General features: G+C 45.0%; 4 protein-coding genes across 4 annotated transcripts in view; 2 read left to right on the top strand and 2 right to left on the bottom strand.

Annotated features, from left to right (window-relative positions):
- Window positions 1–20457: 20457 nt before the first annotated feature.
- LOC121497666 (vegetative cell wall protein gp1-like) lies at window positions 20458–24538 on the bottom strand. Its single transcript, XM_041767425.1, has 3 exons — window positions 24314–24538; window positions 23360–24248; window positions 20458–22542 (listed from the first exon to the last, which is right to left on the bottom strand). The coding sequence occupies exons 1-2, from the start codon at window positions 24536–24538 to the stop codon at window positions 23493–23495; spliced, it is 981 nt and encodes a 326-aa protein (XP_041623359.1). The 3' UTR covers window positions 20458–22542; window positions 23360–23492.
- On the top strand, window positions 24414–31403 carry SOX7 (SRY-box transcription factor 7). The gene is made up of 2 exons (XM_041768010.1): window positions 24414–24774; window positions 28548–31403. The coding sequence occupies exons 1-2, from the start codon at window positions 24537–24539 to the stop codon at window positions 29477–29479; spliced, it is 1170 nt and encodes a 389-aa protein (XP_041623944.1). The 5' UTR covers window positions 24414–24536; the 3' UTR covers window positions 29480–31403.
- A 23164-nt stretch (window positions 31404–54567) lies between these two features.
- On the bottom strand, window positions 54568–79629 carry C8H8orf74 (chromosome 8 C8orf74 homolog). Its single transcript, XM_041765322.1, has 4 exons — window positions 79582–79629; window positions 77816–78008; window positions 56817–57220; window positions 54568–54804 (listed from the first exon to the last, which is right to left on the bottom strand). The coding sequence occupies exons 1-4, from the start codon at window positions 79627–79629 to the stop codon at window positions 54568–54570; spliced, it is 882 nt and encodes a 293-aa protein (XP_041621256.1).
- Window positions 79630–132529: 52900 nt separating this feature from the next.
- The window catches only part of RP1L1 (RP1 like 1), a 13654-nt gene continuing 10970 nt past the window's right edge, over window positions 132530–135213 (top strand). Inside the window, exon 1 of the mRNA XM_041767423.1 lies at window positions 132530–133138. Within this exon, the coding sequence (XP_041623357.1) occupies window positions 132530–133138 (609 nt within the window). The remainder of the gene's footprint in view (window positions 133139–135213) is intronic.

Here is a 135213-nt window from a genome sequence, read left to right as displayed (position 1 = left end):
AATTTTTTTTTTTGGTACAGAGGATTCTTAAGTGAAGAATTAAATGAACAAGCCATAGCTAAGCCAGAGCGCATGCTCTGAAGACCTGAAGTGTATCCCAGGATGAGGATGAATCATCAAAGGTGTATTGCTGTTGCCATAGCCTCCACTTTACTTCAAATCCTCAACACTGTAATATAGGGCATATGTAAGACATCCCCACACAACCTGACACCTTACTTATGAATTCCTCCCTGTTTCTCCCCTAGGCCTTCCTTGTGACTGTCACATTGCTATGGAGATCTCATAACCTCGTCCCAGGGCCCAATTTTCAAGCCTCCCTTGAGGGGTAGTTGTAGGATTAGATAAAAAAAAAAAAAGAACCAAACCAAATACCTGACAGCCCTCAATGCATTTTTCTCTCTTCCAAAATGGAAGGGGTGAAAAAGTGATTCTTAGAAAAAGCTGAGGAACCCATTCATAGGATGGTGGCTGGTGTCCCCTCAGATGAGGAAGTTCCAGCAGCAGCAGTCCTCTTGGAGATATCACCAGAGCTCCTGAACCACTTTTTCTGTGCTGCAGTGATTCTCATGACTGACAAGCTCCAGGATGAAACAAGGTGTGGTCAGGTCATCCTGAAGACATCAGAGTCCCAGGAATGCTTAGGGATCCTCACTGGAGGAGGTAACCTGTGAGCAGGCCCTAGGGCACAGTGGGTTGGGGTGTGGTTACATTGACTCAGACTTCTAAGGTGACAGGTTTCAGGATCCTGCCCTTACCTGGATCTCCTAGGCGGCTCTGAGTGGAGCAAGTTGTTGCAATTTAGCTTAGGGGGTTTACAAAATCCTGCTGTGATAGGGCAAGGCACTCTCTGTCTCCAGTGAACAAATATTAACAAGGAGAACAAGTGTGCTCTGGCCACATAATCTAATGGGTCTTCAAATAGGAAGATCCTTGCAAATGTTTATCCCTGAGACAACCTATCTTGCTCACCTCAACCCTGTAGGAGCTGTATTATTACATTCCTCATGTTATAGATGATGAAATAGGCTCAGAATTGCCACGTGCCTTGACCAAGTTTACCAGTTCATGAAGTGGCAGATGAAATGATTGTCTCCTCAGGCTCCAAACCCCTTTATACTCCTGGAAAGGTTTTTGTTCTTCAGAGGATGGTCAGGAGTGGAGACCTTGAAATTTTTTGCTAGAGCTAGTTTTTTGTGTTTTGAGTTTTACTTCGTGGATCTGGGAGTTTTAACACTGGAGGGAGGGGCACCTGGGTGGCTCAATTGGCTAAGCGGCTGCCTTTGGCTCAGGTCGTGACCCCAGGGTCCTGGGTTCGAGCACCACATTGGGCTCCCTGCTCAGTCGGGAGCCTGCCTCTCCCTCTCTGCCACTTCCCCTGTTTCCCCTCATGCTCTCTCTCTCTCAAATAAATAATAAAATCTTAAACAACTGGAGAGAACTTTTGAAATTTCACCAGAAATGGGAATATAAACTGGTACAGTCACTGTGGAAAACAGTATAGCATTTCCTCAGAAAGTGAAAAATAGAACTACCCTATGATCTAGTAATTGTACTACTGGGTATTTACCCAAATAATGCAAGAACACTAATTCAGAGAGATACATCCACCCCTGTGTTTATAGTAGCATTATTTACAATAGCCTAACTATGAAAGCAATTCAAGTGTCCATTGATAGATGAATGGATAAATATGTGAGATATATATATATATACACACACACACACACACACACAGTGGAATATTATTCATTCATAAAAGTGAAATTGTGCCACTTGCAACAACGTGGATTATGCTAAGTGAAATAAGTTACTCAGAGAAAGACAAATACTATATGATTTCATTTGTATGTGGAAATTAAGAAACAAATGAGTGAAGGAAAGAAACCAAGAAACAGATTTTTTAAAAAGTTTTTTTATTTATTCAAGAAAGGCAGACATAAGCAGAGGGAGAAGCAGGCTTGCTGCTGGGAGCCCAATGCGGGACTCATTCCTGGACCCTGGGATCACACCCTGAGCTGAAGGCAGACGCTCAAACACTGAACTATCCAGGCGTCCCAAGAAACAGATTCTTAACTATAAAGAAACTGATGGTTGCCAGAGGGGAGGTGGGTGAGGGGCTGGGTGAAATAGGGAATGGGGATTAAGAAGGGCACTTACTATGATCAGCACTGAGTAATATATAAAATTGTTGAATCACTATATTGTATACTCAAAACTAATGTATGTTATCTATACTATAATTAAAATTAAAAGCTTAATTTAAAAAAATTTCAGAAAAATGCAAGTCAGAGGAGCAGTTTGATGCAGAGATGCCTTGGGTAGGAAGGAAAAGGATTGGATGACTTCCTCTCCCAGTTCCTGGGCAGGTCCTTCTCCTGACTGGCTCCTGAGAAGTGCTTAGGCTACAAAGACCACTACACCAACTCTGCTGGTCATGTGTGACACTATGAGAGTCTTGAGTTTCAGAAGCCCCAGACCCTTCTTTACTCATTCCTAGGATTTGGCCAGGATGATAGAAAGAAGTTTATGGTAACCAGGGAGTGTGGTTGATACATGTATCTCATTATCATTTATTGACATCTTTATTAAGCTGGAATATATGTGATTATTTTCTCATTAATTCTCAAAACAATCCATAGGTAATTATGATTACCCAGATTTAGAGTGTGAAAAAAATGAGATTCTACTTGATTGGCATTTTTCACAAGGTCACACAGCTAGTAAATAGTAAATAGCCAGACCATTACAGGAGCCCACACCTGCTTGACTCTAAAGCCCCCAATATTTCCTAGGCTACATAGCCTCCTAGCTATCCCTGAGGATCATCATGTGAACATGTTTGGAAAGAAATACAATCTATTCATTACTCAGTATTTAGCTCACAGTTTCCCACTTCCCTGACTACTCCTAGTCTACATTACATGTCCCTCTTCTGGGTTCCTTTTGGCACTGAATATGTGCTTTTTCCCATACTTACCATGGGAAAAGCTTTTCCTCATTGTATCCCTAACATCTAACACTGTGCCCATCCCAATACATGTTTAAGAAATATTTTTGAATAAGTAAATCATAAACAATATGTGAACAAATTAAATTATTTCTTCTTATTCCCATATTTTGCTGTATTGTGGGGCAGTGGGTACTTGTAGCCCAAAGAAACGCATGTCTAGTGTTCAATGTTGTATTTTTAGAGTCAGACTGACTAAAGTGTACTTCACACACAGTAAATTCACCATTTTCAAGTGTGCAATTTGATGAGTTTTGAGAAGTGGATATAGTTATATAATCACTACAATTTTTGTGTTATAGAACATTTCTATCAGCCAGTAAGTTTCCCTGTGCTTCTTTGCAATCAATCACCTCCTTTCATGCTCTGGCCCCCTGGCAACTACTGGTCTACTTTCCAACATTATAGTTTTATTGTTTCTAGTATTTCATATAAGTGGAACCATTTCAACTTAGTATAATGTTTTTGGGATTCAACAGTGTTATTGTATTTGTCAGTAGTTTGTAAATTTTTATTGCTAAGTAGATTACATTTAAGGATAGACCAGTTTATCCACTCAACAGATGACCATATGAGTTTTTTGCAATTGCATAATCTTAAGCACAAAGCTTCTATGAACATTTAAATGCAAGTCATTATTTGAACATACACTTTCATTTCTCATGGAGAAATACCTAGGAGTGGAATGTCCAGGTCATGATAAATGTTTGCTTAACTTAGAAACTGTCAGTTTTTTAAAGGCTACCACTTTACATTCTCAGAAGCAGTTTATGAGAGTTCTGTGTGTTCCACATCCTAACACCTGATATTCTCAATATTTTTAATTCTAACCAATCTTTCTTTTTTAAATATGTCAACCACTTAATCTTTTTTTTTTATAACAGATTTTACTTATTTATTCATGAGAGACACAAAAAGATAGAGACATAGGCAGAGAGAGAAGCTGGGTCCCTGTGAGGAACCTGATTCAGGACTCGATCCTGGACCCCAGGAACACACCCTGAGCCAAAGGCAGACGCTCAACCACTGAGTCACCCAGGCATCCCAATTCTAACCATTCTAATGATGTATAATAGTATCTCATTGTGGTTTTAATTTTTATTTCCCCCTAATAACTAATAACATTGAGCATCTTTTCATGTGCTTGTTGGCAATTCTTATATCATCCAATGTAAAGTGTCCAAAGTTTTTCCCACCCTTTCATTGCATTTTTCTCTTTATATAGGGTTATGATATGATTGTGTACATAGAATACCCCCAAGGAATCTGTCCTAAAATCCTCCTTGAACTGATGTAGGTTTAACAAGCTCACAGGATACAAGGTCAATGCACAATTTTATTTTTTATCTTTTAATGAACTGTTAGAAAAAGAAATTTTTAAAAATACTGTGTAAATCACTCAGAAAAATTAAATACTGGGACATCAGCAAGATGACAGACTAGGAAGCTCCAGGTCTCAGTTCTTCAACAAAAACATCAAATAAACAACTATAAGCTAACTAAGAGAACTTTGTAGAATCTCTGGAAATCAGCCAAAGAAACACCCAATCAAGAATACACTACACTCAAATGCTAGGAGTTTTCATGGTATATTCACTTGCCTTCACCTCACTACCCCACAATGAAATCAAGAGGAAATGACCCAACCCTTAGTTCTGTCCCTTGGGCCAGAGAGAGTAGAGGGGCCTGTCTATGGGCCGACCAAGAGACTTGTATCTGTCTTGCCTGACTCAGAGCTCAGACAGGAATAGCAGCAAGGTTTGGATCTTAGGCTGGAAGCCATGGAAGGAAGTGGTAGGTGCCACAGCATGTAAAATTACAGGGGACTATAGAGGTACAGATGTATGGAGACAAGAGATTGTGGGCAGAGGAATATAACAGAACATCTAAGGCCCTGAGAAGAAGATGGGCTGAGACTCTTAGGGAAATTAAGATGGTTAAAAGCAATAAATGAAAATGAGGAGGGAACGATACAAGGAGAGAGCATATACACATAAGCCCAGATAGGACACATGCCCAGAAAAGACCTAAGAAACTCTTAAGCCTTCATCCTGTGCTGATGTTCAGACTCAGAGACATGCTAATTAGTAAAGGTTTCCTGTGCCAATCTGCAAAGACTTTTAGGGCAGCCATTTTCTCAAATGTCCAGTTTTGTTTTTTAAACTTAAATCAATTAGCCAACATATAGTACATCATTTGGTTCAGATGCAGAGTTCAATAATTTATTAGTTGCATATAACACCCAGTGCTCATCACATCACGGGCCAGCCTTAATGCCCATCACCCAGTTACCCCATCCACCACCAACCCCAACCTCCCCTGAAGGAACCCTCAGTTTGTTTTCTCTAGCTAAGAGTCTCTCATGGTTTTTCCCCCACTCTAGTAACTTCCCATTCAGTTTTCCCTCCCCATAGGGGATATATGATCTTGTTTTGTTTCTCACATTCCTCATATAAGTGAAATCATATGATAATTGTCTTTCTCCAATTGACTTATTTTACTCAGCACAACACCCTCCAGTTCCATCCACATCAATGCAAATGGTAAGTATTCATCCTTTCTGATGGCTGAGTAATATTCCATTGTGTGTGTGTGTGTGTGTGTGTGTGTGTGTGTGTGTGTGTATACATATACACACACACACACCACATCTTCTTTATCTATTCATCTGTCCATGGACATCTCAGCTCTTCCCAGTTTGGCTATTGTGGACATTGTTGCTATGAACATTGGGTTGCAGGTGTCCCTTTGAATCACTATATTTGTATCTTTGGGGTAAATCCCTAGTAGTGCAATTGCTGGGATGTAGGGTAGCTCTATTTTTGACTTCTTGAGGAACCTCCATACTGTTTTCCAGAGTGGCTGCACCAGCTTGCATTCCCACCAACAGTGTAAGAGGATTCCCCTTTCTCCCCATCCTTACCAACATTTGTTGTTTCCTGTATTGTTAATTTGAGCTATTCTGACTGGTGTGAGGTGGCATCTTGTTGTGGTTTTGATTTGTATTTCCCTGATACCAAGTAAAGTTGAACATTTTTTTTCATGTGTCTGTTGGCTATTTGTATGTCTTCCTTGGAAAAATTTCTGTTAATGTCTTCTATTTTTTGACCTGGATTACTTGTTTTTTTGGGTGTTGAGTTTGATAAGTTCTTTGTAGATCTTGGGTATTAGCCATTTATCTGATATGTCATTTGCAAATACCTTCTCCCTTTCTGTAGGTTGTCTTTTAGTTCTGTTGACTATTTCCTTTGCTGTGTCAAATGCCCAATTTTCAACAAAAGATCACAAGACATGCAAAGAAACAGGAAAATATGCCCCATTTGAAGGAACAAAATATCCAGAAATAGTCTCTGAAAAAACACACAGTGGACTTACTAGACAAACACTTTAAAACAACTGTCTTAAATTTGCTAAGAGCTAAATGAAAACACAAAGAACTAAGTAACTCAGGAAAATTATATGTGAACAAAATGGCATAATAAAAAATATACAAATTATTTAAAAAGAACCAAACAAAATTCTCTGCTGCAAAATGCAATACCTAAATTTTCACTAGAGGGTTTCAACAGCAGATTCAAATATGTAGAAGTCAGTAAACTTAAAGAGTGGACATTTGAAATTATCAACTCTAAGGAGCAAAAAGAAAAAGGAAGAAAAGTGAACAGAGCCTAAGAGACTTGTGAGACATGAACAGCATACCAAATAAGCATTGTGGGAGTCCCAGAAGGAGAAGAATGAAAGGGGCAGAGAGAATATTTGAAGAAATAATAGCTGAAAACTTACTAAATTTGAGGAAATATATGGCTATGAGTCCAAGAAGCTTAACAAACTCCAAGTAGGATAAAACCAAGGCATATTATAATCAAACTGTTTGAAAGCCAAAGATAAAGAAAAGCAGGAAGAGAAAAGTGACTCATCACATACAAGAGATCTCTAATAAATACTGTCAGTAGATTTCGCAGCAGAAATCTTGCAGGAGAAAGCAATGGGACAATATATTTAAAATGATGAAATCGGGGGATGATGGGGAAATGCCCTATCAATCAAGAATTCTATATCCTATAAAACTGTCCTTCAAAAACTAGAAATTAAGATAGTCTCAGACAAACAAAAGCTGAGGGAGTTCACTGCCATTAGATCAGTTCTATAAGAAATTCTAAAGAGAGTCTTTCAAGTTGAAATGTAAGGACACTGGAGAATAATTCAAAGCTATATGAGAATATAAGGTTCTTGGGATGCCTCTCTCTCTCTCTGTCTCTCATAAAAAAAAAAAAAATCTTAAAATAAAAAAAGAGGGCAGCCCAGGTGGCTCAGTGGTTTAGCGCTGCCTTCAGCCCAGGGCGTGATCCTGGAGACCCAGGATGGAGTCCCACGTCGGGCTCCCTGCGTGGAGCCTGCTTCTCCGTCTGCCTTTCTCTCTCTGTCTCTCATGAATAAATAAATAGAATCTGTATTTTGCAGCAGAGAATTTTGTTTGGTTCTTTTTAAATAATTTGTATATTTTTTATTATGCCATTTTGTTCACATATAATTTTCCTGAGTTACTTAGTTCTTTGTGTTTTCATTTAGCTCTTAGCAAATTTAAGACAGTTGTTTTAATGTGTTTGTCTAGTAAGTCCACTGTGTGTTTTTTCAGAGACTATTTCTGGAAATTAAGTTGGTATCAATTCAAGGTAGACTCTAATGACTTTAGGATGTATATCTTGGTAACCACAGAAAACTATCTAAAGAATATACAAAAAGGAGATGAGAATCAAAATGTATCACTACAAGTTAGATGAACACAAAGAAAAGTGGTAATGGAGGAAATGAGGGCCAAGAAAAGCTATAAGCATACAGAACATTTTTTTAAAGATTTTATTTATTTATTCATGAGAGAGAGAGAGAGAGAGAGAGAGAAGCGGGCTCCACACAGGGAGCCTGATGTGGGACTCGATCCCAGGACTCCAGCATCATGCCCTGGGCCAAAGGCAGGCGCTAAACCGCTGAGCCACCCAGGGATCCCCCAGAACATTTTTTAAAGTATCAAAAGTAAATGCTTCCATATCAGTAATTACTTTAAACATAAATGGGCTAAACTGCTCAATCAAAGGACAGAATGGCAGAGTAGATACACACACCAAAACTATACACTGTCTATAAAAGATGCACTTGAGGTCTAAGGATCATAGGTTGAAAGTGAAAGGATGGAAAAAAGATATTTCATGAAAATAGTAACTAAGAGAGCAGGGTAGCTATACTTAAGTCAAAAATTTTAAGTTGAAAACTTATGACAGACAAGGATATTATACATTAAAGGGTCAATTCACCAACCTATAACAATTATAATAACACATTCACCAAATGTCAGAGCTCTAAAATATATGAAACAAATATTGACAGGATTGAAAAGAGCAATAGATAGTTATACAATAATAGTAGGAGATTTCAATACTCCAATTTCAATAACAACAACCAGACAGAAGATCAACAAAGAAACAATTGGTCCAGTATGGACCAATTGAACCTAACAGATGTATACAGATACCCCACCCAACAACAGCAGAATATACATTTTTTTCAAGTACATAAGGAACATTCTCTGGGAAGCACCATATACTAAGCCACAAAACAAATCTTAATAAATTTAAGAAGACTGAAATCACAGAACATATCTTTGTCAGTCATAATAGAATGAAACTAGGAATAAACAGCAGAAAAAAAACTAGTAAATTCTCAAATATGTGGAAACTGAACAACACATTTTTAAGTAACCAATGACTCTGAGAACTCATAAGGCAAATTAGAATATATATTGATACAAACAAAATTTAAGGCACAACATACTAAAATCTATCAGATACAGTGAAAGAAAGCAGTTCTAAGAAGGAAAATTATACCTATAAATGCTTACATTATAAAAGAAAAAAGTCTCAAATCAGCAATATAATTCTACACCTTAAGGAACTAGAAAAAGAAGAACAAACTAAACCCAAAGCTAGCAGAAGGAAGGAAGTGGTAAAGATTGGAGCAGAGATAAGAAAAAAAGAAGATAGAAAAACAATAGCACCAACAAAACCAAGAATTGGTTCTCATTAAAGATAAATAAAGTTGGCATGCCCTTAACTAGACTGACTAATAAAAAGAAAGAGAGCACACACACGAGAGGATTCAAATAATTAAAATTAGAAACGAGAGGACACTACCACCAACTTTATAGAAATAAAAGGGATTATATATAAATACTCTCTTATAAGAAAGTACTATGAAAAATTGTATGCCAACAAATCAGATAGCCTAGATTAAATGAACAAATTCCTAGGAACACACAAACTATCAAGACTGAAACATGAAGAAATAGAAAATCCAAATAGAGCTACAAAGGAGATTGAATCAGAAACCAAAAGTCTCCCAAGAAAAGCCTGGGAATGGATGGCTTCACAGATGAATTCTACCAAACATTTAAATAATCAATACCAATCTTTCTCGAATTCTTCTAAAGATGGAAGAGGGGGAAACATTTCCAAACTTGTTCTATGAGGCCATTATTCTGATACAAAAGCCAGACAAAGACACAAGGAAAACTACAAACTAATACCCCTTGTGAATATAGATGCAAAAATACTCAATAAAATACTCACAAGCAGAATTCAGGAGCATATTGAATGGATTACACAATAATCCAAGTGGGATTGATTCCCGAAATGCCAGAATGATTCAACATACAAAGTCAATCAATGTAATACACATAATTAACAGAATGAAAGGGAAGAAATGATTATCTCAACTGATAAAAAAAAAAAGAATTTTATAAAGCTCAACACTCTCATGGTAAAAACACTCAACCAGTGAAGAATAGAAAGGAACTACCTCAACATACTGAAGACCATGTATGAACAAACCAGCATCATGGTCAAAGAAGAAAGACCTGAATGCTTTTCCTCTAATATCAGGAACAATTCAATGATGTCCACTCTCACCATTTCAGAAGTAAAATTTAGTGATTCATCACTTACATATAGCACACAGTGCTCATCCCAGCAAGTGCCCTCCTTAATACTCGTCACCCTCTTAACCTATCACCCCGCCCACCTCCACTCCATCCACCATCGGTTTGGTCTCTTAACTATCATTCTCACCATTTCTATCCAGCATAAGACTGGACATCATAGTCAGAGCAAGTAGGCCAAGAAAAAAAAAATTAAAAGGTATCCAGAATTCAAAGGAAGAAGTAAAACTATCTCAGTTCATAGTGACATGATCTTACATGTAGAAAAATATAAAGATTATATATGTATTTTTCAAAACTTAGAATAAACAAATTCATCAAAGTTGCAGGATGCAAAATCAACACACAAAGATCAGTTGGTTTCTATACACTAACAATAAACAATGCAAGAGGAGATTAAGGGACAATTTTCATTTAACATAGCATCAGAAAGAATAAAATACTTAGTAGTAAACTCAACCCAGGAGGCTTGGTTAAGAAACTACAAAATATTGCTGAAAGAAATTAAAGAAGACAAATAAATGGAAAGACATTCCATGTTTATGGATTGGAAGACTTAATATATTTAAGATGTTAGTACTGCCCAAACAATCTACAGATTCAATGAAATCTTGATTAAATTCTAAGGACATATTTTTGGAGAAATAGAAAAATCCATCCTAAAATTCGCATGGAACCTCAAGGGACTCAAATAGTCAAACAAATCATAAAAAAAAAAAAAAGTTGGAAGTCTCCCACTTCTGCTTTCAAAACTTGCTACATAGTTGTGGTAACTAAAATACTGTGGTACTGGCTTAAAGAAAGATAAATAGACCAATAGAATAGAGACCCCCAGAAATAAACCCTTACCTGTATAGCCAAACAATTTTTTAAAAGATTTTATTTATTTATTTATTTATTTATTTATTTATTTATTTATTTATTTATGAAAGAGAGCATGAGCAGGAAAAGGGGCAGAGGAGAAGCAGACTCCCTGCTGAGCCAGGAACCCAACTTGGGGCTTGATCCCGAGACCCCGAAATCATTACCTAAGCTGAAATCAGACACTTAACTGAGTCACTCAGGCACCCCTGCCCAAATGAATTTTGACAAGGGTGACAAAGACCATTAAATGGGGAACGGGCAGTCTTGAGCAAACAGTATTAAAGAAAACTGGATATTCACATGCAAAAAGGTAAAAGTTGGATTCTTGCCTTCCACCATACATAAAAATTAACAAAGTGTATCAAAGATGTAAATGTAGGGCTAAAATTCTAAAACTTTTAGAAGGAAAACATAGAGGAAAAATTCATGACATTGGATTTGACATTTATATCTTGGGTACGACATCATAAGTATAGGCAACAAAAGAGAAAGCTAGACTTCATCAAAATTTTTAAAAAATTATGAAAGAACATGATAAAAATGAAACTCATGAAATGGGAGAAAATATTTGCAAATAATATATCTGGTAATGAATTGAAATCCAGGATATATCAAGAGATTCTACAACTCAACAACAAAACACAACTCTAAAAATGTCCAAAGGAGGACCACCTAGGTGGCTCAGGTGGTTAATCTCTGACTCTTGATTTCAGCTAAGGTCGTGATCTCGCACGACCAAGCCCTGCATGGGGCTCCATGCTCACCCTGTAGTTTACTTGTGCCTCTCTCGTCCCCTCTGCCCTTTCCCGCTCTCTCTCTCAATTAAATAAATGAATAAAATATTTTAAAAAATAAAAATGCCCAAAGAACTTGAACATATATTTCTTCAAAGAAGATTTGCCAATGGCCAATAAGCACATGAGAAAATGCTCAACATCACTAGGGAAATGTGAGTTAAAACTACAAGAAGGTGTTTTGTACCCACTAAGATGGCTGTTATGGAAAGGAAAACAAAACCAAAAGTAACAAGTATAGTGAGAATGTGGAAAACTTGGACCATTTCCTCCACTTTCTTCCTGTTTGAATGATTTCTAAAGAGAAGTCCAATGTAACTCTTATCCTTATTCCTCTCTAGGTGAGGCAAGTTTTCCTGTATCAGGATTTTCTTCTTTGTCTTTGATTTCATGCACTTTGAATATGATACACCTAGGTATAGATTTTTTTGGCATTAATCCTTCTTGGAACTCTTCTCTGAGTTTCTGGATTATGTGGTTTGGGAAATTCTTGGTCATTATTGATTCAAATATTTCTTCTGTTCTTTTTTCTCTGTTCTTTTATTCTACGTGAGAATATAATTCCTTTACACATATGCTATACCTTTTGTAGTTGTCCCACAGTTCTTGAATATTCTTTCCATTTTTTTCTATTTGCTTTTCAGTTTGGGGAGTTTCTACTGACATATCCCCAGGGATCCCTGGGTGGCTCAGCAGTTTAGCATCTGCCTTTGGCCCAAGGTGTGATCCTGGAGTCCCGGGATTGAGTCCCACATGGAGCTCCCTGCATGGAGCCTGCTTCTCCCTCTGCCTGTGTCTCTGCCTCTCTCTGTGTGTGTCTCTCATGAATGGATAAATAAAATCTTAAAAAAAAAAAAGCATATCCCCAAGCTCACTGATTCTTTGCTTAGTCATATCCAGTCTACTAATGAACCAAAAGACTCAAAATATTCTTCAATTTTGTTATAGTGCTTTGATTTTGAACATTTCTTTTTATTTTTTCTTAGAATTCCCATCTCTGTTTACATTATCTATCTGTTCTTGCATGTTGTCCACTTGTTAGACTAGAACGCTTAGCATATTAATCATAGTTATTTGAAATTCCCAGTCTGGTAATACCAACATCCCTGTCATATCTGAGTTAGGTTCTGATGCTCACTCTGTCTCTTCAAACAGTGTTCTTTGCCTTTAGTATGCCTTGTATTTTTTTTTTCTTGAAAACCAGATATGATATACTGAGTAAAAGGAACCTGGTACTGGTTCCTGTGGAAGATTCTCCTTATGGGTTTCTGCTCAGGTAAGTTGTGATTCTTTGTATCCACCTATCTGACTCTTCAGTCTTGGGGACAGCAGTTAGCCTTGTGTTTGGAAAAACCTGTTTTTTTCCTTCTGCGTAGGGGGGAAGTACCAGTTCTTCCCTACTGTATGTTTTTTGCCTGTGAGTCTCCTTTACTACTCACACAAAGAATTTCACTTCTGGTCACCAAATGTGTGGAAATTCTTCACCACACCAAGCAATTCGCTGAAACACCTGTAGGCTGTCCTATAATTTACTTGAATTCTGACATTATCTACCCAGAGATAGCATCAGATCTCACAGGCTAAAGGTCCAGTTCCACAAGACTGCTCCCCTCCTGTGTACATGCACTTCAAATGCCAGTTGCAAACTCACTTGTTACCTATGCTTCTGAACAACTGACTATAGATCAGAGGTTCCAATGACCCCCCTCCTTGGGTTCCACAGAATTGCTAGAATGACTCATAGATCTCAGGAAAACCCTTATGTTTACCAATTTATTAAGGGATATGATAAAGGATACAGATGAACAGCCAGATAAAGAGGTAGATAGGGCAAGGTGTGGTAGGGCACAGGAGAGTCTATCCCGAAGGAGTTTGGGGCATGCTAGCCTCCTGGTATGTATGTGTTCACCCACCTGGAACCTCTCCAGATGTCATACTTTGGGGATTTTATGAAGGCTATCTCATGTAGGCGAGATCAATTATTAACTCCATTTGCAGCTCCACTACCATGTCTGGGGAAGTAAAAGTGGGGCTGAAAAATTCCAAGCTTGATTTTTCTTTCTTTTTTTAAAAAGATTTTATTTATTTATTTGTGAGACAGAGAGAGAGAGAGAGAGAGAGAGAGAGAAAGGCAGAGACATAGGCAGAGGGAGAAGAAGACTCCCTGTGGGGAGCCTGATGTGGGACTCGATCCCAGGAACCTAGGATCATGACCTGAGTGGAAGGCAGATGCTCAACCACTGAGCCACCCAGGTGCCTCCCAAGCTTGATCTTTCTGGTGACCAGCCTCTATCCAGGGGCCATCCAGATGCCCACTCAGAATCACCTCAAAAGAACAAAGATGCTACTAGTGCTCTTTTTAGGAAATTGCAAGGGTTTCAGAAGCTCTGTCCTAGGAACCAGGGACAGAGATGAATATATTTTTTTATTATTTCGTATCCATGACTTTTCATACCCTCAATTCTATGATGGATCTAAGAAGAGTTGTTGATTTCCAGTTTATTTTTTTTTTCTTATCGTTAGAATGGGATTGATGATTTCCAGGCTCCTTACATGCCAGACTGGAAACTAGAATTCCCATGCTTTTATTTTTAATCTATCTGTGTTTTTGTGTCTAAAGTGATTTTCTTATGGGCACCATATAGTTGAGTCTTGCTTCTTTTTTCAATCTGACAATTTCCTCCTTTTAAATGGAGTGTTTAGGCCACAAATGGTTGATGTAATCATCAATATGATTGGGTTTTAATCTGTGTTTTCTGTTTGTACCATCTGGTCTTTATCTTTTTTTTCCCTCCTTTCATGTCTTGGATAAATTAGATTAATTTAATTTTTTCTGATATAATTTTATCAACAGTAACTCTGCTCTTTTTTTTAAAGTGGTTGCTATAGAGTTTACATTTATCTTTAATTGATCAGTCTACCATTAAATACTGTAATATCACCTCACATATAGAATAAGAACATCACAACAGTATGTTTTCATTTCCCTTCTCATGGCCTTGGGGCTATTGTCATAATATTTTATTTCTACATGTTATAAGTACCATTATATGTTGCTATTAGTTTTGCTTTAAAGAATCAATTATCTTTCAAAGAGGTTCTTAAAGTAGAAAGATGTCTTTTATATTTACCCATGTATTATCATTCCTTTATGTGGATCCAAATTTCCATCTGGTATCACTTACCTTTGCCTGAAGAATTTCCTTCAGAATTTTTGTAGTGCCAGGCTACTGAAAATGAATTCGCTAAGTTTCTGCCTGTTTGAAAAGTCTTTATTTTGTTTTTGTTTTAAGGGATATTTTGGCTGGATATAGAATTCTAGGTTGTGAATTTAAAATTTTTTCTTCTATCACTTTAAAAAGTTATTCCGTAGTCTTCTGGATTGCATAGTTTCAAGCATGGACTCTGCTGTAATTCTTATCGTTGTTCTTTATAGTTCTGTGTCATTTTAAGTATGATTGCTTTTAAGATTTTCAGAAGTTCAACCATGATGTATCTTTTTGTGGTTTCTTTATATTTCTTCTGGTTGAAGATTGTTGATCTTATTGAAACAGTGGATTTATAGCTTCCATTAACTCTGGAAATATTTTACCCATTATTTTCTCAAATATGGATTTCCATATCTCCTTTTATTCTGGACTCCACTTGCTTTTATGGTAGGCCACTTAATATTGTCTCACGGGTTATTGCTTCTCTATTTTCAGTTATTTTTCTCTCTGCTTTTCATTATGAATAGGTTGTTTCTTGTTTACTAATATATTTTCTATAATGTCTAATCTGATGTTAATCTTAGTATATTTTGTATTTCAAATATTGTATATTTTACCTTTAAAATTTTTATTTGAGTCTTTTTTAGATCTTTTATTTCTGTCCCCATCATGTTTTTGTTTTCCTCTGTCTTCTTGAACATATGGAGTATATTTAAAATAGCTCTTTTAATATACTTATCTGCTATCTCCATTACCATTTCTGATTCTATTTCTATTGTTGTTGTTGTTTTTATCCTGATTATGAGTTGTACTTCTTTTATGAGGCAATAGTCTTCTGAGGACAATACCTGATGCCTCATGTATTAAGAGGTCTTTTATACCTTGGACGGTAGGGACAGGAACTTTGTGGCTCTTGTGAACTCAGATTATTTATCCTACTTTTTTCTAGATTTTTTTTCCCCATACAGCCTTAGTATTTTTTTCACATACATGTGCAGATGAATATTCAGCCAAATATCCAGGAGACCCTTCTGCAAATCTTTCAGATTCATCCTCTGTGTAGTCTCTTCTTTGCTTTGTCATCCCTGAGCTGAGAACATTGTCTCCTTGACACAGAAAAATCCCTGGTCTCTGTTTCAGTTTCTCTTCCCTGTGCTATGATCTGGAAGCTTTCTCCAGACAATGAGCAGGGGACCTTATTGGGTTCACCTTGTTTATTTATCTTTTCCAGCATCATTATTGTTCCACACTGTCTGTGAACAATGTCTGAAAACTCTAGTTTTATATATTTCATCTAGTTTAATGGTTGAAGGTGGGAAGATATATCTGATCCCTATTTCTCCATCATGGGCAGAAGTGGAAGTTTCTGTATTTTAAAGTTTACTTTCTTACACATTATGTTGTTTATTTGGATCCAGCCTCATTTCTTTCAGGCCCTATATCTTGTGGAGAATTAAGCAATAAATGTGTCTTGAGAGAGCCTTGGGCTGAATCATTTTACCCATTCTGCCACTCACTAGCTGTCATTTAATGTCTATTATTCTTAGCTGCTCATCTATAAAACTAGGGTGATAATAATGTACATTCCTTGTTTTCCCTGTAGGATGTTTGGAAATGAACCAAGATGTGATTTGTAAGAGCACTTCAGATTATTTTTAAAAATAAATAGCTAAAAATAAATAGGTAAAATACCTGTTTATATAAGTAAACAGGACTGTTACTAGTTCTGCTCCAAACATTATGTTGACTAGATCCAGTGTTGGAAGTGAGAGGATGGTAACAGTTAAAAACCCAGTTGAAGAAGGTCTTGGAAACCATTTTCCTTATCTGCACTTCAGTTCTTACTAAATACCTCAACCACCCCTTCCAATAAAACTTTTTTTTCCTTCCAATAAAACTTTACAAATTCCCGTTCCAAATGTGGATCCATAACTCATTAAGCTTTCTTCAAGTGAAATTTCCATATCCAGACCCAGTCCCATTCTTTAAATTGTTTTATGACCCTTATACGCCTTATGCCTCAGCATTCTCCATCTTAAAAATGAAATTATTGTTACCCTATTTCTATTATTTTCTTTAGGGAAGCTTTGAAGAACTTTTAAAGGAATGGTATTATGTAATGTATGTGGGCAGAAGACATGAAGAAGAGGGTGACATACTTCTTTGTCTTGACATTGACCTTGGGGTGGGAAGGAGTGTTGTTATGAGTTAGTTATTTGTCAGTTTTAAATTTATGGTGTTCTTACTACCATCATTTCACACATACACACATCTTATAGTAGTTTTAAAGCATGCCACAATTATTTGACCCTTCCCATATTGAGACTTGAGGATCTATGTTCCCTCCCCTTAAATCTGGGCAGGCTTGTGACTGCTTTGACCAATAGAATATTGGTTAGAGGTGATGCCATGTGACTTCTGGGCCAAAGTAAAAAAATACTATGTAGCTTTTGCCTTGTTTGTGGGAACTCTCATTTTTGGAGCCGAGTTAACATTTAAGAAGCCCATCTATAATCAGGCAACCATGCTAAAAGGAAGCCAATACAATATGGAATTTTATGAGTAGACACTCTGGTTAACAGTCTCCACTTAGCTCAGCCTTTGAGTGATCCCAGCCCTGGTGCCCTCGTGTCAAACACATGGCTGAAGAACCTTCCAGATAAGTTTCAGCTCCTCACCATTCAAGTTACTTTCAGTTATTCGTGTCTTTCCAGCTGAGACCTCAGATATCATGAAGCAGACACCTTCACTGTACACTATCCAAAATCCTGACACACAGGGTCACCTAGTGTATTAGGGTGGTTAATCACACAGCAGTAGAAAACTGGAGCACATCCATTCCTAGATCACTATTACATACTAGTGGAAATGTGGGGCAAATCATTCAAGAACCAGTTTAGATGGTTCTTGAGTGGATATATTGAATGATGGGATGGGTATATTGAATGAGGGGTGTGTTTCCCAGTGAAGTCTTCATAAAGGGACAGCTAAGACTGCCGAGACATCCCATCTTTCTGAATATAAATCCAGGAGCTGTTGAATGCAGCCTGTTCACATGAGTTGTTATGGGCAACTCACTTCAGTGCTTTTGGGAAGTGAGCCGTCTTGTTGTCCACCTAGCCACCCACCCACTGCACATTGTTCCCACTGCTCTCCCTCCCTTCCTTCCTCTTTCCTTCCATCTTTCCCTTTCCACTGAATTTCCTTTATGTGCAACAGATTACTTTAGGTTCTAGAGTATCAAAAATAACTGTGTATTAACAGAGTCCTTTGTTGTCTATATCTTGATGCTTTGATATCAGGGACCTTGCTGACTCTGGAGGGACTGCCCCCTCCCAATGCTAGCCAATTCCTAGACATAGTAAACAACTCAACTGCTAGTGCACTTTTCAGATACAAACCCACACCCACAACCACCTCCTTTATCGAGCTCTCGCACTCTCGGCCACTATCTACCTGCCCAAATCACCTCAAGGCCAGTACCAGATAACCAGGGACAGCTCTTATACTCCAGAGCCCACACAAATTCTTCAGACTAGCCAATCCTAACCCTGTTTCCTCTCTCTCACTGCCTTTCTAAGGAAACCACAATGAAGGCTTTTGCCCCTCTCCCAATGCTTCCCCATGTGTCTCCAAGAGTATGGAGTGCCCTCTTGGGAACTGTGAGTAACACCTTTCCAATAGCAACTGTCCCCTGATATGTTGGCTTTGCTATACCTCAAATTTTCTATTAATATAAAATAGAATGATATTCAATCTTGCCCAAGGGAACTTACCATTTGGTGGTAATGGGATGCCTTAAAATAGTAGGGCTAAAAATAAAAAATAAAAAAAGAATAGTAGGGCTAGTAACATTCTGTTTCATGATCTGAGCATTACTTATGCAGCTGTGTTCCCCTTGTGAAGTCTCAGCCAACAGTCACCATCCACAGACTTCTCCATAGGCATGTTATACCTTATTAAAAAGCACAACACAAAATAATGGTAAGTCGAAATCCATCCATGAAGACAATTTCATAAGCTAAACAAACAAGATGTATTCTTAGCTTCTCATACCAGAATCGTTGGCTGATGACAGAGTTCTCCATGATGAGATCCCTATCAGTATCACCTCATGACATCAGTCATGACCTTGCCACTATTTACCCAGAAATCAAACTCATGTACAGATAGCCTGAGAAAAGACTTGTTCCCATTTATTCCTATTTCCATTGTGTATTATTTAAAGATGACTTCTAGTTTAGTTTCCCTTCCTCCTCTTAGGCATTTGGAAAGAATAGGCAGTAGGATAAATACCCCCTTGAAACAACTATTGGTTTTTCCTGTAATTTGTTGGTTTTTTTTCCATCTAAAGTCTGAAAGTCTAGCTTCTGACTAAATAGAGGTCATTTCAGTGCAGCAATCCTACATACATAGTCCTTATAGGAGAAAAACTGGTCATTGTTCAGAGTGGAGTAGGAGAAAATTAATGTAGAAAAGGTGTGTTCTTGGCTTGGAACTCTCCTGGCCCTCAGTGCTGGGGAGAAGCAAACACAAATCCCAGAATGAGCACTGGCTTCTCTCTGCCTTACCCTGGAGAGTGCATACAATACGGGCAAGCCATTCATGAACTCACTGGATCTCACGTAACTCTACAACCTGTGCATTGGTTAGGTGACAGGGTTCAGCTCTGTGCAGCCAGTGGTAGGCCATGGACTGGACTTGTGTCTTCTGACTTCAAGTCAGGGTTCTTGCCACCATTTGTTGGGAGACATGATTAATCAGAGATGAGCACTTTTATGAAGAGGGGGGATTCTGTGCATGGGAAGTCTGATCTGGGCCATCTCAAGAAGACCTGGGCTTCTGTACCTCAGTGTTTTGTTAGTATGAAGTCCTTACAAGGGGGCTTGGATATTGGCAGGAGGTGTACACTATCCACATTCAGGAACAATGCAGTTTGGAAACCCTATTCTACTTCCCTTAGTCCCCTGTAGAAAAGCAGTTAAACCTCAGATGCAATGAAGCTCTGTCTGAGTTTCCTTATGCTCTGGTAAACCCACTGGTACCTCTTAAATCCGTTCTGTGTGGTTTAATCCCACCTACCCAAATTATTCTCAATTAGGGACCTTGATGAATTTATCCTAAATGACTATGAAGAGACTTCCTCTGGGTTAGAAAAGAGAAGCTCTGAGCAGAGCTTCTCAGAGGGAAGTCAGGGCTTCTTGTTGCTGGATCAGCCTTGAGGAGTAGGGGGAGAGGCAGCTGGCAGGCCTGGACAGGTTTCCTGGCTCTCCAGCATGCACTTCACCCACTGCCAATGGGGTTTGCTCATTTGCTTTTCACATTTCCTTGAACTTCAAACACCTTTTGGATGAGGCAAGGTCCCATGGAACTTGGAGACACCAGACTGGAGAGGGCACAGGGACAGTGAAAGACATAGCAGCTGGTTAGGAGCCCTTCTCTCCAGCCTGGGGCTCTGTTAAGCGTTGGAAGCTGGGAGCTGACCCCTGGGAGCCCTGCAACCAGGTAGCAAAGACAGGAAGGCAAGAGATGTGTGGCCACGTCTCTGCTCTGTCACTTGAGTGCTGGAGCCTCACCTGCCTCATCAGGGAAAGTGCTTAATAACACCATTTGGGCTGCCTGCTTCAAAGAGGATTTGTATAGAAGCTCAGATGAGTCAGCAAATGACCTTTACAAAGACTGTCAATCAAATACAGATAAATTAGTGTGAGCCAAGATGATGGTGGTGATGATGACTTCAACTTCCAGCTTGGTATGAGGGACAAAATGCCCCAGCAAAACATACACACAAAACCCCTGGAGAGATGAAAGCTGGCAGCTCTGGCTCTACCAGTTCAGTCCAGATGCAGAGCTCTGGTGTCAGAGCTGCCAATTTGAGCAGGGAATGTGCTCCCAGTTCCCCTTCTCCTTCTCCTAGAGGCACCAAAATTCTTAAGTTTGGAATAGAGTAAGGAAAACTCCTCCAGGGGAAAGTTTTGAAGGCCCAAACCTATTAATTTTATTAAGAATGTCATTCATTCATTATAACATTTCACAATTCTTTAACATATAGGAGATGATTTCACTACTATATCAGTAATCGTGATTTTATCCTCATTTTACAGATGAAGAAACTGAGGCTGAGATCAAGTAAATGAACTATGGTGACACGGCTAGTAAGTTGCAGCAATTTACACTGGGGGTTTCAGACTTCTAGATCTGTGTTCCTAAAAACCGGTGTTCAACTACAGAGCTAAAGAAAGACATGGGAGAGAGGAAAGAAAGGGGAAAATAAGGAGGAGAAGAGAAAGAAGAAGGAGGGAGGGAGGGCTGGAGGGAACTAGGGAAAGAGGAAAGGAAAAAAAGAAAAGGAAGGAAAGAATGCAAAAATCATTGGAAGGAGCAGAGAGCCAGTTCATGCAATATACACCGGAAGGTAAGGCTCACGTCTGTGGGCGGACAGGTCCAGCTGCATGGTGCTCTGGTACTCGGGTGGTGTCCACTGTGTCCCAGCAAGTGTTGGGGCTGTTGGCTGTGAGGGGAGGGGGAAAGGAAGAGGGTCGCCAGTCTTGGCCCTCCCGCTCAGCCCTTCGAGCCTCAGGCTTTGGGGACGCTTGAGGTCTACACGGAGTTCTGGAGGACTGAAGGTCTCAATGACGAGAGAGGCAGAGGGGTCACAGGGACCCGCATCCCTTAGCACCCACCGCCTGCACCCGGGCACGTTCACATACAGTTGCCCAGGTAAATGAATGTGTGGTGCAAATTAAGTAGTGAAGGAATGGAGCGAGCAAAAGAGCCCAGGTTCCCGTGAGCAGAGGGCGGCACCCATGTGAGCCCTGTGGCCCTTAACGCCCAGGCCCTGATCAACTCAAGTCTGGTGCACTCTCCCCAGATGCAGTGCAAGAAATGAAACAACTGGAAACAACAATCACAACTTGTTTCTCTCTGCGCCCGCCCCCGGCTGTTTTCTCCAATTTTGCCAAAGGTCTCCGGAATCCCACTTGACCGCCCTGCGCTCCCCGGGCCGAGCCTCTTCCTAAGCTGGTGCCTGGGCGCGGCCCCCTCTGCGAGCGCGCTGGGCTCGGGAACCCGGCGGACCTGGCGCCAAGACTGGGGGCTGGAGTGGGAACACCGGCGGCCGGCAAGGGGGCGCTGTCCCCTAGGGGCCTTGCACTGGGACCAGGCCATGCCTGCACTGTCTGCTCCGGGCAGCGACGAGCTTAGAAAGGGTGGTGGCCGATTTCTTCCAGGGGTCCACGGCTGCAGCGCATATCCTCCTCCCCTGCCCCTGGATGAGATCCCTTCTCCTCCCCTCCTTCCCCCAACGAGGTGCGCTCCCCCGGCCTGGCACAGCCCTAGCGCCCGGCTCCTCCTGGAGCATCCCGGCCTAAGGATTTTTCTTGAGGAATTTCTGGCACAAGGGTCCAACACGGGAAATGGCTAAGCTTCCCGGGGTAGGGATGTCCGCCTCGACCGTGGACACATTCTCTCCGCACCGCCCCCCTCTACTCCCTGTTCCTGGCTTGGTCCCTGGCGCCAGCCAGCCCTGCCGCTCCACCTCAGGTTCCAGGATGCTCTCCCGGCTGCGGGACACCCTCCTTGCAGCCAGCACGGCTCCCCTCTCCCTTTGCTGATCAGCTCTGACCTGTGAGGCTAGCGGGTGGAGCGCAAGGCCCCAGGGGCTGCTGCTGCTGGATCCTGCTGGGAAAGGAGAGGAAAATTAAGCAACCGATTTTAGGAGTAAAGTCCCTTCTAGGATGAAAATTATCATCCAGGGTCTGTAGGTTAAATTGGGAATTAAAAACAGAGAAGTTGGGCAGCCTGGGTGGCTCTGCGGTTTAGCGCTGCCTTCAGCCCAGGCCGTGATCCTGGAGACCTGGGATTGAGTCCCACTTCAGGCTCCCTCCATGGAGCCTGCTTCTCCCTCTGCCTGTGTCTCTGCACCCCTCCCCCGTGTGTCTCTCATGAATAAATAAATAAAATCTTAAAAAAAAAAAAACGGAGAAGTTGCATTACTCCATCCACCTCCCTTGGGGTCCCTGGGGTCGGTCTGGGAGCACATGTTGTATACAAGGCACCTATGAACTCAGTGCATACTAGGATATTGAAATTTGGTCTTAGCATTTACAATGCTTTACATCTAGAGTTATAGTAACATCAAGCATCATATAGTGTTTAATCTTTCATGTATTTTCTCACTGAATCTTCACAATAGCCCTGTGAGATCAAGTCTTATCATCGTCCTCATTTTAGGTTTAGGAAAAAAGGCCTAGGAGATACCTGACTTCCCCAGAGTTGTTAAGTAACCAAACGCTGAAGACAGGTCCTGACTCCAGACCCCAGGGTTTTCCATGACAATGCTACCTCCTTCCAGGGTCACCTCTACTAAGCCCTTCAACAAGGATGGCCCTCAGTAAATAAATATTTGTAGGTTGAATTCCAGGATCTAATCAAGCTTTTTTTGTTGTTGTTGTTTTTACAGTAGGGTGTGTCTAAGCCTTGCTCACTCACTCACCTATTCATTTATTCGGCAGTTGCTGAGTGCCCACTGTGCGCTGGGACCAGGAGGACACGACGCATTGTAGGGCGTGAGCTGGCTTCGGAGGCAGGGGCCTGGCATCTTGGAGAGACTGGTGAGCTCCCAGCCCTCAGCCCTCCGAGCTGAGCGCCGGCCCAGAGCCTGCAGCTGCTGTCCAACCCTGGGGAGTCAGGATGAGAGGAACTGGAAAGTCCTGGGGGAGCGCGGGAGGGGTGGGTCCGAGCGACTCCACTCGGAGGAGCCAGGAGCCGGAGGAGCCCGACGGGGACGGGAGAAAATACAACCATAGGGAAATTCCCCGAGAGAAGAGCTGGAGAGGTGGGAGCTGGAGACCCCTGGGCCCTCGGAGACTAGTGGAGATGAGGGTGTTGGAGGAGAGAGGTCGGACGGCAGAGCGAATAAAGGGGAACCCAGAACGCGGGACAGCCGGCGGCACCGCCCGGGGCGTCGAGGGAGGGCTGGGGCTCGGGGAGCTCAGCACGCAGCCCCGGGCGGGGGAACCCGCGGCCCTTGCCAGCGTCGGCCGCCAAAGTTGGCTGGGGGCGAGGCTGTTGAAGCTCGGGTCATCCTGGGAAAAGTAGGAATGTTCTCTCGGGGACGGCTCACAGCCTGCTCCGGGGGATTCCTGGTCCTGTCCCTCGCGCCCGGCCAGGCCCAGCGAAACCTGCCTGGCTGCGGTCCTCCGCGGCGTTCCAGGCGCGGGAGGCCACGGCCGGTCGGGACAGGGCCCCGGGGTCCGGCTCCGCTCCGGGGCGAGGGCACTGCGGGCGGCTCCCGGCGCCCGGCTCCCGGCTCCCCGCTCCGCGACACCTGCGCCCGGGGCGCGCGGGCCGGGAGGCGGCGGGGCGCGGACTCCCGGGAGGGACTGGGGAGGCGGGGGGCGGGCCGGGGCGGGCCGGGGCGGGCGCGGGGAAGCGCCCCCCCCCCGGCGGGTCGGAGAGGGGACGCGGTGGCCCGGGACGCCGGGAGGGGGCCCGCGCCGAGACGGAGGGAGGGGCCGCGCCGCCTTGGAGAGTCATTGGAGGACGCGGCCGCCCCAAGCTGATAAATAAGGGGACGGGCCGCGGCTGCCAGCCAAGTTGGACGCCCGGGCCGCGCGAGGGCCAGGTCAGCGCCTGCCCTGGGAGCCGAGGGAGGGGACCCCCGTGCGGCCATGGCCTCGCTGTTGGGAGCTTACCCGTGGCCCGAGGGGCTCGAGTGCCCGGCCCTGGAAGCCGAGCTGTCGGACGGGCTGTCGCCGCCCGCCGCGCCCCGCCAGCCAGGGGACAAGGGCTCGGAGAGCCGCATCCGGCGGCCCATGAACGCCTTCATGGTGTGGGCCAAGGACGAGAGGAAGCGTCTGGCGGTGCAGAACCCGGACCTGCACAACGCCGAGCTCAGCAAGATGCTGGGTGAGTAAGGCGGCGGGCGGGCCGGGCGCCCCGGGAGGTCGGCGGGCCGGGGCCGGGGCCGGGGCAGAGGCGGGGCCCCCATCCCCACCCCGGGGGCTCGCGGCTGGGGCCCGGCCTGTGGGGAGGCTCGGGGGGCGCGCGGGGCGCTCCTGTGCCCGCGGGGTCGGGCATCTGTGCGCGCGCGGGTGTGCGCGCAGCCACCCGGGTTCAGAGCGGGGACATCGGGACGCGGCGCAGAGTGAAACCGCGCGGCCCGCTGGGGTGGGCCAGGAAGCCCACTAGCTGGCACGGGGGCCGCGTGTGGGGTCCCCGGGGACGGGCGGGGCCGACGGCGGCCAGGTCCCCGTCGCCCCGGCGACCGGGACCTGCGCGCACACAGGTCGGGACGGAAACGCAGGGGCCTGGTGGAACCGGTGTTTGTAGGGATACCGGAGCGGGAAAGCCACCGTTCCCTGAACTTTACCACTGGCACCATCACAGAAGGAAGTTGTGACTATTATTAAACGAATATTCGTGAAGAGAGACCCTGCGGGAACGCATCCCTTCTTTTAATTTAATTATTAAACCTGCAGCAAAAAAAAAAGTCCTCAAATAGACTCGATTCGATCGTGTATTTCTCAGTAGCAGGAGCATAGATTCTGTGATTGAGATGCTGAGGACGGCCAGTGAAGTCTCTCTCCTGGAGCCCGCCACTGCCCGGTTCCAGCGGGGGCGGCGGGCCTGGGGACCCGGACGAGCCAGACCCCAGGACGCCAGAGGAAGGATGTTAGGGCACGTTGGAAAGTTTGTTGGAGTTCGGGGTTTCTTCTCTCCCACGTCTGGAGCTGAGCACTTTCAACTCCACTCTACTTCTAACCTTTTTGCCTTTCCACGGAGTTTTTATTCATTTTAAGTGGTGGAAACTTTCAAAGCATTTTGTAGATACGGTGGGCACCAGGCCCTGAGACAAGGGACTGTATGTGGTCACCTGAGCCTGGCCTGATCTTCCCCAACCCCACCTGCCCAGAACTGAGCTTTTTTCCTTTTCCCTCAGTGCAGTACCATGGAGTGAGGGCTGTCACCCACCTTTCTGCTGGCTGAACCTATAGGCCCGCAGAGAGGGTTCCAACCCTTTCAAGGCTGCTGGTTTTAAAAGCCTCCTACCCATGGTCTAGTCCCCTGGCTAGATATGCCCAGGACACACTGGTGGATCAGTGTCTCAGGGAGCCCTTTCCTTCATAAAAAATACTAAAAATTATATTTCATACTGTATGGGCATAAAGACAAATATATTAATATATACAATATATATACTATACAGTAAAATATTTACCTAAAAGTTCATTTTTCCTTCAGGTTTTTAAAGAAATGAAAACACTTTTTTGTGTGTGGTGGCCCCTCAACATTTTTTTTTTTTTGGTGGGCCCAGGCACTGTGCCTTTTGCTCAAACACAGCTCCTGTGACCAGAACAGAGTGAGGTTTCCCTTGCTGTGTCAGGCCAGAGGTGGGAGAGGAACTCAGGATGGGGAGCCTTGCAGGATTGCAGCTGTGTGCTCTCAGGGAAAAGGCAGGTGAGAGGACCTGCCGGACAAATGCCTCTAGTGAGCTGATCTCTGTTGGCAATTTGCGCTTAGGTTTCCAGAGGGTGTAGTTCATTTTGCAGGAAGATGTTGATTCCTTCCCATTTAACCACGCAGGCCCTGGCCCTGGGCAAGGAGCTTTTTAAAATATGGACTTTCTTAGGGCACCTGGGTGGCTCAGTGGTTGAGCCTCTGCTTTTGGCTCATGTCATGATCCTGGGGTCCTAGGATCAAGCTTGCTTCTTCCTCTGCCTATGTCTCTGCCTCTCTCTGTGTGTCTCTCATGAATAAATAAAATCTTCAAACAAAAAATATGGACTTTCTTAATAGGGGGCAGCAGGATGTCCCCCTTCCACCGCATGATCTTGCCCAGCCCTTTCCTTTCTGACCTAGGAAAGAGTCCCAACTTTTTAAACTATAAGCTTTCCAATCATTAACATTAGAAACATCACCTGGAAATAAATGCATGAATAAAAAAAAATCACCTGGTATCACCACTCTTTTTAGTATACTGTGAGTGAGAAGGCACATAAGGACAGTTATACATTAATGGCATGTAAAATGACTATTTTATTCAGACTACAGCATCCACGTACACTTAGAAACTAGAGTCACATTTTATATTCAGTCCACAGACAGGGTGTGGGGTGTACCTAGATCTTGGGCCTCTTGCAACAACTTTGCAGTCTCAGCCACGGCTGGGAACTGCTGACCAAACCCAAACCCAGAGTTCCTGACACTTTTAGAGTTGCCCTTTTAAGTGATGGCTAATTATATTAATTGACAACTCTCTCACAATAGTTATAAACTTATATCCCAATGGTAGAGCGCCTCTAATAATTGCCCTCCCTCAGTGCCCTTTGAGGGCCAGGCATGCAGAGTCAGCCAGTGGGGGTACCAAGGCAGCAGTACACACAGCTCTGTACTGGGCCCTGTGCCAGCTGTTCTGGGTGGGGGTACTTAACCTCAGAGCTAGTCAGTCTCAAACTTCAGGATACGTTAGTCAGGAGGGAACTTTCAAAGTTGCAGAATCCCGAGTCCACTCAAGGAGATAACAGTGTAAGGTGTCCAGAAATGACCTTCAGAAAACCAGCAGCCAGAGGGATGTGCAATGAACGTACTGACAGATGAGACAGCAATGCTAGAGCAATTTACAAAACAGCACAAAAGGGAGTAAGGATGGATAGAAAATGCAAGTGAACCCAGCTCTTTAGCACCAGTGGGCTACAAGTGTGGGGTGCGTCTTAAAAGAGACAGTTTTGAGTTGGATAGTATTGCAACACATTTTATAATGAGGAAAAGAGAGACCCAGAGAAACTAAAGAATTTGCTTCTGTATGAAGAGTCAAAGGCTGACAGTTGCCCCCTGCCACAAAGCCCACTAACTAAGGAGATAGCAGGGAGCGTTAGTTAGCATGAGTGTGTGCACCTGTGTGCATGCAAATGCAAATGTGTGCATGCACTGTGTAGCGTGTGCCTGTGCGTGTTGCAGGCAGATGCTTGCATTCTCATAATGGGCTTTATATGGCAGGGTCCTAACTGAACTTGAGATGTGAGGGATAATGGTCTGTTCCCCTAAGTGAGATCCTCTAATTTACTTATATCTCTGAAAAGATAGACTGATCTTGAGTTCCCTCACAAGAAGGCCTATGGGATTTATGCCATAAAAAATACAGCTTGGCTTCCTGAGAGGGGCAATAATCAGCCAAGGCAGAGGGTTTTCATTAAAAGCCACAGATGATTAGACGTGATCCACTTAGGGTTAAAAAAGAGAGAGAGAGAGAGAGAGAGAGAGAGAGAGAGCCTAAATCAATGTGGTCGTTATATACTTTATCCTGTGTCTGACATGGGGTCTGGCGGGCCTTCTGCTGTGAATCCCGCATTGTTTATACGTTTACATCACCTAGCGGCGTTTGCAGCGGAGGTGAAGTGACCCAGTGCGTGGTGGGCGTTAGTGGTCTCGCGGGGTGCACGCGGGGCGAGGTTGGTTGGGCCTCGCAGAGCCGGGATCTGGGCTGGGAGCGGGGTGCGAGGAGTCCGCGGTGGGTGTCCTTGCACTGGGTTTGGGGGGCGGAACCCGAGGCTGGGATGGGGGACCGAGGCGGACGTGCATGTGGGATGCCGGGAGGGAGGCACGGGCTCCTGAGACAGGTGCGCCGGCCTCCCCAGGTGGCGCAGATGCTGAAAGCGGCCTTCTCTGACTTGTGTGAGCAGGAAAGTCGTGGAAGGCGCTCACGCTGTCCCAGAAGAGGCCCTACGTGGACGAGGCGGAGCGGCTGCGCCTGCAGCACATGCAGGACTACCCCAACTACAAGTACCGCCCGCGCAGGAAGAAGCAGGCCAAGCGCCTCTGCAAGCGCGTGGACCCGGGCTTCCTCCTGAGCTCGCTGTCCCGGGACCAGAACGCTCTGCCCGAGAAGAGGGGCGGCGGCCGCGGGGCGCTGGGGGAGAAGGAGGACAGGGGTGAGTACTCCCCGGGCTCCGCCCTGCCCAGCCTGCGGGGCTGCTACCACGAGGGGCCGAGCGGCGGCGGCGGCGGCGGCGGCACCCCCGGCAGCGTGGACACTTACCCGTACGGGCTGCCCACGCCCCCAGAAATGTCGCCCCTGGACGTCCTGGAGCCGGAGCAGACCTTCTTCTCCTCCCCCTGCCAGGAGGAGCATGCGCACTCCCGCCGCATCCCGCACCTGCCGGGGCCCCCTTACTCACCGGAGTACGCCCCCAGCCCCCTCCACTGCGGCCACCCCCTGGGCTCCCTGGCCCTCGGGCAGTCCCCGGGCGTCTCTATGATGTCCACCGTACCCGCCTGCCCCCCGTCTCCTGCCTATTACTCCCCTGCCACCTACCACCCTCTCCACTCCAACCTCCACGCCCACCTTGGCCAGCTCTCCCCCCCTCCCGAACACCCCGGCTTTGATGCCCTGGATCAGCTGAGCCAGGTGGAACTGCTGGGGGACATGGATCGCAATGAGTTCGACCAGTATTTGAACACTCCTGGCCACCCGGACTCTGCCGCAGGGGCTGTGGCCCTCAGTGGGCATGCCCCGGGCTCCCAGGTGACATCAACAGGCCCCACAGAGACCAGCCTCATCTCCGTGCTGGCCGATGCCACGGCCACGTACTACAACAGCTACAGCGTGTCATAGAGCCCGAGGCAACCAGCCCAGCCCTGCGTCGCCGCCGTCCTCCGCCTCCCGAGCGAGCGCGGAGCACCGAGGCCACCGCGCGGGGCTCCCCGCTCTCCTGCGACCGCCGCGGGGCGTGCAGGCCTGACCGTGCGCGGCGCAGAGCGGGGCTCTGCCGAGCTGAGCGTCTCCGCGCTCCCGGCCGCCTGCATTCTGAGTGCATTCCTTCAGAGGGGTTCTCATTGGCTCCACACCCTGGGAATAAGGCAGGGTAGTTGCTGAAAGATGGTTAACCGGTAGATGTTCATTCCCTTCTCCCGGTCCCCATCGCGGGAAGGAACGTGTCAAACTCTCCGCGGCATTCACACCTCTCCAGCTTCTGACCCGGACGCATGGGGTACAGCGGTCCTGATCTTTGGGTCCTCCAGGTGAGGAGGGCCCTGGGCTGGGATCCCGAGGACCCCGGATCCGGTCCCGGTTCGGCCTTGAAGGGTCGGTGCAACCCCCACCCCTCTCTCTTCCCCTTCAGGCCCCTCCCGCAGTCTGTAAAGTGGGGGGACAGACTTGACATCTAAGGCTCCTTCTGCTCCAGGGTTTTCTGACCTAGTATTCTTTCGAGGCTAATTAAAAGGAAGACGAAGTTTGACTTAGCAAGTTCATTAACGGCCAACCCGGCGATAACTCCGTGCGCGCAGCCCAAGAACACTGGCTTTGTGCATTTGGCTGCCTTCCAGAATGATCATGGTCTTGCAAAAGGACTCTTCCAATTTGAGAAAAAACAAACAAACATACAAAACAAAACAAAACAAAACATTCGTCTTGATTTGGGGAATTAACCACTAAGGTTGACTGCACCATTGAAAATGGGATTGAATTCAAGCCACTGGTTTTTAAACCTATTTTTTAAGATAAAATTTTTTTTTATTACACACACATTTCAAGAGAATACACACAGCCTGAATATATACAGTCCGTGTATGTGGGATGTGCACCACACACACACCTGCATGCACATCCTTAAACGCACGTCTGTCCACCCTACATCAGATACTCTGGTTGATGTTGGCAATATTCTTAATGACCCAAAGAGCAGGGAGCCCAAAAAGGATTTCTGCACAGCAACATCACTTACCTCCAATCTGAATGTGTGGATTGCTTGAGCAAAATTTCAGCATACTCTCCCCTCTGCACGTGCAAAAGGAGCTTCTTTCTCACTGTCTCCGACTCCCCTTCTTCCTTTCCCAGGATTTCTTCTCTTCTGCACTGTTCTTCCTCCTTCCCTGAATTGGCCACAAATTCAAAGATCCCCTGGCTTCAAAATACTAAACATGATTCCTACCACGGCTGAGATGGCAATCCCTTCTTCTCACCAGACAGCTGGTTCTCGGTAACATCTTCAGCCAACACTTCAGCTTTCCCTTCACTATACAGACTTCCCAAAGAACAGAAACGCACTGTGATTCAGAAAATGTTTCTGAGCCCTGACCCACCCCAAAAACATTTCCATCCTTCTCTCAAACCTCCTTGGAAGGAACATACCTAGCAGTGCGTGAAAAGGCAGCTGTTTTGTCTTTTAATTGCAGCATATTATTGCCTGTATGAAATATGCGTTTTATATATTCTCCTATTTTTAGCTTATATTTTATATTGTTGAGAGATCCTTTTTTTTCCTTCCAAGGTGTCCTACTATAAAATTACTTATAAGATATAATTAATCTTTATGCTATTGCTGTATATGACATTTGGTAATAAATAGTAAATCGTTGACAATATGATTGACTGGTGCAGTCCAGAATGTATATTAATAATCTTGTAAAACATCGTCACAGATATTAAGCTAAACTGTTCCACTTTTTTTTTTGTAAGAACTATACATGCTTCGGAACGGTTGTAGATATTGATCTGTCTAAAATATTTAATTTAAATAAATGTTTTTGTACCATGACCATTCTATCATTTGACATATAGTTTTGCACACAGAAAAGGTGTTCCAGGGAGGCATAGATATTATGCCCGGTTCTCCTTTATAGTAGTGGTCAAAATACTTTCTACAGTAATTTTTTTATTTTAAAAAAGTTATCTTGCAGGGTCGGTTTATTTTATGAATTGTGGTCAAGAGATAAAGCCTTATTTGACACATTGGAAACAGCGTTGTTGTTGTAAAAATCGAAAGAAAAGACCAGTTCATAAGTTACCTGCAGAACAATTTTCTCCTCAGGATGACTTCACATTTATAAAGTGGAATGAGGTAATTATCAGGCACTCTCAAGATAGAACGTAAGTTCTGCCCAATTGCTTGCTTACTTAAGGCTGCCACACTTTTTCCTTTTTTGAAATAATCTAGAAAAATACCTAGCTTTCTCTCTTTACTCTGCATTTATTGATGTGGTTTAACAAGACATCGCAGGCTCTCAAAACCTGCTGGAATGCTGTGGAGAAGGTAGAGAAGCACCCGGATCGGTAATTAAAGGATGTAACATCTTGTGAGGTTTAGGATTAAAATCTCAGCCAAAAAAGGGCCTGGAAAAAGCTGATGATTACTCAGTCCCCTTGCAGGTCGCGGTACCTGGCTTCTCTATGTGGGGAGGCAGTTGTAACTTGTTCAAGTCAAGGGTAGCCCTGTGTCTTCCAGGCTCTCTGGGCCAAGGAGTGGGTTCTGGGAGGGCCCAAATGGGCATATGTTCATCCTTCAATTCTGATAATAATCTATAGTCATTACTTTAATGGCACTTTATAGGTGTAGGGAGATTTATGGCCAGTTTTATGGGCTAATCCTCACTCACAATCCTAGGTGGGGCCCTGTCATCCATCCACCTCATGGTGCAGCCAGGGATACTGAGGCCCAGGTGGGAGGTGGTGCATTGTAGCTCACCCTGCTCAGTTGGTGGAGGCTGGAGTTCCAGCATTTCATCAGATACATTTGTTGGCAGTGTCAGCTGAGTTGTCTAGAGGCTTCACGACTCTTTTAGTGCTTCACCATGGCATGGAATGACACGCAGTCCAATTCAGACCTATCACAGCTTTGGGGAAAGAAAGAAAGAGAAAAGAGAAAATTAGAGGGTCAGAGTTAGATAAAACCTGAATTCATGGCCTTCCAGGCCCACCGTTGTGGCCGCCTGCAGGGTCATCAGCTGTCTGGAGGACTCATTGGGCAGCGTCTGCACAGGACATGGCCCTCGGCACTGCCAAATGGGCATATTTCTTTGCAGGACATACTGTGGGGGCAGGGACGTTGTCTGTGCCTCTGGGAGGGCAGGAAACAGGCAGGCGACAGGGCTGCTCTTTCACTTTGCTCAGCTGTGAGTGAAATTCTTGTGCTCAGAAGCCAGGAGTATCTTAGAGTTTTAGCTGCCCATTCTGAGAATCTATCTGTCCCCAGGGACAAGAGCATCTTCCGCTTTGGTGATGAGAATTGATGGGTGTGCACAGTTGTCCTTCGTTTCTCGAATGTAGATGTTACTATTTCACTCTTCCTAAAGATCCTTCAGTACCTGCTCATCACCCACAGCACCCAGGGTGAACACAGAAGTGGGGTCATGTGAATGCAATGAAGTTCCTGCTTCTGGGTTTCTCACTTATTAGCTCCGGTAATGTATTCATATGCCCCCAGCCCCTGCCTTCCCAACTGTATGAGCTTCAAGGCCCATGGCACCTGGCTTGGCTCCATGTGAATGCCCTGGTAGCTAATCTTTTTCCTCTTTCCAGAAGCCTTTCAGAGCATCCCCCTACCCACCATTGGGTACCTATTGCACAAAAAGCTTATTGTTCTCTGAGATATTTTCCTTTCCCATACTTCTGTGTTTATCCCAGTGAGGGGGGAGCTCTTACTCCCAACACCCATCTGACGACATCCCATACACTGTCCAACCCCAGCTTACATGTCCTCAACTTTGCCTGGTGGAGGGGCCAGTCACTGTCCTCCCTGAGCTCTTATGCGACTTGAGCAGACCTTGGTGACAGTGCTTACTGCTTGGCGGTGGAATCCCCCATCCATATACGTCTTCCCCAGCAGGATAGACACATAGTAGTCGCTCAAAAGTAACATGAATGAATGAATAAACATCTGATGTATTCTAGTTAATCTTCTTGGTAAAGGCTTAAGACTTCCTGGGTCCCCATTTCCTTGCCCATCTCTCTGGACACCAACACCTGGAGCCTTCGTGTGTGTCTAATTCTCAGGGCTCTGAGGCTGGATGTGATACATCTATGGCTAGTCACTCTCACCTGCTAGATTGTAGTCTCTAGTAAACAGGTCAGGAAGGGGCACAAGCGTACTGCAGGATGATCTCTTCTACCATCCCATCCCAGAGCAGCTGGATAGAGCTGGCTTTGTAATGTTTGTAACTGCTTGCTTTCCTTTTGAAAATTAGGCTCTTGATTTTCTCCCAGAGAAGGGGATTTGGAAGGAAGGGGGGGAGGAGAGAAGGAAAAAGGGAGAAAAGACACACACACTTATCTATCATCTATCTATATCTATCTATCTATCTATCTATCTATCTATCTATCTATCTATCTATCTATCATCTATCTACCTTAGTCCATCCACCTATCTTTTTAATCCATCCATCCATCCTATGCATCCATCCATATCTATCATCTATCTATCTTCTATTGATATTTAAATTCTTAAAAGAGACAGTCTTTGTGGAAAGTTTAGAGAAAAAAGATCATCTATTATTCATAACTTCAAGACATTGCTGGTAATTTTTTTTTACATATGTCCATCCAGTCTTTAAAAAATCTTTTTTGTCTAACTCTATGTATGTGTATGTCTTTTATAATAGACATTTTTATTCACTGATATTAAGCAAACATTTTCCTGTGCTGTAGACTTAGTTTTTCTGTAAGAGGTATTTTCTTTCCAGTTGAAATGGCAATTTGGAAAAAAGAAAAATTAGCCACTCCATGACTTTGACATAGCTATATTCAATATAGTCATTTTGGTATGCCGAACTTCTTAGTCTTGTATTTGTGTCTTCAAAATTGTACCTGTGTGATCACAGTGTAGATATAGGTACCACTGGTATTTGGCTTCATTCTCTCAAAAGTCATAGGAAACATAGAAGTTTCACCATATTTGATTTTCCACTTTTCTTTTTTTCCACTATAAATAACACTGCAGTTAACATTTACTTGTTTATATCTTTGGCTAGTCTTCCAGCAAGGTATCACCAGATCTAGACCTATGAACAGGTTTACAGCTTTTGCTTCAACTGTTGGTGTGTTGCGTTTCCCAAAGAGTCTCAATTGGTAGTGAAGGCACAAAATGCTTCCATTCAATTCCCAGAATGAACTAACTCTTTCTTAACAGGAAGAATTAAAACACCTGAAGACTACTTATGAGTGACTTAAATCATGCTCAATTGGCTTCACATGTCATGGTGGCTTTGTCTTTCTGAGGACCTATTATGTGCTTGCTGCTGGTTTCCATCGGCAAGTTGTGAGTGTTCCTTTGCCTAAACACCATGGATGGCATTTCCTTCTCTGAGCATCAAGTTACTACGCAGGGGAAAGGATTATTCTATCAGCAAGGCAGTTGGGTTGGTTTCTGAGTCCCTCAATACACCTCAATACACTGCTGGCTGTATTCACGGGGTACTCAGAGTTCTAAACACTCTAGGAGGGTGTCTGGAAAATGCCTGGACCTAGAGGTCTGACCTTACCGCATCACTGGATTTTAATTAGGATTTGAGTAAATCCCTGAACCTGTTGTCTCATCTAAGGAAATGGTGGATTTGTAGATACTTGAAAAATCATAAAGTTTCTATGCATGATGCATGTACAGGATACCTATTGTCTATTTCAGGTTTCTTTAAACAATTGAGGTTTTTTTAGGCTTGGAAGCTGGTACTAGTTTGAAAAATCTGGAACTATGCAATTGTTGTACTGGGATGGCTTGTGTGGGAGATATAAGGGGAAAGACCTACAATATGGCTAGGGGGATTACAGATGACTCACTTGGTTTCCTTGTCTGGACACTTAGCAGGATTGGAAGAGACCACGGGGTCATTTATACCATTCTCCTGCCTCTACTGAGGGTGGCGTCATAGCCACTCTTGGCACATGGCTTTCTATCTGCTCTGAGAGTCCTCCAGAAAAACAGATCTTTCTCTGTAAACTAGTCCAACAACTTCCATCACCAGAAAGTTCTGTCTTGTACCTCACCTAAGTCCCTCCTGCTTCAGTCAAAGTCCATGTGGGCTTGACATCATCTGTGGACAGGGACACATTTGTCCCCATCTTGCTCAGGTAGTCCTCATCCCTGCAGGCTGGTGATCATACCCTTTTGCTCTTCGCCACTGTGGGGCCATGTCTGAGGCCCCGGTTAGGGTGTGGTTTCCTCCAGGTCCTCCTGAGGTCTGCATTCCCCTTAATCAGAGGCTGAACTTTGTAGGGACATGGGAGGGGTGGGAGGAGGAAGGTCTTATTGTACGCTGCATGACAGAGGGAGGTAGGGGATTTCACCAGGGAGTGGGAGCATGGACTCTGTAGGCACTTCTGGAATGTTCTGCGTGTAGGCATAGGGTGTAGTCATTTCTCAGAGGGTCACACAGCTGGGTCTAATGGTGGGTCTCCTGGCTCTGCTCACCACAATTCCACTGGTCACTCATCTTCCATCACTCTGAGGGACTATAAGGTTGTACAGGTCTGGGACAAGTGAGGGGGGAGACCTTAAAACAACAAAAATGTTCCACTGGATTCTGGAAAACTCACTGGATTCTGATGAATGAAGTGTTTGCAGCCTCCAGAGGCTTCAGGGTGCTGGCTGTTGCATCTTAGAAGTCCTGATGACAAACCTAAAGGTGGGGCTGTGACTTCCGTGGGTAACAGGTCATGTGAAGAGGGCAGGTGGCCACAGGCATGTGCGTGCTCTGGCCTGTGTCTCCCCACACCGACTAGTCCTTATCATGTCAGAGAAGGCAGAGAGCTGCATAGCTCTTCCATTCCAACCCGACAAGTCCTAGAACCTGCTTTTCCTTCATTCCCTTCCCTGAAAAGCAGAAGCACCAGCTCCATATCTCAGGGCACCATGAAGGTCAGGGAAAGTGTGGAACCTTAAAATCTGTGATAAAGTGATTTGTTCTGCAGATGACCAGCACTCCATTGGAGGCGTCCTAGTGTAAACAGAATGGTGGTATTTTCACTGGAATGAAAAAGGGGTTTGGGATTAGGAAATTCTTGGCCCAGTTCTGTGACCTTGAAAAAAAATCACTGGAGGTCAGAGCTGGAAGGTATTGTTATCATGCTGTCAACCCCCAGGTGTGATAAGAAAGGAAATGGAGGCCCAGAGAGGTCAGGTCAGGGGACTTGCCTGAGAGCCAGCCACTGAGAGTAGTACAAGCGGGTGCAGTGCTCTGGGGGGCAGGGGAGATGCCGTGGGGAGAGAAGGGGTGAGACCCTCCAGGACCGAGGTGGTCCATCTTCCTTAGCCAAGCAGGGTGGCTAGGACAGGGCTATGGGAGAAGATGCCCCCATGGCTCTCTCTGCTGGATGGGGCGGGAGTGTGTGGAGGGAGTGTCTTAGCTGTGGGCAAGGGCTAGTGGCATTGGTGCAGGGGCAAGGGGTAATGAGAAGAAGGAGCCCTGGGAATGAGATGGGAGGGGAGGCAGGAGCCGTGTGGCAGGCCTTCAGAAGACGTCCCAAGTTTCTTCCTGTGCTTCTTGAAATCCAGCTGGTCTGGTGGGTGCTGGCCCAGGGGGGCGAGTCTAGGAACAAGCCTCCCAGAGGATAGAATCCCAGTGCACTATGCTCGGAGGCAGGCGTACCGCCCTAGGGTTCCCAGCCACTTCAGGGAAAAAGTGGTGGCTTCCGAGGACCAGAGGGGCCTGATGAGCTGCCCAGACATCTCCAGGAGCCAAGGGAGCCCCGTGCCCTGTTTCTGCCATCCCTGCCTCCCCCCACCCTGTGCCCAGGCTGTAGCGGCTGGGGGGCCAGGGTAAAAGGCAGCAGGGGGTCAGGGGCTGCAGGGAGGCCAGGAGGCCAGGGAGCCAGGGCAGGGCTCCAAGGGCAGCAGCAGTGGTGGAAGATGAAGAGGTGGGGAGGAGGGGCCTTGAGAGGGCGGAGGAACAGCCGGGCTGCTGAGTATTTTCCTGCCCATGGGAGCTGCTGTGACCAGGAGGAGGTGGAGGATGTGGCCGGAGCCCAGTGTTTCCTGCCTGATAAGCCAGCCCCTCCCTGGGAGCCCTGGCTGGGCCTACCTTCTCGCCCAGGGCCCTGCCAGGGAGGGACTGGCTGAGGAGGAAAATCACTTCTCCAGATTAGCTTGCCCAGGCCGAGCCTTCCTCCCCCGCCCCTGTCCCCATGGCAGCCACAGGAAATGAGGCTGGGGCCCAGCGGCCCAGAGGTCCCCACCTTCAGGGCACTCCGGCTCCAGGCCCAGGGACTCCGGTTTGTCTCAGGGCCCCGCCATCCAAGTCCCCCCAAGAGCGGAAGCCTTCTTGCTCCAAAGTCAACCATTTCCAAGGGGGGCAGTGACTGCAAAGCTTTCATGTGTTTGTCAGATCTCATGCCTGGAGTTTGGGCCTAGAAAACCGGTCCCTTTACTCACGGTTGGTCCACACAGCAGCCCCCTCCCACCCGGCTAACTGTCCAAGGGCCCCGAGGGCGGAGGTCATGAGAGGCCAGATGCCAGGCTGGGCCCTGAGACCCAACCCCTGGCCTGCTCTGCCCTCACGGAGCCGTGTGGCTGCAGAGAGTCTCTGACCTTTTCCAAGCACTGCTCCTGGCCTCTAGGTCTCTAACTAGGAGGGAGAGCCACATGGGAGCTCAAGGCCTGCCTCCTCCTAGCAGTCCCCATCTGGGACTGACTCAGAACTCAGGACACTTCTGGCACTGCAGGAACAGTGGCCAGCATTTAAGAGGGTTGGGCCCCCTCAGGGCAGTCCACCCCACCAGGGAGGGAGGAGCCTGGAGGGACAGCTCCTCCTCCTCAGTGGTGCTGGGCTGACCTGGCTTCCTGCTCCCCCTCTCTTCTGCCCATAGAGAACATCCTCTTCTGTTTTCCCACCCACCACCCTGTCCCCCGGGGGCAGTCTCCTCCCTGGAAGCCAGGCTGCCTTGGCTCCAGGTTGGGAACATAGGCTCCCAAGGCAAGGGAGAGATGCTTCTTCGAAAACACTGTTTCGAAATAAGGACAGAGTCCCAGAGTGTAGGATCACGGCTCAGAGACACATTCACACAAGCCCCACCAGGAGTTTGGGCCACCCATAGCAGGTGAGCCCCCTACAACAACTGCGTGGCGCTCCCTCAGGCGGGCCACCTCTTCCCCCACCCGCTGGTGAAGGCACCCCTCTCCCCACTCCCACCCTCACCTGGAGGCTGATTCTCAGTTAACCGAACTGCAGAAAGGGAGTATTTGATGCCCGGTGCGGACGAACACATACTTGCCGAGGTGAAAATGTTTACGTAGGTGTGGACAGCTACCTGAGTGTGCACACTCACGTGGGCAGCCAGGCAGCCCCTCTACCTTCACACTCGGTGCACTGCCATTTATAAAGCGCCCTGCCATTTGGTATTTCATGTGATTGTCATGGCAATCCCGGCATAGGTACGGTTATGCCCCCTTCACAGGTCCTGGAGCTGATGCTCAGGTGGGGCAAAGGAGTGGAGTCAGGTGCCATCGCCGGTAAGCAGACGGGGACCGTGCCGAGGCAGGGCTGTTTCTTGGCCTGCTCCCTGGGGTGAGCATCCACACAACCACAGCTGAGCCTCAAGAGCCCAGGTGCAGCCCAGGAAGGTACCAATTCCACCGGCAGCAAGCCCACCTGCCTCCCGGCTGAGGGCACAGGGCCACCTGGGCCGCCAGGCCTTCCTTTGCTGTCCTCCCAGATGGGCGGTCTCCTGGTTGTGGGATACCTGGAGATGAAGAGGCGGGTGAAGGGAGAAACTCAGGGTCCACACCTTTTCATTTTATGCTCTGCAGGGCTGGCTCAGCCACGTGCCTGCTGTGTTGCTGTGTGACCTTGGGTAAATCACTTTCCCACTCTGGACTTCCACAAATTAGGAGGTTATACTCAACAGTTTCCGAGGGGAAGAATGCCCTGCCTCTCGAAGCCTGTGAAAGAGAAGCAAAGAAAAGAAGGGAGTTCCCCTCCATTCTGCTCCTGGCCTCAGCATGGAGTGGTCTCTAGGGAAGTGGTAGTGGTGGGGTGTGCCCTGCGCAGCGTCACCCTGAGCAGAGCTGGAGCGGTGCCTCTGACACCCAGGCCCTGAGCATCTCCTACCACATCAGCCCATCCTGGCTCCGCTGCTCTGGGCCTCTGTCATCAGGCTCAGCCTCTGTCACCAGGCTGCACATGAGGCCCCTGGACACCTGGTCTGACCCCGCTCCCACGTAGCACCCCGCCCCACCTCCTTAGGACTCAGCCCCACCTTACCCACATCACCTGATCTTTCTACCTCCCTGCACAGGCTGTTGGGCTGGACAGGATGAGGTAAGAGGCTGCTGTCATCTGAGCCTAGCCTGGCAGGTCCTCATGTAACCCTGACGCAGAGGAGCAACCCTCCCCGTCAGGCATGACCCGGTGCAAAGGCTGCAGCTGGTCTCCAGAGGGATGCTGGGGTTCCTCCATGGTCCTTGGAGAACCCTGGGCAGTGTCCACTCCAGGCCCTCACCACTATCACTCACTGGCTATCACTCTGAGCCTGTCCCCCTCCAGTCCAACTAGAAGTTCCATAAGGCCTGGAAATACCACCTTTTTGCTTAAACTTTCACCTACGAGGTAAAGCTTAGACTTTTCAGAGGACATTCAGGCCCCACTCCCCTGGCCAGCCTCTTGTGCCCTGACTCACTCCCTGTAGCCACCCTGAGTTCTGGGCACAGCAAATTTCCAAATCGGACTCCTTTCCTCACACGGCAGTGCCTTTGCATAGGCTGTTCCCTCAGGCCGGAAAGTCCTTCTCCACATCTTTGCTCTGTGGATTCTTCCTTCAAGTCTCAGGACCCAATTCAAATGTCCTCCTCCCCCTCAGAGAGCCTCTTCCACGCACCCTCCACCATCCAACCTACCCTGTCCCAGTCCTTACCCCAACCAAGTTCGCAGCCCCAACTTCTTTTATTTTATTTTAGTTTAGTTTTATTTATTTATTTATTTTTATTATTTTTTTAATAAATTAATTTTTATTGGTGTTCAATTTACCAACATACAGAAAAACACCCAGTGCTCATCCCGTCAAGTGTCCCCCCCCAGTGCCTGCCACCCACTCCCCCCCACCCCCCGCCCTCCTCCCCTTCCACCACCCCCAGTTCGTTTCCCAGAGTTAGGAGTCTTCATGTTCTGTCTCCCTTCCTGATATTTCCCACACATTTCTTCTCCCTTCCCTTATATTCCCTTTCACTATTATTTATATTCCCCAAATGAATGAGAACATACACTGTTTGTCCTTCTCCGATTGACTTATTTCACTCAGCATAATACCCTCCAGTTCCATCCACGTTGAAGCAAATGGTGGGTATTTGTCGTTTCTAATGGCTGAGTAATATTCCATTGTCTACATAGACCACATCTTCTTTATCCATTCATCTTTCGATGGACACCGAGGCTCCTTCCACAGTTTGGCTATTGTGGACATTGCTGCTAGAAACATCGGCGCAGCCCCAACTTCTGCGTATTCCTATCACACGGCATCTCTGGTGCAATGAGGCAATCTCTGTTTTTGAGCCTCTATCCTCCCACTAGTCTGGGAACGTGTTTATCTCGCAAGGCACCTTATTTATCTTTGATTCCACGGGGCCTACTTTGCGTCGGGCACATAGTAGGTGTCTCATCAACATCTGTTGGGTGATTGAACAGCTACGCAGGGGTTGGATACTTACAGGTCAGTTCTCTGACTGATGTTTGATCTTACACAAGTCGCTTTGTTTTTCCGTGACTCAGTTTTTCTTTGGTACTGGTTCATGTGAAGAATTTTCAGATTATGGTAATAAATAGAAGCAATAGGAATAGCTCAGGAGATGATCAATGGTGAGATATAAATTTCTAAGACAATCACCTCTTGGTGATCCCTGGAAAAATTTAATTCTACATTGGCTCTCTGCCACCTCCTAGCCCGCCTTCATACCCCACCCTTGGCCATCAGTCAGGAATGAAAACTATTTGTAATATTGTCCCCACCAGAGCAGATTAGGAAGAAAATTGGTACTGCATCTGGGAAGATGATATATATATATATATCATATACATGTATATATATTATATGTGTATGTGTGTATATATATGAATGCATAGCATTTATTAGTAGTATTACATAGCATTATTATTAGTAAGGAGCAAGCTGTTAATTTTTTTTTAAGATTTTATTTATTTGTTCATGAGAGACACACTGAGAGAGCCAGAGACACAGGCAGAGGGAGAAGCAGGCTCCCTGCGGGGAGCCCGATGTGGGACTCGATCCCAGAACCCTGGGATCACGACCTGAGCCTCAACCACTGAGCCACCCAGGTGCCCCACTGGCTGTTAATTCTACAGTAATAAGGATGCTAAGTTCACCTTGGAAGTAAATTTAGCCCTTTGGTAAGTTACCTTTCCTGAGCCTAATTTAAAAAACCTTTTATTATTTCCTCCATTAAACATGTTATGAGATATATACAGAAAGCTTGGAAATACATAGATACAACAATAGAGAGAGAGAGAGAGAGAGAGAGAGGTCCTCTCTATAATCTCCGTACAAAGGACACCTGCTGTTAACATTGTGTTGTGTTCCTTTCAGATTTTTTTTTCTAGGTATACGTGCATGCTCACATAAGTATTTTTAAACTCTATTTTAGACTCTTGGGATTACGTTGTTTTGTAAACTCACATTTTTGAAAAGCAAAAATGTAGCTTGACTATGTTTCAGCATCCATGCATACCTCTTCCTGGATGATGAACATTCTGTTGTGGGCTCTTCTAGAAGTTGCTTTTCTGTTCCCCATCTTCTCAGACGCCATGAACACCCTGTGGTTTGCTGAAGAAGTCCGAGTTGCCCTAAACGAGGACCTACCTCTCGTGCCAGAATGAGCAAAGTACACAATCGCCACCTGAAGACACCTGAAGGGTTTCTCAGCCTTCAACTGGACCCCTCTTTCCAGAAGCACAGCCACCCTAGGACTCCCTCCTGTGCATGTTCCCCAGGAAGTGTGCGGAGCTTGCTTTCTGGTGGTGTGTATTAGGAAAATAAGTAGGCACGGTTTCCACCTTCTAAATATGGGTTATATTTTCCCACTGAATGTCAGTTTTCAAACAACACGGTCCTGTATCATGCAGCCCCTTCCCCATGCAACCAGCTGCGAGTCAGCTCTGGTGGGAGCGGCTGCTCTGGCATGGGGAGTGCAGGCTCAGATCTGGGCAGCAAGGGACACAGGGATGCCCACTTTCATTGCCATGCTGGGTGCCTGGGAGGGAAGTGACTTGTCTGAAGTTTGCTTAGTGAGTCAGCAGCTTGGCCCAGCTGCCCTGAGAGTGCTGGGAATCGGCCGGGGCCCTGGGCTGCCAGGCCTCAGCCTCTGACGTGCATAGTCTTGCTCAGGGCGGAAACCTCTCTTCCTGGGAAGGCGGGGCAAAGGCCCTGGGGTATGCCTGAGCCTGGAGATGTCTCCCTCTGCTAGAAACTGCCCAGGGTGCTTCTGGGTGGTATTTTCCCATGTGCGTCTTCTCCGTCCAGCCAGACCGTGACTGTGCAAGACATGGTCTTCCTGTCTCCTGTACCTTTCCAGATTGAACCCCTGCCAGTGCATTGCTGCAGGGGAGAGAAAGTGTGCACATGGGGTAGAGACTTGGACCTGGCTCTCAGCTCCCCCACTAGCTAGCTGTGAGAACCAGGGCGAGTCACCTCATTTCCTCGAGCCTCAGCCTCAGTTTCCTCAGCTGGAAGAATGGGGATATCGAGACCACCCCTTGGCCCTGCCTAGGGCGGATAGGTGGATTGAAATCTCATGCTGTCATCTAGTGACTCAAACAGGCACTTAAAAAATGAGCACTGCACCTTATGCTTCATCTTGCCATGGCCCACTTGAGAATCACAGTGGCTCCCTACCCTGGGAACACGGCCTCATATTTAGGGTTCTCTTTCATATTTCTGTCCCCAACGTCCCTCTGCACCAAGACAGGCTTTGTGGAGGGGGCGTGGTACCCCAGTGAACACACAGTTTACAAAAGGACAGAGCTTGCGATGCAAATGCAGCTTCAGACCAGGCTTCCCAGTTCCCCTTCTAGAACTAGGAGGGCAGGAGCACCCCCAGCACTCCTACACAGATATTCTGAGCCCCTAGGAGTCCAGCAGCCAGCCTTACCTGCTATGACCCTGCTGCCAACTCTTTTTTTTAAATAATAGATTTATTTTTTATTGGTGTTCAATTTGTCAACATACAGAATAACACCCAGTGCTCATCCCGTCAAGTGCCCCCCTCAGTGCCCGTCACCCATTCACCCCCACCCCTCGCCCTCCTCCCCTTCCACCACCCCTAGTTCGTTTCCCAGAGTTAGGAGTCTTTATGTTCTGTCTCCCTTCCTGATATTTCCTACCCATTTCTTCTCCCTTCCCTTCTATTCCCTTTCACTATTATTTATATTCCCCAAATGAATGAGGACATATAATGTTTGTCCTTCTCCAATTGACTTATTCCAACTCTTACCATCCACCCTTCTTCCCAGCTGGGAGCCTCAGCTCAGGTTGGGGCTCTGCCCACTGAGAAGCCCTGCCCTACCCTCCCTGTCGCTGAGGCCTACCCTTCTGTGCCCTCCTGCGCCTGCCTGAGTCCTGCCTCTCCTGTGACCAGTCCGCCCCTGCATGCCTAAGCACCTGCCACCCTCATCACATACTGCCCTATGGTGTTTTGGCTTCTCCTCCAGATGGAACCTCTTAGAAGAGAAAGATCAAATCAGTGTGATGGCTGATTTAGGGGAAAGGGTGGAGAGTTAGGGTTAGGTCAAGGTTTGGATCTCAGGAGGTTACCTACCAGCTCAGGCAGGAAGCACAGGTAAGTTCCCCCACACCTCAGAACCTGTTTTCCCATTGTGAAATGAGGGTAATGAGAGAGAGTGCCTGGCACTCGGGAGGTCCTCAGTGTTCAGTTGGAGATGGCTTTTATTGTGCTGTGTCTGCATACTACTCCGTGCCTCACGCATCCCAGGGGGTCCTCAAACGCTCCCCAAATGAGGGAGCACCCACTGTGGATGGGGCAGTAGCTGGTGTGAGTGGGGGCTGTGGGGGTGACGGGCAAAAACTACACAGAGACGCTTTAAGGAGAGTCCAGTCTGAGCTCCTCCCCAACACTGACACCCTCAGCCGTCTCATGGGCTTCCTTCCATGAGAGTCGTCCGTAGCTGCTTGCACAGATCGGAGCACGGCACGTCCAGGGATAGAGACTAGAAAGGGGCTCACAGGCAGAGCTGACGATGGGGAAGGCAGCCTTCCTGCACCCCCTGCACGCCCACCCCCACCGAGCACCACAGCCTGGGGGGAAGAGCAGAGGGGCTGGACACGTGAGCCCTGGGTGGGTGTTTTCCTTGACAGTGGCCATGACAGTGACCTTGGGCAAATCCCTTCTGATCCCTGGGACTCACTTTCCTTGGCTGTACTGTGAGCTGTCTGTGGTGGATCTCTTCAGCTCTAAATTCTACAGCTCCCAGGCCAAGAAAACTTCCAGTCTCAGATAAATTAGTGTCAAGGTAGTATTTTACTCTAAAATTTCAGCTGGAGTGACAGTGGCTATATGGGTGCAGGGGAGATAACCCTTGAGTAATGGCTGGCAGCATTAATCAATTAATTTGCTTATGTAATTAACTATTTATTTAACCCTTCATTTACCTGGTGTTCTGTGCCAATCTGGCAGATCAAATATGGCTAAAATATGTCACTCCCTGTGCCTATTTTCCTACACTCTTGATTCTGGGCTGGGCCTAATACAGCTTTGGCCAATAGAATACAGTGTAAGTGATGCTCTATGTGCTCCTTTTATTTTACTGTCAGCTTCCACTTGCACCTGCTTGGAGCACGGCCGCCATGTTGCGAGAAAAACCAGGCAGCCACACACAGAGGCCCGTGTGGAGGAGAATCGGGACTCTGAGTCAACAGCCTCAGATAAGTTCCCAGTCAGCAACCAGCATCAACTTGCCAACCATGGAGCTCAAGCATTGTGGAAGTGGATCCTTCAACCCGGGCTGAGTTGTCCTAGCTGATGCCTTGTGGAGCAGAGAAAAGCCATCCGCATGAATCCTACCCAAGTGGCAAAATCATGACTTGTTTTGAGCCACTAAGTTTGGGGATTGTTTGCTATGCAGCCATAGATAATGGACACAGACAGAGCTAGTGCTGGCATATGGGGATCCAAAGATGAAGATGTGTGTCTTAGCTTACACTCCTCCCAAAAACAGAACCTAAGACAAAGGTTTGCTTGCAGCATATAGTGTTTTGGGGAGGTGATCTTAGAGAGCTGCAATGAAGACAAAACAGAAGAAGACAGAGAAGGAGGAAAACCAACATAAGCTGGAATGAAGACAAAACAGAAGAAAACAGAGAAGGAGGAAAACCAATATAAGGTGTGCCTCTGAGTCATCCACCACTGTGGGTGACTGGTGCTTGATCCCTCTGGGGCCTTCTGAGGAGCCCTACAGATTTTGTCTCCATATTGTCTACCTGAGGGATGGGAAGGAGAAGCATTTAGCCATGGGCTCCCATTTCTAACTAGCTGGGTTGTTCCATGGGATGTTGAGCCTCCTGTACTTCTAGAATGTGCATGCATGAGTACCATGTGGGTTCCTGATAGTGCCCCGTGCTATGACCTCGGAGAGGTCCCCAGGCAGAAAGCAGAAGACATTTGGCATATGCCAAAGATGAGGTGTTGTTGGCATAAAGTGGACAAAATCTGCATGGAAGGGTTTTTTGTAGCTTTGGCTCAAATCAGAGATGAAGCCATGAGAAGAGGAGGTAGCTCAAAAGAGGTGTCCAGGATGACATGGACCTTTGAGGAGCTGGCTGTCTAGTGCCATATCTCAGCATGTGGTAGTAGATATTCCATGAAGCTGTCAGCCTATCTCAGCTGCCCCAAAGGCTGGAGCTTATTCCTGGCTTTGAGTCTCAACCACCAGCTATCTCCTGGTTCAGATTTTGAACATGAGTGTCCTCCATACACTAAAGACGTCCAGTTCCCTGGGCTCTAAATGGCCTTCCAGCATGGAAGAATAGACGCTGTGGCCTCATTCCATGACTGAGCCCTGAGCAAGAAGATTGGCTTATTACTTGAATTCTGCACCTACTTGAGTTCTGTACCAGAAGCCATTATATAGGGGCACTGGATGGTATACACTTATACAGGGACTGTGTCCTTTGAGGAGGTGGATGAGCCAAGAGCTCTGATCTAGTGGACAGAAGTTCTGGTTGCTTCCGCTAAGGCTTCACCACCTATTAGTCATGTGAACTTGGGCAATCATTTTACCTGTCCAGGCCTCCATGTTCTCATCTGTCATGGGGGAAGCATTCCCTGCCCTGTCTTACTGGCCTCAGTCAGATAATGGGTGTATGCACATTGGCTCAAACCACTGACAGGGGAGAGATACCTCAATGGTGACAAGATAAAGATGCAATTTCTCAATCTCTCCTCTTTCTCTTCTACAACATGCAAAGACAACATGAAAGGTAGTAAAACATGGAGGTGAAGAGTATGAGTTCTATGCTGCCTGATGTTATTTAACCCCTGCTCATCAGTTTTTCCATTTATATAATGATGTAATACTAGTACATACATTATAGGATTGTCATGAGAATAAAATATGTGACTACATAACAAGTACTTACAAGAGTGCCTGGTACACATGGTATGTGTTCAACACACACAGCTTGTCACCATGTGTTACATCCAATTTTACTTGTTTATTCATTTTCTCTCTCCCTCTTTTGGTCTCCCCACTAGATTAGCACTTTCCTGAGCAGTGACTTTTTTTTATTGTTTGGTGTAGTATTCTCAGGGCTCAGAATAGTCGCTAGCACACAATAGGCACTTACTAAATATTTGTGTATTGCGCACCTGATAGTTAATATTATACTTGGCTTGAATTATTTTAATAACCTCCTTCCTGGTCTCCTTCTAGCTTCTATGTCCCTCCAATAATTTTACTCCTCTGCCTAAGCCTTTAAAAAAAATGAGGTATTTTCTTTTTTAAAAAAGATTTACTTCACGTATCTATTTTAGAGAGAGAGAATGTGTGTGTGCAAGAAGGAGAGCAAGAGAGAGAGAGAAAGCAAACACGCAAGAGTGTACCAGGAAGGGAGGAGGGGCAGAGGGAGAGGATCAGACTTCCGTGCTGAGCGCAGAGCCTGATGTGGGGCTTGACTCACAATCCTGAGATCATGATTTGAACAAAAATCAAAACTCAGATGCTTAATGACTGAGCCACCCAGGCGCCCCTGTCCTGGCCATACCTTTGAAAGGCTCCTTTCCCCACAGGTCAGGAGTCCACGCTCTCTCCCTTTTTTGTATAACCCTCCCCTGCTTCATGTGTGGGTTTGTCACTTGCCATTATGCCATCCCTGCCACCAGCTGGCACAGTCTGCTTGCTGTCCTGGCTCCTTCCTTTTCTCCTGCAGCCACAGCCTGTAATATGCTTTTATTTTCATTCTGTACAACATGCCTTCTTCTATTCCCCCTCAGTTAGAATCCTAGTTATCTTTCAAAGCTCATTTCACATTGTCCTTCATTTGAGAACCTCTCCTTGATCCCTCCTATAATACCAAACTTACCCCTCTTCGTATGTATATTTTAGCATTTATCTCCTTCTTCCTTGTGTTACCATTAGATGTGTAGACATCTGCCTCCTGTTCAGAACGCAAGCTCATTTAGGGCACTGAGTCTTTTTTCGTTTCTTTATATTTGCGACCTATCCCAGTGTCTGGCATAAAATGGGCACTTATATGTACCTCAGTAACAAAGTTCCTGTCACTCCAACATTACTTGAGTTCTGCACCTATTTATGGTCTTCATATCTCGCATCCCGGTTGGTATCTTGCTCATTTAGTTGCTTCTTCATGTTCTGCATTTGAATGTGAGCTCAAAGATGGGAACCTTGTCTATCTTGTTTACCCTTGAATCCCTAATGCCTAACAGCGTCCGGTATGTACAGCTGGTCAAGTGATATTTGAGGGATGAACGAATGAATCCCAACTGGCTCTGAAGTGCAATGTGTTTGTGGGAGGAACCTGAGTCTGTTGTGTGGAGTTCCTCATCACTTTCTCCCATCCTTCTTCCACCCTCATTTCTTTTTTCTTTTTTTGGAGGGGGGGGATTTTTTTTTATTGGAGTTCGATTTGCCAACATATAGTATAACACCCAGTACTCATCCCGTCAAGTGCCCCCTCAGTGCCCATCACCCAGTCACCTCCACCCCCCGCCCACCTCCCTTTCCACCACCCCTCGTTCTTTTCCCAGAGTTAGGAGTCTCTCCTGTTCTGTCACCCTCACTGATATTTCCCACTCATTTTCTCTCCTTTCCCCTTTAATCCCTTTCACTATTCCTCATATTCCTTGTATGAATGAAATCATATGATGATTGTCCTCCGATTGACTTACTTCACTCAGCATAATACCCTCCGGTTCTATCCACGTTGAAGCAAATGGTGGGTATTTGTCGTTTCTAATGGCTGAGTAATATTCCATTGTATACATAAACCACATCTTCTTTATCCATTCATCTTTCGATGGACACCGAGGCTCCTTCCACCGTTTGGCTATTGTGGACATTGCTGCTAGAAACATCGGGGTGCAGGTGTCCCGGCATTTCACTGCATCTGTATCTTTGGGGTAAATCCCAGCAGTGCAATTGCTGGGTCATAGGGCAGGTCTATTTTTAACTCTTTGAGGAACCTCCACATAGTTTTCCAGAGTGGCTGCACCAGTTCACATTCCCACCAACAGTGCAGGAGGGTTCCCCTTTCTCCACATCCTCTCCAACATTTGTTGTTTCCTGTCTTGTTAATTTTCACCATTCTCACTTCCACCCTCATTTCTAACACTTTCTGACCCTGTTGATGCAGGTCAGACCTCTGGAGGCCCAGCTTCTGCTCCAGAGGTGGTGTTGTTTTTTTTTTTAATTTAGTGAGAATATCCCTTCTAACAACATTTGTATATTTGAAGTGATACTAGTACCTCAGAAACAATTACTTGGGTCTGTCCTGCTGAGCTTCTAAAAAGCTGAATTTCCAGCAGTATTCACAATATTGAGAGATGGTTCACCTTGAACAGAATGAATTTCTAGAAGCTTTACTTTGATTGTCTGAATTAGATGAAAAAAAAGTGAATTGTTATTGAAATTACCAGATTTTTTTCTATTTATGCATTTGATTCCACAAATATAAAACTGGCATTATTTCATCATATGTGACGTTCTTCTCTGGGTGATGCTATCAAATAAACAGCTACCACTTCGCTCTTAGCATGTATGCAAGAGAATTTGGAATTAACAAATACACTAAGCAGAGTTCTCCAGAAAAACCCAACCAATCAATAGAAGATCATATGTCCTCGTAGAAGAGATGCATTATAAGGAGTTGGCTCACATGATTCTGGAAGCTGGCAAGTCCCGAATCTTCACAGCTGATGTCTCAGGCTGGCAGGCTGCCGTGGAAACAGAAAGAGCTCATGTTCCCTTTCAAATGCTGTCAGGCAGGGGGCATGCTCTCTTACTTGACGGGAGTTTAGTGTTTCTATTCAGCCCTTCAACTGACTGGACGAGGCTCACCCACATTAGGGAGAACAATCTGCTTTATTTAGCTGGCCGATCCAAATATTAGTCTCATTCAAAAACACCCTGACAGACACGCCCAGAATAATGTTTGATCAGGATTCTAGACAATGTTTTTAAAGTCACTAATGACCTTTGAGTTAGATGCTGATGCTTCCTGAGCAGCTCTGTGTCTGCTTTTTATGTAGTCAGTGACATCACCATGGTTCTCAGGGCAGATGGTAAGTGCTGATAACCATTTTGTGCATGTTACGGTTTTGCCATTAACTTTATTGAAAAAGGGAAATGTATTTACATTTTCATGACTCATGCACTCTTTTTTTTTTTTGGAGACCTCGTTGGTACTGAAGGTTTACTGAAAAATGAAAGGCAGTAGTAAACACTAAGATAAATAGCTGTAGATTGATACCACACAGTAAGTGGAAAAGTCACTGAAGCAAGGCTGCTCCCATGAGTGTCTATGAAGCCTGGAGGAAGACAGCTGCCTTCGTGCCTGTCATTCACTCCTACTGTCCCTCCTGATCTGGGAGCCTGGTGGCCTGTGGCTTCCTGTACCTTGCAGGCCATGGCACACCTGGCAGCCGCAGAAACACTGAGTCTGTATCTTCCACCACCACAGCGGGGGAATGACTCTTGTCTGTGTGCATTTCAGCATCTAGGGAGAGCTGCATGCAGTGTCCCTGAGAGGGCTGCCGTGGGGTGGGAAAGGGTTGGAAGGCGAGGCGGGTCAGCCTTCCTCCTCTTCCAGATTTAACCCAGAGTTTAAGTGAAAACTCGTTCACTGCACACGTGACTCACACACCAAGAGATGCAACTGGGGCTGAAGTGGAAGTACAAGCAAAGGGATACCGATCCGATCTTGGCTTCTTTTAAAGCAATTCTTAATAGAACTCCATTAAACAATGACAAACTTGGGACAACCGGTACCATCCATGACAAACAGAATGTCTGGTCACCTTACCTCCAGGTGCTTTATTCTTGGGCTCTAAGTGATGCTCCCATCTCAGCCCTGGTTTTAGGGTAGTTCCTCTGTTTGAGGTTTCCACGTCTGGTGGTGTCAGTGTCCTGGGGGCACAGGTGGGGACGCTGCCCTCACACAGTAGACTTGAAGTCCTCCAGGACTTGCGGCAGAAGGCTGCTCAGTGGTCCTCCCTGGGGTGGGCTTGAAGGAGGGGTTGCCCAAGGGGACCACCCATTTTCTGGTCTTACCTTGATGTAGAAAGCCCAATTTTAGCTTCCAGTGTGTATGAGCCTGAGGCCTCCACTCCCATACCCTTAAATCCATTTGTTCCTGTAGCTTCTTTCATTTTTGGTCCCTTGTAACACCCTATCTCCTTCCCAAATGCAACTCAGCTACCCATGAAATAGATATTGAACAAGTTCTGAAACCAGGACATCTTTGTGTTTGAGCAGGAACTGGAGGAGGCAGAGTACTTGGGGTGTCCCCCTCCTTCTTGGACACCAAGGCCCCAGGCCTCCTCTGCTTGTCCTTGAGTAATGTACACCAAATGATTTTGGAAATCAGATGGGTATAGGGTGTTTATATCCCTTGTTAATTGTAGAGAATTTTTTTTAAAAAGAGAGTGCACACAGGAGCAGGAGAGAGGGACAGAGAGGGAGAGAGAATCTTAAGCAGATTCCATGCCCAGCGGGGAGCCCAATGCAGGGCTCCATCTCACATCCCTGAGATTATGACCTGAGCCTAAATCAAGAGTCAGATGCTTAACCGACTGAGCCACCCAGGTGCCCCTAGGGAGAACTTCTTGAGGTTGAACCTTCTAGCACAGGGCTGAGCCTACTGGAGGATTCCATAGGCAAGGCAGGGCAGGAGAGATTCCTATTTCCATCACATGGTCAGACCTACAACTCTGCTTTTGGCCTTGGCAAGAGGAAGGAGTGTTTCATATCTGAGAAGTTTGGTAAGATTCTCAATACCTCTTTGGGCAGAGAAAGGAAGTTTCAGGATTTTCCTAACATTTTTTCATTCATTCATTCATTCATTCATTCATTCATTCTTCCTTCTCTCCCCAAACATTTTTTAACATCTACACCTAGCGTGTGGCTGAAACTCCAGCTCTGACTCCAGCCCTTCCACGTTAGGGAGAAGAGCTGCCCCTGCGGGGAAGGGAGAGCCCTGCAGGCTGACTGTGTGGTCACAGGGCTGCAAGAGCCACTTTATTCCCCTCACAGCCACTACAGGGAGCAGCCATCTCCTTGCTGGAGGCCTGGCTTGTGCTAGAGGAAGACGCTGGCCAGGCTGTGGCAGGAGTCCTCCTGGAGAAGTTCCAGGTCCAGTGGGGATGACCTGTCTATAGCTCAGGGTCTGAGTGGCCTGAGATTGAAACGGTTCAAAGCCTCAGGGGTCCTGCAGGTCTATCTGGGCACTGGCAGGACAAGGATGGGACCTTGGGTATGGATGAGATGGTTGAGCCCCCATCCACGTGGGAGAAAGGCAAGGCAAGAGGGAGCTATTAATTCTTTTATACTTGATTGACCAAGTCCAGTGTCAACCACTGTTTCCGGCGTCTTGTGGACATGAGAACAGTGCTCTCAGTTTAGCTTCTTCCCAGGCTGGCCAGGGCGCCTGATACTCTCCTGCTCCATCACCAGGGGTCTCCAGCATACAGCCTAGGCAGGAGCAGTTGCCCCTTCCACCTCCCCCCAAACACATGCACATATTCACTATCCCCACACGCACACATTCATGCGCACATACTTATAAGCATACACCCAGGCATGCACATGTGTGCACACACACGTCTCATCCACACAGCCTGGAGGAGTGTTTTATGACCCTGGTCAGGCCTGGGCAAGATAGGGTGGCAGCTCTCATACTTCCCTCTGGGTCGCTGTGGATTCAGCAACACAGGAGATGTGGTTGTTAAAAAAAACAAAAGTGATGTATGAATACTTTAGTAGGTGAGTGGATGAAGGGACGAATACTTTAAGAAAAATCTGAAACTTCTTTCCTTTTTCCAAAGATGTATGGGGAAGCTTATGGAACTTCTCAGATATAAATAAAGCACACTCCTAGCGGCATCCAGGTAAGATGGGAGAGTGGGGTAGTTCTCGTGATGAGGCCCCTTCCCAGCTAGGGGCTTCCTGTCTCCTGGACTTCTCCCAGAGGGCTGCGGGCGGGTGACATGCCTCCTTGGGGGTCCCTCTCTCTACCTGAATCCAGCTTGGTTTCCAAAAGTAGGCTGACTTCGCCTGGAAACATATGGAGCCAGACACACTTTGGTTACAAGACCCAGAAGGCAAATGTGGCGATGGTGAGGTGATGGGTTTGAGATGGGTACACTGCATGGTGGCCCATCCCCTCACCAACAAGAACACGGGGAAGAAGGCAGAGATGGGCAGAGCAGATCTCTGGCCTGGGAAGAGGCAGTAAGTGATAATGTTCTTTCCTCCCTGATCCTAGTGGCCACAGTCTCCTGTCAGGTACATGGCTGTGATAAGCCAACTACAACAGGATTTGTGTCCTTGTCACCATGAGGTATGATGCTATAGGGAAAAGGGCACAGATAGAAGAGTCCAGACACCTGAGTTCTAGTTCCAATTCTCTCCCTGCCTCTTGTGTGACTTTCAGGTGGGTACTTGACTTCCTTGAACCCCTTGAAAAATGGGAATAGCCAACCACGCTTCATCTCTCTCCCAGGGTGGAGGGGACCCTCCCAGGTTAGCGTGGGAGAGAGACCTGACACTAGCCAGCAATGCCCCCACTGACAGAGGGAGAGCTGGGACCCAGAGACAGAAGAGATGTGGACAAGATCACACAGCAGACTAGAGGTAGATCTAGCTTCTATGGCAGCACTGGGTCCCCTGCCTCAGCCTAAGTGATCTAGGTTCTCACAAAAAGAAGGGTTTTCCAGAGAGGCTCTAGGTGGCTCTGGGTCTTCTAGCGGGGAAAACAGCACGTGCACAGCAGGCTACAGGCCATCAGTCCTGCTGTACAAATTGCAGATTGGAAACAGAATTTCAGGACCTGTTCCCACACTAGCCAGAGAACCACTGTGTTAGCTGGAAGTCCTTCCTGGTGCCTGGTGTCACCATTACTCTTATCCACTTAAACCCACTGGTGGTAGTTGTGTCTTTGGCACCTAAACTCAGGCTTAGTCAACAAGAGATGTTTGCCTACCCATGGAGCACAAATTCTGTGCTGAGCAGAAAAAGGCAACTTTCTTCCACCATGCAGGGAAAATCCATTTGGGTTGGATTTTTATGGGGTGGAAGACGGTTTCCAGAAAGAGAAGAGAAGAAATCGGAAGACTGATTTGTTTCTTTTAATCACTAGACATCTCTGATCTACTAGGTGCTGACTGCATCACATAATACTTTCATGATTGCCAACGGCTTTTCCTCAATCAGAGTTTTCTGTCAGTGGGCACCAGGGGTTCTCTACTTCTTTGCTTTTGCTTTCTTTCCTTTATTTGCTTTGTGGAGCTTAAGGGATTCATCTTGGCCTGGCTGGCCAGTGATTGAGAGTGGGGAATGGATAGGAGCCTTGAGGTTCAGAGTCTTCTTCTGTAGTTTCAGATCCAAAATATCAAAAGTTATCTGTATCTCATACTGCAGCAGCTCCTTCAGGCATTCTATCTGAATGTGAATGGCCTCACTGATGAGATTTTCCAACTCCTGGAAGAAACAGAGCATGGCTGGTGATTAGGGCTCTGGGGAAAGCTGAGGCCATCTGCAGATAGGGTCCCTCCCTGGGATCCAGTTCTGAACATATCAGCATCTTTTTCTGTGTTCTAGAATCTTCCATTTCTCCCACCAGCTCTCTTGGCTACCTTTCTCCACCCTACTCTGTGCTTTGAGGGGATGACTGATAAGGGCTGCCTCAACTGGCTACCTTGACTTCTGGCTTTAGGTTGAGTTCAGCCAATGGGAAGCATGAGCTGGGAAGAGAGTGAAGTCTCTCGTGTCACTCCGGATCTGCTCTGGGTTGGCCATGGCTCTGATCCTTTACCTACAGTCACACCTCCATACCCCACAGTCCTCTCCCACAGTTCTTATTTTAGGTTCCATTGACTTTCTTTCCTTCCCCCTTCAGGCCTTCCCCCCTAAGTCCTTGGGGAGGATTGTACTCCAAGAGGATGCATCATATTGATCCTATGGTTTTCAGTGTCTCTAGTTCAGGCACATGACTAGGAGCACACAGTGGAGGAGACTCTAGTCCATGAGCTTCACCAGGCAGGGACCAGCAGCAAAGTAATGGGGGGCTGGCAGGTGAGCTGGGAGGGGCAGGGAAGGACAGCTGTGCAGAGAAGAGGGTGGGGAGGGAAGGCAGCCCTTCCCCTTCTGTGGCCCATTCACACATTCTAGAGTAAGGTTTCTCAGGGTGGAGAGAGGCTGTTGCTTGAGTTCTTTTGGGTCCTTCCTTGCTGGACATCTTAATGCTCTAAGATTTCAGGGCAGCCAATGTGCTATTTCTCTGGGAGACTTGACTTAACCTTAGGAGAATATAATTTGTTCTGTGATTTTAATTTCTCTTTAGATTTATTCTCCATATTTTTTATATATTTAAAGGAATAGGGCCACTCACTCCTTGGCTGACAATTTAGAAACCCTTTTGGAACATATAGGCCCTGTGTCTCTACCTCCACTCCAGCCCCAAACCCCCCAACAGATGCACACAGTTGTGTATACACATATGCACACACTTGTCTCTTGTGTTCACAGATGGTGTGGCAGTGGTGATACAAGTGCCTGAGTCTAGTTTAAAAAATGAATTTGGACTCTATCAGGCCCTTAAGAGTTTGGCTGCCCTGGGGACATGCTAATTACCATTTAGCAAAGAGCTAGTCATTGAGACTCTGGATCCTGGAGCCTCAGTGGTCTTAAGACTAGTCAAGGGGGCAGCCCGATTTCTTAGATCCATGCTAGACTTTCCTAGGTTCTCTCTGACTCACCAGCCCCACTCCTTTGCTTACCTCATGATATCATCCACCTTGGGCTATCCCCATTGTCTGCACCTTCCTTCATCAACTTCCCCCACCCCCAGGCCTTGATGGATGAAGGGCCCTGAGAGAATCTGTGGTTCAGAGCCTAGAGTCTTCTTTTTGTGGAATCTGTCACTGATGAATGTTGCAGTGGAAAGAACTTGGACTTTGGGGCCAGCTAGGCTTCAGTTCAAATGTAAACTCTACCACTTTTTTTTTTTTTTTTTTTTTTTTTTTTTTAATTAACTTTTATTGGTGTTTAATTTACCAACATACAGAAAAACACCCAGTGCTCATCCCGTCAAGTGTCCACCTCAGTGCCCGTCACCCATTCCCCTCCAACACCCGCCCTCCTCCCCTTCCACCACCCCTAGTTCGTTTCCCCGAGTTAGGAGTCTTTATGTTCTGTCTCCCTTCCTGATATTTCCCAACTTGATAGCTTGGTGACCTTGGGTGAGTTAATGAAATTCTCTGAGCCTCACTCGTCTCATTACTGAAATGGGGACATGAATTATACCTCTCAGAAATGTTTTGTGAAACATGCACGCAAACCCTGTGGTCCCTGCTCAGTTGACTGTCCCCTTCTCCTCCATCCCACGTATGCAGAAAATGGGGTCCTTCCCAGCCTTGATGTTTTCTTGGTAGGGATGGGCATTTATATGTGGCAGGTGAGCATCCTCTCACCTCTCACAGGCACAGCCTTACCTCTCTCTTCAGAACCCGGCTGGGCTGCTCAGGCACCTCTGAGAACTTTCTCTGTAGCTTGTGATCCTTTTCCATGTGCAGTGCCTCCTTCAGGAGCAGCATATCGGTGCGTTTCTGCACCTCTGCCATACTGAGCTCTGCCACCTGCTGCTCCAGCTGCCAGATATCCCTGTCCATGCCCTCGGCCAGAGGGAGGGGCTGGGGTGGCGCACACACTTCCAGGTGTGTGACGGTCAGGTTGACTTCCTGGTCCTGGCCCAGGACATACTGGTAGAGTTTGTAGTGGCGGATGAAGGTGTTGTGGAAGTAGTCACAGAGGGCCAGCAGGTGGGTGGTGTTGAACTGCCCCTGGTAATCTCTGAGCTTATTCCCCAGAATTGTCACAGCCTCAGTGATGGAGCAGCCTGTGGGCACAGAGGGGCCAGACATTGAGTGTGAACTGAGGTAAAGCTGCATCAACAGCTGATCAATACAGGTGCTGAGCCCAGGCCCTATGACACCAGAGCCCACATCCTACCAGCTATTCTATATTACCATTTAGTAGTTCTTAAAAGCTATGGAGTGTATCATGTTCCACTTTTGCCTTGGCTTCTAGGAAGCTCAGTCCCAATTTTATGTAGTAACTTACATTTATCTCATTTTTTATAGGATTATCCCACTCCTTACCTATATTTTGACTTAACTCTCATCTTAAAGGTTTACCTCAGCTGTGATTTATATTGTTTTCACTTCAAACCCTTTGGAAAGGAGATGAAGATGTAAAAAAAGGGATTCTAGTAAGTGTGGAGCATGAGATAACTTAGAGAAACAGATGTTCAGGAAGCCATTATCCTGGAGATGTGTGTCATAGAGCTAGACATATATTATTTCTACCATGCAAACTGTCTTCTCCCATCTCCTCCCATTCACTCCTTTTACCCACAACTCCAACAAAAGCTTGGGGTTGTGCTGTGGTCAAGGAGGCAGGACTCTTCTCAGCATATGATTGAGTTTTACCACAGGGGGTGGTTCAGTAAAGGGTGATGGCTAAATGATGTGTGTGCCTTAGTGGATAGACATCAGGCAAAGAGAGAGGTTAGACGAAGGACAAAGAAAGAACATGCCCTGGTGTAAGGAGACCTGGGTTCTCACACAGACACCATCCCTGAAGTGCACTGTAAACTCAATCAAGTGTCTCTTGCTCCCTGACTTAGTATCTACATCTGTGGAATGAGAACTTGGGCCAGATGACCACCAAGTCACATGTTTTGGGGATTACACAGTTTTATCTATTTAAGATAGAGACCAAGCACTGGATGCAGGAAGCCTGGCTTTCCTCCTGGAGTGGAGGCCCGAGCTGAATCTAGGTCCCCTTCCTTGTCTCTCTTGTATGATCCCCCCATGGGACCCTGGTAGAGTCTCCCACCTTCCCAGCCAGAGGGGTCCATGCTCCATAAGGAGGGATAATATCAGTTTACAAACGTAGTTGTTTGTAAACTCTTCCACCCTCCCATTCCCATTGTATGTTCATTTTGGCTCCTCACTCTTGGCTCTGTGTGGGAATATTTACCTTAAATCTCCCCAGAGTACTGAGATGACAAGGCATCATAATCTTAGAAAAGTTGTAGTAGATGGAGCACTACTTCACTTTGAGCCTCGTTATAATATGTGGGAAAGTGTCACTTGGATTTAGACTTCAGCCCCTCCTTGAAGAGGCACTTCTCCACTGTGCAGAATTGAAGGTTAGTGGGCTATGTTTTCCTTTTTTTTCAAGGCCAATCAGGTGGCTCAGAGCCCCAAGAGAATGCTTCTGTTTCAGAGTGGTGTAGAGGGAGGGTTTGGAGGCTTGGGACAGCTCCTTTCTAACTATGACACTTCGACCTTCATTCCCACAGATGTAAAATGGGGAATAATTATATTTAGTTGCTAGGATTGTTATAGGATCGAATGGGATGATATGTCCAAGTGCCTTGCACAAAGCCTGCTACAAGGTAGTAATAAATAAATACTATAGGATGAATTTAAAAAAAAAATGCTGTAGGGAAAGAAGAGTTTGTTCCTGCCCCGTGAGAAAAGTCTTTCCTGGCCACATCTCTATTTCCTTCCATCCATCTCTCTATCTATTCATCCACCCACCCATCCACCCATCCACCCATCCACCCACCTGTCCACCTATCCATCCAAACACTCATCCACCCATTCATCCAAGATTAATTTGTCAACTGTTACTGAGTGCCTATTAATTAATTACTAGGCACTATGCTAGATCTGGCAATACTACGATAAACAGATCCCTGCCTTCAAGGTGTTCACAGGAGAGACACACAAGTAAATGTTACAGTACATGTGTAAAAAGAAACAGAATCAGGTGAAGAGGAATGTACAGTTGAGGATAGGGAATCCCCCTGAGAAGATAATACATGAGCTACATCTGAGAGGCTTAATGGGACTGAGCCAGTAAAGAGGGAGGCACTTCTTGGGTATAGCCTGAGTGAGAGCATTGAGGCAAGAAGCTGCATGGCATGGGTGGAGAACAAGACTGGGTTTGTTGTTGTTGGCACTCAAAGATGGAGGCAGAATATGGCAAGTGTTGAGTGGAGAAGTAGGTGGAAGACAGACGGGAGGGCCTTGAATGCTGTATTCAGAAGCCAGGAGTCTGCACTGTAGGCAGTGCAGGGTCTGCACTGTGTTGTAGGCAGGTTGTACACATGGCTATGCTTGCCTTGAACTTGATCCCACTGATGGTCACGTGGTGCTGGTGCATGGTGTGGCCCTATGCAGATGGGAGTTGCTGTGGCCTGAGAATGCTAGGTCAACAGGTGTGGGCAGGAGCAGGTCTGAGTGGCAGGACTGATCGTCAGATGTGGAGTGTAGTAGCAACCTACATGACTCCCAGGTGCTTACTGTAGGACACTCGAAGAGTGGTGGGGCCACTAATAGAATATGATACAGGTAGGACACTCATTTCTGACATGACCACTGCCCTCAGAGAGCATCCAGTTTGTAGAAGAGGTGACAATTACACAAATGCTCAGTCCTCAGCACAAGGCTTTGTGCTCAGTAGGGCCGATGGGTAGCTAGTGAGTAAATGGACACATTCTGATGTTAAGTGCATGATGGAACTATTCATTTAACCATCCAACAGGTGTTAGGGGCCTTCCAGGTGTCAAGAGCTCTTTGGTTCCAGGGAGGCCATGAAGGGCTAAGGAGAAAACACACAGAGCATAACTCTGCTCAGGGCTATACAGGCTGAGTGGGCACAGAATAGAAACAAGTGACTTTGTCAGGGAAGCCAAGGAGCAACTGTCTGAGGAGACAATGAAAGAGATGAGATGAACAGTGTCAGAAGAGTCACTGGGCAAAGAGAAGAAGGAACGAGTAAAGCAGGCAAGGGTGACATCATGTGCAAAGGCCCTGTGGATGGAGAAAGCATGGCCCATTTGAGGAACCAAAAGGCTGGAGGTGAGGGGTTGGCAAGCTAGAAATCAGCTGGTGAGAGATGAGATTGAGTTCTAGATGAGGTTGGGAGGTGGGCAGTGGCCTGGTGGTGCTGGGCCTCCTAAGCCCCTATGGGAGGAATTTGGTCTTCGGCCTGAGTGGTGTTAAAACAATGACCCTTTCACAACATGAGTCAGATCATGGTCTTCCTCTGTGTAAAACCTGCCTTCCCCCCCGCCCCTCTGCTCCTGCCTGGCATGCCGACATCCCTCTATTTTTCCACCATACCCTGTATACCCTTGTGCCAGGACTTGGTCTAGGATGCCCCCTTGCTGGCCATGGACATACTCTTACTCCCAGGGGGTGCCACCTTCTCACAGACACCTCCCGAACCACCCCCTCCCACCCCCTCCTGCCCATAATTTAGTTATTTACTGTAAGAAGTAAAAGTCGAAAGTTAAGTTTACTGAAAATAATTTTAAAAAATTAATTTTGTAAACTTTTTCCATTAAAGAAGTGGCAATTTTGAATGACATTTTAAGATTTAATTGCATTCCCCCTCTGGGAAAAATCAGTGAGGGTGACAAAACATGAGAGACTCCTAACTCTGGGAAATGAATAAGGGGTAGTGGAAGGGGAGGTGGGCGGGGGGATGGGGTGACTGGGTGACTGGCACTGAGGGGGACACTTGACAGGATGAGCATTGGGTGTTATGCTATATGTTGGCAAATCGAACTCCAATAAAAAATACACACACAAAAATAAATAAATAAAGATTTAATTGCATTGCTATTATCATTATGTACCTATATAAATTGCTTCTTTGATTATGTAATTTGACAATTACAGTTTACATAATAAATAAAATACATTAAAATTATTTAGAATTACAGGTGTAACATTAAGTTGGATGTTGATAGCTTTTTATTTAAAAAATTTTATTTTATTTTATTTTATTTTTTTTTTTTTTAACTTTTATTGGTGTTTAATTTACCAACATACAGAAAAACACCCAGTGCTCATCCCGTCAAGTGTCCACCTCAGTGAGGCAGCCTGGGTGGCTCAGCGGTTTAGCGCCTGCCTTCGGCCCAGGGAGTGATCCTGGAGACCTGGGATCGAGACCCACATCAGGCTCCCTGCATGGAGCCTGCTTCTCTCTCTGCCTGTGTCTCTGCCTCTTTCTCTGTGTCTCTCCTAAATAAATAAATAAAATATTTTAAAAAATTTTAAAGATTATTACTGAGAGAGAGCATGTGTGCGTGTGTGTGTGTGTGTGTGCGCGTGTGTGTGCATGGTGGGGGTGGGGCGGGCAGAGGGATGGCAGGTAGGGGCTTGTGTGGGGATCAGGACTGGATCAGGATGCTGGGGAGCCGGGAGCCATGGAGGGCTTCCTACAAAGAGAACATTGGAGCCCAGAGTGGAAGAACAGAGATTGGCAGGAGATGGTGGAAAAGGGCACTCCCAGAGAAGGGACTGCAGGGATATAGGCTGGAAGTGGGGTACAGTGTGGCCATGTACATAATCCACATGGCTCAGAGCTGGAGTCTGTGGGACTCACCTGAGGGAACAAAAGGGCTTGGTGTCTTCAGTTTGCAAAGGGGAAGCTTGTGTATGTCATGTGAGAGAGCTAGACTTCAAAACACAAGTTGGGCTCTTTAACCATTACCCACGGACCCCAAGGAAATCCAAGGATGGGCCTTGGGACTGATTGACACCTGAAATTACATCCAGAATTTCACATGACTCCCCACCCCCCCATGGGGAGTGTGTGCATAGAAAGAATCATCACAATTCTGGAAGGAAATACAGAACTCTGACCGAGAGCTGCAGAGACACTCAGAGTTCTTAAGCCGAGAAGGGAGGGGTCAGATGGGCATTTCAGAGAAATGGTGGTGGTGTGTGGAGGACGGCAGGGATGATCAGTAAAGGAATCTCAGAGTATGGGGGACCAGGGTGAGGTCATTGATTTCTGGTGATCAAAGCTAGACCATAGGTTGGTGTAGGGGCGATTGTGTGTGAAACTCGTGAGGCGAATCATTTCATCTTCTCTGGGCTCCGTGGAGCTGAATGAACATAGTGGCAAGTGCCCTGTCCTTCCTCCAGCCTGGCCTGGCATAGCACAGGGCTGGGATCACCTGCATCCTCCAGATGTGGGCAGCCACAACTGCCTGGTTTGTCAAGGCCAGCCCTTGGTCTTCTAGATTCGGCTTCTGGTGGCATATGCACAGAGCCCAGGTTTGAATCGAGAAGTCTGAGGGCCCAGTCATGCTGAGTGACCTCAGCAAATGTTGGCAAGTGCTCCCAGCTGCCTGTCATCCTGGCAGGTGCTCTGTTATGGGCATGAGCTGTGGCCTTAGCCTCAGGGTCATAAAGCCCAAGGATGGACTTCATCCAGGGTCACCGGAGAAGGAGTGCCTGGGTTGGATTCTAACTTCCAGGCCCAAGACTCTTTTGACCAGCTCTGGTTTTCAGCAAAGATCATCCCAAGCTGGCTCGTGAGACACACTTTCTTGGCCCTCAGACCATTGTGTATTTGCTGCAGGTTGAGAAGGTTCCAATGACTCAGAAAGCCGAGGATTAAGTCTCAGAGAGAAGCCTCTGGCTGCCGGGGGGACAGATCTGTACGTGCAGGTTGCTCTTCAATAACAGGGAGTGGCCTTCATTTGCATTGGCTGCTGGGAACTTCCTGAAGACGGTCCCCAAACCCCCGGAGCCCAGCACCTGCACGAACGCAGGAATGGAGGAGGGCCACGAGGAGGGAGAGAGCGGGGGTGGGGTGACAACACCAGATGCTCCAGAGTCAGAGCAAAAAGGCACTGGGCTTGGACAAGACACTCTGGCTTCCTGCCTCCCGCTGCCCCTCCTATGCGGGGTCAGGGGCTGGGTGAGAGCAGGGGAGATGTGCCATGTCCCGGAAGGGCTGGGAACAGTGAAGAGGTGCTGCTCCTCCTGGGTGGGAGTGAGGGGGAGGATCCAGGTGCCACCAGGGCCCCCTGACAAACCAGTTTGGTTGCCCCTGCCTTGGCGTGAAGGGGAGGAACCAAGTCAGGCTGCAGCCTGGCTGGCTTGACTTCCTAGCACCTGCCAGGGCTGGCCTGGGCTGGTAGGAAGCAGACAGAAGCATAGGACCCTTGTCTTCACCACCATCCTGCATCCCAAACGCTGTCCCCTGCCCATCTTTCTGCTCAGGGTAAGGTTCTGCCAAACTCATATACACCAAGGTGCTGACGATAGGGACAGCTCAGAACACAGGGTGTGCTTGCCTTCAGGCAGCAGAGGATTCTTGTTTGGGGTGCTCCCACTGGGCCCCACGTGCCCTGGGTCATCTCAGGCTCCACCCAACCCCTCCTAGCTCTGTGAGGCAGGTGTAGGCATTTTACCCATGACAGAAACTGAGGCTCAAGGAGTCCAGGGATTTGCTTAAGGACACATAGGTGGCAGTATGGGGAAGCCAGAACTCAAACCCCAACCTGACCCAACCATCCACTTCCAGGTAGCTGTGGGTTCTCTCTGTAGACTCTTGGAGGTGGACATTGGAAGGGGCCACCAATCCAGTTGGTCATGGTTTTCCAAAGGATGTTCTGCAATTGGTATCACATAGAAATGAATGTTCTGTAGCCAGAGACTTTGAAGATATATTGAATCAAAAGAAATCAAACAGAGCCCTTAGTATGCCAGTGGGCTCGGCGAATGGCCAAAAAGGGTTGAGCGTATGCAATATTTCTCAAATTTATTTGAGGCAAATAGTTTCTCAGACCAAGAAGCATATTTCGGCAACTATTGAACTAGTCTAATCCTCTCACACTAGAGATGGGAAACTGAGGCCCCTTTCTGCCTCTGTGAAGCTGACTGCTCTAGATACCTCATGCAAGTGGAATCCTAAGGTACGTGGCCTTTTGTGGCTGGCTTATGTCATTTAGTGTAATGTCCTCAAAAGTCATCCAGAATTTCCCCTCTTTGTCAGGCTGAGTAATATTTCATTTTGTGCATACATCTCATTTTGTTTATCTGTTCATCTGCTGACAGACTTGTTAACCCATATGAATGGGTTGCTTCTGCCTTTTGGCTATTGTGAACAATGCCGCCACGAACATGGATGTACACTTATCTGTTCAAATCCCTGTTTTCAGTTCTTGGGGGGTTTATACCCAGAAGTGGCATTGCTAAGTCACATGGCAATGCTATGTTTAATTTTTGGAGGAAACTCCCTACTAGTCTCCTGCCCACTAGGTGTTTTGTTTTTGATTTTAAGATAAACCAGTAACCACATTAAAGAAAAAAAATCTACCCCAATAGCAGAATTATGAAGATTTTGTTGGTCTTTTAAAGATTTCCTGTGTTCACTATCCTGGGACTCAAATGGCAAAGACAGGGCCACATATTTTAGATTGTCATTGGCTTTCGCCGAAGCTCTTCTCTTTGCCCAAAATGTTCCCCTCATCCGCTTAGCACATGCACCCCCTCATTGTTCCTCACCCCTATTCCTTGAGAAGTTTTTTTTCATTGAAAAGGAAGTGTTTTTAATTTGCTTAAGTTTTTATTTTAATTCCAGTTAGTTAATACACAGTGTTCTATTATTTCAGGTGTACAATATAGTGATTCAACACTTCCATACAACACCTAGTTCTCATCACAAGGGCCCTCCTTAATCCCTATCATCTATTTCACCCAACTCCCAACCTACCACCTCATGGTAACCACCAGTTTGTTCTTTATAGTTAAACTATATGCAAACTTAAGAAGTTTGCATGCCTGATGCTAAAGAGTTTTGGCAGGAAGAACAGATGATCTTCTGGGGCCAGAAGATCTCAAGGTTAATGACATTTACTGTGTGATAATTTGCAAGTTACCAAACCTCTCTGAACCTCAGATGCATCATTGTGAAATAGGTACAGAGTACCCAACCACCTGCAATTGCTGTGAACATTAGAGAGGTGTTCTGTGAGTGTAGCTCAGTGCATAGGGACAGCTGAGTGGATGTCCCATCTTCTCCAGCCTAGCATGCCTTGGCCATGTTTGCAGAATAGCTGAGTAAGTGGCGTCTATTAGCTGATTCATGGAGGAGGCTTTGGAGAACAGAACAGAAGTCTTCAGGCAGAAGGCTCAAAGAGACCCGTTTCAGTTCAGCAGCAGGAAGAACTTTCTAGAAACAAGAGATTTATTAGCGGAGCAGTCTAGTCTTGAGGAGTGAGCAGGCATTTGGCTGGTGAGAGGATTATCAAATAATATGTGTGTGGTGGTTTAGTGGGGTTTGAATCAGGTGATCTCTTGGGTCCCTCTTTGATTCTAACAAGTTATGATGATTTCCAACAGGCTGACAATCTTCCATAGCCACATCTAAGGACGCTGTGGGTGCTTCATGGCCAGCTTTGCAGCCATCTCAAGTTTAGCAAAGAGGGTCCTGACTTTGGATCTTCATCATCATCCTGTCCTCATTCCTGAGTTACAAATGACTAAGTAATCCCACGGTCTTAGGGACACGGGACTGTACCTAGACTAAAAATAAGCTATTTCATACTCATGTATTATCCCCTTTGATGTTGGGGGACTCCAAGACTGACCAGCATGTCCAGCTGACCCAGGAAAGGACAGGGGAAGTTAGACCAGGGAAGGACAGGGGAAGTTAGAGGCAGAGCATGAGGTCACTCTAAAGGGCCAGAGGTCAGGTTTGAAGGCAGTGGTACCACCTGCCCACACACAGGTGGCACATCTAGGCCAGAACACATTAGCCAAAGGACACAGCTCCTCTTCTCAGTCAGGTCTGTGCCACCCACCACATTGGAGCCATCCTGCTGGGGGTCAGGATCCCAGGCACAGGCTGTAACTCCAGGTGACCTAGTTAGGAGCCCTGCCTCCAGGTGTTCCACACCTGGTTCTTCCAGGGACTCAGCTCTTCCTGCATGCCAGCAGTCTCATTCCACTCGCTGTGGGTGCTTTCCCAGGCTTCATGCCTCTCAGACTCTCAGGTGCTCTGTGTACAGATCCCTTTGGTCAAGATGGAAGGTCACATGGCAGGGCATGTGCCCTGCTGTCAGACAGACCTGGGTTCAAATCCCAACTCCATCTACTGGAGATGTGACCTGGGCCAAGTTCCTTCAACTCTGGACCTCAATTCCTTCATCATTAAAATAATGACTATGATGCAAGATCACAGTGAGGATTATAGATGCTACGTGCGAAAATACCAGAATCACAGAGTCCTCACTGAACCTCCCTCTGCAGGATGTGTGTTCTTTGGGGAAGGTTGGGGAAGGTTTCTATGGCACAGTCTTGGTTTCTAGCCTACTAACTGGCACAGTCTCATCTGGAGAGTGGTGACTCAGTGTTACAAGCTGAATTAACATAGTGTCCCCCATAATTCATATGTTGAAGATCTAACCTCCTGTCCTTCTGGATGGGACTGTACTTGGAAATGGAGTCTTTAAAGAGATAATTTAGGTTAAATGAGGTCATGTGGGGGCCTAATCCAATATGACTGGTGTCCTTACAAAAAGAGGAAATTAGGACAAAGACACGCAAGAAAGGCTGTGTGAGGTGCACAGGGAGAAGGTGGCTGTCTGCAAGCCAAGGAGGGAGGCCTCAGAAGAAACCAACCCTGCTGATACCTCCATCTTGGGACTTCTTGTCTCTGGAACTGAGAGAAAATAAATGTCTGCTGTTGAAACTGCCCAGTCTGTGGTACTTTATGATGGCTTCAGCAGACTGATGCACTCACAGAGGTATCTCTGAGATTGCAATTGCCCATTTGCCCCAAGAAGTGCTCTCTCAAGATTTCAATCAATGGCCTTTGTGGAAGCTTCCACTCTCCAGCAACAAAGAAGTTGTAGTCAAATTTCCCTCCTCAGGGTTTAGTGGGAGAGGCATTGGACTCAGGCCTCCCTGGAGAAGGCTGCTGGAGAAGCTACTTTCCAAGAATAGTGATGGTACATTTTCTCTTGCTTGGGCTGGTCCTGAATTGCTGGTGGCTCCCTGATGTGGGGTGGGGTACTCAGGGGCTGGTGGAGTAAACCCTGGGCAAGGCCATTAGTGTTCTGGCAGGGAAAACTGGCACAGGGTAGCTTGGGGGGAAGTAATTGCCTCCTGGCAGCCCCAGGCTGCTGGGGGACAGATAGTGTGGTTGCGTTTTATCCCATGGCTGCCTAGATGACATTTTCTGGCAAATCAGGAGTGGCCATGGATAGAACTACAAATACAGTGCCATGACCCACTGGGCACTCACCTGATTAGCACATCATGCCTTCACCAACTGATCATCAAGGCCCACTTCCTCACAGCCCCAGGATATGTGGCCAAGCCAGAAGAAAAGATGTTCTTCTAGCCCACATGTCTAGGGAAAGCATCAGACACAAAGCCTGGGGCAAGAGAGGCTGTTCCCCTCCCACCCCTCACCTGCTGCAATGAGCCAGTCAGAGACAGGATGCACAGGGCCTTCTGGGTACCCTAAATCTCTGCCACTCCCAGATGTGAAGTTGGAGACCTCAGGGTTCCCATATGCCCTAACACCTCTCTCTTCTCCTCTCCCAGACCCTCAACAGGGTGTGCAAAATCTGCCCACTTCCTGCAATTTCCACCAGGACAGAGCTGGCAGCTTATTGTTTCTCTGTGCTGTGTCTGGTGACTCCACTCCAGGCTCTATGAAGATAGCAGGATGGGATCTGCCCCGGGCTTCCTGCAGGCTGGCAGAAGGGGTGAGGTCGACAGGACTCTCATCTGGCCTGGGGTTGAGACCAGAATATCCTGGTGAACCATTTGCCAGGACAGAATCAGCTTATGTTTTTGAATAAAGGGCAACTCTTTCCCTCCTGGTATAAAGGCCTGATTGGGCCAGGAGATAAGCTGGGCTGGCAGCTGTCCTGTCAAAGCTCTGAATCACTGTTATATAAACATGAGCCTCCTTAAATACCATCTGCCAGCTTTGTTATCTAGTATGCAAACAGAACTCAACCATCTCTAGCCCCAGATTAACAGCAACAACAACAACAACAACAACAACAACAGCAACAAGAAATCCCTGGAGAAGCTCCCTTCTAAGAAGACCAACAGTCCACCTATGGACACTAGCCCTGAAACAGAAGCTTGCATGTGAGCTGGCCAACCAGTGGGATCCCGCTGTCTGCATCCTGCACCCCACCACCTGTGATAGGTGGGATGTGTACCCCGGAGCAGGGGCAGGGTGGTCTGTGAGATGGGAAGGGCTACAACTCTTTTGGGACCTGACCTGCGGTCTTGCCAGCTCTTCCTGCCCAGATCCTCTAACAAGGGTAGGAATACCTGCCTTCTCCCTTGTGCTGTTGGGCAATGGCACTTCCTCACATGTATGCCCAGGGCAGGTCATGGGCGTGGGGTGGCTCCATGAGGGGCCAGGCTCAAAGTTGTCTGGACCTCCATTCTGCTGTCCTGTGATTTGAATACATCTGCAGTCTTGCCTACAAAGTGAGGGAAAGACAAGAAATTGTGCAGATGGTGAGCCCTCTGAAGGGCAGCACACAGCAGCTTATAGTCCTGGACTGCCAACACCTTCCGTTCATCCCACCTTACTTCCATGTGTGCAGGGGAGCTAACATTTGTTAAACATTTACTATGTGCCTGTCACCACACTGTACATTTTGCAGGCCCTGTCTCATTTAATCCTCCCAGCTGCACTAGGAATTGGAACTATTATGCCCACTATTTTAGAGCTGAAGAAATGAAGGTGCAGAGAGGTACAGTAACATTTCTGAGCTCACGCAGTAATTAGAGGAGGTAGGATTTGAACCCAAATCTTCTGACTGCAGAATTTGGTGCTAAACGCTCTGCTATGCTGCCTCTAACATCACATGGATGTGTAACACTCAACGAAGTCACCCTAATCTTCTCTCTGTATATAGGACCTATCATTTCCAGGAGCACCAAGAATCAATTCATCCATCCATCCATTCCTTCATTCATTTTCTTCATGCAGCCCTACTGTATGCTACATGCTGTGCTTGGCAGGGGGGTACAAACAGTGGGAGAAAAATGGAAATTAAGGATCTAGATTCTCTTGTTGTCTAACCATGGCACTTTGGGGGAAGAGTTTCCTTCTCTGAATAGAGAAGGAAAGGGGGCACTCACATGGACATAGGGTTTGAGAAACATGAAAAAGACAGCCACTGCTAGCGGTGGGTGGGTGGGGGAGTGCTTGCATGCATGTGGGTGCCCAGAGAGGATGCAGGTCCAGAAACCCAGTTGTGAAGTACAGAGGGCCTTGGGAAGGTGCACCATGGCTGGAAGAGAGTGGGCCAAACCTGGGCCTGACGTGGGAGGCTCTGAGGTTGGCTCTGGGTGGCAAAGTCTGGGGACCTAGAGGATGAGCGGATGGCATAGGGTATGGGAGTGTGAGAAGACCCTGGGCTCTGAGATCAGTGCAGGGGGGCATTTCAGAGGTGGTAGGCAGCATAAGTGGACAGGGTCTTGGCAGGGGCAAGATGAACAGAAAGAACATTTGGAAACACCCTCCAGCAGGTGGAGCTGATGTCAGGTGCCCCTTTGTCACTGGACACTGGATCAGTTAGCCCCCACTAGGATTGGGCCCCAGGTAAGGAGAGGAGTTTAACCCAGAGCTGGTAGGTACAGGAAGGAGCAAAGGGTACATGAGCCTGTGGTCTAGACCTGGGTAGTGTGTCTCAGGCAATACCAGGTGGGAGAGAAAGAGAAGATCAAGGTTGGGTCAGGAACGGGGTAGAATGGAAACAGAACTAAGTAAGCAAAGTCAGGGGCTTGGGAACAAAGCCAAGAGGAACAAACCAGGCACCCTCAATGAACAGTGCTGAAGCGCTGCCTCCTACTGTAGAGGTAAGACCTACATTTGTGGATGGACAGTGGAGACCACGGGAGTGCCTGGAATCCCTGAAGAACTGGGCCAGCCAACTGCACCTTCACAGGGTTTCCCACGTACCAGTCACTGTGCCACGTGCTTTACCTAAATGAACTCATCTATCCTGAACGATCTCAGGAAGTTGGTGCCATTCCTGTCCTCGTACTAAGAGTGATCTGAAGCACAGAGAGGTTAAGGGACTCTCACAAGGTCATACAGCAGGAAATGGCAGAACCAGGACTTGACCAGAGCTCCAGGAATGCTGAGGACCAGTCTAGCCAGAGACTGGGGTCGACTGTAGAGTGAGGAGGAAAAGCCTAGGGAAGAAGGAGGCTTCAGATGAAATTCTATCCCCTATCTCAGGGTACTCATGAACTTGGTCATGCTCTTGCAAGTGCCCCTGTACTAGATTTCTGGAAAGCAGCGTGGGCATGGCTGCCATGGAGATGCCATCTGGGCCGGCCTGACCATCTTCAGGAGCAACAGGCATCATCCTGAATAGCACCCTGGGGGGCCCAAGGTCAGCAGGACCTTGCTCAGGTTCTAGTGTGGCTCTATATGCATGGGTGCTCTCACTGTACCCCCATTGTATACTCTCTGCAAACCACAGCCAGCCTGGTATTGCTCTCAAGAGTCAGCTCTCACAAGTCAGTTACCTGGGGGTGGAGCGAGGAACAATCTTGTCTGCCTCTTTCTTCCATCCCCACTTCCCAGACAAGTCTGCCAATTTCCTTTAGCTCCTGGGCCTGCCTCTGGCTTTAGTGCCAGCCCCGTTGCTCTCAGCTCATTGTCCTGCCCCACTCCCTGTGTTGCAGAGTCAGCTGGGTTAGTGCTGGCATCTAAAGAGAAAGGCCTCGGATGGTCTCTGCTGCCCTTGGAGGGAGCTGAAGCTGCTTGTGTACATTTGGAGGCTGATCCCTACTGGGCACTGCCTCAAAGTGCATGCAGCCACATCTGATCATGCCATCTCTGAGTCACATCACTCTCTCAAGTCTCAAGTGTGTGAGGTCCCCTCCTAAGAATAATAGCTAGCTCTCGCTGGGTACTTACTAGGCACCAAATACCATGCTATGTACTTTACATATGTTACCTCATTTAATCCTTAAAGTAATCCCATGGAGTGAGTGCTCTTGCTTTTTCCATTTTCTAGATGTGTAACCAGAGGCTCAGAGGTGATGTGACTTGCCCAGAACCATACATACAGTAAGGGACCGAACTAGGATTGGAACGTTCCCTTTGAATGTTGAGCCTCCTGTTGAATTCTGTCTTCAGTGAGTCAAATTTCAGACATGAGGGGCCCACCCAAGAGCTTGTTCCTACTCAGTGTTTGTACCGACTATATTTCTCAAATTTTGAGATGATTTAAAGGTAAGAGGAAGAATTTGTAAGCTGGAGAAGCCAGGATCAAGATTTAAAAGATGTCAGGAGGAAAGAAAGATTGGGCCAACACTGACAAGATGGAATCAGTGGGGATGATTGTAAAGTCTTGTGTGTATGCTCAAAATTGCCATTGCACAAGGGTAGGATGGGAAAAATGATTCCCATGTGAGATTGCCTGCTCAGTATAAATCAATGTGACTTTGATGTTGATAAAGTATATGCACCCATAGGCTATATAAATAGGAGCATCATCAACAGGACAGAGAAAGTGATAAAATCCCTGATCACTTCACTGATCAAATTGCAGCCTGTTTCATGTTTTGATTTGGATGACATACTTTAAGAATGCTACTGACAAACACAGTATGCCCAGAGAAGGGCAACAAGAAAGAGGGCAGTGGTGGGGAGATAGAGGAAGAGGGTCTATGGAAATGATGCCATACTGAGAATGACAAAAGGAACTGGGGATGTCTAGTCTAAATGCAAAGTCATGATAGTCAAATTATATAAATCTCATGAAATATCTGTGGGGCCCGCATTCTGGTTCTAGAGGATAGACTTTAAGCATTCTAGTAAAAAGTACAGAAGGCAGTTACAGCTAGGTATAAATAGGAACTTCCAAATAACAGGCATGGTTGTACAAAGGAAGAATTGCCTTGGAAGGAGGGAGCACCCTGTTGCTTGGAGGGTGTTGGCGGAGGCTGGAAGAACCTTGTTGGCTGGTTGAAGGAGCTCCCTGCAGTAGAGGAAATTAAGTTTCTAGATCACTCAGATCTGGGTCATCTTCCAACTACAAAGTTTTAGAAGTCCACAAAGTATAGGTTGGCTGTGCTGGCAAGTTATGTGATAACCAGAAATGCTGAAAACTCCAGTATGATCTAATCTCTGGGGTTTGAAGTTGGGTTTGCATCATCATTGACTGTTTTTCACGGGCTCAGCCTGTGGAAGACTCTGATGGAAACTTGAAAGAGCCCGAGTTCCCACCTGCTTGGGGCTGACATTCTTTTTCCCGCTCGTCAGTGTTTGTTCTGGCCATGAGCCACTGCAGAGCTCAGCCCATAGGGCTGAACTCTGGTACCTGTGCATTGCTGTGAGCAGCAGGGAGCGGGACCCAGAGGGATGCCAGGAAAGCCCCAGGGGTGAGTGCTGGCTTGGGCAGGGGGGCTGAGGCTAGGCTAGGATAAAGTTTCCCAAGTATCTCTGAAGCCAGCTCAGGAGCAATGCCATATCTGGCTCAAGACTTCAGAGTTGGATCACTGGTTTGGAGGAGAGAAGTGGAAGGGCACACGAGCAGTGTAAGAAATAAAAAGAGGCTGATCCATGAGTACATAAAATGTGAGATTCGGTGCCAGCCACTAAGTGGCTTGAAGCAGAGTGATGGGGATTTTATTTGTGTCTGAAGAAAATCACTGTGCAGCAGTTCAGTGAAAGGATGTAAAAGTACAAGATTTGAAAGCAGAAAGAGGTGGGTTAGAAATGGTGGTAGACAAGTTGCTAGTGAAAAGTTGTGAGATTAGGGAGGGACATTGAGGTACTACTGATAGGATTGGTTGTTGAGCTCTGGGTGCATAAGGAATGAGGACATTATATATGAGGGACAAGGCACTGTGTATTCTATTTGCTTAGCAGCTGTTGGAGACCTTGGTCAGAATTCCAGAGGAGGACCCCAAATGTGTCACATGTTTAAAAAAATGTACTTAAACACTTCAAAATAAGGAAATAAAGAAAAGTTTCAAAAAGAGTACATAATCAAGGCAGTATGGTATTGGCAAAAGAATAGACAAATGAATGGGACAGACAGAGAACCCAGAAATAGACCCACACTAATATGGGTGACTGGCCTTTGACAGAGGAGCAAAGGCAATACAATGGAGCCAAGATATTCTTTTCAACAAATGGTTTTGGAACAGCTGGACATCCACATGCAAAAAAATGGGATCTAGATACAGACCTCACACCCTTCATAATAATTAAATGAAATGGATCACAGATTTAAATCTAAAATAATTAAACTTCTAGAAGACAGCATATAAAAAAACCTGGATCACCTTGGGTTTGGTGATGAGTTTTTAGACGCAATAAAAAGACATGGCCCATGAAAGAAGAACTGATAATTTGGACTTCTTTAAAATTTAAAATTTCTGTTCTGTAAAAGACATTGTTGGGAAAATGAGAAGACAAGCCACAGACTGGGAGAAAATATTTGCAAAAGACACACTTGATAAGGGACTGTTATCCAACAGAGTCCAAGAACTCTTAACATTCGACAAAAATAAAACACCCTTCTTGAAAAATGGGTAAAAATCCTAACAGACACCTCACCAAAGACCTCTCTCTTTCTCTCTCTCTCTCTCTCTCTCTTTATATATATATATATATATGCATATATATGTATATATATATATAATTAGCAAATGAAAAGATGATCCACATCATATATCTTCAGGAAAATGCAAGATACCACTACATATCTATTAGAATGGCCAAAATCCAGAACACTGACAACACCAAATGCTGGTGAGGATGGGGAGCAATAGGAAATTTCATTCATTGCTGGTGAGAATGGAAAATGGCACAGCTACTTTGGAAGACAGTTTGGCAGTCTCCAACAACACTAAACATATTCTTATGATCAAGCAATCTCATTACTTGTTTTTTATGCAAAGGAGTTGAAAACTTATGTTCACATAAAAACCTACACACAGATATTTATTGCAGCTTTTAATTGCCAAAATGTGCAAGCAACCAAGATACCCTTCAGTAGGAGAATGGATACATAAACTGATTTATCCAGACAATGCAATATTATTCAGTGCTAAAAAGAAATGGACTGTCAAACCATGTAAAGACATGAAGGAAATTTAAATGTGTGTTACTAAGTGAAAGACGCCAATATGAAAAGACTGGTATGGTTTCAACTATATGACATTCTGGAAAAGGTAAAAGTATGGAGATGGTAAAAAGTCGTGGTTGAGGGGTTGGTGGAGAAGGAGGAATGAATAGATGGATCTCAGAGTATTTCTAGGGCAGTGAAACTACTCTTTGTGATACTTTAATGGTGGATACATGACATTATACATTTATTGAAATCTGTAGAATGCACAATGAACCCTAATATAAACTATGAACTTTGAGTTATAATGATGTATCAATTTAAATTAATCAATTGTGACAAATGTCCTCCTCTGGTGAGGTATGTTGGTAGTGGAGGAGGTTGTGCATGTGTGGGGCAGGGTTTCTGTGGGAAATCTGTATCTTCTGCTCCATTTTGTGTGAGCCCAAATCTATGCAAAGAAATACTCTACTAAAAAAATAGCTAACGAAACCATTAAACTCCTACAAGAGAACAATAGGAAACCTCCCTGATATTGGTCATGACCATGATTTTTTGGATATAGCACCTAAAGTACAAGCAACAAAAGCAAAAAGTCCAAGTGGGAATACATCAGAATAAAAAGCTTCTGCACAGAAAAAGAAATTATCAAGAAAATGAAAAGGCATCTTACAAAATAGGAGAAAATATTTGCAGAGCACATATTCTGATAAGGTGTTAATATAAAGAACTCATACAACTCAATAGCAAAACCCCAAATAATCTAATCAAGATGGGCAATGGACCTAAATAGACAATTTCCTAGAGAAGATATTCAGGTGCCCAACAAGTCCATGAAAACAGCCTCCATATAACTCATCACCAGGGAAATGTAAGTCAAAACCACAATGAGATACCACCTCACACCTGTTAGAATGGCTGGTATCAAAAAGACAAGAAATAAACTTGGCGAGTATGTGGAGAAAAGGGAACCTTCATGTGATGTCGGTGGGAATGCAAACTGGTGCAGCCACTGTGGAGAACAGTCTGGACGCTCCTCAAAAAATTAAAAATAGAACTATCATACGATCCAGAAATTCCACTTCTAGGCATACATGCAAAGGAAATGAAATCGCTGTCTTGAAGAGGTATCTGTACCCACTTGTTCGCTCCAGCATTATTCACAGCAGTCCAGCCAAGACAGGTAAACAACCTATGGTCCATAGAAGGATGAATGGATAAAAGAACTATATTTTTTAGCCATAAAAATATTACTCATCCATAAAAAAGGAAACTACTTTTTGCAACAGCATGGATAAACCATAAGGGCATCAAGACATATACTGTATGATCTCACATGTGGAATTAAAAAAAAAAAACTGAACTCATGGAAATGCAACAGACTGGTAGTTGCCAGAGGTGGGTAGGCAAAATGGATGAAGGTGTTCAAATAGTACACACTTCCAGTTATGAGATAAACAAGTCCTGGTGTTAATGTATAGCACGGTGACAACTGTGTTGTATATTTGAAAGCTGGTAAAAGAGTAGATCTTAAAAGTTCTCACCACAAGAAAAAAATTGTAACTATGTGAGGTGATGGATGTTAACTAAACTTACTTTGGTAATCATTTTGCAGTATATACATATATCACATTATTATGTTGCATACCTTAAACTTACACAATGTTATATGTCAATTATATCTCAATAAAACTGGAAAAACAGTGCAAAGAAAATTTTCCCTAACTACTTAAAGAATAAACAGCCCACAGGATGCCCTATCATCTCAGCTTGCCTTCAGATATGTTACCTAACAGAGGGCATTCATAACCACAGTCATCAGAACTGGGAGCTCACCCCTGACGCACCACTACTGCTTAATCTCTAGACCTCATTCAAGTCTTCCCAGTTGTCCCTTATATACATCCTTCATAGCAAAAAAGACTCAAACTGAGGCCATGTGTCATGTTTGTGGCCACATCTTCTCAGTGTCTTTCAGTTTAAAACAACTCCTCTGTCTTACCTTGGCTCTCAGGTCCTTAATGATTTTGAGGGACTTTGTTCAGTGCCATTAATTTAATACTTTCTTGTGATTAGGTCAGGTTCTGAGTTTTTGCTAGAACCATCACTGAAGGATGCTGTGTTCTCCTTTTGCGCTCTACCAGGTGGAACGTGATTCTCCATATGTACTTTTACTGATGACGTTGACTTGGGTCATTGGATGGAGGAGATGTCTGCCAGGCTCCCTCACACAGAAGTATTCTTTTCTCCTTCACGATCAGTAAGAATGTTGTGGGAAGGGAGTATGCAAATACCCAGCTTCTCATCAAGCATTCACCTACTGGTTTTAGCACTTATTGATGATCCTTGGCTGAATATTACTATAATGGTAGCCAAAGAGGGGCTGTTCCATATTTTTGTTTAACAAGTGAATCTGCAGGTGGATGGGTGTGGTTATATTCTCTTGTGCCATGGAATCACAGGGAGAGATGCTCTTCCTCTTATGAAGCCAGGGCAGGGGTGGGAGAGATGCTCCCTCTATAGACTCACTTGACTGCCTTTGCCCCATCCCTGCCAGCAACCTGATACCTGTAAAGGATTCCTCCAAGATATTCAGCAGATCAAAACCTGATACGTGGTGGTTTATGTATACAATGGAGTATTACTCAGCCATTAGAAATGACAAATACCCACCATTTGCTTCGACGTGGATGGAACTGGAGGGTATTATGCTGAGTGAAAGAAGTCAATTGGAGAAGGACAAACATTATATGGTCTCATTCGTTTGGGGAATATAAATAAGAGTGAAAGGGAATAGAGGGGAAGGGAGAAGAAATAGGTAGGATATCAGAAAGGGAGACAGAACATGGAAGACTCCTAACTCTGGGAAACGAACTAGGGGTGGTAGAAGGGGAGGAGGGCTCGGGATGGGGGTGACTGGGTGGCGGGCACTGAGGGGGGCACTTGATGGGATGAGCACTGGGTGTTATTCTCTATGTTGGCAAATTGAACGCCAATAAAAAATAAATTTATAAAAAAAACCCTGATACGTGGAACAGTTTTCAGTCTTTCAGGAATGCAATGGGGAGTCAACGAAGGGATTTAAACAAAGGAGTGACATGTTTATGTCGAGTAAAAACAAAACTAAACAAAACAAAAATTATTTTCACTAAAATAAAATCTGACTCCACTCTGACCCTACTTTCAGGCAGCTGCTCCAGAGTTATTGATCTGATAGTGAAAGTCATACTAAAGTGTAAATGACTGACCAAGAGACAAACACCCAGGCTGCTGTGTGAACAGCTTGGAGTAGTGGAAAATTTTCAGCCAGTGAGATGAATATAAAGCCTCAGCAAGAACATTCAGTTTGCTTCACTTCTCAGAAACCTAGACAGAAACCTGTTTATGAGCATGTGAGGATGCTAAATGTCAGAGAAAGAAAGAAAGGGGCTTCTAGCTCCTCAGAGGACTCCTGAGGCTGCAGACTGCAGGGGGGATCCTATGCCCCCCATTCCCCAGCAAGCCTCGCTGGTTCCTGCCGCAGATGCCCTATACCTTTGGTTTCCTTGAGCAGCTCTTCGGTGAACTTGACCACCTCGGCCACTTCCACCCACGGGAAGCCTTTGCCCACGGCAAAAATGATGCTTTCATAGAGGGTATCCAGCAGAATGCTTCGGCGGGAATCTCTCACTTCATCAAACTCCTCCCAGTTCAACAGTCTCCGTAGGTGCTCCCTACCTTTTGGTTTCTGCAGGGCATGATATGAGGGATGGAGAATGAGATTGAGGAATCAAGATGCCATCCTCACTGGGCAAACCACTGGGGTCTTCCCAGAGCTTCCCATCGTCCTGAAGAGTGACCAGGATCATGGGTATGCTTGGGCAGAATTATGCCTTCCCTTTCTGGAAATGTACTCTTCTTTCTAGCACCACTGCTTCTGAGAGTTCTCATGCTAGCCACTGGAGCTTCAGGTTTATATGACTCCAGCAGGCTTCAAGTCCTGACTATGGTCCCTCTTTCCTCTTCCCTAAAAAAATTTGACTTCCCTCTGAATCTATTCTTAACTAGTTGCCCCAGAGTTATTAAGCTGATAATGAAATTCATACTAAAGTGTAAATGACTACAAAGAGGCTTGGTGAGGCTATGCTCTCGGAGAAGAAATATGTCTTACTTGTTGAAAATTCAGGCACCTTAGCAGACCAGAGGGGTACACTTGATCAGAGTCCTATATATAAGAACCGAATTCACTTGAGAGTTTGGTCCTTCCAGAAAGGTTCTTATAGATTGTCAACAGATGTAGGAGAAGCAAGTGCCTTTTAAGGAGGGGCTAATATAAGGTGGGCAGAAGTGGATACCCACCACAAATGGGAGTGTTGCTTCTCTGGGGTAAGAGGAGGCTTTGGCTGGGGGAACTCCTGTAGGGGAATTGATGGCAGAACTGCTTCCTGGGGGAGGTCCAGGGCCCTGTCCTCATCCTGCAGAGACTCCTCTCTCACCATCTGACCCAAGCAGCCCTTCCCTGCAGTGCTCACAGATCTCCAGGTTGGTGTCTGATGGGACAACTGGTTGAGAGATCTGGAGCAACTGGTGGAAACAGGTCCCAGTGTGGGGAAGGAGACCCCACCAGGAAAGCCTCGCCTGGTGCCCACCCTCCCATCAACTCGTGGCTGCAGGCCAGAAGCGGACCCGTGCACATAGTTACATGGGGTCCTCTTGCCTGAGCTCTATAGCAATGCCCTGACACCCCTCTGAGGACAGCCCTGTTCTGAAAGGAGCTTGCCCAAGCTCTAGGCCCTACTGTTGGGTCTTGATTACTCCACAGACACCTCTTTTGTTCATGCCTTTCAGCCCAGAACTGGCTCTTAGAAAACAACAAAATCTGCCCCCTCCCTGCCTTAAAGCAACAACCTCCCTCCCCACTCCCCACAACCTCACACTCACAACCGTATACATTGGCATACAACCCCAAAGGGCTCACAGGGCCTTGAGGCTCTTTAGTGAGGGGTGGCACCCCATGGTGACCAGCCCCAGGGACCTCCCTGGCCCTCCTCAGAATGGAGGCAGGAACAAAGCCTCTGTGCCAGACTCTGTTTCTGTAGGCTGGGAAAACAACCTCCGAGCTCCAAATGCTGATAAACCTTTGGCCTGGCATTCCAGCTGGCACACACCCATTGTGGGCCTCACAGGAGGTGTGCTGGGGAAGGAGTCATGTCCAAGGTGTCTTTCTGGAGGAAGCACCATCGAGGGGCCACTTCTCACACACACCTCACTATTATACCAATCAGAACAAATTCCTTTTAAAAGCCATGTTTTCTCTTCACCTGAAATTGGAAGACTTTTTTTACTCCCTGGGGTGTTAAGAGTGCCATGGCCACTGCATCCAGTTGCTAGGAGACCCAGCCAGGACTGACTCAGAGTTTCTGGGACTCTGGGGGTGAGTGTGCCAGCTTTGTGAGGTCATGAAGGCCTGCTTCAAGGTGGCTTTTTCCAGGCTTTTTCCCCCTGGCCCCTCCTCTTCAGCTGGCCTCTGGGTCTCATCTCCTACATCTGCTCCAGGGGCCTTCATCCCTTTCCAATGTCCAACCTTTCTTTCACAGGAAGTGAGCCTTCTCATACTTTCCTGAGAACATTCACAAATGTCCCCCATCCTACATCCTTTAACCTGAGCTTCACTTCTCTCCTTCCTTTCACGGTCAAGGATTTGTCTCTATGAAAAGTTGGCCTCCATTTGCTGTCTTCATGTCCTTATGGACCTTTTCTCCCACCAAGATCTGGTTTCATCCCATTTCTTCACTGGCCAGTAGCATCCATGACTCCTGCATCCTGACTTCACTTTGGGGTACAGAAAACAGTTTTGTGAGGGTGTCCTCTAGCTCACTGCCCAAGCACCCACATGCTGAGGTGAGTAGGGAGTGAGTCTCCTCTCTTGGCTAGCTTTGCCTTCTGTGTCCTGGAGGCCCTGCTGCCCACTAATACAGGTAAGTTCTTCTTTGGCCATAAGCCATGACTCCGTACCCAGGGGCCTCCATGAGGAAAACCCTGGACACTGTCTGGAGTTGGTAGCTGAGCTATCTGGTTGTGGGGCTCCCTCTCTGGTACCTTTCCAGGCTTCCTTGTCTCTTTCGGTTTGGACCTGGCAAAGGAGTTCCTGGCCAGGAGTGAGAGCTCCCATATTATAGTTCTTCCCTGAGTGGGGGAAGAAGTAAGGGCTTCCAAGCTTCCAGCATCCGCCATTTCAACCATTCAAAGGCATTTTTTCCAACAGACCTGTGATGCCATCAGGGTCCCGTGGCCCACCTTTGTTACCCTCATGGGCATATTACCTCAGGGCCCTTTCTACCTTTCCCACCATGAGGAAAAACTTGGTTAGAACCATTTAGTTCCACTCCTGCAAATTACTAGGGACAAAGGAATGGGAAGGGGGTGCCCTTCCTTCCCATAAGGCCTTTTGGGTCCTTGTGCCAAGTTACTCATTCTCTTTTCAGCAACCCTCACACTCTTGTTAATCTTATGGAGGGTGTCCCTTTGCAATCTGTGGTTATTTCAACATGGATCCCTTTCCATCCTCATCATCCTTAGCTGATGCAGCTTGGCTTCTTTTTATTTAACTAGTTAATTAATTAATTAATTATTTGGTTTTATTTAAATTCAAGTTAGTTAACATATAATGTATTTTTAATTTCAGGGTAGAATTTAATGATTTCTCAGTTGCATACAATACCCAGTGCTCATTATATCAAGTGCCCTCCTTAATGCCCATCACCCAGTTACCCTGTCCCCCTACCCTCTATAAGCTGCTTTCTCCTGAATGATTTCTCTCTCCACCTTTCCCTCTCTGCCTTCTCTGAAGACTTCTCTCCCTCTACTTATTCCTTACATGTTGGTGCTGTCCTTTGCTCCATCCTCATGCTCTTCTTCTTCTAGGCCACATATTCTTTTTAAAAATTCTGTTATGATAGCACTTAACACAAGATCTACTCTCAATATATTTTTAAGTGTACAACATAGTCTTGTTAACTATAAGCAGTCTGTTGTACAGCTGGTCTCTAGAACTTACCCATCTTGTATAACTAAAATATTATGCCCATTGATGAGCAACTCTCCATACTCCTCTCTTTCAAGCCTCCACAACCACCATTCTACACTGACTGTATGAGGGTGACTACTTTAGATGTCTCAAATAAGTCCACAACCACCATTCTACACTGACTGTATGAGGGTGACTACTTTAGATGTCTCAAATAAGTAGAATCATATGGTATTTGCCATTTTGTGAGTGGCTTATTTCACTCAGCATAATGTCCTTAACGTTCACAGGTTACATATTCTTGAGGGATTTTTTTTCCAGTCACATGACTTCAATATCCATCCATAGCAAATAACTTCCAAATTTATGCAATGGGTGTGTCCATTCTCCTCTATCTCCAGCTTGGGGTGTGCTAATGTGCTATCTCTACCTAGAGAAAGCATGACTGGAAAGGTGTGCTACTTGTTAGGTTTGTGGGGGTGGACAAGTCTCAGGGCTTCTGTGGGACATGTTGCTGGTGGGAATCCTGATGCAGTTTGAGGGGTAAGTCTCTGAGACTAGGCCTACTTGGTAGAAGCTGTCCCTGCCTGTAGTCCTGAAGGCCAGCCACTGTGCCTGGATACTCTGATGCTCTTCCTTGACTTCTCTCCCAAGTAGCATTGGACTGGGGCTCCACATCCCTGACCCAAAGCCCCTTCACATCTCCTTTCCCACCCCTCTCAATCTTCTTCTAACGGTTGCAGCTCTCTTTGTGGCACCAGAAACTCAAATGGGCTTAGACCAAATGAGATTTTATTGTTACACATAACTAAAATGCCTTGGGGTATGTTTAAGATAAAGCTAAAGTTACTCCAATATGTATTCATTCTCAGGATCTTCCCTGAGATTTCCTTTACCACCCCCTTCATTAAAATACACTTTTCACTCGCCTCACCTGTCTAACTCTCACAGAGTTTTGCAAAACCCAGCCTGCATGTTAGGTCTTCTGGAAAGTCTCTCAGATCCTTCTTCTCCAGGCTGGTTAAATGTCCCTTCAACTGCTCAAGCCAGCAACATGTGGGCAATGCCTGACTGCTTCTCCCCCTGTTTCTTCCCAGACACTCCAAGCTTTACCAACTTTATCTTCTAAATATTTATTGAGTTCCTTCTCTTCTCTTCATCCCCATTGCTACTACCCAAGGATAGCCCCCATCAATTCTTGCCCCCACTTCCTTCACCCATTCTCCCTACTGTTGCCAGAATAAGCAAACAAACAAACAAATCTGATTATGGGCTGGAAATTGGCAAGGAGGAACTTGCTAAGGCAATCATAATGTTCTGCACCTTGTTTTTGGGGTGGGTTACTTTGTCATATATCTTCACTTAAGATTTTTATTTTATTTTATGTAAATTTATATCTTCTCCTTTCTCTACACATGCAAATACACACATAAAATCAGACTATGTCAGTTTCTTGTTTCAAAACTTTTAGTGGTTGCTCTTAGAGTAAGCCGCAAAGCCTTCAAAGCTCTATAATGATCTGGATCCTTCTTCCTTGTCCAGCCCATCCTGGCAGCTCTGCACACTTGTCTCTGGGCTTCATCCATCTGTACTTTTCCAGTGTAGGGCCTAGATGGTGGATGGCACTCAGTAACTGTTCACTAGTTGAATAACTGGAGATATCACGAGGTGATATTGACAGGAGGAAAATAGGTTATGGACCTACCTCTGCACTTGACTCATTGTGGCCATACTCAGTGTTCTTTAGTTAAACATGGCTTTCTTAGATCTCCCCTGAGATCCAAACAAAAGCCACAGAGTCTGGCACTCTTAAACTTAATGGTATTTATCGTTTGTGGAATGAATATGTGTATGTCAGCTCATTTATCTTAAAGGTCTGTTTGGTTATAAGAATGATTTCATATACTTATCAAGCAATGCTAAAGAGTGTTTTCAGTTAGTAAATAATGAAAGGTACATTTCAGGAGCTTTAACTATCTCTTTTAACCCTTGCAATTATTCCATCGGATAGACATAATAATGATCATTCCTGTTTGGCATATAAGGAAACTGAAGCTTAGAGAGATTAAATATCTTGAAAAACTAGTATTGAAACCCTAATCTGAGTGCCTGGGTGGCTCAGCGGTTGAGAGTCTGCCTTCGACTCAAGGTGTGATCCTGGGGTCCAGTACCAAGTCCCCCATCGGGATCCCTGCAAGGAGCCTGCTTCTCCCTCTGCCTATGTCTCAGCCTCTCTTTCCCTGTGTCTCTCATGAATAAATAATCTTTTTTTTTTTTTTTAAAGAAAGAAACCCTAACCTTAACACTTGGTCTTGCTAATAATTATCGCAGGATTCAAGAGTTTTCTAGATAATATCTAGACATTTGGATTCACAGACTCCAGTTAGTGCTCAAGTAGAGTTTATATAACTTCTCACTTCAGGCTACAATATACACTATAACCTGGAGATTTCAAATACCTTTGAATGATTCAGGGAAGATCTGACCATTATTTTTATTTTTATCCTTTATCATCATCAACAACTTTTTTTTGTAGCAGTCACCATGTTACATGTTAGATCCTCAGACCTTATTCATATTATAACTCATATTCATATTATAATTCATATTATAACCTCTCCTTATTTCTATTTCCTCAACCCTAGCCCCTGGCAACCAACAACTTTTAAACTCTTTGTTTCTATGAGTTTGACTTTTTTCTCTCTTTTTAAGATTCCAGATATAAGTGAGATCATACAGTATCTGTCTTTCTGTGCCTGGCTTTTTTCACTTAGCATAATGCCCTCCAATTTCTCCATGTTGTCATAAATAGCAGAATTTCCTTCTTTCTTAGTGTTGAATAATATTTCATTATACATATACACACACACACACACACCATGTTTTCTTTATCAATTCATCCATCAATAGACACTATTAGGTTGCCTCTATGCCTTGGCTATTGTGAATAATGCTGCAATGAATATGGAGGTGCATATATCTCTTTCATATTCTGTTTTATTTCCTTTGAGTACATACCCAGAAGTGAAATCGCTGGATCATATGGTAGTTGTATTTTTTTAAAGATTTTGTTTATTTATTCATGAGAGACACAGAGAGGCAGAGGCAAAGGAAGAGGGAGAAGCAGGCTCCCCATGGGACTCAATCTCAGGACCCCAGGGTCATGACCTGAGCTAAAGGCAGACGTTCAACTGCTGAGCCACCTAGGTGCCCCAGTAGTTCTATTTTTAATTATTTGGGGAACCTCCATATTCCATAATATTGATCAACATTGTTTTTATCACCTTTATCATCATACTAAGACGTGATGGCAGATATTCAAAATACAAAAAGGTATACAGTAAGGTAATATTTAAAAATATTTAATATTAAATATTTAAATTAAAATTTTAAATGTTTTAAATACTTAATATTTAAAAATATTTCATCTGGAAGGGAACACAAAGATATTCTTGTCTATGGCCTTAAAACTCCAGATAATGGATAGAGGCCCAGAGCAAAGAGAACATCATTGGTTAGGTATAGGACTCCAGACTGGAACTCAAGCCTCTGACCACATAGTGCCATTTAATCTACATCATATTACCTATCTGTGATGGTTAGTTTTATGTATCAATTTGACTGGACCCTAGTACCCAGTTATTTAATCAAACACTAAGCTAGGTATTGCTGTGAAGATATTTTGTAGGTATGATTGACAGCTATAATCAGATGACTTTAAGTAAAGGAGATTTCTCTTTATATTGTTGGTGGAGCTCTTCCAGTCAACTGAAGTTCTAGAGAGAAAAATGGAAGTTTCTTGAAAAAGAAGAAATTCCGCTTCAAGACTGCAACATCAACTCCTATCTGAGTTTCTAGGCTGTCAACTTGTCCTATAGATTTTGGACTAATACACTGTAATCACATAAGCCAATTCCTTAAAAAATCTCATAATATCTATCATCTATCTATCTATCTATCTATCTATCTATCTATCTATCTATCATCTTCTTCTTCGTCATCATCATCATCATCATCTGTCAATCATCTATCAATTTATCTACTACCATCATTATCAACTATCTATAATCATCATCTGTCTATCTCTTCTCTGTTTCTTTGGAGAACCTTGACTGATAATGTACCGTAAGGGAACTTACATGGCAGACATAACTTTTGTTCACATATATACAGCATAGGCACTTTAAAGAAAATACATAAAGTTAAAAATTTTTCTAAAAAATGCAATCTACCTACTAAGAATATATAGGGTAAGGTGAAAGCAGTTTAATAGGATAGTTAATAGATTAGTTATGAGCTGCTGGTTTGTGGTGTCAAGAGAACTCGAATTTCTTCAGTAGAGATACAGAGAATACTTGTTGTTCCCTAATACTTATTCTCCCTATTTGCATTACTAACAGAATTCTCATGTTTGGGGGAAGGGACAGCACTATATTCAGCTAAAAGCTGCATATCTTAGATTCTTTCAGCTAGAGCTGACCATATGATAAAGTTTTTCCCCAATAAGATACAAGCAGAAGTTTCTAGCTGGCATGTCATAGAAGGGTTTTAAGAGAAGCATATACACCTGGAACACACATTTTTTTTTTTGTCTTTTTCTCCTTTATTCTTCTTGCCTAGAGCATAGATGCCATGGCTGAAACCTCAGAATCATCTTGGACCATAAAAAAAAAGGCTACTCAAACCAACACCATCAGTTACCTACTTCTAGACTGTTCTTTGGATGACAAAACCAAACCTGTTGGTGTTTAACCCACTGTAATTAAGTGGCTGGTACTCACAGTTCTAGTAATTCCTCCTGAGGCCGACCACTGTACCAGGAGTGGGATGTTGCAATTAACAATCTAATATTTGAAAGTGACTGAAATGAAGAAAGTATGTCGAGAGATAGTAATATATCAGATATCACAGAATAAAAGCTACATGATATATTTGAATGCATTTAAAACTGTCACCTGCTGTATCTTGAAATGTATACCACATGCCAACCACAGGTATGGCATTAGAGAATATGGTAAGAAAAATCCAGACTTATGGCAGCAAAATCAGAGATATGAATTCAGGCTGAAGTAGGACAATCTAAAAGCAGAAATGAATGAAAATACTGATTTTCTTAGGGATATACCCTTTGCCTACAGTCTACCATCTATGTTTGCTGAGAGCATTGCAATATTTTTACTTATGTATTTATTAAATATGATGTTTTAAAATAATGGCAAAATATGTGTAAGAAAGTTTAGCACTTAAATAATTTTCAAGCATACATTTCAGTGACATTAAGTGCATTCACACTGTCATGCAACCATCAGCACCATCCATCTCCAGAACTTTTTCATTTTCCCATACTGGAATATTATATTCAGCAAACAATAACTCCCCATTCTCTTCTCCTCCAAAGGCCCTGACAGCCACCATTCTACTTTCTGTCTGTATGAATTCAACTACTCTCGCTATTCATATTGAAGTTATACAGTATCTGTCCTTTTGTGACAGGTTAATTTCATGTAATGTCCTCAAAGTTCATCCATGTTGTAACCTGTGTCAGAATTTCATTTTTAAGGTAGAATAATATTCCATTGTATGGATAGATGACATTTTGTTTACTGATGGACACTTGGGTTGTTTCCACCTTTTGGCTTTTCAGAATAATGCTGTGAACATGAGTGTCCAAAGAGATCACTGTAATTTGAAGTCTTACAGGATTAAAAAACCAACTACATCTATACTTCAAACTGAATAATTTATAAATAGTGGCTTGAAAATGACAGCCACAGTAAGAAAAGACTGCTGTGCCATGAGGCAAAGGCAATGATCACTTAGTAAAGATAGGATTAAACCTTCCAAATGGAAATTATTGTTAGAGATTACCTCAAGTCAGTAGTACTATTTTATGGGCTAAGGTATTACACAGTGGCCCACAGAAAAAGGCAAGCAGCCCTAAAAATTAAGTCTAGATAGGATCTTTGGTTCTGTGTGGTTGTTTGCACATGGAATCAACAGAAACAATTAGAACCGAAGTTAGCTAAGTTTTTAATATTACCATTGAAAGCCTAATCTTACCTGAAACATTTCATGACTAAAACTAACTATACCTCCAAACCCAAACAAGTAAGAGGTAAGCTTTAATGGCTGAGAACTTCCAAGAAAAGTCATCCTTCAGACCAAGAGTCCACACTGGTTCTGTTCCAGAGTACTCCAGAATTGCTATGGATCAATGAATGCTGTGGGTTTCCCATTATTGTCTTTTGTTTGTGGGAGTTTTGAAGACAGTTATCTTCCTTTTCTGTCATTGCATATGGAGGATGCTGGGGCAGACTCTTTGACTTTTTTAGAACTTTGGACTATAGTGACCACATTTAGACATGATAGAAAAGAGAGCATCACCCTTAGTGGGCATGAATAGGAATATGAAGAATGGTATTTATGGATGATGGGTAGCTCAGGGGGTGGATCCTGACAGATACACTTTGTGGTCCATCCAGTATTTATTCTCTCCTAGTCCTATGAATAGGACTCCAATTCTTCCAAGGGAGGAATGTACACAACTGAAAAATATTTCCCTGTCTCCTTTGCAGATTGGACTGATTATGTGACATAGTCCCTGGATAGGTTTTCTGAGCTTTGGAAAGCCCATTCACCCTTTATCTCCTTCTTTCTTCCAATTGGGAATGTAGAGATGATCACTGGAGCACTAGCAGTCATGTTGCAAGCACGTGAGTGAGAACTCCATCCTGGGGTCCCTGATGATAGCCAAGGCTACTGCACCAGTGACTGATTACTGAACTCTGGACGTTTTATCATATGAGAGAAAAAAAACCCACCCGCTTTTTAAGTCACTATTATTTGGGTTTAGAGTTGTGTGTATCTATACTCAATCTCTCAGTGCTGCAGAAACTAATTTCTGAGGTCCAACCTGGGTCAAACCAGGTCATGAGATGGATCAGGCAATGGCGGTTTCTTGTTCACAGAAATAAAGTGATTTGCCAGAACCAGGAAGTGGGGGCGTTTAGGTTGCAGGATATCTCCTCTGGTCACCAATGTGCGTTGCACGTCCTACTTCCTGTCAGGGCCCTGAGAAAGGGACAGTCATCAGTCATCTTGGGAGACTTTTCCAGGGCTGGAGGGGGAGTGGGGTGGGCAGGAAGTCTGTTCATTAACATAAAAGGAGCTCCCTTACAGACAAATTTTTATGACAAGTCAAGGGTCTACCCTGTTGTAGACACTACTCAGAAGGTAAATTTAGGCTTTGTGAGCATGCAACCCGTTAGGCCTTAGCTTTCCTGGGAAAGGACCCCTGCAAGTGGGATGGGGGAAGTACACAGCAAAGAAAGGCCATTTTTAGGACATAATAAACCTCAGCATATTTCTAAGAATCATTCATTCATTCACTCAAAAAATGTTTATGAAGAGTGTATCCATTCTGCTGCAAGTGTGAGATACAGAGATAACCTGTAAAATCTTCTATGATGTGGCCCTTGTTCCTAGCACTGACTTGGAGCATGCTCTTTCTTGGAGATTTTGAACCTTTTCTTGATTCTGTCCAGAAGGCTCTTCTCCCAGGTACCTGTCTGGCCAGCTCTTTCCACTCAGGATGTGACTACACGTCACATCCTCAGAGATGCTTTCTTCTCACTCTCTGTACCCTCATCCTGCTTTATTTTCCTTCACAGCACTTATTACCACCTGCCATATATTTATTTGCTATTTGTTTGTATTTTGTTGTATTTGTTGTCCCACTAGAATGTAATGTCCATGAAAGGAGGGTCTTTGCTCTGCTCACTGCAGGGACCATGTGCCTACAACAGTGTCTGAGAAGACATTTCATACATATTAATTGAATGAATAAACACAGGCCTTGTCCCCAAGATGCTTGCAGTCTAGGAGAGAAGCAGATTAAATCACAAAGAGTGCTAAGTGTAAGGACAGAGCACTCAGGAGGCTTGAGGGAAGAGAGGAAGGACACCCAGTCCAGATAGGAATGGATGCCTGGAGAAAAGGACTCTGTGGAGACAGAGAGGACTATAGGGGACTGAGGGTCGGGGCAGAGAAAGAGTATGGTGTCTAGTAGATTAGCTATGTGAAGCAGGCTGGTGAGTCCTTCTTCCCCTAAGTCAGGAGAAGTGGGTGGATGATAAAACAAACACAAATACCATATGAATTCACTCAAATGTGGGATTTAAGAAGTAAAACAGATGAACATAAGAGAAGGAAAGGAAAAATAAAATAAGACAAAAACAGGGAGGCAATTCATAAGAGACTTAATTCTAGGAAACAGAGGATTGCTGCAGGAGAGGTGGGTGGGGGACGGGGTAACTGGGTGATGGGCATTAAGGAAGGCACTTGATATAATGAGCACTCAGTTTTATATGCAACTGATGAATCACGAAATTCTACCCCTGAAATTAATAATACATTGTATTAACTGAATTGAATTTAAATAAAAAATTTTAAAAACTCCAAAGAATGGTAAGGTGAGAGTATAGGGTCATGATGGAAATTGACAAAGGTCTAACTTCAATGTAGGAAAGAGAAATGTGGAAGTTAGCCTTAGGGCCAGGGGAGAGATCATTTTGGGGAGAGATTTTTTTAGAATAACTTAATGGGCTTCTTTGGTTGTGCCAAGATGGCTCTCAGGGAATACTGGGGCAGAGGGCAGAAGGCTACATAAATGGCTCTGCAAAAGAAGTGGATAGGACCTTTAGTATTCAACCTCAAAAAGTAGGGTCCTATTGGCAATGAAGAAAGTAGTCATGGCAGTTAAGTAGGCAATCAACCTCACCTGCCCCAACAACAAAGCCTTTCTCCCTGAGGATAATAAAATATTTGCTGGGGAAAAAGAAGGGGCAGGGCCTTGGATGTAGAAGAGGTGAGGAATCTGGGGACTCTAAAGAGGACCTTGAAGAAGAGGGTACAACGAAGCAAGCTGGGGCCCAAGGTGAGGGTGTAAGGACCAAGGCCTTTGGCACACAGGGATGTGTCAGAGTCGCTTTAAAGTGTCCTCCCTCCTGACATTACCCTATCTGCCCTTCTTTGCCCCCCAAATCACAGACATCTATTATGCACAATGGTCTAGTTATGAAGAAACTAAGATCAATGCAGGGCAGAGAAAGGTAACAATTCAAAAGCTATCTGGTGAGAGAGTGGGAATTTGGCAGCAGTAAATGAGACTCAAATGCAATGAGATGAAAGTTCTAGCCCCACCAAATCCCTCCAGAGATAAGGGGAAGAGTGCTGAGTTTCCCATGTATGTGGGATGGGGTTGGAGCCCGTTTAACTGCTTCTTTGAGAAGAGAGTGACCCAATTCTGACTTTTATCTTACAGTAGTAGGGCACAGATGAGTTGTTGCTAAGGGCGAGGGGGCAGGAATGGGGTTTGGGCAGTTGGGGAAAGTAGAGGTTTGGAAGAGCAGCTATAGAGAGTGGCACAGTGACAGCCCTATATCTTCCAAACTGTGGAAAACATAATTCAATCAAAGGCTTTACCACATTTGGTGAATGCATATTGGTCCAGGCCTAAAGTTTCCCTGAGGGTCTCTTTTGGAGAGGAAGGGGTGGTAATGAGGTCAAAACCAAGGAAGGTCAAGCAGCAGAGGAATAATTTTAATCCTATGGGCAAAGAACCCAGCTCCTATTATCCTGATCAGAGGTCTGTTGAGATAGTGATATGGAGAAATTGGTAATGGTTTGGAGTAGCTGGAGCAAGGAATGGACCTGATCAGAGAATGGCAGAAGCATTGAGGAGTAGCATCAGATGCTCAGATAATGTTGAGACCATGAGTTGGCAGAAACTTCAATCCACAGGAATAAGTGAATTCCTCCAGAAGCTTCCAACCCCTGAGTGTGGAAAAGAAAAAGGATGTGACTGGATTGATCACCAAGACAGTGGCTGAAGTAATGTCCCATGGGCAGTAGGCTGGGTGCAAAGTGATCAAGAGCCATGAAGGGGGAAGGAATCTGAGGAGGGTGACTCAGGTCTGCTGAGCATGAAGAACAGATATTACAGGGAAGGGAGAGAAAGAGCCAGAGATAGAAGGCTATGGCCTGAGGCTGATCTCATAGAGCTGAGGTTTCCAGAACTGAGCACATCTGTCTTGAGGACAAGGCCTGGGGAATAGACATGGTTATTAATAAGATTACAGTGTTGCACACTTCTGTTTTTTTTTTTTGTTTGTTTTTTTACTTCTCTCCTCATTTCTTTTTTGACACTTCATGCTCTCTTATCGCTTTAATAAAATCATTCTTTCTTTGGGCCTATGCTATTGTCCCCCAAAAGTACAGTGTAATGGTTAGACACAAGGAGGCTGACACCAAGCAGCCTGGATCTAAATTCTGGTTCCATCACATACCAGCCAAATGACTTTTGGAAAGTTAACCTCTCCAAGTTTCAGGTTCTCCATTCAAAAAGTGGTATCATAATAATACCTACCTCATAGAGTAGATGAATTGTCATTTATTGAATACCAATGAATGTTGTACACTTTACAAGTACTCAATGAGCCAACACATACCGTCTGAAATTTGTTTTGTGTTCCTTATGTTCTACGTTGGCATGAAGAATCTGGATCAGCCAATGACTATTGTGTTGGACAATGTCTGTTCAGACTTATTAAGATTACCTAGGCAAGCCAAGTATGACAGTTAATTTTACGTGTCAGCTTGACTAGGCTAAGGAATGCCCAGATGGCTGGTAAAACATTATTTCTGGACGTGTCTGTGAAGGTGTTTCTGAAAGAGATTCGCATTCAAAGTGATAGACTTAGTAAAGCAGATCACCCTCCCTGATGTGGGTAAGTGCCATCCAATCTGTCGAGGGCTCCAAAGAACAAGAAAGTAGAGGACAGGAGAATTTGTTCTTTTTGTTTAAGCTGGGACCTCCATCTTCTCCCGCCACATCAGGGCTCCTGGTTCTCCGGCCTTCTGGCTGAGATTGGAACTACACCACCAGCTGTCCTGGCTCTTCAGCTTGCAGATGTGGGACTCCTCAGCCTCCATAGCCGCATGGGCCAATCCTTTATAATCTCTGCACAGCTAGATCTTTCTATATTCTTATTGATTCTGTTTCATTTGAGAAATTTGACTAATACACCTAGCTTTCAAATACAGAGTGATCTCCGTTCTGGAGCCCACATGTACGCACATCTGATTGGATTGAATCCCACATCTGTCAGCCAGAGGCAAGCCTTGAGTGATTTTGTTTGCAGAACTGATCAGTCATATTGATACTGAATGTACATTGCCTAAGTCGTTGCCCCTTTATGGCGATGGGCTCTCAGTCCCAATCGTTTCTGCAGGTGGCTCTTTCACCTCATTAAATTCCAGTAAGGAAGCCACCAAGTTTTAGGTCACGTAGTTCATTCTGCCTCCAGGAAACCCTACACCTAAACGTGAATATTCTTTTTTTTTTTAATTAGAGATTTTATTTATTTATTTGAGAGAGAGAGAGAGAGAGAGAGACTCCCTGTTGAGCAGGGAGCCTGATGTGGGACCTAATCCTGGGACCCTGGGATCATGACCTGAGCCAAAGGCAGACGCTTACCTGACTAAGCCATCCAGGCACTCCCTAAATGTGAATGTTCTAAGAAAAAATAGTTTTCTTCCCTCAGAAAGGGTGGATTTGATAATTGCAGGCTTCAGTAGTTGCCTAGAAGTGTTGTTAACATAAAGCCAAAGTGATCAATTCAGTCTCAAATGAGTAAGTGGGATCCTTCAAGATTGGTAGAGAAAACAACTGATGGATGGGTTTACTCACCAGTCAGTTCTTTAAAGTCTTCACATATCTAATTCCTACCTCGTGCAATAACACCCTATTTCCTTTTCTGATTTATTCAGGTAGATGGGAACCAGCCTGACACAGGGCTTGAGCTTCCATGGAGCACCCCCCTGCCATCACAGGCTGCTGGAGGCCCACGCAGGTGGCTGGAATCAGGCAGGAGCCCCTGGTGCTGGGAGGACTCCCCTGAAAGTCCATGGGGGCTGTGTTTAACAGTCTTGAAGAGTGTACCCTTGGGCAGAGAGCCAGGAACAATCTGTGTAACTCACTAAGCTAATTATTCTCTCTGCAGATGGTGTCCCCCACTAATCCTCTCTCGGTTTGTCATAATCCAGTTCTGTTCTGAGGAGACCTGCTGGGTGTCTGGCTTTCGTGCAAAAGGGCTGTCTGCTTAAGCAGAGGAGATAGGGTAGCTGCTCTGTGGGACGGGGGTTCTGGCCTCAAGGAGAGTGGCTGCAAGGACTGTCCAGAAGAAGGCCACCAGCCCTGTGGTCCCAGGAGTTTGAACCAGCTTCAGAGAGTGGCAAGCATCTAAACTGGCCTGACACTCCTCTGCTGGTCATTTTCCTGGGGCTCAGAGGGCTAAGAGGAGCTGGCCATGCCCTTTTGCTTTGCAGAGAACGGTGAGTCTGTAGGTCTGTATCCTTTGGGGTCAGCCATCCCTGGGGTAGAGTATCTTGTTTCTGGGAAGTCATAGCCAACAGGGAGGCGTTTCAGCCTGAGACTCTGGGAGGGACGTCTTGAGCAGGATACCTATGGTGATGCAAGATTGGGTCTCTTTCCCCAGCCTGCTGGGTTGTCTGGTGGTAGGTCATGTTTAAACACGGTGCTGCTGAGATTCAGGTTCCTGCTCGTTGATTTACAGGATGTTAATATTATAGCCTGTCTGGTTCTCCCACCTGTCCCGGGAGAGGGAACAATGCAGTCACTGAAGCCAGAGAGGGAGAAATCCCTCCTGAGGACCCTCCCTCAAGCTCTTAGAGTGGAGGGGGGCTGCCCCTCCACTCCTGCATGGTGAGGATGGCCCATGGTGGGATGGTTCAGGGATCACACTTGCTTCTCAGAGAATCAAGGCTTTAAGAGAAAGCTATAAAGAGCCCAGATGAATATAAAGACTGGCAGGGAAAGGGATTGGGAGTCCCTAAGAATTACCTCATTGCATTTTCTCTGCTGGTTTCAGGATTAGCATCACTGTGTCCATTCCTACAGAAGAAAGTGGGGCATAGAGAGATTAAATTATGGACAGCCCCAAAGTCAAACCCAGTTTCTACCTCCTTGTTGCTCTTTTTACTGTCATCGCTGGGTGAGACAGATGCTATCTTCTGGTCCCTGTTTACTGACAAAGAGACTGAGACTTGAGGTAGCTGGATATTTTGCAGAGGGCACACAGCCGGTGAGGGCAGACTCTTGACCAAGTACAGTGTGACGGCTACTAATTGCCTCTGTGCCTCAGTTCTGCATCTTCCCACAGGGCTCCACCCTAGTGCTGACTCATCCCCTACTTGGAGGAGGAAGTCCACTCGATAGTATGGGGAAGGGGGTGTAAATCACTGCCTCCCAGTTGTGTAACCATGGAGGAGGCATGGGAAGGCATGTGGGCCCTTCCCATAGCCCAGAAGTGCACCTCAGACAGTGAGAATATATTTTTTTTTGACAGTGAGAATATTGAATATCCTCTGTGAGGGGCGATTTCTAGAGAAGTATAACCCACATCAGTCTGTATTTACTCTCTTAGATATATAAACATCATCCAGAAATCCTCTTATTATTGTGACCTCAGATGGGTCTGCTTTCCTTATCTAAGCTTGGGGTAAAGAGGAGAGCTGGTTGCCATTTCCAGTACCTATGTGCTTAAATGTATGTTTGTGTATTTTTGTGTGGGTATACATGCCTATATGTGTGTGTCTATGTGTGTAAAAGTGTGTATATGTAAATACAGTGCATGCCTGTAAGGTGTGCATATGTGAATGGGTATTTCTTTGTGCATGTGTATGCATCTGAGCACGTGTGTGTGTGTGTGTGTGTATACGCTGATGCAGGAGACCTGGAGATGCGGAGAGACCACTGGACTAACAGTTACAATGCCTAGACCTGCTCTGGATGGCTGCCTGGTACTTCTGCTCTTTGGGTCTTGGTTTTCCAGGTGGAAAGCAAGGAGGATGGGGTAGAGGAGCCATCTCTTCTTTACAGGGTGATAGCCTACACACGCAGTGTTCAGCAGCTTTCTCAGCTCCAAGTTAAATAACCCCAGTCCCTATAACCTTTCCCTGTAAAGCACATTTTCCAATCCTTTAATCATCTTGGTTATTTTTCTCTGAACTCCCTCCAAGATACCTATGTCATTGGATAAGTATGTCGTATAAATTAGTCAGTAAATCAATCTGTCAACAATATCTCTTAAGCAACCACCCTGTGGCTTGCAGGAGGTGCCGGGCTGATACAATCCAACCACACAGGAACAAAAAGAGTTTTCACTGTGGCTCAGACCAAGGGTTCATTTGTCCAGCAGTGGCCTGAGGCACTGTGGACATGCTGGGAGGATATCGTTCCTTCTAATACCATCATCTTTGAAGATCAGGGCCGTGCCTCAACATCAATATCTGAAAATGTTTTAAGTAAACATTTAAGGGCACCTGCTCTGTTTAGAGCTCTGTGCTAGGCACCTTGAGGGTTATGAAAATGAGAGTGATGCTGTCCAGGACCACTGGGAGGAAGTCAGATGCACAAGGTAGAGAGCAGGGTGGGTATGGAAGCAAAGAGGGATAGGTATGTCCTAAGTGAGGACCTAGCCAACCTCAAGATTGCAGATAGGACATCGGTGTTCTATGTGGGATGATTTGAAAGCTTTTCTCCCAGATGCAGCATGATCAATAATAAAGTGAAGTAGCCAAAAGAATTCTGAATTTGGAGTAAACCAGACCTTTACTTGAGTAATGATTATAACCCTCATTAGCTGAGTGAACCTTAGGCAAGTTAGTTAAGGTTTCTGAGTCTCAGATTCTTTACATGGCAGGATAATACCAACAAAGAAGGATTTTTGAGCTTAGACAACATCACATTTGTAAAGTGTTTGGTGCATGGTAGGTGATTGGTATTATAATCTCTCTTCCCCTCACAACTCATTAAGGATCATTTTCTTGAAAGTCTTCAGCTCTTCCGAATGGATATATATTGCTGGTCATACCACTAGTTAAGTTTCTAAGTTCTGTAAGTTGATTATATGATGTGTACAATAGTATCATCTCTGCTTATTGATCCTAAAATAATTTTATTCAAGGTTGGAGGGCAATATTTTATTTATAGTATAGCATATGCTTCATGATTTTATAGCTTGAGATCAACAGCTATGGTCTTATCTTCTATTGTTGTGGTTGGGGGTACATATTCTTTTTTTCAGTTAGCATCAACTTTTTGTATGAGGTAGAGCACTTGGTCCTTGACTGAGACCCCTGGCTAACCTGGCAGGGTAACTTTGGGCAAGTCACTGAAGAGACAGCTGTGGTACAAAGCAAATGCTTCTCAAATGTGAGTGTGCATCAGAATCACCTGGAGGTCTTAGTAAACACCAATTGCTGGGCTCCATCCCAGAGTTTCTGATTCAATGAGTCTGGGTGGAACCTGATAATTTGCATTCCTAAGATATTCCCTGGGGACACTGAGTCCGTGGGTCCAGGGTCTTCACTATGAGAACCCCTGATATAGGAAGTACAGCTTTGGAACTTGATGGAGTTTGGCCAAGTGAGTTGACCCTTCTGAGCCTGCTTCTTTATTTATAAACTTCTACCTTGCAGATTAGATTTAAAGATAATAATTAGAAAAATTATGATGAGCAAAGCACTTTATAAACTATAAAACACAATATAACTATTAATGGCTTAATATTCCCCATAAGCTTTAGCTTACTCACCTGTAAAATGAGGATAATAATAGTAATTTTTATGAAGATGAAGTGAGATGACTGATATAAAAGCAACCTGTGAAATTATAAAGAACTATGAAGTCTTGTTTTTATAACTTTCCTAAGTTTCAAATTCCTTATCCGTGATATGAAAAGTTGGCCAGTGGGTTCATCTTCTGTACCAATCTTGGTCATGTAGTAGCTCATTATTCTACATGTGGATAATGCAACCTTCTAGTTAATACCTGGCTGCTGCTGTCCTGTGTCTTGTTGGCTCCTTTGGTCAAAGCTACATGTTGGGCCACTGTTACATTAGATGCTTCTGGTTACAAGAAACAGAATACTAGCTAAAAGTGGTTTTAAGGTAAGGGGTTTGTTGTTTCATCTCACAAGAAGTCCAGAGGCAGGGTGATTTCAGGGTTGATTAACTCAATGGTTTGACCAAGTTAAGACTCAGGGATTCTTTTGGCCTTCTCTTCATGGTCACATGGTGGTTGTAGCAATGCCAAAAATCACATCCACATATGAAAACAATCAGAAGCAGAAAGAGATGAATCCCTCACTTGCATTCCTGTTCATGTATATATAAAAAAAATTCTTAGAAGCCTCTTATTGGCCAGGGTTGTATCACATGCCCTATGATGAGGAGAAATGGAATTGCCAGATTGGTTTAGACTAGTTAATATTCAACTGCCATGGCTGGAAGAGGCTCATGGAACATGTGGTCACTGGATCAGGCCCTCTGTCAGCAAGTGAGAAAGTCAGCAAGTGAGAAGGGGGCGGGGGAGGGTGGGTGGAGACCAACAAAGTCTTTCTTTCTTTCTTTCTTTCTTTCTTTCTTTCTTTCTTTCTTTCTTTCTTTCTTTCTTTCTTTCTGTATATTTTTTATTGGAGTTCGATTGCCAACATATAGCATAACACCCAATGCCCATCCCGTCAAGTGGCCCCCTCAGTGCCCGTCACCCAGTCCCCCAACCCCCGCCCACCTCCCCTTCCACCACCCCTTGTTCATTTCCCAGAGTTAGGAGTCTCTCATGGTTTGTCACCCTCACTGATATTTCCCACTCATTTTCTCTCCTTTCCCCTTTATTCCCTTTCATTATTTTTTATATTCCCCAAATGAATGAGACCATATAATGTTTGTCCTTCTCTGATTGACTTACTTCACTCAGTATAATAACCTCCAGTTCCATCCACGTTGAAGCAAATGGTGGGTATTTGTCGTTTCTAATGGCTGAGTAATATTCCATTGTATATGCAGACCCAACTTCTTTGGGTGTCCTTAGGGCTTTACTTGCACATCTCCCCACAGTGTTACGAAGTTTTCCTGTAGCCGGGGTCACAGCTGGAAGGGGCCCCCAGCACAATCCTGAAATGAGAAACTGAGCTCCCTGGGGGTCAGGGGGAGGAACTCAGCTCCCTGTCTTGGCAGGGAGGTTACTGGTCTAGAAGGTCAGGGAAAGACCACAGCCTTGTGGACTCAGTTGCCACAGAATCTTTCCTAGACAAAGTGCTTGACTCTGAGAATTCAAAAATCAGCACCACAATATTACTACTGTATGTGGCATTTTCTCCTGAATCTAGCTAGCATAGTGCTAGTGGCTAGAGGATGTGCCTGACAAATACCTAAGTGCCTAAGAAAGACACTTTAATTGCCACAATTAAAGTAGTTTGGTCAGCAGTGGGTTTGGGGAGAATTAATGCTTTTATAGTGGAATAGAAATATTTTGCTGGCATTCTGAGAAAGTCAGGTCTGTGGATTTAAAAAATCTCATTCTTCTTCCTCTGTCAGAGCTTTGTGAATCCATTGGAATGGTTGGATACAGGGGTTTTCTGAGGGAAGGGCAGACTCCCACCAAGGTTCTATTCTAAGGCACAGGCTCATATCTCAGCCCAGGGATGGCCACACAGCTCTGAAAGGAAGCAAAGTAGGGAGGAGAGGGGATGGCCACAGCCCTCACTGCTCTGGCTCCTCATGTCCATGAGTGGATGCCCTTGTTTCTGAAGCTCCCCATTTAACTCCTATTAAGTATTGTGGGAAAGCTATGAGGCTGATATCCCCAGGGGGTCTCTAGAGGAGATATGTGCAGGATTATCTCAGTGAAGATAAACACTGAGAAGGAAGATTGTGTCCAATTTCCCTGTGTGTGTGGTATCTGTCCATGCTCAGCAAAAATGATTTCTCTAAATGAGTTCCTACCTAGAACTCTAGCACAAGAGTTGGATAATGGCAAAGCCAAATGGACCTTATTGCTCTGTTTCGAAGGTCTTATTTTACTGGCAAAGACAAAGAGGTCACTTCAAAAAGACAAAGAACCCAGAGCTTTGCATGTCAGGGTCCATGCGTGTCCCATCGTTCCTTGTGATTTGTTTTAAAAGCTTGGAGATATGTATCAGATCCATCCAGGAGTAAGATGTTGTGACTACTAGATTTCAGAACTGTGGTACTCAAATCTGTTTGTGGTGAAACTGCCTGAAACATTTAAAAAACACAGTCCCTAGAGGAGGAAGGCTGGAGACTTACATTGAAAAACAATTAGCAACTAGCAATTAAATCGGTTACTATCAAAAGAAGAGGAAATAGCAAGGGTTGGTGAGGATGTGGAGAAACTGGAATCATTGTGCACTGTTGGTAGAAATACAAAATGATGTAGCCACTGTAGAAAACAGCATGGTGGTTCCTCAAAAAATTAAACATAAGATTACTGTACAATCCAGCAATTCCACATTTGGGTATATACCCAGAGTGATTGAAGTCAGGGTTTTGAACACCCATGTTTATAGCAGCATCATCTGCTATACCCAAAGGATGGAACAACTCAAGTATATATAAATCGGTGGAAGCATAATGAAAATGTTATATATATATACACACACACATATATATGTATATATATATATGGAAATTCTGTATTCCATACTAAACAACATGGATGAATCTTGAGGATGTTGTGCTAAGAGTGAAATAGGCTAGCCACAAAAGGACAAATACTGTATGATTTCATTTATATTAGATTCCTAGAGGAGTCAAATTCATAGAGACAGAAATGGTGGTTCTATCAGAAATGGTAGCATGGTGGCTGCCAGGGTCTGGATAAAGGGGAAATGGAGAGCTAGTGTTTAATGGTGACAACAAATGTTTTGCAAGATGAGGAGGAGTTCTGTGGGTGGATGGTGGTGATGATTGTAAAACAATGTAAATGTACTTAATTCCATGGCACAGAACACTTAGAAATGGTTAAAATGGTATACTTTATGTTATGTATACTTCGACACAACTAAAAAGAGCAGTAGCAGCAACAACAATGAAAACACGCTCTCAACCATAACAGATTTGGTTCTTTGGCAGGTTAGGGTACTGAGGCAGGTTAGGGTACTGAGGCTTATAAGGTAGTGGCTTGAATCAATCTCCACAGAGGAGAGAGAAGAAACAGGACAGGCAGAAGTGGGCTGCCATGGAGTCTCAGTGGAGACTCAGCCAATTTTGCAGGGAGTTTCTGAAAATAGACAACTCTTTACTGCCGCTCCAACTTGGGGTGAGATGACAAGGCCTTTATAGCTGGGGATGGATCTGTCTTTGGAAGTGTGGCCCTGGGCAAGGTTGTCTTCTGCTGAAGCAATTCCTAAGGGGGCTGAATGCTGAGGGCTGTCATTTGAGAAGAACACATGCAAAGTGCCTATGAGCGTGAGTATAGAATAATCTTCAACACCCATCCTTGAATCTTCTCCCCAATCTTTGTAGCATTTTCTGAAGAAAGCCTTATCTCCTTGTTTTGTATGTAAGGCATACAGCAGTTAAGTCATTTGCCCAGCCATATAGCTAGTAAGTAGCTGAGCTGATTTAGAACTCCAATCTCCTGGGCAGCCTGGGTGGCCCAGTGGTTCAGCACTGTCTTCAGTCCAGGGCCTGATCCTGGAGACCCCGGGATCGAGGCTCCCTGCATGGAGCCTGTTTCTCCCTCAGCTTCTCCCTCTGCCTGTGTCTCTACCCCTCTCTCTCTCTGTGTCTCTCATGAATAAATAAAATCTTAAAAAAAAAAAAAAAAGAACTCCAACCTCCTGAGTCCAGGGCTCTGTCCACACTGGCCACCTGTAGATGCAGGAAATAAAGGCTCTGCCTTGGATGCTGGACATTAGAAGGGCTGGCCCTGGCACATCTCCATTGACACTCATTCCTAGGGGACAAGAAGTCCAGAGGGAGCGGGGGATGTGCCCCACCTGGAGCATATATTCTTCCCTTCCTTCTTGACCATACACTGGGGTCAATACTCAGGATTCCCTGGAAGTTCCTAGGGCCTGTGTCACCTCTTCTCTTAGTCCATGCTCCCAAGGCTCCTAGTAAAGTATGCAAAATCCTTCAATGGCTTGTAAATAAAAAACAAGGTCTTCACATAGCACACAAGAAAAAACCATTCAGAAAACCAGTAATGGTATCCATGGTATCCATGCTTCTGGGTTCAAACCCCGGCTTCCCTTTGCAGCTGCTGCCTTTCTCTAGGCTTTTAATTTCTCCATTTTCTCCACCACAAAATGGAGATGATAGTGATGAGTCCTATGTGGTGCATGGGGATCAAGTTGGCAAGGCAAGTGACCCATAAATGAGTGCTGGCATTATGAGGTCCTCATCACATCCCAGCAACATTACTGAGTCTGACTCACCCTTTGCTTCTCCTGACCCAGCCTTATCCTCCTCACCTGTCTCTAGACAAGACTTTAAGCTCTGAGGTGCAGGGATGGCTTCTGTCATGTTCTTTGCAGCGGCCCAATGTCCAGCTTGGGATGCAGTGTGTATCTGCTAATTGACACAATGAAGATGGGGCAAGGTGGACTGCAGGGTGTTGAAAGAATCAAGGTTTTCTGAGTGAGACAAAGTGCAAGCAGGAAGGCGGAGAAAGGCCACATCAGCAGGTATCTCCTGAGTCCACAGTGTGGAATCTGTGTTCACTGGTAACCAAGATAAGAATGTGTCCTCCATTTAGCCTGGTTGTGACATGGGAGCTGTACTCCCTCGCACAAAGAGAAACAGTTTGTGGGTTATGTTTCTGAGCACTGCCAGAGCCCATCATTTACTGGTGTCTCATTTCACAGTTGGAAACCTGGAGGCTCAGTGAGGAAGCAGAGGCCGAAGGCTCAAGGGCACATCACTGCTTCCCTTCCTGGAGGCCTTCTTTCCTGGCAGGATGTGCCCATCCCAGATGTGTTAGCAATGATTCTCTAGCCTGGCTGTGCTTCAGAATCACCTGAAGTGATGGCTCATACCCATTCCCCACCCTCAAAGGCTTGGATTCAGTTCTAGGAAGCGGTGTTTGGAAAATCTGGGACTTCAACCAAAACCTCTGGTGGTTTGGATAATTTGTTGTTGAAGACTGATGTTTGGGAACCACTGGTTTGGAGAAGATCTTTATAGAGAATAAGATTTTATTTCTTCTCTTTGTTTTTTTTCATTCCCACAATAATGTAAACATTATAGAAACCCAAGAGATCTGGTGTTACAATAAATGGTCATTAGTACAAAAATCAGTCAAATGGGTTGTTAGTGTTGTATAAGCTAAATAACTGCTTGGCTGAAATTTTCACCTTTATTAGCAACGACATGTATTTATGCAGAGTCGGAGAAAAGTGGTTCTCATTCCTGGGTATACATTAGAATCCCACAAGGAACATTAGAAAAGTGCTGGTTCAGTAGGGATCTCTGAGGTGGGGCTCTAGGTAGAGTCTAACATGCAGCCAATTTGAGAACTCCTGCTATGGCATTGTCAGAGCTCCTCCTAGTCTCCAGCTTCATGGCATCCTCAGGGCAAGCCTGTGATATAGGCAGGGATTTGTTTTTATTTTATTCATGAAAAAGGATGAGAAGCTGAGGCCCAGAATGGTGAATGAACCAGCCAGAAGCTAGAGAGGGAAAGAGCTGGTTCTTTGTTTAATAGATGCTGTAACCTCACCTTGACCCGGGCAACTCTTAGTAGTCACATCTCTCTGTACAGTTGGAAGAGCAAGGGTGAATCTGACTTGCATGGCCTATGGGCACAGGGGCAATCTGCTGTGGGCTGCCTTTCTCTATAAAGCTACAATTTGGGAGAGCCATTGGCTTTCTGTAGAAACATAGACTTTTAGGATGGACAGCTTCTTTATTTTATTTTTTAAGAGGTTTTATTTATTTACTCATGAGAGACATACAGAGAGAGGCAGAGACATAAGACAGAGGGAGATGCAAGCTCCCTGCAGGGAGCCTGATGCAGGACTTGATCCCAGGACCCTAGCATCATAACCTGAGCCAAAGGCAGGCACTCAACCACTGAGCCACCCAGGTGCCCCTGGATGGCTTCTTTAGGAGCTGCTTTGTCCAGCCTCCTCATTTTTCGGAGAAGAAATCAGAAGTCCAGAGATATGGCATGAGACCCCTGAGTCCTTATTGCCCCACTGAGATAGCATGTCAGTCATCTGTCCTGTCCTGAGCACTCCTATAATTTCAGTTGCACAGACCTTGAATTGGAGCTTGGATCCTCCTGGAGAAGAAAGCCAAGGAACAGAGTATAAACTTTCCTGGAGGTCAGAATTGGACTGGATGCTCTCGGGACCCCGCATGGCCTTCTCACATCCCAAACTTGTCTCTGGCAGTATGCCCCTTGTTGACAGATTCTGAAAGCTTCTGCTACCCTTCTTGACCACCTCCCAATCTCCTCCCACCCATCCTTGGCCACATTTGCCAGAATGACACAGGCTGTACCCAGTTTTATTGCTCGTAAATCAGTTTCTTGTAACATACCAGTTGCTTCCATTCTCTGAATTTCCATGGATCCGTCAACATGTTCCTGAAGCTGGGTGCTTTGCCACACACCACCACCTGCCCAGGTGAGAGGTAGCCGGCAAGCCCCCAGGCAAGAAAGGAGTGTTTTTCCAGCACCCACGTTAGGTTCTTGGCTGAACCAGGATCCTTTCTATCCTGGTGCAGGGACTGGCTTTTCTTTCTTAGGCAGGAAAGACAACATTCTAGCTTTTTCCAGAGTCTTCATTACCTTGTTACCTTGAAAAGAGACAGACTTTTTTTCTCCCAAAACATTAACCTGAATGCTTTCTCCCTTTCTGAGAAGCCAAGAATGTGTCATGACTGATCCCTGAATCTTTTGGGAAGCACACAACAGACTAGCCACCACCCTATGGCAGCAGCTGGATTAGCAACCATCAGAAGAGGAAGAAATACCATCCGGCATCTATAGGGTTCCAGGCATTTTCACATACATGCTCTCATGTAGAACTTGGGGTAGTTTTTAGTTTCTTTTTCAAATGAGAAAACTGGAGCTTGGGCTACTAGTTAATTTACTCCAAATTATATAACTAGTAAGTGGGGAAAAAACCAAAATTTGACCATACCTGTGTAGCCATAAGCTTCCCTGTGCCTTACTTAAAGCTCTGCATTAAAAAAAAAGAGAGAGAGAGAAATAGGGGCACCTGGGTGGCTAGTCGATTGGGTGACCAACTCTCAGTTTCAGCTCAGGTTGTGACCTCATGGGTCATGGGATCCAGCCCTACCTCGGACTCTGGCCAGGGAGTTGCTGGAGGATCCTTTGCCTCTGTTCCTCCCCCTATTCATTTGCATGAGTGAACTCTCTAAAATAAATAAAGTTTTAGAGAGAGAGAGAGAGAGAACCTCTGTGACATTTCCCTTCAAAAATATTTTTAAAAGTTGATTATGGTTTTGTTAGAGCCAATGTTCGCCTGCTTATGCCTCCTAAAACACCTTACTTTTTTCTTATCTTTCCCTTGAGTTACTGAGCATCTAGCTCAGGGGACCCTGGGTATATAGACAATTCTTGTGTAACCAGGATACACCTGGGCTGCCTAGTGGCATTTCACAGTATCTTGGGCAGAATCAGAGGAACTTGTTCTGAAATTTAAAAAATAATTTTCAAAAACCAAATATTTACTAAAACCTTCCTAAGGCCTGAGGGGTCCTTTCACAGCAAAATATCCAACAGAACTTTTCTGTCTTCCCCTCACTGCCCAGATTTTTCTAGTTTTTCCAAAAAATATTTTCTCTCAGGATTTTGCTTTTTTTCTCACTTTCAACTTCCCAATTATTTTTGTTTTTTCTTAACCTTCTTGAGAGTCTTCTTTTCTATTTTTTTTATAGACTTATTTATTTATTTGAGAGAGAGAGAGAGAGAGAGAGAGAGCAATAGGAAGAAGGAAAGTGAGAATCTCCAGCAGACTCACTGCTGAGTGAGGAGCCCAATGTGGGGCTCAATCCCAAGACCCCAAGATCATGACTTGAGCTGAAATCAAGAGTCGGACACTCAAATAACTCATCCACTCAGGTGCCCTGAGAATTTTCTAATATAAATAAATCAAGGCCTTCTCTGCTTTTTCAATTCTGCACTTACTCTTGCCTCTGAAACACAACTAAGCCCCAGGCCAAGTCGCCTTTCCACTGTGGGGGCATAGGTATGGTTGGGACTGGATAGGGGGAGATGAGGAGCTGAGGTATGTGGTGACTTGTATGGTATGCCAATTAGGTTAGATTTGAATACAGGTAATGGAAAATCAAGTTTCAGTGGCTTAATTGAAAAACTCAGAGGCAGTCCAGGGCTGGCATTTCCATGGCCACTGGCATGTAGGCTCCTTCTATCTCTTATCTTTAGCACTGGATTCCATCCTGGTGGCAAAATGGTGCCTGTAGCTCCAGTCATGGCATACACGTTCCAGGCACCTTGAGAAGGTTTCCTAGAAGCTCCTCCCAATGATTTCTGCTTAAAACTCTTTAGTCATTCACATCTGAAAAGGAATTTGGAAATTTAATTTTATTAATTAGACATATTGTACCCCCTAATATGTAGGATTTGGGGAGTAAGAAGAAAGGAACAGTGGATATTCAGTCTTTGCCACAAATGGTAATGATTTTGATCACTCTCAGGACTTTTTAAAAACTCCTTTTTAAAAATTAAGTCTTTTATTTTGAGGTACTTGTAGATTTGTATGCAGGTGTAAGAAATAATAGAGACCTGTGCCCTTTGCCCCGTTTCCCCTAATGGTAACATCTCATAGTATACTGTCACAACCAAGATGTTGACATTGATACAGTCAAGATACAGACATCTCTTGCACCAGAAGAATCCCTTATTTTGCCTTTTTATAGCTACCCACTTTCCTCCTTAACTCTGGCAACAATTCCTCAGTTCTCCATTTCTATAATTTTGTCATTTCAAGAAAGGTAGATGGATGCAATGAGAGTATGCAACATTTTGCATCACAACTTGTGGTGTGCATCAATAGTTTGTTCCTTTTTCATTGTTGAGTCGTATTCTATGGGATGGATGTACCACCAGCCTGTTTAAGCATTCATTCATTGAAGCATTCTGAGCTGTTTCCAGCCTTATGAATAAAGCTGCCATGAATACTTATGTATAGGCTTTCGTGTTAACCTATGTTTTCATTTCTTTGGGATAAATGCCCAAGAGTGCAATTCTTGGGTCTTATGGTAGTTGCTTGTTTAGTTTTATTAGAAACTGCAAACTCTTTTTCAAAGTGGCCGTGATAATTTACATTCCTACCAGCAATGTAGGACTGTAAAATTTTGGCCATTCTGACAGTTAGGTAAAGATTCCTCATGGTGATGTTAACTTCCATTTCCCAATGGCTAATGACTGAACATGTTTTCACGTGCTTATTTGCTATCCATGTCTTGTCTTTGGTCAAGTGTTTTCTCATGTCTTTTTTTTTTCTCATGTCTTTTACCCATTTCCTTTTTTTTAAATAAATTAATTTTTATTGGTGTTCAATTTACCAACATACAGAAAAACACCCAGTGCTCATCCCATCAAGGGTCCCCCTCAGTGCCCGTCACCCATTCCCCCCCACCCCCCGCCCTCCTCCCCTTCCACCACCCCTAGTTCGTTTCCCAGAGTTAGGAGTCTTTATGTTCTGTCCCCCTTCCTGATATTTCCCACACATTTCTTCTCCCTTCCCTTATATTCCCTTTCACTATTATTTATATTCCCCAAATGAATGAGAACATACACTGTTTGTCCTTCTCCGATTGACTTACTGCACTCAGCATAATACCCTCCAGTTCCATCCATGTTGAAGCAAATGGTGGGTATTTGTCGTTTCTAATTGCTGAGTAATATTCCATTGTATACATAAACCACATCTTCTTTATCCATCATCTTTCGATGGACACCGAGGCTCCTTCCACAGTTTGGCTATTGTGGCCATTGCTGCTAGAAACATCGGGGTGCAGGTGTCCCGATGTTTCATTGCATCTGAATCTTTGGGGTAAATCCCCAACAGTGCAATTGCTGGGTCGTAGGGCAGGTCTATTTTTAACTCTTTGAGGAACCTCCACACAGTTTTCCAGAGTGGCTGTACCAGTTCACATTCCCACCAACAGTACAAGAGGGTTCCCCTTTCTCCGCATCCTCTCCAACATTTGTTGTTTCCTGCCTTGTTAATTTTCCCCATTCTCACTGGTGTGAGGTGGTATCTCATTGTGGTTTTGATTTGTATTTCCCTGATGGCAAGTGATGCAGAGCATTTTCTCATGTGCATGTTGGCCATGTCCATGTCTTCCTCTGTGAGATTTCTCTTCATGTCTTTTGCCCATTTCATGATTGGATTGTTTGTTTCTTTGGTGTTGAGTTTAATAAGTTCTTTATAGATTTTGAAAACTAGCCCTTTATCTGATATGTCGTTTGCAAATATCTTCTCCCATTCTGTAGGTTGTCTTTTAGTTTTGTTGACTGTGTCCTTTGCTGTGCAAAAGCTTCTTATCTTGATGAAGTCCCAATAGTTCATTTTTGCTTTTGTTTCTTTGCCTTTGTGGATGTATCTTGCAAGAAGTTACTGTGGCCGAGTTCAAAAAGGGTGTTGCCTGTGTTCTCTTCTATGATTTTGATGGAATCTTGTCTCACATTTAGATCTCTCATCCATTTTGAGCTTTTACCCATTTCCTAATTGGATTTTTTGTGTGTTCCCTGTTGAGATTTCTTTAGATATGCTACATACCAGTTCTTTGTTGGACTTGTGATTTGCAAATATTTCCTCTCATTCTGTCATTCTGTCATTTGTCTTTTTATCTACTTGATGGGGTCTTTGCAGAACAAAAGTTTAAGATTTTGATAAGGCTGAATTTAATCAATTTCTCGTGTGTTTGAGTTAAGAACTTTTACATAGATCCTGAAGATTTTCTCTTATTTTTTCCTGAAAGTTTTATTATTTTGTTTTACATTAAAGTCTGTGATTTTGAGTTAATTTTTGTATACAACATGGAATTTGGGTTGGCATTAACTTTCTTTCTTTCTTTCTTTCTTTCTTTCTTTCTTTCTTTCTTTCTTCTTTCTTTCTTTCTTCTTTCTTTCTTCTTTCTCTCTTCTTTCTTTCTTTTTACTATGGATGTCTAATTGCTCCAGCACCATTTACTGAAAAAACTATCCTTTCTCATTTTGCATTTTGGTCAAAAATCAGTTGAACATTTTTGTGTAGGTTTACTTTAGGGTTCTCTATTCTGTTCCATTCATCTATGTGTCTAACCCTCCACCAATAACTTTTGGGGCTTTTAAAAGAAATTTTTCCCACTAACATTAATGTTTTACATGATAGAATATTAAAAATACCCAAAACTAGTGTTTTTTAAAATTACCTGTATATATCATCACCTTAAAACAGAATGATAAACATTTTGGAATAATTTCTCTCTACATATTTAAAAAATATTTTTATTGTTCTGATTTTTAAAAAAATCTTTTTAAAGATTTTATTTATTTATTCATGAGAGGCACAGAGAGAGAGAGAGAGAGAGAGAGAGAGAGGCAGAGACACAGGCAGAGGGATAAGCAGGCTCCATGCTGGGAACCTGACGTGGGACTCCATCCCAGGTCTCCAGGATCAAACCCTGGGCCTAATAAGGCAGTGCTAAACTGCTGCGCCACCCAGGATGCCCTTATTCTGGGTTTTTAAAAAGATTTTATTTCTTTATTTGAGAGTGAGAGACTAAGAAAGAGGGAGAGAGAGAGAGAGAGAGAGCACACAAGCAGGGCAGAGGGAGAGGGACAAAAAGACTCCTGGCTGAGCAGGGAGCCTGAAGTGGGGCTCGATCCTAGAACTCTGAGATCATGACTTGAGCCAAAGGTAGATGCTTAACCAATTGAACCACCCAGGCACCCCTATTTTAATTGTTCTCATTTTTATATCATTCATTAGTGTAGATAGGCTAGGTTATGCTGCAATGGCAAATGACTCCCAAATCTCGGTAGCTTAGTCCAGTGGAGATTTATTTCTCATTTACACAAGATTTTTCAGGCAACCTTTGAGGCTATTGCCATTTAAGTGGTGGGGTCCTAGGTGCTTTGATTGGTTCTGCTGTCCCAGCTTGAGGCTTCCATACTCACTGTGTCAACATAGTAATGACATGTGTCATGTCTGTCCACATTTCATTAGCAAGAGCTGGTCAGAAAGGCCACCTAATTGCAAAGGATCAAAAGGGTGGTCCTACAATCAGGAAGGAGGAATATGACAGAGGATTTGGTGAGCCATGGTATTGTATCTGCTCCATATTGTATGAAAAATGTTGCATTTTGTTTTATAGGTTAATATTATAAGAGTTTTTTCCTGTTTCTTATAAATTCTTTTAAGATATTTGAGTGATTTAGGGATGCCTAGGTGGCTCAGTTGGTTAAGTGACCGACTCTTGATTTCAGCTCAGGTCTTGATCTCAGGGTCATGAGTTCAAGCCCTGTGTTGGGCTCCATGCTAGGTGTGGAGCCTACTTAAATAAGAAATGAAAAAGAAAAAATTAGTGATTTACATCATAGAAAAAAGTCTTGGTATTATATGAAGTAAAATTTCTGTTATTTGGAAAGCTGACTTATGCAAAATGGCTCATTTTCCAAATATGTGAGGTATATGAGACCTCACTGTCAAAACAGTATGATTGTTGAAACAAAGGGAACAGGCTTAAGCTATTCAAATCGTGCAGCTTTCCTTGGCCAGTCAAAGGCTCCTGTTAACCTCACTCCAAAATCTTCCAGTTTCTGTAGTTTCTCTCCTATGACTGTTATCATTCTGAGGGAGCTTTATTTTTTGTTTTGCTTTTAAGTATTAAAGTAGAACCAAAAGACAAATGAACAACAACAGCAACAAACCCTGACCATTCAGAACCCTGTAATAAATGCATCTCCTGCAGCATTCTGCCAAAAGAATCCCCTAAAAAAGAGGGAAATGCCACAGGAATTCTTTTGCCCAAGTTGTTCCTTCTACTTAAAATGCTTTTCATCCATCTTCACCAAGTTAAATTTTAGATTTGTTATATGGTGGATACCTTGATGCATTGGTAGTCTGAGTACAGTTTGGCCAAGCTTTTCCTGTGGCAATGCAACAGAAAGGCTCACAATTAAATGCATTATATGGTTTCATTCATACGGGGAATATAAAAAATAGTGAAAGGGATTCAAGGGGAAAGGAAAGAAAATGAGTGGGAAATATCAGAGAGGGTGACAAAACATGAGAGACTCCTAACTCTGGGAAATGAACAAGGGGTAGTGGAAGGGGAGGTGGGCAGGGGTTGGGGGACTGGGTGACAGGCACTGAGGGGGGGCACTTGATGGGATGAGCACTGGGTGTTATACTATATGTGGGCTAATCAAACTCCAATAAAAAATAATCAAAAAAAAATAAATGCTCAAATAGCATGGTTTCTTAAATAAATTGAAAACATCATCAAGATAAGTCAATCGGAGAAGGACAGACATTATATGGTCTCATTCATTTGGGGAATATAAAAAATAGTGAAAGGGAATATAAAAAATAGTGAAAGGGAATAGGGAAAGGAGAAAAAAATGAGTGGGAAATATCAGAAAGGGAGACAGAACATGAGAGACTCCGAACTCTGGGAAACGAACTAGGGGTGGTAGAAAGGGAGGTGGGCGGGGGGTGGGGGTGACTGAGTTGCGGGCACTGAGGGGGGCACTTGATGGGATGAGCACTGGGTGTTATTCTATATGTTGGCAAATTGAACACCAATAAAAAATAAATTAAAAAAATAAATAAAATGTACCAAAGTTAACTCATGTGAAGTGCCTGGCTTAATGCCTGGCACAAAGTTAATACTCAATAAGTGTAAGTTCCTTCAAAAAAAAAAAAAAAAAAGCAAAGAGAAAGAAGTAGGTCAGGTTAACACACTTAGAATAGTATTACCTGAATCCTAAATAACACCATGTCCATATGTCCTTATTTCTCTATCTCTGCTGCAGTCTTTCCTGCTGATGATGGGGTTAAAAGGACCAGAACTGAGGGTTAGCAAAGGGCCTCAGCAAAAGTAACACGGGTTTGCTCTGTCAGAAAGCAGAGGCAAGACTGCCTGGCTGTAGCTCTTCTATTAATCTGTTGTCACTCAGAGTCTGTGATAAGCTGGGGTGGTTGAGCAGCTAATGGGTTTAATCTGTGTCCTTCTGTCTGGTGAACTCTTTTATTTGCCTCAGCTCTAGTCCCAATAATTTCAACTCTCAAATAATTTGAATAGAAACTTTTATCTAATATTTTAAGAAAAAAATCAAGGGAATGAATTATTTCAAATCTTCCTTCAAATTTTTACTTGCATGTGGAACTGTCTTAAGTCTCTGCTTAAGTTCCAGCATTCATGGAAAGTTCTTATTTCAATGCTTCTGTTTGTACTTTAATCATTAAGACTAACTAAACTATTTTACTATTTGGTTAGACCTCAGTGAGAATCACTAATAGAGCCACCTATAAATAAGTGGAAATGTGTTTAATTTGCATAGGCAAGCTTAGCTCATATTTTTGTATTCACATGTGTAACTCACATAAACCATACACGAAACTAACAAAATATTACAAAGCAGGTGTTGTCCAATCCTTCTTTCCTGTCGTGGACTTAGGGAATATTGCCCAGGTCTGTATCTGCTCTGGCTTCTGTGGTCACCAGCTCCAGGAGTGGGTGCCATTGCCTGCTCTTGCTGGAGAGTGGACCAGGCCCTGGGGCTGTAGACAGGAGGGTGGAGCCATCCCAAGATTTAGTTCCTTATCAGGAGGATACAGAGTCCTGAAAATCCCCCCACCCCCAGAGTTCGTATTTCCTTTTGGATCTCTGAGCATCTTTTGATCTTGAAACGAACCCATTTTTTCCTCTCTCTCTTCCTATTTCCCCCTGTCTCTTTCCCCTCCTGTCTCAACCAACTTAGGGAAATAAGTGCCTATATGGGAGATAAGTTACTACAAATAACAGCTACATTAACTCTTTCTTTGCAGGAAAGCTCAACTGAGCACATTAACTAGAGCGTATAGCACATTATCAAGTGGGTCAATTGACTAAGGGGGAGTTCTTTGGACTATACTTTTTACTGCTGTTTTTATTCCTCTATTTAATACCAAAAAGACCTAGAAGAGTCTTCTGGTTCTGTATAACATCATACACAGTAAATTTATCACCTACCTGGCTTGATTTCAGTATAGTAGAAGAGTACTAAAGGAGGTGTGCTCTCCTCAGGAGGTGGAAGAAGGCATAGTCACTCAGATTCTGTGATAAGCTGGGGTGGTTGGGGAATGTGAAGCTGACGCCTCCGTGTGAGCATTGAGTTTGGATCCAGATTCAAAATGCTTTCTCCTTACCTGCTCCTCAGGCCCTAAGCAGGCCCTTCTCCAATCTGGGCCCTGATCTTTTGCTCTGAATGTTCTCCAAGGATAGCTGAGAGCAGGTGAAAGTGCTTTGTGTACCACAAAGAGCCTCCCCTAACAGGGGCCTTTTGTCATGACTTGAGTTCCTAAGGCTGGTGGCCTGGGAGCTGTCTCAGGGAGCCATGTGGACAGACTGACCCTTGCCCTGGTCACTCCTGCTCCATCTGGGCAGCAGGCAGCTTCCCAAGGGGCATCTGTGTCCAGGCAGCCTGAGTGACAACGAGGATAGGTTGGTTCTGACCTGCTGCAGGCATCAGGCCCAGCTCTGAATTACCTAATCCCAACTAAAAGCATTTCTGATTGCTTGACCGCTGACCTCCTGCAGCTGGATTATCAGATGTGGCTTTGGGGAATAGGCTTGTTTATAATGCCAGAGACAAAGGGAGGAAACGCAGAGCAGTTAAAACAACAGTCCTTCCTGTTGCCCCAGCGCCTGTCATCCAAGGAGGTCATTATGAAGCAGGCTCCTTGGGGCTGGCGGGGCCCTGAGATGCAATTCAAGGGGGAAGGGGACGAAGAGAGGTATTGACTGTGCAGGGCAGGTGTTGATGTGTCCATGTTACACAGGAGCAGTGACCAGGTTCAGATAGGTTGATTTATTAGTCCAAGTCAAGGCTTTACAGCTGCTAAAGGGTAGCACTAGGGCTTTGAGCGGACGGGGTCTGGCTGACTGCAAATCTGCCTCTCTTTCCTTTGCCTCATGTTGCCATCTCCATGTTGGACAAAGCAACCCTTTACCTACCCCAAATGCCCCCAGTACCCCTCTTCAAGATCCAGACATGAAGCATCCTAGAGTTCTTATTATAGACTCAGAAAAGGTGAGCGCTCAGGACCCACAAGCATCACTGAGTCCAAATAATCCATTTTTTACAGATGAGAAAACTGAGGCCCAGAAAAATGAAGGAACTCCTCCATGCCCACCCAGCACTTAACAGAAGAGGGCAGGTCATCCACAAGGAGTTGTTGATTAAATGACAAAATTAATGGTAGAGCTGGACATGAGCTCAAGCCCCATTCCTGTCCAGTTCTCATTCTGTGCCAGCCCCTTCAAATGGACCTCTGTTCACAGGTCAATGCAATGGCCTGACCTGGGATAACTTCTCCTGCTGCCTCCAAGCATTCTACCCACTGGCCTCCAGCTGATCCCGAGTTTCCACTGTTCATGCTTAAGTAATGAATAACTAATATTTATTTTGCAGTAATCTCAAGCCTATTGAAAGGTTGCTGGAAGTGTACATAAAAACACCCATGCTCTCCACCATCCCTAGTAGGCACCCCATCACCTTTACCAATGGCTCCTTCAACCAACATCTCTATGACAGGTTCCCCACCTGGGAAGAGAAGTGTGGAGGCGATGGGAAGCTCTTAGTGTTAAGTCAAAGGGTTTTTCCTTTTTTTCAGTTTCGTGGTTGCCCAGAGAGTATAGCATTAAATAACTCTGTCCCAAGAAGTTACCTAGTCTTTTTTCTTGACAACATCCAGGTTTCGGTGGATATTCAGTAGGTTTTGCCAGAACAAAGGAATGAATTGGTCTCATAGAATAACATAGGTTTTGTTAATTATGTTCTTTTAGAGCATCTAAGAGAAACCAGAAAGTACCTGAGGCATTGGATATCTAGAGGTGGGTTGGAGGAAACAAGGCATGGTATGGTGAAAAAGACCCAGAGATTAACACGAAGGGTTTTGGATGCCTAGAAGGGGCTCCTCTTGGAGAAGGCAATAGAATCACGGGCTACTGTGCCTCAAGGGTCACTTGAAAAGCACCTGGGGGATGCCTGGGTGGCTCAGCGGTTTAGCGCCTGCCTTTGGCCCAGGGCGTGATCCTGGAGTCCCGGGATTGAGTCCCACATTGGGCTCCCTGCATGGAGCCTGCTTCTCCCTCCTCCTGTGTCTTTGCCTCTCTCTCTCTCTCTCTATGTCTATCATAAATAAATAAATAAAATAAATCTTTAAAAAGAAAAAAAGAACACTTAAAAAAAAAAAAAAAGAAAAGCACCTGGGCTTCTGTATCCTACCCCACTTGTACCCAATGAGGTTAACTGACTTCTTCAAGGATGAATGTTAGTCCATGGTGGGATTAAGATGAAGACCTAGTCTTCTGACTCCTAAGCCTTTGCCTGTCTCTTCCCATTTCACAGTTCAACTGCTCTGTGCGTTTATTATTATTGGCTGATGTTAATTAGCAAAGAGGAGACAAAAAGCTTACAAACACTTTACACATTTTCACTTATGCATAGCAGAAAGAGTGACTAAGAAGGCCCAATAGTACCTAGGACCTGGGTGGATGCTTTCCTGAGGGAGGTGAGTCCCTTATTCTTGGTGAAGAGGGTCCCAAGGAGACTGGAGAGGCCATGTCTATTGGTGCCCCTTGAGGAGAGGAAATCCCATTTAAGAATTGGTGAACTCATACAAGGTGAGAGAGCCGTAATGCCTGGAAATAGATGAAATGGGACCCTTTGGCCTGGTGGGTTCTGTGTAGGGGCTTCAGTAGTAAAATATAACAGCTACCACCAGCCTGTAAACTTGATTCCTTCTGGGATGTCACCAAATCCCTTGGATGGTCTTCTAATCCAGCAACAGCCTAGGGGCTTATTACTCTTCTCCAAGCTTCTCTGCTAAACCCAGAGCCTCCTTTAGCTCCAACAAGCAGTACCCAAAGTCAGTAACTTTGAGGATAGACCTGGAAGTCATGAAACCAAGTTCTCCTCATGCAGCAACATTAGACCCAACACTCCACTTCCATGCTCTTTAATTTGATCTTCCTCAATCATTGCAATCACAAAGAATCAGTTCACATGCTTGTAGAAACCTCGAAGATGCCAGTGAAGATGAGGTTATATAGTAGAATGTATCTTGTTCTGTGGTCCACGTTCTGGGCATCACAGTCATGGTTGCTGCTGCTTCTTGGATAATGGGAAAGCATATATTCTGAACTATTTGCATAAGAGTGAATGAGTGGGGTGTCAGAGAGGAGCCAAAAGGCACCTTTTTTCTTCTGTAGGTGTTCTGTGGCATGAGTGCTCCACCCCCATTTCATGCCCTCATCATCTCTCTTTCTGCTCAGACAACTGCAGTGTGGTTCGCCTGACACTCTGAGCCCCATTTTCTCTGCTTCAGGGATCTGAAGCTACCTCAGGCCTGCAGTTGGGAGGCAGTGTGAGTTTAGGAACCTGGGTAGGCCTTTAGCCATGCTTCTTTACAGTAGGAGGGCAGGATGTCTAGAATCATGAAGATCAGATTCCCTTTACACTTATCAATCAATTTTCTCATCTGAAAAAAAGGAGGGAGGGTAGAAAGGAATATTAGTTTTTGTATTCTTCATGGTACAATGTGAAGATTATCTACAGTACTATGAAAATGCCTTATAAATAGTGACCCACCTTTAATTGTGGTTACTGAAGTTTGTATGAACCCTGATAGAGGTCTGGAGAACTCTTTGGGGTAACTTGGGTTGCAGTCTAGAGGTTTGAAGCCCCTCTAGCTACTCTAGGTTGATATCAAATTCAAAGATAAAAAATGACATTTTGCTTCTCTTCTAGGACTGTGGACTCCTCTGAGCAGGCTTATTACTTCCTAGAGACTCTCTGGTGCCTGGCACTTAGGAGAGTTGTAGAGAGGGTTTTTGGAGCTGAAATGCACTATGGTCTCAGGCATGTTATTGGTGCCCTGCCCAGTGTTTCCTTTGGCTGAAAGCTGATGTAATTTGGGATATTTGCATTGTCAAATCTCTGTCTGCCCCTCCACATATATTTTTAGATTTTTGACTTCTATGGATTGCCTCATAGATTTCCTTGCCCTCTGACTTCTGGTTGGGTTTGGCCAATGGCAGGTTGAGAAGATAGAGGTTGGGCTATTTGTTTTCTTGTCCACTGCCAGACCACAGCTTTGGCAATGTCTGCATTTTTCTACTCAAGTCCATTGGGTACTTGCTCTGTAGCTTTACCTCTCACTGGTCCAGCAATTCTCTTTCCTTCTCTCAACCTTTCAGGCACAGGGGCAATAGCAACTTCCCACTGCTGTCATCTCATAGGCACACCATTCTTTGTTGGACACAGAGTGTTGGACGCTCTACCCATGTTTCCTCCCTAAACTCTCACAATCAACCCTTTGACTATGCCCTGTGTTTCCCAGGGGAACATTGACTGGCCAAGATGGATACCGTCAGATGCTGACCCTCACTTTCAGAATGTCTCCTGGGGTTCAGAGGATCCAGCTCCAAGCTCCTGGGGGGCCCAGCCCAGCATAACAGTTAAGCAGAGGAAGTGGCTGGGGTGCCACTTACTATTCATCAGTATTAGCCCAAGGAGAAGCGAGTACAAACTTCTAATTATTTTAACTCTGAGTATGGGCTGAGGAGTCTCAAAGACTGTTGAGGTTCCAAATAATGTCAGACCATCAAAAGGTCCTCAAATGCTTTTAAATTCTAACATTGACCTTACCGACTCTATGTCTGGTCAGCCTCAGGTTGAGAATCACATGGCCATTCTGTCCAATGAATGTTCATTTATTTATAGTAGTGTCCCCTTGTTCACAAGGGATGTGTTTGTTCTAAGACCCCCAGTGGATGCCTGGAACTGTGGATTGTACCAAATTTTATACATACTACATTTTCCCCAATACATTCATACATTAGGCCCAATAAGAGATTAACAACAATAACTAATAATAAAATTGAACAATTAAAATAATATACTGTAATAAAAGTTATGTCTCTTTCTCTCTCAAAATACCTTATTGTCCTGTACTCACTTGTTTCCTTGTGAGGATGTGAGATGCTAAAATGTCCACATGAAGAGATGAAGTAAGGTGAATGATGCAGGCACTGTGATGCAGTGTTGGACTACTACTGCCTTTCTGACAATATGCAGAAGGAGTCTACTTCTGGATGGCTGCTGATGGTGGGTAACAGAGATCACAATAAGGTTGGAGGAGGGCAATTGCCTTCATTTAGGCACACAACAGACATTTCCTGAGCACCTTCAGTGTGCTGTTCTCTGTGCATAGCTATGCACTGGGAACCCCAAAATAAATGGCCTAGTTCTCACCCCCAATCATCTCCTAGTGCAGTAGGAGAAATAAGTCGTGGGTACATACTTCAATGATGCAGTCAGCACGAGAAATGAGGGCTGAGAAATAGAGCGCTGCAGGAGTTCAGGGAAGAAAGGAAATCAGGAGGAGATAGGGAATCATCTCCCATGGGTTTTGGGGGAAGATAACCCCGTAATCAATATATTGCATTGTATAGCCAAGAGGCAATTGTTTACCAACAAGCTAAGTCAAAAGGGATACCTAACCTTTATTAGTGTCCTGCTATGTGAGCAATGGCTTCACAATCATCATCTTAAAACTCCTGGTAAACACTATTATCCTCACTGTGCAGGGAAGGAAAAAACTTTGAAGAAACTGAGTGGTTGCTCAGCAAGTTCTAGATTCAAGGTTTGCAGGTTTGCAGTCTCTTCCACCTCCATACATCACAGAAAAATTGCTTCTATCCATTTCCTGGAGGAAAAAAGAAGGTTCTGCCTGCATCCAATGAAGGGTCATAGAGTGGAGAGTTAGCTAGTTGTTGCTAAACCCAAGCAGGAAAAACAGGGATTGCCTACAGTTCTTGCATCCCAGGGTTGCCACAGTTTCTTTTATATCATTTGTCAGAACCAATGTGTGATGAACTTTAGGTGTCACTTTGACTGGGCTAAGACGGTATCCAGATAGCTAGTAAAACATTTCTGGGTGTATGTGGGAGGATGTTTTCAGAAGAAAATAGCATTTGAATCAGTAAACTGAGTAAAGAAGATGACCTTCACCAACACAGGGCGAGCATCATTCAATCCACTGAAGGCCCACATAGAACCAAAAGGCAGAGGAAGGGAGAACTTATTCTCTGCTTGAACTGAGAACTCCATTTTCTCCTGTCCTCAGACATCAGAACTCCTGGTTCTTGGGCCTTCAGGCTCTACTAGGACTGATATCATCAGTTCCCCTAATACTGTCAGGTCTTTGGACTCAGACCGAATTATACCTCTGGCTCTCCAGAGCCTGCCCCTGGTAATGGTGGACAGTAGGACCTCTCAGCCTCCAGAATCTCCTGCACCAGTCCCTCATGATAAATCTCTATATTTCTCTCTACATACATTCTGTTGGTTCTGTTTCCCAGGAGAACCCTGACTACTATACAGCTGTGGGATTGTGGGAAGAGAAACCACCTGGCCTGTATTCCTATGCCTCCTCCTCAGCCTAGGTCTGTCTCCTGTCTTTGCTCCCTTTCCTTCCTTAGTAGGACCTGTCCTCTGGTGGCCTTTTGAAGACTCCTCCCCCACCATCTCCCACCATGTGAAACATGATGACAAAATGACAAAAACATTCTCAAGGAAACGAGCAGTCCCGCTCATGGAGGCCACCGTAAGTGTCAGAGAAAGCAGGATTTGGAATTATTCATTCTACTTCCATGGACCGATTCCAGATCTGCTCTGTGCTAGTTTCCCCCTTCCTGTTTTTGAATCCAGACGCTTGCAGTCACAGTGTCTTCCCCAAGGTGCAGTCTTTAAGGGTTTGTTGTCCTTGGTTTTCATTTCATCAAGGATGGGCTGCTTCTCTTCAGCCTTCAACCACCCCTCAACAGATTGAGACACCCTGACTGAGAGCCGCGGTGTTGGCAGTCTGAAGGCTATAGGAGCCTTGCCTCTGTCATTTGTGACCCAGAGGCCAAGGGACAAACAAACTCTGGAACTGTGCCGGGCCTCGGATTTCTCTTTTGTTCAGTGGGGTTTCCCACGCTCTCCCTTGTAGGTTATGGTAGGAACAATGAGATAATATGTGTGTGTGTATTATTATATTTGTATATAATGTAAATACATTTTTGTATATATTTAAATATATATTACATATATTATAAAATCACTTTATAAATTGAAAAAAGCTTTACATATGTTGCCTTAAAGGATTCTTTTCTTCTAATTTTATGTTTACAAGGGCATTTTATGTCAGGATTATCTATAATAATCAGTAAGAAATACCTACCCATAGGATATTAGCTAAATATATTTGGTAAGTCTATTCAATGGGATATCACAAAGCTTGTCTTTACATTAAACTTTATTTTTATTGAAGTATAACATGCATACAAAAGAGTATATAAATCAGGAGTGCAGAGCCAGCTATACTAGTGAGTTGTCACAAGTACCAATGTAACCACTACCAGCTCAAGCATCAGGAATTATCAGCACTCCAGAGTTGTTCTCAACTGTGTTCCAATCTTCAATCCCACCCTCCCCTCCCCCATAAATAGAATCACTATCCCCTAACAGCATAGATTCATTAATCATATTCTGAACTATAGAAAAGATTACTGCATGATTTCTTATGTGTGGTTAAGGGTTCTTTAGGTTTCATGAACTCTTGCTGAGCTGTGGTTGTTTATTCATTACATATTTCAAAGCATTGTCCCCTGCCCATTTTGTTATTGTGTGTGTGTGTGTGTGTGTGCAGGTACTGTTGCCATGACAATATCCTCCCCACAGGCCCTCTGATTCATCCTGCTAGTTGATCTTGGGTGATCATCATGCCCCTGCTCAGAAGTCCTCCGTGGTTCTCAGTGTGCAGCCACTTTATGTACAACCCTCGCTCCCAAACCAGCAAATGTCACCACTCCTGAGAGTTGGGTGTTCTCTTCCTTGACCAAGGCCCCACTCACAAAGTTGCTGCAGGCCTCACCCTGCTCTGTCATGTATATCTTCCCATTCCCAGAAGGCCCACTGAGAAGTCCTGTTCAAATTCTCTGTCTCAGTGACCAGTCTCTCTCTTTATGAATTTCTGTTGTATTTAGACTTAACATCACTTAGGCTGGCCTGCAATTGCCAATACAATATTGTCCAGGTCTTACTCTAGCTTAGTGATTTTCAACACTGGCTGAGAATCACTTGGGGAGGTTTTGTTTTGTTTTGTGTTTTGTTTTTTTTAAAGAAATTGAAAACCACTTCTAAATTCTAAAAAATTATTTGGGCCTCAGACCAAACCAAAGGCTCAGAATCTCTGAAGGTGGAGTCTGGGTATCAGTACTTTCAAAAGCTCTTTAGAAGATATGGGCTGAATTGTGTCCCCCACCCCTACCCAATTTATGTGTTGAAGTCCTAACCCCAGTACCTCAGAATATGATTATATATACAGGGTCTCCTAAGAGGTAATTAAGCAAAAGGAGGCTCACATTAGGATGAGTCCTAATCCAATATGACTTGTGAAGAGGAGGACACTGGGACACAGACATACTCAGAGGGAAGACCACGTGAAGACACAGGGCGATGATGGCTGTCTTTAAGCCAAGGTGAGAGACCTCAGGAGAAACCAACTCAGCCAAAAATTTGATCTTAGACTTCCAGCCTCCAGAATGATGAGAATGTAAATTTCTTTTGTTGAAGCTGCCCAGTCTGGGTACTTTGTTACAGCAGCTGGGGCAAACTCATATACCAGGTGATTCTATTGCATATCCAGGGTGCAGCATTTGCTGGCCCCACTGATCTCCCTCCAGTTCCCACCTCCCAGCTGCAAAATTGGCTCCTTGAGGCCAGTGGTGGATCTGTACATTTGATTCCCTTGGCATAACAGCTGTCTATTGACCCATCAGTAACTAATGACTTATTATGTCATGGAACATGGGCTCCACGTGCATCTCTTCACAGTGGTTTTTACTTTTTATGCTCCCATCGTACTTGTAGATGGTTTGAACATTTTTTGAATGATGATTTTCTGCTTATCATCTTGGCCACTTTTACATCTTCATAGTTTTCCATAAAAGCCCTTTTTCTCTTCCAGGGAGCTTGACCTGAGTTGGCATGTTTAATATTTTCTCTTATTTTGAGTAAACATCTGACTTTTCTGACCTTCTTTATCTGCTTTTGATCTATTGGTGTTAGATAACTGGCACCTGCGCTAATGACTTGTCACTTCCAGTAGGATTTTAAATCTTATTCAGGGATGCCACTGACCATACTAGCTCCCTTCTCTCTGTGGTTATCATTCTGTTTACTCCTTCTGTTGTACATGAAGATAAAAAACCTTGCCAAAGGGATTACCCACCTCCACATACCTTTTGTTGCTCAAGATCATCACACCCAGGAGGGCTTTTTTTTTCTAGATATGAACCATTTGAGAGCCACTGGATTCAGAGTTTGGAAGTGAACATAGGTATCATTTATTGGTGGGAAACTGAGGCCCAGAGGTGAAAAGTGATCTGCCCACAGTCAGACAGCTAGGCAGTGGCCAAGCCCATATTTACAGGCTGCCTGTCAAATAGTGCAGAGCTCTTTTCTCTGACCCACATTGCTATCTTCTAGATAGGGATTTATTTTCCTGGGAAACAATGTGGGCACAAAGTAAAAACAAAATGCTTCATTCTCCAGAACTTGTCTTGAAGTTTTCTTTCTCTCAATCTGTCCTTTATAGCCCTCAAACTTTATATCACATTCTCTTTTCTTCACTTGAAAGCCAGCAATGGCCCAGGCTGTCATCACTGCTAAACCTTGTTTCTCCCCCTGCCAAGTCATTGCTAGCTGGCCCCCTGTGCAGGTGCAATGGCCTTATAAGTTCTGTAACAGGAAGAAGATGGAAGACAACAACTTCAGGTCAACTTTCTAAGGGGCTAACTCAGTTGGTAAGTGCCTCTGCTTTCCTACCTTATTCCTCACGAAATTTGGATGGGTGGCAAAAAGAAGTGTGCAGAGCTGGAATAAAGCAAGACAGGACTCTGGTTCTTTGCTCTCTAGACTCTGCAAGTGAATGACACTTCAATAGCAAAGGGCTTTTGCCCAGTCCAGCCCCATGACTGAACTCTGAAAAGACCTCTTTTTGGACACCTTACCCTTATTCCACCTGGAACAAGTCTTCATCAAATTATTTTGGGCAGAGTGTGAGGACTCTGATGTTCACTTTTCTGAGATACTTAGGTGTCTTGGGGTATAGACATCTAATACCATGCAAGAGCTCAGGGACTGGCAGTAAAGTTGTGGTAGGAGGTCTTAATGAGCAAGGAGCCAAAGAAGTAGACCATTAGTGCTGGGCTGAATGGATTCCAGTCAAACTGCTGGCCAACAGCAGCCATCTTGTGACCATAAGGAAACTTAAAGAAGGAAATTGGCAAGTATAACAGGGCAGAAAAATGAAGTTGTCAGGAATACTCTTTACTAGCTCAAGAGTGTCTACCTCTAGAAATCTTTCACGTGAGTGATAAATAGACAACTATCTGGTTTAAATCATTTTGGGAGGAGAGTCTCTGTTACTAGTAGCCGAATGCAATTTCTGATACAGCAGTCTTCTTGGGGTGACTCTAGTTGTCTAAAAGTTGCCTCCTAAGCTCAGCTGAGAGCAGCCTCAGTGTCTAAGGAAGGTCCTGGCCATTTTCAGTGCCCCTAATTCTGTCTTCTTAGTCTGCCCCAATAACATCTATCCTTTCGTTCTCTCCATCTTCTGCCCAGTTCCTTCGCATAACTTCTTTATTTGATCTTTACGCCATTGCTTTTACCTGAGATTATATGTTTGTTGGACCTTAGTTGATTTCTTGGCTGCTTGGGATGATGGGTGGCCTAAGCATGTGTGCCCTGTCTGTGTGCCTCACAGGCCGTCCCAGTTGTCTCTAACCCATAGAAGCTATTGGACTTGCATTATTGGCTGTTTGTCTTTTCCATGCACTGGCCTATGAGCAGGCAGGAAAGCTTTTCACCCTCAGGTTATACTGTCCCTATTTTATTGTTATCTAATCTTTCTGACTGTACTCCTCACCCCACTCTTACCACTGCGTGGTTCCCCAAGCATCATTCATTCTGCAAATATTTGTGATGTGCCAAGCACTGCCTGGGGCAGCAGAGACAGGATCAAAAACACTTCCTGCCTTCTTAGGAGCTCAGACATCCCACTCTGCACATTCCACTGTGCATTTTAAGCCCTATAAATCCAGGCCATCTCATTAGCCTACTTCCCTTGTTGATAAGCTGTCTTGACAATATTAGCAAGTGTGTGTGTGTGTGTATGTGTTGTGGAGGTGGGGGCAGGAACATACTCTAACCATGTTTGTCTTTTTTTTAAAAGACAATTTCCAAGGATTTTACTTCCTATGTCAATGTCAGATTTCTACCCTTCCTAACTCTCTTTGCCTGACTTGTCATGGATGTGTCTTTCTTTTATCATCAGGCAGAAAGGAAATCATCTTTGGAAAAATTTTCCCTGTAGCTACAGGTTGAAAAAGAGCATATATGCTCACAAACACCATTTCTTTCCTTCTTCTTAAATCCCACTTCCAGTATATACTGGTCAACCAAAGCTCCAGGTCTTCCTCTCAATTGTCTCTCTCCTCTCAGTTTTCTCATCTCCAAGAACTACATCATAGGTTCTTTGTATATGTAAGACAACATTTAAGTTTTACTCTCCTGAGGACACATAGGTGGTATAGTTGATTGAGCAATTGACTCTTGATTTCAGCTCAGGTGACAGTCTTGGGAGGGTAGGATGAAGCCCCTTGTTGAGACCCTCATTGGGCTCTGTGCTCAGCTTGAAGTCGGCTTGGGACTATTTCTCTCCATCTCTCTCTGCACACCCCCCTACTTGCTCTCTTTCTCTTAAATAAATAAATAAATAAATACATCTTTTTAAAAAGTTTTACTCTCAACAAATTTCAGTTATGGAACACAATGTTATCAACTATAATCATCATGTTTTATATTAGATCCTAAGACCTAGATAAAAAAAGTGTTAACCTGGATTTTGTGAATCTCTGGGGGTCTTCTATGGGTGGGCTTCAGAGGTCCCTGCCACCTAAAATTACATGCGATATTTTGTGCATGTAATTGCTAGATATGTGGAAAATGGGAATGTGCTCATTTTTTTTCCTGGGGTGTTTTTCAAGGTTTTCACCATAATTTTGAAAGGGGAAGATATTACCTGGACTATTTTAAGAACCAATGATTCCCATATTTTTACAAGCGGTCTGCAAGATTCAAGGGTAATCATTTATAACACAGCATTGTGTGCTCTCTTTTCCCATAAACTCCTATTGTAACCTCAGTAGCCCTTTAGTCTGGCACCTTCTTCTTATGATTAGAGTAACTGATGCTCAGAGAAGTCAAGTGGTTTGCTTAGAGAGATCAGCTAGTTATTGGAAATGCCAAAGTGGGCTCATGACCCTGGATCCTCCTGGAAGCAGCAGGGACACTGATTGGGCCCAAAGGTGAAGACCCAGGTACAAATGTTCTGTCTCCTTTCCTGGCTTATAAATTCTGTTAGACATAAACCTGTGACTTCATACCATGCCACATTCCTGTGTCTAACCAAACCTCTAGCAGATAGCAGATTTCAATGTTTGCTGCCAGACTGCCTCACAACAACTACTCTTGTTACACCTGCTTTCCCTTTCACTCTGTTGATTTTCTTCCTGAATTCACCACTCAGAAACTTGAACAAAGAGAGCACCTGGTCTGCTGTGTGGAGCTGGCCTGCTGTTTCCTTCACCCTTTGTCACCTCAGCACCAGATCTGGGAAGTCTCTGTCTGCCAAATCACTTTTCTCCTCACCATCTCCTTTGAAAATTTTCTATTACTATATTTTACATTTTTTATTGTGGTAAAATACACATAACACAAAATTTATGAATTTAGCCATTTTAACTGTATAGTTTAATAGAATTAAGAATATTCGCATTGCTGTGCAATCATCACCACCATTATCTCAACTCACGTTATCTTCCCAAAATGAAATTCTGTCCCCAGTAAACACTAATTCCCCATTCCCCCACCTCCCAGCCCCTGGCAGCTACCATTCTACTTTCTGTCTTTATGAGTTTGACTGCTCTGAGTAACATAAGTGGAATCATACAGAATTTTTCCTTTAATATCTGGCTTATTTCACTTAGCATAATGTCTTCCCTTCCTTTTTAAGGCTGAATAATAGTCATTTGTATGTCTATGCCACATTTTATTTGTTCATCTGTCAATAGATATTTGGGTTGCTTCCACCTTTTGGTTATTATGAATAATGCTGCTATGAACGTGGGTGTGTAGATATCTGTTTGAGTTCCCACTTTCAATTCTTTTGGGTATAGACTCAGAGGTGAAATGGTGGAACCATATGGTAGTTCTATATCTGATTTTTTGAGGAACAGCCATACTGTTCTCTGTAGCAGCTGCACCATTTTACATTCTGATCAGTAAAATCTCCACATCCTTGTCAACACTTGTTTTCCAGATTTGTTTGGTTTTGATAACAGCTATCTCAACAGGTGTGCAGTGGTATGGCATTATGGTCCCCTCCTCTTTTTAGAAAGAGAGAGAGACTGGGGGGTGCAGAGGAAGAGAGAAAATCTTAACCAGGATCTATACCCAGCACAGAGCCTGACATGGGGCTTAATTGCACAACCCTGAGATCATGACTGAAGTCAAAGTCAGGAGTCACACACTTAACAGATTGAGTCAGGCAATCTGGTCCTCTTTTTCTTTTCTTTTTTTTTTTTTTATAAGTCGCATTTGCCCATCTGATCATCATGACATGATTGTCAGGTTGTAGCACAGACTCCCTGATGCTGTTTTCACTCCAACTCAATAGAACTTGAACTTGAATAAGCGCTGTGGCTTTGTCATAGCTGTGTACAACCTGTTCTTAGCTCTTTGTCACACTGTATTTCACTGACTTTAACACATAGAGCTCCCCTCCTTACCCTCATGTTTTATTATTTCTGGAATCAGGATGTATCTTGCAATTAATAGCATGTTTTTGTCTGCCACCTTTTTCTTTCTTTCTTTCTTTCTTTCTTTCTTTCTTTCTTTCTTTCTTTCTTTCTTTCTTTCTTTCTTTCTTTCTTTCTTTCTTTCTTTCTTTCTTTCTTCTTATTGGCTTATAAGATAATGTTGCTCCTTGACAAATTGCAGTTACTGAAAAGTGGTGTTGAAATGGCTCTAGCCCCTAGACACGCTGTATGGACCCATGAGGAGTTGGAGGAACCTACGAAGGGTTTAGCTGTCTAGAATGACATCAGCTCTTGTTCTCTCTGGAGGCTACGTGCTGTAAGCATTTTTCTCTGGGGACATGTACTGTTGACATCATTGTTGCTTCTTTGAGCTGTTGATGTGTAATATCAATCAACCCTTCAAGGCTTTGGCCACAGTGCTCTCTCCACTTCCTGCTCATTCCCTTTTAGGTCTAGCTTTGGTGTCCTTGCCACTTGTAGTTTTTCTCCTGCAAAGCCCAGCCTCCATCCTGCCTGCAGACTTCACCTATTTATTCCTTTCCTGAATCCATCACTCTTGTTGCCTGCTCCTGCCTTCAGCTCCTCACCCTGGCTGAGCCTGCTTCCAGGACTGCCGACAACACTGTTTCCTCCCCTGCTGGCCCAGCCTGCCAATTCCTCTACCAGGGCTGTCACCTTTTTGAGCATTTCCTGTGACTTCTATTTTTTTCTCCTTTGCCCCTTAATCTGTTTTTCCCTACTTCCCTCCCCCTCCCACACACAGCTGGAATGCCTCCTCTGCTTTCTTGCCCTGCTTCCTCCTGAAATCCCCTGGTACCCCTCCCTCATCCTTTGCTGCCCTAAAACAATCCCATAATAGCTCTGACTGGTGTGTGAGCCCTGGGGTTTGCTGGGACCCATTAGCACCAGTGGTTCACCCCTCCCCCCCCCCAGTCTCTGTGCTCACCAGGACTACCCACCAGATCTTGGCAGCCAGCCCCTGAGCTCCTGCGGCACCCTGGTCACCTGGGAAAGCTGACATCGGAGTCCCCTCCAATCCAAACTGCCTGGCATACCTCAGGGAGTCCCTGCCCCCAGTGTGAGTGGGGTGGGGAGTCCAAAAGGAGATCTCCTTTAGAGCTCAGTGGTGGAGCTTGGCTGGCCAGAAGCCCTCTGTTATCAGAGTGTCTCACCTTATCCAAAGCTCCCCATCCCCCACAGCCATCAATATTCCCCTTCTTGACTGCAAGCTGGGAGCTGAATGTGGAGAGCTGGAAAGCAGGCTTTATTTGCTGTCTTCTAGTTCTGCACCCTTCCTCTCTTTGCCCCTTTCCCCCAACTATTCCTTGCATCCAGAAGAGTCGGGCCCCTCCCTTCCTTTATACCCTCTTAATGAACACATTTCCCCCCATTTTCAGGGGAAGGACTTTCTTCTCTTTACCATGAGGAAGGTTCATATGGTAAAGAATTGCTACATGGATTCGGGCTACCCTCTCTCTGGGCCAGGCCTGGAGTCCTGCCTCACTTGTCTGTTAAAGAAGCCCTCAAAACCTGTCCCGCTCCTGCTCAGGGTGAGAAACCTGATTTTACAAGGAGAAAAGCAGTGAGGGAAAAACTGATAAATGCAACTGTATGTGACAACTGATTATTAATCCTTTGTTCCATGCTTGAGGGTCTGTTTTACATTCTTTCCCTTCCCACCCTCACTGGCATGTAGGATTTGGGCAGTGGTTCCATACTGGGAGAGAGTGGGAGTATCTGGCAAGGGCTTGAGGGTCACCCTCCCCACCCAAGGGGACTTCCTAACTCAGAAACCCAGTTTTGGAATCCAGGAAAGGCAAGACATTCACTGATCCTTCTCCCTGGTGGGTCCAAGTCCCTTTCTATTTCAGATGATAGAAACCTTAACACAATCTATTAAGCTAACTAAAGAGCCTGGTTTCCAGTTTGGGTTTTAGGCCTTGCTGAATCCAGGGGCTCAACCAGCTCCACGAGGCAACCTGTGGCTGTGCCAAATTGTTTCAACCTCTACCTCAATAGGGCCAGTGCCAGAAAGAGGCCACCTGATCCTGGGAAACCACACAGACCCCCCCCCCCCCCCACTAAAAGTGACCAACTGTCTGGTTAGCTTTGGACCAGGGGTGGCAGGAGAAGATTGGGTCCTAGCATTTGAGGGGGTGGGTTCAGTGTGAAAACTAGGTCAGTCCCAGGCAAGTTGGGACACTTGGCCACCTTGGCCTGCAATGACATCTTATTTCTGCACTATTTTTGCCAGACTCTCTTTCAGTCCTTTTCTGCACTTACCTGTTCTTGGATCTAATGTAGGAATCCTGAGTTTGTTTTTGCCAAGCCTTGACCCCTGAGACTTCAACGGAGAAGGACTTTTAGTCCTGCTGTTGAGGTTCCTGGTGCCAGAACAGTGTGCGCTGCTTCATCCTCATTGGGGCATTCACCAGCCCAATTAATAAAGTTCTGTCAGATGTGCTCATGTGCTGTGCACCTGCTCCAACAGAGAGGATGGCCCTTCCCAGTGCTCCCTCACTCCTTCCTCCAAACTGCTTCTCCCTCTGCTCCCTTGCAGGGTGGGTAGACAGTGCCACTTCCTACTCAGGTCTCTGAGCCCAAAACTCCCAAGGGCCATGCTGGGTCCCGCAGGGCTCCTCTACCCCATCTGTGGGTCACCAGTCCAGCTGGTACCTTCTCAGCTTCTACAGGATCAGTCCCTTTGCTTCACACAACAATTACCTTCATTCATCAACTTCTTTCCCTCCCTGTCAGGCTCCATGTTCCCTACCTCTGCTAGAGGGATGGGTCTTTCTAAAAGATTAGGATGACATCCTTGAAGGCTCTTGCTGAATATCTACGCTTTCTTCCTCCACCACAGTTTAGCACATACTCTTCCTACCTCATATGCCTGAGCAGAGCAAGGATGACAAGTGTCTGGCCCTTCTCTGCCCAGATGCTATGGCAACATTGCTAACTGATCACAACTCACAGGAAGCCTCAGCACCTTTCCTCCCATCCTTCCAACTGCCCGCCCCAGTGGGTCAGAGTTGGCACCAAGGCCATATCTATTTGGAATGCTGGTCTTAACTTCTTCCTTCTCTGGCTAATCCTTAAGCTGTCCTTGAGGTCTCGACTCAGGAGGCTCCATGTCACCTCTGCCGGGAAGTCTTCCCTGATATGCTGTTCCTCTTAATCTGCTTTCAGTCACACCCTGTGTATAATATATCTATATATCTCAGAATACTTCTTATGCAACATTTTAATAATATACTTGCTTGTCATACTAAAATGTGACCTTTTTGAAAGTGCATGAAATGCCTCAGTAATCTTCATATTTCCCAAACCCAGCACAGAGCCTGGTATACAACAGATGCTCAGAAGTCTTGATTGTACACAAATGAGTGAATGAATGGGTGATTGAATGAATGAATGAAGAATAACCTGGTCGTGCCAGGTTGTTTTGAAGGTGAACGAATCAAAAGTTCATTAAGCCTCTTTGAAAAGGAAAATCAATTTGCTTCTCCCTTCCCCATAGCTGCAAGAGAAGGTCATAGTTCTCAGCAACTTGCCAAGAGATGAAGTTGAACCTGTTTGTTTCAGTCAGTGAGACTGGAGAGAAAGCATTTGCCTCACCTTCCCGTGAGGAGCAGTGTGAGTCATATGTGCCCTCACCTTTCATAGTGCACAGATCTAGGCCACCCTGGGTCCTTCAACTCACTCTCCTGAGTCCTAAAATTTTTTCTAACTTATGTGCGTGTGTATGCACATGTGTGCGCATGTGCGTGTCTGGGTGTATACTTACGCATGTCCAAGCCACCTAGTTATATGCAGAATCTTGTCAGTTATTTGAGTGCAGGTGCATTCAGCAGGGGATTATCAATATTTTCTCTCCACTTCTCTTGGTGCCATGTTCTTGGTCTCATGTTGGAAAGGAATCTTCATGGTGAACTGTGGCTGCTACTAGCCTGGTATTTAATACTTTGGATCTATTTCTCTTTTTATTTCAGAAACCCAGTTGGAGATTGAGAATTCCAATTCAAAAAGATATTATTTCCTAGAAGAATGCCAAAAGAAAAGGGCAGTTTGAGTGCATGTTGCAATGTTACACTTTTATCTGGATCCTCAAGGAGCTACAGAATGGTCTTTGCCTTTGATTAAGACCAGGTTTCTGCTTTCCTGGTGAATGTGCTCCTTCTCACTGCAGATCTGCTGTCCTGGAGGTCTCTAGAGAGGCCCTCTCTGCCTAGAAATGGGCTGCAAGGAGCAGAAAAGCCCTTGGAGGCAGCAGAATGCATAGGGGACATGTGATGCTGGGAGACACGGTGACACTGGGGGACACAGTGACATTAGAGGACACAGTGACAATAGAGAACACTGACACTGGGGATGTGGTGACACTGAAGGATATGGTAATGCTGGGGGATACAGGCACCCTCTTTCCCTTCTCAGTCCCTCAGTAAGGGCCAAGAAGGATGCACATGATCACAAGTGAAAATGGAAGTCAGTGGGAAGAAAAGTTAGTTCTGTAGGAAGACACGCCTGGGTAACAGCGTCTGGCTGCTGCAGGGATATTAGTGAGAGGTTTAAGAAAGAAGCTTTAAAGGGATTAGTTGGTAGGGAGGAGTTTGAAGAAGCTAATTATAAAGTTTGTACCAGAGATGAGAGAGGATTATAAGGCCTCTTTGTGCACCAAGATTTTGAAAATGAGAGAAGAGTTCTTTTCCCTGAGATCAATGGGGATAAATAGAGAGCAAAGGTAAGGAAGGGAGGTGTGAGAACTGCTGAGCCATAAGTGGGGTTCAGGGCTGCAGCAAGGAAGACCATGTTTACTTGCAGTGCATACATCTGTGAGGGTCCTGCTGTGGTCTGAGCCACGTGGAAGTGGCAAAGACTCCTCACCTGATCATAGTTCATCAACTGTCAGCTTACTGACAGGATTACGCATTGTTATGAGGCTCTGTGAAATATGGGTATTATTAATCATTTTGTCTTTCCTGGACCTCTGATCTATGCTAGGTGTAGGACTTGGAGCCCTGGGGAATACAGGTTTGCCTCCTAGGCTTGGGGTACTTGGCCAAGAAGGATACAGGCCTGGGATATAGGAAATGCTGGGGGAGCAGTGCTGAAAATGAGGGTTGTCCCAGACTGGGGGGCTGGGGCAGGCTCCACGAAGGAGGGAAGCCAAGGCAGGGTGCAGAAGGATTGGGGTTGCCATGCGGGGAGAGCCATGCAGCCAGGAGGCCTGATGGGAGTGGAGGAGAACTGTGGGAAAGAAGCAGGAGCTGAGGCTTGAGGAGGCAGTGAGAAGAAAGCGTGAGAGACCCTTGAATTGTGGAGTAATGAGCCTGAGCTTCTTCTGCAGATGCTGGAGAACCATTTGAAGGGTTTGTCACATAGAAATGTCCAGGTAAAAACTGGCTTTCAGGACAACTTGGCCAGCAGGTGCACAGAACACAGCATAGCAACCTGGACAGGGAAAGCCTGTGGGAGGCTTTTCCAAAGTTCCGGGCAAGACAATAGGGCTTCCCTGAGGTGGGAATAGAAATGAACAGTTGGACGAATGGGCTTGCCCCTATCAAGACTGGGCTAAGCCCCATGTTGATGGCAGTGGGCTGGGGTGCTCTCCCATAGAGTTCATCATGCATCTTTGAAAGACTTTGGAGGGATAAGAAAAGGGGGGAGGCATTCTTTTTACCACAAAGCAAGCATTACTATATAATAAAGAGAAGACATGGTGGCATCTTCTTTCAGTTACAAGCCTCATTGTCTGTACTCCTGTCCCTGAGGGGTTTGGTACCAAGGCATTCTGCTCAGCTGGCCCGAGACACATGAATCCAGAGAGCTGGCAATTGCCCTGGGTTACACATGAGACCTTGTACTATGCAAGGCCACTAGGGTTGCATGTTACAGGTGGGATCCATCAAAACACAGATTATGTCATTAACCTCCTGAGTCACAAAGGTAGTAAGGGGGGGGGGTGGGATTTGAATTCATATCTGTCCCATACCAAACCTTTGGCCTTCCTTCTATTCCATCAAAATGGATTAACCATTTTGAGAGGTACAAAATTGGGATGGTCGGGAAACACCTCTGTAACAAATGGGAGAGAGGAAACAAACTCCCTTGGGTTGCTCTCTGACTCCCCTCTTCTTCTGATCCATTTCAGCCGCCTGGGTCTATCTGCCATGAACAGCACCTTGAGAGATGCCCAGGCCCCGAGCCACCGTGAGTGCCTCCTGCCTTCTGTGGCCCGGAACCCCTCTGTCACCCAGATCACGCCAGCCAAGAAGATAACCTTCCTCAAGCGAGGGGATCCCCGGTTTGCTGGGGTTCGCTTGGCTGTTGACCAGCGCGCTTTCAAGAGCTTTGGTGCTCTGATGGACGAGCTCTCTCAGCGCGTGCCTCTCTCCTTTGGGGTGCGCTCTGTCACTACGCCCCGGGGCCTGCATGGCCTCAGTGCCCTGGAACAGCTGGAGGATGGTGGCTGCTACCTCTGCTCTGATAAGAAGCCCCCCAAAACACCCAGTAGGCCAGGATGGCCACAGGGAAGAAGTTCATCCGCTCAGCAATCAAGAGATTTTGAAAGTCGGTGTGAGGCACCAGGAACATCCTCTTCCTGCAAGGGTCCTAAGGCCCCAAGGAGGATAGTGCTGGTTAAGAATGGTGACCCTAGATTCCAGCAGACAGTGGTTCTCAGCCATAGAAATACAAGGAACCTGATGGCCTTTCTCAGCAAAGCTTCAGATCTTTTGCATTTTCCTGTGAAGCAGGTGTACACAACGAGTGGGAAAAAGGTAGGCTATTGGAGTGTGCTATTTCCTTTAAAAAACTATCTGGACCTTAGATGCAATGCGGGGAGCAGGGGGTGGTTACTCCTTACAGCAGGACACTGATTGCCCTGCTACTAATTAAAGGTGAATTAGAGGAGTAGAGACATGCAGTCAGTTAAACAAGCAATTATTATTTGTATTTTGGCTACCATTTAGTGAGTGCTTAGTGAGTGCTAGACACTGTGCCTTGAACGCTTTCATTATTTTCTTTTTTTTAATTTTTATTTATTTATGATAGTCACACACACACACAGAGAGAGAGAGAGAGAGAGAGAGAGGCAGAGACACAGGCAGAGGGAGAAGCAGGCTCCATGCACCGGGAGCCCGATGTGGGATTCGATCCCGGGTCTCCAAAGGCAGGCGCCAAACTGCTGCACCACCCAAGGATCCCCGCTTTCATTATTTTCTTATCCAATCCTTCTATTAGCTACTACCACCTATTTCAGCAAGAGTTCTGTGCAGAAAACAAAAACTCTTCGAAGTACCTTGAGCAGAAAGTAATCTAACACAGGGCATTAAGGGATTTCTGAATCTTTGGACAGTTGGAGGCATGAGCCCTAAGCTGGATCTACAGAAATAGCTCCCAGGGTTTTACAGGAAGCTACTAACCTGGCTGAAGCTACTGTGATTTTTGAGTTCAAGGATACTTCTCTGTAGGGCATCCAAGGTTATAAAACTGGGATCAGGAAACTGCCACCACTGCATCTTGATGCTCTTGACACGCAGGAGCACTGGGGTGCCAGGTCTAGCCGCTGCTGCCTCGACTGCTGTGGCCTCCCGGTGCCCACACATCTGCTTCACAGCAACAACAATCAGAAGCAAGAAGAGATGGTGTCTGCCTCACTTGCTTTCCCAGACTTGATCAAGTGCATCTAATTGATGGAGAACCCCATCTGCATACAGCCCAGACCATGAAGGCTAGTGAATATAATTTTTTGCCTTCCCAGCTTCCGCAGAACATAAATGTACACCATAGGTGGGCAGGATGGAGGTGGCTTGATCTATCCCACAGTCTCACCATAATCTAATCCTATCGCTATTGAACACTGTTGAATCCTATCACTATTTTCCCACTCCTTAAATTTACGAGCAACAGCTACAGCAGCATGTTCCCACCTAAGAGTGTAGCTGTCTTTCCTACAATCAAACATATTCATCTTTCTCTCAGAATCACATCAGCAATATACCGTCCATCCTCTAGGCACAAGCCCATCTTTTGTAGCCTCTGTCTTAAGATTTAACTATCTAGTCCACAGCCACCAAAATATCTTATATGAAGTGCTAGAGGGAGGTAAAGGCAAAACAGAAAATTGATTTGTGCCAGCAGAGCTGTGAAGAAAACTAGGTTATCCTCTGCATCGCCATTGATAGTATGAGGTTTCCTTCCACTGTCCATTTCCTGTTCCCTCTGCCCTCTGCCAGCACCTCAGCTGAATGTGGTGACGGATATGGAGGAGCACTGGACCACTTCCACCACCTAAATTATGGTGCGTTTACTATGTGCTAGTATGTGTTACATCATTCTTGTGGACTCTGAGCCCTTGGAGGTCCTTCCTGAGCTATTGTGGTCTTGTGTTAATTTTTACCATTGAATATGGAAGCCACAGAAAGCACCCAAGGGATTCCTGGGCTATAGATGACTTTTTCCATGACCCTATTTGCATAATAGCAGCTCTATTGCCCCTAACCAAGTTTGAATAGGATTCAAACTCCCATTCTTAGAGACCCGTTACAGAATCAATCACCCCATGCGACACAGAACTCCCCTTGTTGCCTGTTGGTTCATTGTTGCCAGGATCCTCATATGGCCAAGTGACTGTCTCAACTTTCAACTTCACGGATCCACTGTCATGTCTCCTGGTGGGAACATTTTCCCTTGCATCTAGAGATCTTCAAACTAGCAGAGCCTGAAGTTGTTGGGATGGGAAGTAAAACGTTTGCAGCTAGGTCATTGGTGTAATAGTGAAAGGAGCTGCTTGCATTTCCACCCCTTAATTCCAAAGGTACCTGTTGTCTGTGGAGAAACAGCACTGTACTAT

Source organism: Vulpes lagopus, chromosome 8 (genome assembly GCF_018345385.1).
Source record: "Vulpes lagopus strain Blue_001 chromosome 8, ASM1834538v1, whole genome shotgun sequence".
In the NCBI taxonomy this organism is placed as follows: domain Eukaryota; kingdom Metazoa; phylum Chordata; class Mammalia; order Carnivora; family Canidae; genus Vulpes; species Vulpes lagopus.
This window is presented reverse-complemented; position numbering and strand designations above follow the sequence as displayed.

Excerpts from the sequence above, each read along its gene's own strand:
- LOC121497666 (XM_041767425.1), bottom strand. The coding sequence starts at position 24,538 with ATGGCCGCACGGGGGTCCCCTCCCTCGGCTCCCAGGGCAGGCGCTGAC. Across the intron at positions 24,249-24,313 it reads CCGCGTCCCCTCTCCGACCC|TCCCTCCCGGGAGTCCGCGC; the intron begins GCCGGGGGGGGG and ends CCGCCTCCCCAG.
- SOX7 (XM_041768010.1), top strand. The coding sequence starts at position 24,537 with ATGGCCTCGCTGTTGGGAGCTTACCCGTGGCCCGAGGGGCTCGAGTGC. Across the intron at positions 24,775-28,547 it reads CGAGCTCAGCAAGATGCTGG|GAAAGTCGTGGAAGGCGCTC; the intron begins GTGAGTAAGGCG and ends TTGTGTGAGCAG.
- C8H8orf74 (XM_041765322.1), bottom strand. The coding sequence starts at position 79,629 with ATGGCACTCTTAACACCCCAGGGAGTAAAAAAAGTCTTCCAATTTCAG. Across the intron at positions 78,009-79,581 it reads AAAAAGTCTTCCAATTTCAG|AAACCAAAAGGTAGGGAGCA; the intron begins GTGAAGAGAAAA and ends CATGCCCTGCAG. Across the intron at positions 57,221-77,815 it reads GCTGCTCAAGGAAACCAAAG|GCTGCTCCATCACTGAGGCT; the intron begins GTATAGGGCATC and ends CTGTGCCCACAG.